This window comes from Lynx canadensis, chromosome C1, assembly GCF_007474595.2.
Source record: "Lynx canadensis isolate LIC74 chromosome C1, mLynCan4.pri.v2, whole genome shotgun sequence".
Lineage (NCBI taxonomy): Eukaryota > Metazoa > Chordata > Mammalia > Carnivora > Felidae > Lynx > Lynx canadensis.
In genome coordinates this window covers 94,468,987-94,612,465 of record NC_044310.1, presented here as the reverse complement: position 1 = coordinate 94,612,465, position 143,479 = coordinate 94,468,987, and the positions used below count along the sequence as shown (strand labels likewise).

The window sequence follows — 143,479 nt, the reverse complement described above, 5'->3', positions numbered from 1 at the left end:
TTGCTGAAGTGGCCCTAGCTTGGTTCCTCTTTGCTCAGGCTCCATCCCACAGCCTTGGCTGCCCCTAGCATAACATACCTGGCCACCAGACCCTGAGTTTAAGAGGTGACACTTCCCAGGTGGTTATTTTCCCCTAGGCCAACACTCTTCCTGTTGCCCACATTTTGTAAATGGTTCCAAATTTCTCCTGGTCACTGAAGCTCTCCCCATAGGAGTCTTTTTGACTTATCCCTTTCCTCTACTCTCCACAACCCATTGGTCACTGAGATATAGTGCTCTTCTCCTTGGTGCCAGAGTGCCTCCTTCTCAGGATGCTCTATTCCACTCTCTACCACCACTGCTCTTAGAGCTTATCATCTGTGGCAGTGTAGTGTGGACTCCCATTTCCTCATTTCCTTTTAAATCTCGTCTATATATGGCCCCAAGTCCCTAGAGGTGGTGGTGGTGGTGGTGGTAGGGACTTTAATGGCTCCCCATTGCCACATAGGGTGAGTCCTTTCTCCTTTATCAGACTCTCCACAATCTAGCCTCAAAGTACCTTTCCTGCCTTGCCTCCTGCTATCTTTTCAGGATAAATCTTGCATATTAAATTATACCATTCTACATGACCCAAACCAGTCTCGTCTCCGTGCTCTTGCTGGAGCCATTCCCTCTGTCTAGAAAATAGCATATATTCCTTCTGTACCCAAGTCCCACCACCATCTCCCAAATGCTTTCCACCATGACACCTTTCCCAATCATCACCTCTGGAAGTGATTGTCTTCTTCATCTCTGAATCTCTGGCATTTTGTTTTACCACTCAGATAACTCACTGCTTATTCTAATGGACCATTTGTAGGGAAGAAGTGTGGAATGAGTGGAAGGGCCATACACATTGAGGTTCAAAGCCTATTTACTACTTCTTGGGTGTGAGAAATTGGGGAAGTTTCTTAATCTCAGCTTCTTAATTTGTAAAAGGGGTATACAAATGTCTACTTTTCAAGGCAGTTCTTAAGCCTTGAACTAAATATATATAAAGAAACAAAGTACATAATAAGCAACCTAAAATGATAACTATAATTATAGAATAGTGCATATGTGCGTTATCTCCCCTCTGCTTGTGAACACTAATCAAACCAATGTTGACTCTCCTATCACACCTAAGTTCTATTTCCTGTGCAAAATCGGCCCCCAAATAAACATTGAACACCAAATGAATTAATTTTAGTAGGAGTAACCATTGTGAGTATTTTATCTACAAGAGCAGGCTGGTACAAGGGCATCTTTTGGAGCAGGAATATTCTGCCCCAAGTCATACCTTGTAGAAAACTGTCTAGACACAATCTTAGTGCAAGCATTAGGAATTGCTGGATGAATTTCAGTTGAGTTTTGTAGTCTGAGAAGGGCTGCTATAAAACTTGTAGCCATAAAAGTGAGGCACTGATGGGGGGGCACCTGGGTGGCTCAGTCAGTTAAGCGTCCGGCTTCAGCTCAGGTCATGATCTCACGGTTTGTGAGTTCGAACCCCACATCGAGCTCTATGCTGACAGCTCAGAGCCTGGAGCCTGCTTCGTATTCTGTGTCTCCCTCTCTCTCTGCCCCTCCCCTGCTCATGCTCAGTCTCCCTCTGTCTCAAAAATAAATAAAAAACATTAAAAAAAAAAAAAAGTGAGGCATTGAGGCAGTGTGCACATCAGGTACACCCGGAGGAAAGGTAAGTGTGGTTTTTCTTACATTGTTCTTCAGCCCTCCCAGCTCCCCATTGTTCTGTCCTGTGTTTCTCTAGCTGTGTTTCAGAATGTTCCAAGTGTTCCTGTCCCTTAACAAATAAAATGAGTGAGCTAGGGAGCACTAGCAGTATAGCATATGCAGAGCTCTTCTGGTGCCTGTGGATGTGGACTCAGCCCTACCTCTGATTTGTTTTGAGTTTCCAATCTGTCAAATGGCATTGAGGTCCTGACCCTCCCAGATCTTAGGGCTCTCAGAGGAGTTCAAGGAAATTCACAATCGTGAACTTTGTGATAGTTTAGTAGTGGAGCTGCTTTCTTTGAAAGTTTTCTCCTCCTGTGTGGGCTCCTGGAAAGCCCTAGGGGGCTATTAGTATTCCTTTGTTCTGGGCTGTCTTTCAATGGTAAAGGCAGAACCCAGCCTATAATTCCAGGGCAGTACTGTTCATACCCCTCAAAGGACTTTAAGAACCAAGATCACAGCAGTAGTAAGGGCAGGGCAAGGGAGGGGGGCAAGAGGCAGATATACCCTTTAACCCAAGTACAATGTTCAATGGATGAGAAAGTGTCCTCGACTTGGCAGTCAGGACATGTCTAGTGTGATCTCTGCCATTAACATGCTGAAGGCTTTAGGTAAAGTCACTTAATCTCTTTGGCCTCCTATGTCATGTATTTGTAACAAATGATTTCAATGGTACCTTCTAGAAACAGATTAACATACTCTACCTCTGTCTCTCTCTTTCCCATGTGCTGTTATATCAGATGCTAGAATACCTAAACCTTTTAAGGAGAATACAGGGGTGCCTGGGTGGTTCAGTCAGTTAGGCGTCCGACATCAGCTCAGGTCATGATCTCACGGTTCATGGGTTCGATCCCCACGTCGGGCTCTGTGATGACAGCTCAGGGCCTGGAGCCTGCTTCAGATTCTGTGTCTCCCCCTCTCTCTGCTCCTCCCCCATTCATGCTCTGTCTCTCAAATGTAAATAAACGTTAAAAAAATTTAAAAAATAGAATACAGGGGGAGATTCTCAAATTCCCTATGTATTCTTTACTAGAATTTATTTGCCTCCAAACTAGTTTGCAATCTGAAGATTTTCCTTCCTTGCTTTCCTTTTCACAATTGCTATTCTTTCCAAAGAGGAGAAAAAACAGAATGTAAAATGTGGGTCAAAAAGGATTATAGATTTAGTTCTATCTCTTCAGTGAGGCAGTCAGTCAGCAGAGGTAGAGATGTAGATCTTTGTAAGACCCTGATGGGCAAGACCACACCCTTGAGGTTGAGGAGTGTCATCATCAAGAATGTCAAAGCCAAAATTCAAGACAGGGAAGGCTTCCCACTTAACCAGTGCCATCTGGTTTTTGTGAGTAAACAGTTGGAGAGTGGCCACACTCAGACTGCAACATCCAGAAAAAAATCCACCCTGAACTCAGTGTTTCTCCTGTCAAGTGGCATTATTGAACCTTCCCTCTACCAGCTTTCCCAGAAATGCAACTTCAACAAGATGAAATGTCCCAAGTACTTACCTTGCCTGTACCCCCACACTGTCAAATGTTATAAGCCACACCAACAACTTGTACCCACAAGGGTGACCTCCCGCACGAGCTCCATGGCCCTGGGGCCAAAAAAAAGGGGGGGGGGTGGATTGTAGATTTAAGCCTAAACATACCAGTAATTACAACGAATGTAAATAAACTAAATACTCTACGTATAAATCAAAGATTGATCATCTATTTTCTTATTTTAAAAATGCTTAAGTAATGCTGCTTTTAAGAAGCATACCACAAAGATACGGCAAGGTTAAAGTAGAAGGATGGAAAAAATATACCATGCAAACATTAACCAAACAAAGTTGATATAGCATACTGCTGTCAGACAAAGCAGACTTTAAGATAAGAAGGATCCTAGAAATAAAGAAGGACATATCATAACAATAAGTTGATCCAACAAGAATATATAGAAATTTGTAATCTTTAGGATATATAAATTGACAGAACTGAAAGTTCACTATGATAGTGGGAGATTTTAAAGAACCTCTCATAGTAATAGAACAAAGCAGAAAGTTAAGTGTCCAGATCTGAGCACATGATTAATTTTAATTGACATCCATAAAACACTGTATCCAAAGTTGCACAATCACATTCTTTTCAAGTGCACATGAGGGCACGAAGGGGGTCAGAGAGAGCTCTCATCACAGAAAGCACATGCGAAGAAGAAATAGCCTAATGAAGAGACAGATTCTGGCAGGTGGGACACATAGGTGTGTGCAGACAGAATGCTGAGAGTGTCACCAAAGGAATTCACATATGGGGAACCATGTAGGAGGTATTTAAAAAAAAAGGCATTCTTCCAGTAAAGGTGAGTCACAAATTGGAAGGAAGAAATGAAGGAGGAGCAGTTCCCATCTTCTGTAACCTGGTGGTTACATACTCTACTCACAATAAATGCCATGGGAATACACCTGTATCAAACCTGTCATTCAATAATGTTCATTCACGTATTTAATAATGATTTAATGGTTGCTTACCTTGTATCAGGTACCATGTGGGTGCTGAGCTATATGAATAAACAAGACACAGGGCTCACTGTCATCAGTGCAGACAGAAACGTAAGTGGAAAATTATGACCTGGTGAATTAAGTGCTACCAGACAAATTAGTCCAGAGTAACTATTAGAGCCAAATAAAAAGGAGTCCAGCTTGAGGAGTGGGAAGCTATGCATCTGGATATAAGGATCCCCCCCCACCTCAAAAATGATCAGAGGTAGGTGAAGAGTCAAGAAAACATTTTTAGAGAACACCATTTTTAGAATATCCATCATTTGGTATAGAGATACAGTAAAGACAGGGAGAGACGGGGGGCAAGGGAAGCCCAGCAAAAGTGATAATGCAAAAATTCACCATTGGAAAGAATAAAGCAGCTTTGTGATTCTGATGAGATGGAGAGGTGTATGGGAAAGAGGATGCTTCTCTACATATATAGCACGAGAGACAGATAATAATGGATTATTCTGGAAAACGGGACTATGGGCAAGTGTGGAGCATTGTAAAAATGGCCACAGTGCTTGTGAGCTCTTTGCACCAGGAAGTAGAGATGCTCACCCCACCCTTTGAATGGGAGCTGGCCTTGTTACTCGCTTCCATTAACCGAATGCGGCTGGAGTGACACTGGTGCATTCTGGGCCCCGTCCTGAACAGGCCATGAAACTTTGGCTCTCACAGTCTCAGAATGCCGAGACTGCTACGTAAGTGGGGCCTGCCTGAGGGAAGATGAGGAACATATGGCCAGTCATGCTAACGGCCCTAGCTGACAGCTGGGCAACTCCCGGAAGCCCATCTAGTTGACTGCCAGCCGACCACAGATGTGTGAGTGAGGCCAGCCAAGACCAGTAGAAAAAGTACGCAGCTCAACCTAGCCCAAACTGCTGACCCACAGAGTTGTGAACGAAATTAATGATTGCTGGCCTTTTAAAATTTAAGTTTTATTTTTTTTAAGTTGTGGTAGAAAACATAAAATTTACCCTCTTAATCATTTTTAAGTGTTTGGTTCGGTAGCATTTACTATAATCACATTGTCATGTAACAGATCTCTAGAACTTTTTCATCTTGCCTAACCGAAACTCTATACTACCCACTGAACAATTTCCCATCCCCCCTTCCCACAGCCCTTGGCAACCACCATTCCACTCTCTGGTCCATGCTTTTGACCACTCTAGATATCTCATGTAAGTGGAATCATACAGTATTCATATTGCTGTAACCAGCTTATTTCACCCAGCATAATGTCCCCAAGGTTCACCCATGTTGTAGCATGTGAAATTGTGTCTGTCTTAAGGCACTATATTTTGGGGTGGTTAATGATGCAGCCAGAGTTAACCAATATAAAAAGGGTGGTCTCAAAGCTGAGTCATTAAGTCTGGGGTAAGGACTTTCAATCAGGTGAAAATATTGGTTTAGATATTATCTGGAATAGCAAGAGGAAAGACTTCAGAGCCAAACCACAAGCCATACAGGGAGGCTTAGGGGCCAGGGTAAAAGCCCATGAGCTCAGTCCTCCTGGCCAGTGTTCCCTAAACTGCCTTTCAGAATGACATCAACAGGTGTTGTGTTCATGATAAAAAGGGTTCTTTGGTTGGTTATGTTGAAGAAATGCTACTTATGAGAAGCACTCTTAGAAAATCACTTATCATTAAGAGTCCTAGGAAACCCTCTATGCTTAATCTGGCGTTGCCCAAACATGTCGATTCGTGGAATTTTTCTCTCAGGTTTATTACATTACCATCCTTCAGAACACACCAAGAAGGGGCTAACTATAGACAGTATTTCCCAAGTCGTTAAACTTATGGCATCTTTTCATCATGTATATTTATTGATATCTTAGAGTACATAGTTTAATAAACATTGCATCTCTCTTCAGTAGAAATATACTGGGAGCCACATATGTAACACTGAATTTTTAAAAAAAATTTTTTTGGGAATGCTTATTTATTTTTGAGAGAGAGAGACAGAGACAGAGACAGAGACAGAGCATGAGCGGGGAGGGGCAGAGAGAGGGGGAGACACAGAATCTGAAGCAAGCTCCAGGCTCTGAGCTGTCAGCACAGAGCCCGATGCGGGACTCGAACCCACGAGCTGTAAGATCATGACCTGAGCCGAAGTCGGACGCTCAACTAACTGAGCCACCCAGGCGCCCCATAACTCTGAATTTTTTTAATAGCCACCTTTAGAAAAGTAAAAAGAAACTGGTAAAATTAATTCAATATGTTTTATTGTATCTAATTTATCTGTAATATTATTTCATCATGGACTGCTCTACTCATTTACATAATTTATATATAAGTTATTGAGATGTTTCATTTGTTTTTTTTCCCTTAGTTTTCAAAATCCGGGGTATATTTCACACTTAAACACACATCTCAGTTTGGAGTAGCCATGTTTCAAGTGTTGGGACTATCGGCTACCGTATTGGACAGCCCAGCTCTGAAGAGACCAGCAGAGAGCTCAGATCTGGTTTTTCCAGGCTTCCTGTAGGTTTGCTTGGATTGGTTGTAGTTTGGACTTAGGCCTGCCCTTTCTTCTGAGGGATGCTATAGAGAGCATCCATATATAAAAGAGGCCTGGTGTTTATTGTAAGGATGTTCATCCTAACATTATACCGTGTTCTCTTTGTAAATATCCTGGGGGAAGTAGATTTCTGCTCCTGGAATCTAACATAGTGGTTTTTTTTTTTTTTTAATTGTCTTGTTGGTTTTTTTTTTTTCTTTATGATTTTCTGGACATTATAAATTGTGTAACTCATTTCCTATTTTTCATTGGCTACCATAAATACAGAATGGCCACATATAGCATTTCCCAAAATGTGTTTAGTCTATTACTAGCTTGCAAAACGCTAGTGTTATTTAGAACACATTTTGTGAAATGCTTCAGCTGATGGAGCAGCCACCTGTCACATCCAAATGATAACTCTGTTAGGGATGTAAAAAGAAAAACAGAGTGAAGGAGTGAGGAAATAGAGACAGCAGAACAAGAAGGGAGCAAGTGGCAGTGGGGTGGGCACCCGGTCCCACAGACTTGCCTGCCTCGCATCTGGGCACTTGGAACTTTTGGCCAGGAGATTTTAAAAACCCAGGGCCCCACTTGCCCTTTGTTGCTGGGGATGGTGGTAACTGCCCCTGGTTGCACCGTGGTGGCCCACATGGGCTGGCGGGAAGGGAACCCCAAGAGCTAGGCCAAGTGGCCTTGAGCGTCTTCAGACACCTGGACATCTGGCATCCCAAAGAGGGTATGGGCACTTCACTCGTTTTCCGAGCAGGACCTGACGCTCCCTCCAGCCTGCTGGAGGTGCAGTATTTCCCTTGGATTCTGGCCAGCATTTGTCTTGCTTGACAGCTCAATCCACCTTAGGGTTGTTGGATACGCCTACAGAGGATTTGAGACACTCTTGACAACCTGTAGCAATAGATCACCCACCAGTGGGTGGATGAAGGGCGCAGGTAGCTGCGAGAATTGTGAAGTGCAAGAGGTGTTGGTCACGGACACCTCCAGAGCACCGAGTGTCACTTTACCTTTAATTTCCTCTTTCCGGGGACAGAGATGGGGATTCCATCACTGTGCCCTCCCCACCCTGTCGCGCGTTCTGTCCCATTCCGCCTTGCCGGCAGGCCAGCTTCCTGCCGCCACTTCAGCTCTGTAAGCGGAGATTTCGACGCCAAGACCATCCCCTCAGCCCAGCGCTCCTCCACTCGGACATCCCTCGAGCGTGTGTGGGGTGGCGGGACCCCATCACCTGCGGGAGAAAAGGGATGGTGGGGGCCGGGACGGGAGGGGGAGGGAGCGCAGAGTGCCAGCAAGTGCGCTCTCCCGGCGCACCGCTAGGGGCGCTCTGGCTGGGCTCCAGTCTGGCGGGGGACAGAGGGTAGGGGTCGGGGAAGATCGCTGTCGCGGCCCGGCTCAGGACGGAACACTCTGCGCAGGCGGGAAGGGTGCGGAGGGCTGGCTGCGCGCGGGATGGCACCGAGCGGAGTCGCCACTCGAGGGCGACACTCGATTCTCCCCGCGCCGCCTGCGAGGTCCGTGCCACGCGGAGAGGGCGACCCGTCTGGAGCAGCATGATGGCTCCAGGTTCTGGGTGGGGTGTACTGAAGTCGGAGGAGGGGGTCCTAAATCACAGGGTGGTTCCACCGGGCCTACTCCACTCGGCTTTCCCCTCAGTTCTGAGTTAAGATCCAGAGACCGGAGCCTGGGCTGGGAATGAGGGGTGGTCTGGGGTATAGTCGGGCCAAAGGAAGGCACAGAGTGTGGGGCAAGGTCAGGCACTCCTGGCCACCCTGCCAGCTTTGAAATGCTTTTTCCTGCTGAATGACTTTAGGCAAGGCTCTCGGCCTCTCTGCGCCACTTTCCTCTCTGTAAAATGCTGATCATCACCATAACTACTTCAGCGGGTCCTTACGAAGATTCAAGGAGTTGATGTTTATTGAGTGCTGTGAGCACAGGGCCTGCTTATAGGGTGCCGTGTACGTGTTGGTTAAATAAATAAAGCAGAAGGAAGGGACTTGGAGCTGAGGACTGGGGAATACCAGGGTGATTTCCTTCCTGGCCTAGCCAGGGCAATGAGATAAGGGGTGTGTGGACTCTCAAGATGAGGAGAGTAATCCAAACACATGGACAGATGGCTAAAGTGCAAGCCGCAGGGATCGCAGGGGAATCTGGGGAAACCCTGGGCCAGAGATGCTGGGCTGTGCAATATTTTCAAGTTTTCTTTTTATAACTCACTTACAAAATAGCTGGGTCAGCACTTGGTACAAATCTGGGGTCTTCTGTTTTGCCGACCTAAGAGAACATTCAGTGTATAATGGAATGTCTGGCCAACAATTCTGAATCCCTTCACATAATTCATCATCCACACCCAGACACATTCAAACCCGGACACTTCCAAATCCAGAAATATTTAGTTTTGATTGTTTTGCTATACGAATAAACTTATCAACTATTTCCATTAACACTATTTTCAAAAATATGTTTTTCTAAAAAATAATATATATCTGCACAGTAAATCAAAATTTAAAGACCTGAGTAATTATTCTAGCTATATATTGCAGCCACTGTGGAAAACGGTATGGAGGTTCCTCAAAAAACTAAAAATAGAACTACCCTGGGGCGCCTGGGTGGCGCAGTCGGTTAAGCGTCCGACTTCAGCCAGGTCACGATCTCGCGGTCCGGGAGTTCGAGCCCCGCGTCAGGCTCTGGGCTGATGGCTCAGAGCCTGGAGCCTGTTTCCGATTCTGTGTCTCCCTCTCTCTCTGCCCCTCCCCCGTTCATGCTCTGTCTCTCTCTGTCCCAAAAATAAATAAACGTTGAAAAAAAAATTAAAAAAAAAATAATAAAAATAGAACTACCCTATGAACCAGTAATCACACTACTGGGTATTTACCCCCAAAATACTAAAACACTAATTCAAAGGGATATATGCACCCCTATTTTATTGCAGCATTATTTGCAATAGCCAAATTATGGAAGGAACCCAAGTGTCCATCAATCAATAGATGAATGGATAAAGAAGATATGGTGTGTGTGTGTGTGTGTGTGTGTGTGTGTGTGTGTATTATTTGGAATGGAATCCATTATTGGATTATTGTATGGAATATTATTTGGCAATCAAAAAGAATGAGATCTTGCCATTTGCAACAATGTGGATGGATCTAGAGTGTATTATACTAAGTGAAATAAGTCAGAGAAAGACAAATATCATATGCTTTCACACATATGTGCAATTTAAAAAACAAAACAAAATAGCAAAGGTAAAGAAAAGAGGGAGAGAGAGACAAACCAAGAAATAGACTCTTAACTATGGAGAACAAACTGATGGTTACCAGAGGGGAGGTTGATGGGGGGTTGGGTGAAATAGGGGATGGGAATTAAAGAGTACACCTATTGTGATGAAAATAAAATAAAATAAAATGATTAAAAAACAAACAACAGGGGTGCCTGGGTGGCTTAGTTGGTTGAGCGTCCAACTTCAGCTCAGGGCGTGATCTCGCAGTTTGTGAGTTCAAGCCCCGCGTCGGGCTCTGTGCGGACAGCTCAGAACCTGGAGCCTGCTTCAGATTCTGTGTCTCCCCCTCGCCCTCTGCCCCTGCCCCACTCACACTCTGTCTCTCTCTCCTTCAAAAATAAATAAACGTTAAAAAATTTCTTTTTAATTTAAAAAAAACAACAAAAACAAAAATCTGAGTAATTATTCTTGTGACACATTGACAAACTTCAATCAGTTTCTTATCCATATTTTTAGCATGGCATCACAGGCATTTTTCTGAAGAATGGAGTTTTCAATATTGTTTTATTGTTTTTAATTTTTTTCATAATATTTCCTGAAATCTTTTTTGAAGTTGCTCTTCATAGTTAATTATTTTAAGATGCTGATACCATTTGTGTTAGTTTGGTAGGGCTGCCATAACGATATACCACAGATATGGCTTAAACAACAGAATTTTATTTGGAGGCTAAAAGTCCAAGGTCAAGGTGACTGCCGGATTGGTTTCTTCTGAGGCCTCACCGTGGCTTGTAGACAGCTGCCTTTTCCCTGTGTCTTCACATGGTCTTCCCTGTTTGTGTGTCTCAGTCCTGATCTTCTCCTCTTATAAGGACACCAGTCATACTGGACTGGGGTGCACCCCAGTTATCTCATGCTACCAGTCACCTCTTTAAAGGCCCCATCTCCAAATAGTCACATCCTGAGGCACTTCAACATATGAATTTTAGAGGGACACAATTCAGCCCACAACACAGCTTCTACTGATTTTTGTTTGTAGGCCAGAAAATTTTTAATTGGGAACAACTCTCTCCAGATGTTCAGAGGAAAGTCTGCTCAATGGGGGGTATTTTCAATTGCAATTTTTTTTCTATTCAAGTGTTTATAAGTATTTCAACTCAAATATTTTCACAGATGCTATTTTCTTTTTACCTCCATCCAGGGAAACTTTTTTGAAACAAATATATATCGTTTCAAGTTTATTTATTTATTTTGAGAGAGAGAATGCATGCGCTTAGCCGAGGAGGGACAGAGAGAGAGAGAGAGAGAGAGAGGGAGAGAGAGAGAAGCCCAAGCAGGCTCTGCATCATCAGTGCCTCAGTACATTAGTACATAGCCGGATGTGAGGTTCAAATGCAAGAACCATGAGATCGTGACATGAGCCAAAATCAAGAGTTCGACACTTTACTGACTGAGCCACCAGGTGCCCCTAAGCAAATATGTTTTTAAGACAAAACTCTTAAGTTATCTCTATGACTCTTTTGAACAATTCCCCAAATTTAGATGCTGCAAGATCATAGGCCTTTTCATTCAGTTCCTTAATAATCTAATATAGTAATAAATGTATCTAATTAAAAATAGTGGCTAAAAAATAGTAGCTCCATCAAAAGATTGAAATATTTCAATTTTTAGAATTTCAAAATTGTATGTTGTATAGCATTTGAGTATCTATTTGAGTTGTTCAATGCCTTTTTCAGGGGGAAAAATCTTTTTTTTTCAAATCACCTTACTAAAACCTCAGAAGCTCAAGTGTTTTGGAGCCTCACCCATTGAATACTCTGACAAAATATTTATAACTGATTTGGAATAAAACGCAACCAAAATTTAGAGGATTTGTGTTTTTTTTTTTTTAAGTTCAGCATCACTGTGGAACACTTCAAAGTCACTGAGAAGTAATTCTTCAATGGCCCAAACATTTCTAAAATCCAAGAGACAAAAGGCAGCAAAGAGAGAAAGCAAGTATTGCCACCCTGATGGACATTTTCTTGTATTTCAACATCAGTGTTGAAAAAAAAAAAAAAACAAAAAACAAAAAAACAGCCATAGATCAAATAAAAATGTTTGAAAATTTGACAACTTTTATTTTGCATGATAGGATATCATGGGTTTTTTTGGACACATCAATGAGTGATTTGTGGCCTACGCCCAATCCCCAGGGCATTTCTGTTTTGTATGTTTTTTTTTTTAATTTAGAAAGAATATTGTTTTTACATCATGTTGTGCTCCATTAATACTTGACTTTATTATTATCACAAAAAAAATTTAATTTTCTTTCTTTTTTTTTTTTTAACATTTATCTATTTTTGAGAGACAGAGTGTGAGCAGGGGAGGGGCAGAGAGAGAAGGAGACACAGAATTAGAAGCAGGCTCCAGGTTCTGAGCTGTCAGCACAGAGCCTGACGCAGGGCTGGAACCCACGAACCGTGAGATCATGACCTGAGCCAAAGTCAGATGCTCAATTGACTGAGCCACCCAGCTGCCCCAAAAAACATTCATTTTCAATGTTGAGCTTTAAACTGAATTTACGATAGCCTTTACAATAACGTCAGATGATTTATCTTTGACAAAATGAACCCTCAAAAGCTTTACTTTTATTTCGTGAACTGGGTGAAAAAAATTCAACCATTATTACAAGTAACTTATGTGATTTTTTATTTGAAGCATCTGGTGACTTTGACATGAATTTGACATTGTTTAATAACTTGTGGGTTTGTTCTGCAAATAGAGCTCCTCTTTTACACGTGTATAAACAAAAAACATGGAATAGAAAAAAGGAGAAATGAGTTTGGCACATCTATCATTAGACCTACCTAAATGAAAATTTATGCTTTATGGGGTAATACAAAAAAACACCTTTGACAATTACCTTTATTAAGTCATGGTCTTGAGGTCAAATCCTCTTAGAGTAACTAGTACTTCTGGGGGCTCCTGGGTGGCTGGTTGGTTAAGCGTCTAACTTTGGCTCAGGTCATGATCTTGGGATTCACGAGTTCGAGCAGGGCATCGGGCTCTGTGCTAACAGCTCAGAGCCTGGAGCCTGCTTCAGATTCTGTATCTCCCTCTCTGCTCCTCCCCCACTTGCGCTCACGCTCTTTCTTTTTCTCTCTCTCTCACTCTCTCTCTCAAAAAATAAACATTGAAAAATTTTTTTTTAAAAATTAGTACTTTTCAGGTAGATGCCGATCCTTGTTCAGCAGATTGGTGTCTTTTGGGTCTTATGCAATATCAAACAGCACCAGGGGGGAGAGCAAATGTCAGCTAACATCTTACGCAAGTTATACATTTGTCTGGACTTTCTTGGAAAATGGAAATCGAGTATTTAGTTTGTCCTTATATAGGCACTTTAAATTTATTTTTCTTAGATCATTGCGGACAAAAGCATTTACTTACAAAATAAAAAAGTATTATCCAATGATAAAATAACTAAGTGGCTATGGATTTATGCCACACCATAACTGACAAAGCCCGTGGCAAGAGCTTTCAGACTACTTGACAAGCTCAGTGGTAAAACTGCTTGGCTTCTGTCTCCCTATTCATATCCCACACACTCTTAACCTACAATTTCCCACATTTGCCACTGATCCCTCCACTGGCGGGGCCACCGAGGACCGTGTACATCTCTCGGGCTATGTATGGTTCAGGCCATGGCACAAGTGGCTGGTCACCAGGACCTCCCCAACCAATCCTGGAGACCAGACAGCTGTCTCTAGCCACTTCCACCTAAGCAACTGCCAATTTACCAGCAAACATCCTGCCAGTGGTCATGGCAAGAGGCTATCATTAAGCTTTGTCAGAAAGGGCCAGGAAAGGAAAACTTGCTTATCGCTAGTGAGCATTTAGATGTAACCATGTGTTCAAGTGCCTGCCGTCTGTCCGGGTTTTGTCAAAAGAGCATAACAGCAGAACCCTCCACCCCATGTCCATGGGAGCTGGTTAGTGGGGAAACACTTCCTCTCTAGTGAGCTGCATTCTTCCTCAGCTTCTTCAGCTTGGTAACCAGCTTGAGGACAGGTAGTGGCCATGCTGTCCCCAGGACGCTGGGAGCAAGACCTCGCACCCTTGCTGTAATGTGCCTTTTCTTTTAACTTTCTTGGTGCCTTCCCCAAGGGAACTGCAGGCTACATTTGGGTGTGGTGTGACAATAAAGACAGTAATGAGGTAATTTTTTTTTAAGTGAGCTAATTTTGGAATCACTGCTGACGGTCTTTGTTCCCGTGGAGTGCTCAGACTATCCTGATATTGCGCTCGGTCCTCAAATAACCAGTATGGCTCGTGTGGGGTTGTTGAGCCCTGGAGTTGAGACATGAGTAAACTTGCTGATGGAAGAGTTCCTGAAGGAACCTCCTGGGGGGCTGTTCCACACCTTGGTGGTTCCTTCCAGGAAGGAGCAGACCCGGGGGAGGCACAGGAGGAACAGTCCTGACTCAGATGTTCCCTGCTCTGCTTGGGCCACCTTTCCCTCGTCCCTCCCCTTTTTTTCTCCGCACCCCACCAATCCTGCTGGAAGTAAGAGTTCATGGTTCCAGTTTCACCCCCAGCTCCCCTGCTTTACTCCAGTCTGGTTGCACAGTGAAGAGGTCACTGGCAGGACACTGTAATTTCATTTGACCTTTACGTGATATTCAGAGAAGTTAAGTCATTTGTCTAAGATCACCTAGCTGGTAAGGTGAAAGAGCCAGGATTCAAACCAAACTTCTCTTTCCCATGATGTCTTCCAGCAGGCACCCAGGTCCTGAGAGCTTGACCTTAAAATCTGCCCATTGGAGGGGCACCTGGGTGGCTCAGTCGGTTAAGCATCCGACCTTGGCTCAGGTCATGATCACGAACTGTGAGTTCAAGCCCCACATCCGGCTCTGTGCTGACAGCTCAGAGCCTGGAGCCTGCTTCAGACTCTGTGTCTCCCTCTCTCTCTGTCCCTTCCCCACTCATGCTCTGTCTCTCTCTCAAAAATAAATAAACATTACCAAAAAAAAAAAAAAAAAAATCTGCCCATTGGATTCCCAACTGGACCAAAGGGTCAATTAACCCATCCAATCAGCTGATCAGGCATTCCTGGGTTCTGCCGCTTACTAGTCTGTGGGCTAGGGAAGGCATTTAGCTTCTCTCTGGTTCAGTTTCCTCCACTTTAAAATGTTTGTTTTTTTTTTTTTAACTGCAGGGTTCTTAACTTCATAGTGTTCGTTGTGAGGGTTACATAAATAACAAGTGAAAAGCATCCGGCATAATGCTTGACACACAGTTGTCACCCAGTAAATATGCTAAGCATTTAACTGGCACAAAATCCATTTTAGGTTAAATTGGTGGCTAGCTCATAGGATGGTGTGAGGCAAACTCCTGGGGACAGTGTCCACGATGAATCCCTCATGGATGGCACCTCCCGGGACACGTAGAATACAGTGCTGAGGATCCGGTAAGAAAATGATGCCGAAAAAAATGACAGCAACTGCCTGTCCTGGGAAGAATGAGGCTAGTAGCTCATCAGAATCAGCTGATAGCTGATAAATACTCTTATTATCCCCATTTTGCTGATGAGAAAAGTGGGGCACAGAGAAGGTAGATAGCTTGCCCCAGGCTGCGCAGCCAGGAAGTCAGTGGCAAAGCCAAGAGGTGAACCCAGGCCATCTGATTCCAGATTGTGCTCTTCTCCTTCTTGACAACGTGATGATGACCAGAAGACTGAAAACACTGAACCAGTTAGAAAATCAGAGAGGTGCCCCGGTAACGTCTACCTCGTGTAAGAAAATCTGAGCACTGGGGCAGTGTTTAGGGGTGTCTGGGCACTAAGTTCCCCCACCCCAGCAATGCTTGTCACCCTGTTCCTCAGTATGCACATCTGGTGTTTTCTCAGTCATAAGGGAATATTCAAAGTCCCTTAGAAAGAAATCCCCTAGCATCCAGCTCTCACTCCCCTTTGGATCACATGGCCATCACCAAGCTCTCCTCCACAGAAATTCTGCTGCTGCCACCACTTAGAAACATGACCTTAGGTTCCCTGCGTCCCCGTTAGCTCCTTCTGCAAATTAGGCCTGTGTGACCGCCTTCGGGCGCTGCGAGGATTAAATCGGTTTGCGAAAGTGTTGTTCAGAGTTTAGGTTGAAAATCATTTTCCTCAAAAACAAGAACAAAAGCAAATCATTTTTCTAGAAAGAAAGGATTAGAAGTGAGAGAATCAGGGGGAAATTTATGGTGAAATTAAGGTGTCTGAACCCAGAAGGAGCCTTAGACCCAAACAGCCTTAGTCCCTGCTTTGGGCACCGTGCTTTAGAGGAAGAATTGCAAACTTTTCTATAAAGGGCCAGATGTTTTAGGCTTTGCAGGCCATACTCTCTGTCTGTGGTAACTTCCCAACCCCCAACTTCCCCACCACTAAGGAAGGAAAGCAGCCATAGGCAATATGTAAACAAATTGGGAGTAGCTGTGTTCCAAAAAAATTGTAATTACAAAAACAGGCAGTGGGCTGGCTTTGACCTGGGGGGCCATAGCTGCCTACCCCTCTGCTTTTGGTGGGTCCACTCTGGTCCTCCAGCAGCTGTACGCCCACCATGAAACGAAGACTCCTCTAAGGGCAGGCACATCCACCTGGAATTCACATCTCTCCTCTTCTACACCGTGACCCAGATACTCAGGATTCCTGCCCAAATAGCCTGGTTCCCACTTTCAGGGTCTGAATAGGCCTTTTCCTTGGTCCCATCATCCTGAGTGTGGACTCCAAAGCTGGCATACACATGTCTGGCCCAGAGGATATCTTGTGTGTGTGTGTGTGTGTGTGTGTGTGTGTGTGTGTGTGTGTTGGGGGTGGGCGTGGGGTACAGACGAAGCATGGGTGCAAAGACTGAGGTGCCCCCAAGTGTGTGTGTGAAGCCTCTGCTCTGTGAGAGGCTGAAAGGGAGAAGTGGGGCATGGCCTGTGGGCTGAGAGCCGAGGACACATGCTGCCCCAAGCTGGTGCAGAATTCTCAGGAGCCTGAGAATCCTGAATTCAAGCCTGATCTTCTAGGTTGTTGTGAAATCCTGTTTGTTAATGTAGGAGTATAAATCAGATTTTTAACAGTTAGCACTTTTAAATATTTAAACACACGATACATAAGCCTCCATTTGTACCCCAGCTCTGGGCCCCACAAATAGTAGGGACAGGACAGCCTTACACCACAGGGTCAAGATTGCACAAATGAGGCCACGCTTGCTGGAACAAAATGATTTTTTTCTTCCTCGTGCCTCAGGGAACGAGCCAGCAGCTACAGGAGAGCAAAGCCAGGCCCAGTCCAAGGTCTGAGAGGAAGTGAAGGGAAGGCCTAGAGAGGGAGATTTGGAGGGCCCCGTGTAGCCTCCAAGAATCCTACACAAGAATTCCTGGAGAAGGAGCATGTGGTAAGGTCACCATGCCTACTGTGGTATAAGTTAAGTCTGGAAACAAAAAGATATTTCAAAGCCCAAGTTAGTAACGTAAGGCCTGAATGGAGTCACTAAACTGTAGATGCTCAGAGCTGGAAGGCAGCTGCCCAGCGGTCTAGTCTAGGAGATCTCAAACTACTCTGGGCTTCAGTCCTCTCCAGCCCTCTGCTTCTCTGCTCTGACCATCTCGGCTTGGCTGGCAGGTCAGCAACAGCTCCTACCTACATAAGAGGCCATAGGACCCCCAGAACCCAGGGGTGACAAGGGCATCCAAACCACCTGCCTCTAGGGCAATGGGTAGACTTGATATGCAGGAGCATATCAACAATGACCATGGGAACTCCCGAATGGCTGGACTAAAGTAAGATCAGCTGTGGGTGGAGGGACAGAGCATTAGTAATGATTGAGATTGCATTTCTCATCAGTCCAGCAAGTTAAGGGCATAGGATCAGATTTATTCTGATTCAGAAAATTAAAACAGACTGATGTATTTTTAAGGAAATATTGTGGTGGAGTCAGTGTTTGCTACACATGTAAAGAAAGCCCTTGACGGGGCGCCTGGGTGGCTAGGTCGGTTAAGTGGCCGACTTCAGCTCAGGTCATGATCTCACGGTCCGTGAGTTCGAGCCCCACCTCGGGCTCTGTGCTGACAGCTCAGAGCCTGGAGCCTGTTTCAGATTCTGTGTCTCCCTCTCTATGAACCTCCCCTGTTCATGCTCTGTCTCTCCCTGTCTCAAAAATAAATAAAATGTTAAAAAAAAAAAAAAAAAGAAAGCCCTTGACTCAGACTGTGCTCAACAAATGGTAATCAAAATGACTACAGTTATTATTTCAAAAGTCTGTGGGAAACCCATCAAAAGGACAGAACCAGCGTAATTGATAAGAAAACAAGGCAGCAGGTGGCAAAGGAACATAAGAATGGGAAAGTCCAAATATGTGAAGACAGTCAGTCTCCCTCAGTCTCCTGTGTCCTGCTCTTCCTAGCTCACTGCCCACTTCCAGCCCATCCTGGATTCTGTTACCTTCAGGGTCATGATAATTGTTTGCAGAACTTCTTCTTTTTCATTTTTTAAGTTATTTATCTTGAGAGAGAGGGAGAGCACAAGCAGGAGAGGGCAGAGAGAAAGAAAGAGAGAGAATCCCAAACAGGCTGTGTACCATCAACTGTGAGCCCAGTCCCATGAACCCTGAGATCATAACCTGAGCCGAAATCAAGAGTCAGATGCCCAACTGACAGAGCCACCCAGGCACCCCCGCAGACTTCCTTCTGAAACAAGTCTCATTCTGGTTCCGAGGTGTGGATTCTATCCCAAGTCAGGTCTTCTACTCCGTTGTTACATTGTCTATTTTGACTCAAACCCTGAATTGGAGACATTCCTTACTAGGCTTTCGCTCTTTCCCAATCACACAGATATTAGTATGTTCTAAACTCAAAGCCCCACCAAGGAAGAGGAAGAGAATATGGGTGGAGGGGTTGGGGTCTAGAAAGGAAGTGAGACTTTCAATGACTCAGTACCCAACAAGTACTGCAAACTTCATGGAAAATCTACACTTTGCAGCGAACTGGTAGGAGCTTATAAGGGATGCCTCTGATCTGCCTCGAGGAACTTGCACTCTACTTAGGGAGTGCATCAGTCCCTAAGTATAAATACAACAACAAAATATATAAATATATAAATATTTAATACAACAAAATATAATACTATAGGGAATGAACGGCTAAATAGAGCATCAACCTTTAAAATGTGTAAAAGAAACTCAATTCAAAATATATGAATGGAGTATTTATGCCAGCCACTTCATAAATATAAAAATGATTTGGTTCCAGCTTTCTAATACTTTATGTCCTCGGACATACCTTACATCCTTATGTCCTCAGAACAATAAACAAATTGTTCCTTTTTGCCCCGTACTGGAAATATGGGAAAAAAATATAATTGTAGCAAACGTGCATTGCCACCAAACCCTAAAGGATATGAAAGTATATAAAGCAAAAAATGAAAGTGACTACTCATTCTCTAAAGAAACCACTGTTAATGGTTTAGCATATAGCATTCCTAGTTTTCTTCCTTCTCTCTGCCTCTGTATACACATGCACACGCACACACACACACACACACACACACAATTTAAGATAAACCATTGTATGTGTCATCAGTTTAGATATATCGGTTTATATGCCCTTTTAAGTGGCTACACTCTCCCACTGCTTTTAGTTGGCTCTACATTTCACAGTAACAGACAATAATGCCACGAGATGAGCTGGTATAAAAGAACAGACACTATTTCTATACTACTCTTCAAAATGAGCTTCAGTTTTATATTCCCTCCCACAGTGTATGGAGTATGCCTGTTTCCCTCATTCTGACAAAAGTGGGTGTTATCAGTGTTTTATATCTTTTATATTAAACAATAGTGCCTTCTTATTTGAACTTCTATTAAAAGGAAAGGTTGAGCAATTATTTGTTCATATATTTATTGACCAAAGTATTGCTTCTCCCAGTTCCCTGCCCATCCCTATGGGGTTGTCCTTCTCTCTGCATTACGTAAATTGATCTTTCCTCTCTCATACTTATTTTAAAATTTACTCATTTTTTCTTCATGTTTTGTTTATATTGTCTTTGTGCAATTACAAATGTTTTCATGGAGTTCAATCTGTCAATCTTTGTTTTGTGATTTTTTTTTTTTTTTTTTTTTTTTTTGGAGAGGGAGCAAGGGGGCAAGCAAGGGAGGGGCAGAGAGAGAGGGAGAGAGAGAATCTCAAGCAGGCTTCATGCTCAGCGTGGAGCCCAAAGCAGGGATTTATCCCACAGACCATGAGATCATGACCTGAGCCAAAAATCGAGTCAGGCACTTAACCGACTGAGCCACCCAGGTACCCCTCTGTCAATCTTCATTTATGGCTTCTGATGTAATCCCAGGAAGGAGGACATGGGCAGGAGCTATGGAAGATGTAGGAGGAGGGAGCAAAGGATTGAATCCGAGCAGCACAGCAGTATTAATGGTGAATGGAATGGGGCGGGGTGGGGTTCTGGCAGGGATCAGGCCGGCCTCCTCTGGACAGTGAGTTTTGACAATCGAAATATGTCAGTCAAAGACAAATACCACATGATTTCACTTATATGTGGAACTTAAGAAACAAAACAAAAGAGCAAGGGGAAAGAGAGAGAGAGAGAGAGAGAGAGAGAGAGGAAAACCAAAACACAGACTCTTAACTATGAGAAACAAACTGATGGTTACCAGAAGGGAGGGGGTGCGGGGTGGGTTACTTACGAGGTGGGGATTAAGGAGGGCACTTGTGAGGAGCACAGGGTGATGCATGGAAGTGTTGAATCACTATATTGCACACCTGCAACCAATATTACACTGTTAACTAAGTGGAATTTAAATTAAAACTTTCAAAAAAGAGAGAAAGTAAGTTTTGAGATAGGCTTAGAAAGAGGGTCTGGGCATTGACAAGGTGCAGAAGGAAAGTCAGAAACGTACACTGTAGCCAGTCCTCAGTGAAGTTTCAGGGGCAGAAATGGTCACCCTGGGTACTCATGGGGAACAAGAGTGACTGATGGGCCTTTAGGGGCATCATAGCAACTAAGAATCGCCACATGGGTGGAGATGTGAGGACACCCATTTTTGGTTAATAAGGGCGGATTTAAATGCCAGTCCTGGGTCACCTTGATTTACAGGGCCCTGGGAAGGCAAGATCTAGCTCTGTTTTAAACCCAAGGGGAGACCTGAATCCCTAAAGGTGGGGAAAACTATACTTATTAACCCAAGATTTGGTCAGAAACCATATGCTTTAGTGATTTGTCTGAGGTCAAAAGTCAGAAGACTATTCTGCTAAAGGCGGAAATAAAAATGAAATATGTAACGGAGGCACTGCCACTGTCCAGACAGAAACCTGGGTTGAGGCCTGTGCCGTGCCTCAGAAGCACCCCCTGCCTGGACTGGGGGAGAGCCTGCACCGCAGGAGGCCAGGGGGAGCAGCGCCCTCTGGTGGTGGTTGGCGGGAGGCTCAAGACCTGGTAGACTCCTGGGAGGGTGCTGTCTTCCCCTTCCTCAGTCTTTTCTTGGGATAAGGATTGGCTCAGGAAAGTTGGGTGGATGGGTAGGGAGAGAGGAATGAATCTATAACCTAGCTCAGTGCGGAAATAGGTATGGACCCCAAAGCAGGAGAACACCAGGGAAAGTCAAATGGAAACAGGCAGAGAAAGGTGGAAGAAACACTCTAAGTATGGCCAGACAGATTTTCCTTGCTTGTCCCCACACGCATGCATTCCTAAGGCCTGGCACCTCCCCAGCTTGCTTTGTGGGACCCGGTTCAGGCCTTAACTTGGTTTAAGAGAAAGGGGCTCTTTGTTTACGTGCCTCTAGGCAGAGGAAGGGATGGGCTTTTTCAGCCTATGTCAGCCTGGGAACACATAAGAGGCCTGCGAAGAAAGGCCCATCTACAAGGGAAGAGAGGCCCATCTACAAGGAAAGAGAGGAGACAGCAGGTTCACAGAGACATATTTGCTCCTTGGTGGGAAGAGTACACCAGCAAGGCACCCAAAGAGCTTAAATGGAAAGACCCAGCCCAAAACGAACTAGGGAGGAACCAACAGAAAGAGATGCCCAGATGCACACCTTGTCCAGGAACCCCTTATGCATGAGAAGTCACTCTCCAACCTGAACTAAAAGTCTCTTGTACATCCTTCTGGACTTTGTGTGTGAGACTGGACTCTTTAGTAAAGTAGTTGCAAAATGGACTCTAACCCTCCCCGCTTCCTTTGGAATGCAAGGTCTAGACTACTTCTGGCTCCCACCATGTCATCAGGACGTGTGCTTCAGACAAAATAGGATCTCAGTAAGTGATTGTCAAGTAAGCAAGTGCATGAATAAATGAATAGGTACTCCATCTGTGTTCTTCCAGCCAGCCCCTGTACCCAGTAGGTCCATCGCTGGTAGTTCATTGTCGATAAATGGATGAATGAATGAGTGACCTCTTGGGAGCCCAGATTTGGTGGTTACTAGACTGGTGGTAGGCTACAAGATGTTGCATAAAGGCTTGCCGGGGCTGAACCACCTGTGAGAAATTTGCTCAGATACAGGATGTGGGCTGAGAGTTCTTATGTTCCTATTTTCAAGGGTGGGTTTTGGGCACCGAAAGTGCCTCTGCTTTGCTAGTGGGACCAGTGCAGGGGCTGCCAGAGCTGCAGAAGTGAGAGCTGGGGGAGGAAGGAGGAAAGGGAGGATGTAAGCACCAGCCAGAGATGAGAAGGAAGCCACCGTCAGGGGCTCATGCCGTAGAAAATGGGGCCAGGACCCTGGAGGGAGCCTGAGATAGTCATTCATCACCTACCCATGGACCTGCCCCAACTCTTTGCAGACAGAGGCTAGAAAAGGTCTTTAAAGAGTGGGAATAATAGGGTTACCTTTCCTATGGGATCGTTTGTGGAGATTAAATGTGACTGTGTGTGTGAAGCATAGTGTCTGGCTCAGAATGTACGCTCGATAAATTTCCAATATTATTTCCCAATACATTCTGGGTGCTCACTTCAATTTTCTATCACACCGATAAAGAAGGGAGGTGGAAAGTTGTGAGGAGCCCAAACCTGTCATATCGGGGTGACCATCCTATGGAATGAGCAGCCACTGCCTAACTTTGAGGCCCTGGCTGCATGGAACCTGGGCTGGATGGCCCCAGTGGTGGTTCCCTGAGTCACAGGTTGGCTTCGGAACAGAGGTGGAGCCAGAACGTGGGTGCAGATCATTCACCAGGAATCGTCATCTGCAAAAGGCCGGGGAGGAGGCAGGGCCGAGCAGGGGGGAAGCAGAGTCCTGAGGCAACCCTGACAAAGCTTTGGCCAGCCTGGCCGGGAGCTCCAGAACAAGTGCTGTCTGCCAGAGCTGGCCTGCCTCATTCAGACTAAAATGCCTGGGCCTTTATACTCCCACCTCATTCAGTCACCTCGTAAGGGCATGACCTTGGGAAAAAGCACTATCTGCATGGGAACAGACCCTGGGAACCCCAGCAGCAGGAGCCTGTCTGCCGAGGCCCCCCTGCAAGTCCCTGGAATGAGTACTTGTGGAGCAAAGAGGCCTTTTGTGACCCTCGGCCCCTTGTCGCCTGACACACTCAGAAGCAGATGTTTTCTACCTCAGTTATTCTTGGATGAATCCCATTTGCCTAAGTGTTGCTGTTCACAACACAGTTTCGCCAGACGTGGTCTCATCCTGTTGCAGGCTGGCGAGAGGGGCCTTTGGGGGAAATCTGAAGCAGAAATCAAAGTGGGTGGTGGGGAGAACCAGAGAGCTCATCCCTCTGGCTTGTGATGGAGTGGGTCTCAGTCCTTCTAAATGGTCTGAACCACTGGGGCGTGAAAGACATTTCCCAGCTAGTCTAGGGGAGAGGGTGCTGGCTGAAGAAGTCTGTATTCTAAGGAACTGAGGGGGAGGGAGTGTTCAGAGGCGCTAAGCTGGGGAAAGGTGATACAGCTTGAGCGTGAAGATCAGCCTAAGAGCCCCAAACTCCTGGGCATTATCTTAGCTCCAACCACAGCTTTGTTTTAGGCAAGTTATTTCCCCACTCTGAGGTTCAATTCCTCGGCCACGTGTCAATGGACTCACACTCAACTTGGTGTCCTACGAACTGACACGGAGGCCGAAATGCACTACACATTGAAGAAGTGTTTATGGCCACTTCCAGGTACGACTGAGTAACCCTCATGCCATAAACTAGAAATCTAGCTTAAATATATGGAACCACGTTTTCAGGCAGTGGGCAACACAGAGTGCAGGACGGTGAACCCTGAGGGAAGGAAAACAAGTTAGGGGAGGCCCGAGCTACCCCAGACTTCTGCCTTGGGGCAACTCCAGACCACAACGCGAAGCAGGGGAACCTGTAAAGAGGGTGGATCATCTCACTGAGCTGAGAAGGCGAAGACAGGAGTTGGAAGAGGCTGTTTGAAATTGTGCCGGAGAATACCAGAGCTAAGGGAGCGATGCAGGAACAGAGCTTCGGAAACCTGTATGGGGTTCCCTTGGATCTTCTGCTGAATGCAAAGCTGTCCCTACGCAGCGTGAAACTCCAGAAGAATAGACAAAGAGCAGTTACAAAAACAGGCAGATGGACAAACAAGACCACCGCCAGAGAGCTGGATACTGAACAAACACCAGAGCTCGCAAAGGGCTGGGAGGTACTTGATATAAGACTGGCCAGGGTGGAAAGTGTTTGTTGAGCAGCTAGGAAATTAAATTGGGATCTCAGAAGGTTCAATGCTCAGTAAAGGGCACATTGGGCCTCAAAGACATCTCGAGACCTTCTCGGACAAAGCTTAAACACAAACTGCAAAATGCTCAAGTCAATGTGTAAGTAAATGCGCTGCCCACAAAATCTAGACATTCGACAACATAACAGTTACAATGTTCCGTGTCCAGTGATAATTATTAGATATGCCCCAAAACAAGCAGAAAACGTGACACAGGAGGGGCGGGGGGGGGGGGGGCGGCGAAGGGGGGGGAGGAATCTGTCAATGGAAACAGACCAGAAAATGACAGAGATTAACAAACAAGGGCCTTGGGGCAGCTATTGTAACTGTGCTCAAGGATGTAAAGGGAAACATGAATACAATGAAGAGAGAAACCAAGAACAAAAGGAAACTCAAGAGCCACAAAGTGAAGTGTTCAAAATGAAAAAGGCACTGGGTGGGCATAAAAGTAGATTCGATTTTGAGGAGGAAAATACCAGTAAACTTCAAAGCAGAGTGATGGAAACCATACAAAATAACAACAAAGCAGGAGCTGAGTCACGCAGGCGCCCTGTAGGTCACTTTAAGGATTTTGGCTTCTACTCTGGGTACCTTAGACACCACTGGAGAGTTTTGATGGCAGAGGGATACCAACTGGTGTACCTGTCAGTGGGAGCTCTCTGGTCGCTGTATTGAGAATAAGCCACAGAGGGGAAAGGCTAGACACAGGTGGTCTGTTCAGTGAATGCTGCTATATTCTGAGTGAGAGATGATGGTGCTTAATCCAGGTTAATATCAGGACAATGAGAAATGGTTGAAATCTGAGATATCTGTATCTATATATAGATATATATAGGTATATAGATACATAGATATAGATATATAGATATATATTTTTTTAATGTAAGCTTTAAGCCCCATATGGAGCTTGAGCTCATGACCTCAAGATTGAGTGTAGCCTGCTTTCCCAACTGAGCCAGTCAGGTACCCCTGAGATATATTTTGATCGTAGAGCAGACAGGGCTTTTTCATGCACTAGATTTAGAATGAAGAGTGATATCAAGTTGTATACACTGAGCCATTACCCATTTCTTGAGAGCAAGAACTATGTATCAGTTAGGATTGCATTTAGGTATGTGTAACCAAAGGCCCAACTACCTAAACAAATGGAGGCTTATTTGTTTCACATGACTGGTGGGACCATGGTCGGTCAGCTACTTGAGGTTACCATCAGTATCCCAGGCTCTTGCTATCTTTCTGTTAAGCCATGCTTTAACAGATTTTATCTTTGCCCTCTTCTTCTGCCTCATGGTCCCAAGGTGGCTGCTGTACTTCCAGGCATATTATCAGTATTCCAGGAAAGAAAAAATAACAAAGGTACAAAAAGGACCCTGCCAGCTGAGTTTGTCCTTTTTTAACCCAAGAAAGCAAAAGCTTTCCTGGAAGCCACATCCAGCAAACTTCCCCTAATATTTCATTGGGTCATGTCGCCAACCTTAGGAGAATGAGATTACTATGTGTGGTCTAGGCAAATTGCAGTTCATTCTTTATGGCCAGAGTAGGAGGCCTTCTCTCCCTACAGTCAAAAGATTTCTGCTATTAGCTGAACAAACGAGGTTCTATTAGCAGAGTGGATGGGGCATACTTCAGGAAGAATGTTAGAAGAGTGATGGCCGATTTCTACCATCGATTGATTGGTTTTTGTAATTTTGTTTAAAAAAACAACCCTCCCCCACCCCGTGTTTGGCAGGTATATGTAATAAACATTCCCTGCTACCATGTTGGCATGATGGCATAGTGGTTTTGAAAGACTTCATAAATAAGCTCCTGAAAGAAAGACTGGAGAGACGTGGAGGGGGAAAGGGTGGGCATGATCGGTCTTAGATTGTTTAAAAAATGGCCTGTGAGGGGAGCAGTGCACTGGAGATTCATGAAGTCTGCGAAGCAGGTAGGCCAGTCCGGCTGTGGGTTTGGCCATCTCATTCATTGTAGGTTGTGTTGAGATAAAAGGGAAGTGCAGAGGGAAGAACCGGCGGAGCCATGAAGGGAAAGAAATGCATGTTATATTAAAGCTGGGGGCAGAATTCCTTTTAGAGGACTTTTGTTGTTATTGTCAGCAAAAGCACTCGCCTGGCACTCAATTCTGAAAAGCTGGGTCCCAGGATCTGGTTCAGAGAGCAAACCATGACACAAAGAAAGCAAAATTCCTTTTTGAGTTTGGGCTGGTTGCACAAGAGGTGGGGGGGGGGGGGGTAAAGGGATCCCGGGGATCTGAAAGGAAACGGGAAAATTAAGATGGATGGGAGAGAAAGTTCCATAACCGTCAGCCAGTGGACATTATACCCTGTCCTTGTTTTACAGGGAAGGAGTCCCACAGCTTTCAAATGAAAGAGGCAGGATTTAAACACAGAAATTCAAAAGCCTGAAAAAACAACAACAACAACAACAAAAAAAAAACCCCAGAACCAAACAAAAGCCTGGTGCTCCCTCTCTCCACCTGCAGCCCCACCCCAGGCAGCATGGAGGCAGTTAGTTGGTCATTCACAAACCCTCTGATCTCCATCTATGGAAAGACTTTGCGGTGAAGGCCACCTCAGTCGTGAACTCAGATGCCGGGTGCTCTGGCAGGAAGCTCTACTAACTATGACCTTGGGGAACAGGCAGTTTCCTCTGGTTAGTGCTGTGGGTGATGGTTCCACCTCCTTCCCCAAGCAAGCTGGTAAACAGCCTTAGCCCCACCTTCCACCCCAAGGTCTCCAGCAGCCCGGCTTCTGTTACTCGGGCAACTGATAAGCAGGGGGCTGGTGTCTGGGCCCCTATAGAATAAGTACCAATCTGAATATGGTTTCCTTTGGGTTTTGTTCTTCCTTGAATATTACCAAAAGAAAAAATAATGAGGAAGGCAAAAGCAAAACAAAGCGGTTTTTAATTTCACGGCCCCATTCGCCCTGGGAACCTGATGCTCATGATTTCCCACGTATTCACACCTTGGTTGCTGCTCAGACCTCCCACCTCTCATGTGGTCCTTCGGGTGCTGAGTATTATACCTTCGGCTTCCTCTCAGCAGCAAGCACACTAGGGAGTTCTGTTGCGTGCACCACTGTATATGTGATGTAATATTAGTTCACACACTCCACTTACTCAGAGCATTTTCACAACTGGTCTCCCCTGGTCTTTGCAAGAAGCCTCCAGGTTACGTTGGGTGTGGAAAGTCCTCTGAGAGCTGAGATGGTGCCTCCTTCGATCGGAGTTCAGGTTTGCAAGGCTTAACCTGCAGCACCCAGCAGCATGTCTGGGACTCAGGAGATGCTCAGCAAAGGACAGCTGCAGAAGAGGGGTTAGAGTGACAGGTAAAGCAAGCTGAGAAGAGAAGAAGTAATGAAGTAGGCTGTGGCCCTTCTCAGCTCTTCATCAGGTCCGGAGAGGGCACCCGCTGAGGCTGAGGCTAACCCTTACCCTTGAGACGGTATCTGATTTCAAGGGTGCAGGCTCCCTCAGGGCACCCACTTTGAATGGCTCTGTTCGGTAGAGTCCGGTTTTGGAACAGGTGTCAATTTGTTACATATAGTTAAACAGACCCATGAGCACCTGTATGGGTATTTGTGTGCGTCCATACACACATCTATGTACATCATCTCTTTAAGTATGATCAAGACTTAAGATGGAATGATTTTCTCTGCAGCAGCCAAAGGGAAGAGAAGAGAGCCATCTCTGAGACCCAGATGGGAGCCCGTGGTTGTGAGGGTAATGCTAGTCCTGCCCCCCAGGCTCTCTACCCAACCACCTTTCTCTCTTCCTTCCAGGTCCCTGCCCACTGTGACCTTCCCCCACTCTTCCTCCCTTTCTTCACATGCTTGTCTTTCAAAGCCTTTCATCATTTCCTCATGATGGCCACGACCACAGTTGTTCAACTCCTTCCTGGGCTGGGCAGGGACAGAGGGGGTTGAAACACGGGGTCATGGAAGCCATACCTTCCTGGGCTTTGTTATTTGGGTGAATGTGGTCAGGACAGCTGGGTGTTGGTGTCATTAATCAGTCAGTGAACAAATATTTATCATTTCCATGTTCTAGGGCTGTGCTAAGTACTCACTGTTCTCTGTTGTCTCTGCTCATTAAGTGAATAAAGGGGAAACAATAGAAGATGGTTCTTCATCAGATCCCTTCATCGGGCTGAAGACAGGGGTTTGGACAGAGCCATCTAGGGCTCTGATCCTGACAGCCCTTGTCACAACTAGTTGCGACAAGACTTCACCACCACCCTGACACACCCCTACACCCCACCCCTGCCCCTGCCAGGGAGGCCAGGGACTGGAAGGCTCTCATTCTCAAGGTGGGGATTTTCCACGGTGCCAGCAAAGGTGCCAGAGCCTCACAGGGACAGCCTGGGGCATAGGAATGCCTCGGATACAGTCTTTTCCAACTTGACCTTCTATAATTCTAAGTTATTTCTGTCAATAAGTGGCCAGAATATGGTGGTTAATAAGACAAATGGAATTCAAGCAGGCAATACAAATATTTCACTGCAATTCAGGCAAGGAGAAGAGAGTTTTGATTCAAATTAGTCAATTAAAATTCATGTGGGAGAGGCTTGGCTGGCTCAGTTGGTGGAGCATCTGATTCTTGATCTTGGGGTTGTGAGTTCAAGCCCCACGCTGGGTGTACAGATTACTTACAAATAAAAAAATCTTAAAAAAAATAAAATTCATGTGGACGGTACCTTGGTAAACGATAGAGGTTACCATTCAAAAAAATCAAAACAGTGATAGAAGATGCACAATATTCTGAGAAAGGTATAGGACTAAGACTTTATTACCATAAGAAGGATTCAACTTATTAATGAAGGGTTCATCCAGAATGTTCTTGGAATTACTGTGCAAGCCTTGTTTCCCCATCCAGAGTCTCAGACCAAGCCCTGATTCTGAAATGTCAGTTACTGCAGTCATGGGACTGAGATGGTTTATAAGTTTCCCTTGGTCGGATGAGAAACACATGTAGTTCAAATTGTACAAAGAAATTGTACAAAGACGCAGGGTGACAATAAAGGCATGAGTACAAGATCAATACCTTGATAAACTGTGTTCATTCAGGTAGAGTAATTTGTCTTTGTGATGCTGCTTTGGTTGTACTGTGTCACCTTACCACATTTAGCAGGCTGGAATGTTTGATTTACAAGACTTGTCTACCTGTTTGAAATATTTTGCTTATTAGATTTGTAAGTCTTCCCTGCCAGAAGTTGGAAGCATTGGAGAAAATCAGGTATTTAACATTTCTAATTGTAGGTAGAGATGTCTAATAATCTTTGATGATTTACAAAGCCCTCCCTGATCTTTGAGTCCCCTTCTTTCCTCCTACAATGGTGAATGGTGGGTTCATTTCCCTAGCGTGACAGAACTATATGCCTGCCTTATCTCTGGAGGTATCACTTACATCTCCATACTTCCAAGACCTGTGACACTTATTATGATGAGGCTCTGTCCCATATAGGAAACAACAAATGACAAAAACCCTCATACATAGTTGGAATTCCTCAGCAAGGAAGGTAGGGAATTTGGGGAACGATGAGAAGACTGGCCTACTCTAATCACACAGGCTCTCTGTCTGAGAGCACTATGGAAGTAGGAACCTGGAGATAAGCCTCTCATTTGAGTGTGAATGAAAGGTGAACTCTACCTGCTTTGTGAGTTTGGGCAAGTTTCTAAACATCTCTGAGCCTGTTTCTTCATCTATAAAGCAGGGATAGTAATACCTAGCTCAAAGGATTATTGGTAAAGCTGATTTAAAGTAATGTTTATAAAATTCTTAGCACAGTGCCTGCACATATGAAGAGTTCAATCCGTGAGCCTTGTCTGTTCCTATTATATGAAAGGCCAAGGAGATCTAGGAAATTCCTAAGTGTAATCAAGGGGTTAGGACTGTAGTTCAGTTCAACAAATACGTGTTGACCACATGTTAATGTTGTAGTCATACTGCTGGGAATTTATTCATATTTGATTTTTTAAATTTTTTTTAACATTTATTTACTATTATTGGGAGACAGAGAGACAGAGCGTGAGCATGGGAGGGCCAGAGAGAGGAGGAGATACAGAATCTGAAGCAGGCTCCAGACTCTGAGCTGTCAGCACAGAGCCCAACGCAGGGCTTGAACTCACAAACTGTGAGATCATGACCTGAACCAGAGTGGGATGCTCAACCGATTGAGCCACCCAGGCGACCCTAGAAAGGTTTTGTAAAAACTGAGTAGACATTGTTAAGTGAAAGAAGTCAATCTTAAAAGTCTACCTACTGCATGATTTCCATTCTATGGAATTCTGGAAAAGGCAAAACTATGAACACAATAAAAGGATCAGGGGTTTCCAGGGGTTTCACAGGAGGGAAGGAGGGATGAGTAAGTAGGTGGAGCATAGGCTTGGGAGCAGGGTTTAGGGCAGTGAAACCATTGCATATGATACTGTAATGATGAATACATGTTACTGTACATTTGCCCAAACCCACAGAAAGTATGGGACAAAGAGTGAACACTGATGTAAACTATAGACCTCACTTAATAATAGTGTATCAATATTGCCTTATCAATTCTAACAAATGTACCACACAAATACAAGATGTTAATAATAGGGAAAACTGTGAGGGTGAAAGTGAGGGAATATTCTCTGCACTGTACTTTCCTTTCGATTTTTGTGTACCTGACATTGCTCTAAAACTTAGTGTATTATATTTTTTAAGCAAATAGAATTTTCCGAATTCATTTTATCTCCCAGTCCTAGTTCCTGGAGATTATGAGACTTTATTTTACCAGCCAAAATGCAAGTTTCTCCTTCATGTTTCTAGACCGCTATGTGTTTCTCTTCATCCCAGTACCTCTGCATTATATTTTCCCCAGAGGAATGCAAACTCTGTGAGGGCAGGGACCATGCCTAAGTCAGCTTTGGGAGATCCTGTCAGTTTTCTGCTCAGACCTCCCAATGGCTCCCCATTCCAACTGCTTTACATATATTAACTCATTTAATCCTTAGAACAACAATCCTTAGGAAGTAGGTGCCCTTCTTACTCCCACCAGATAATAAGAAAACAGAATCAGAGAGGTTAAGAAGCTTGGGCAATTGAACAAAGCTGGTAACTGGCAGATCTGGGATACCAACCGAAGGTAGTCGGACTTCAGAGTTTGCAGAAAAAGTACCAGAAAACTCCCAATTTTTTTATGCTGTAGGTCACACACATTTTTGGGTTTGTGTAATGATTTTAGGGTGCCTCAATTATGTCTTTTTAAAAATGTTTACTTTTTTTTGTGAGAGAGAGAGAGAGAGCACAAGGAGGGGAGGGGCAGAGAGAGAGGGGGACAGAGGATCTGAAGTGGGCTTTGCCCTGACAGAAGAGAGCCCGATGCGGGGCTCGAACCCACACACCATGATATCATGATCTGAGCTGAAGTCGGACGCTTAACTGAGTCACCCAGGCGCCCCTCAGTTATGTCTTTTTAAAAATGCAGCAATAGAATGGAAGAAAAAAGGAGAACTATCTTGCAAAGAGTAGGAGTGGTATTGTCCTGTGAAACTTCTGTAGTTTTTGTATATTACATGCGTGTGTATTTGTGTTGGAAGCCATGTAAAATGTCTTTAGAAAGCTCACTGCCTTAACCTGTCAAGAGAGCCATTACCTCAGGTAGCAAGAGGTGCTCCCGGCTCCTGCCAGCCACACCGGGCTCCTGCCTCCTTACTCTGAGAGCACGTTGGCTTTGTTCTGTGCATGTGCTGGCTTTGCCTCCGCAGCTCTTGCCCTCCTCAAACCCAGTGATGGCCAGAGGCAGAAAAACACCATCCCTTCTAGGGAAACCCATACCAGACATCCCCAGCAGATCACTCCTCGACTAGAACAGATAATGTCCTTACCAGCCAGAACTGGGTCACATGCCCACTATAAATGAGGCTCAAGAAAGGAGACTGGGGCTATGATGCTCAGATTCTACCCATGTGATACAACTCTGGCCAAAGGCTGCCAGCAAAGTAAAAGGCAGAATGGATGTTAAGCAACCTCAGTAGAACCCAGGGAAGCAAAATGTTTCAAGTGATTTTCTGTCTCCGTAGAGATGGAAGTTTAGGGCAGACTACCCTTCGACTCATTCATTCATTTATTCACTCAAGTGTTTACTGATTACCTCGTGTGTGCCTACACTGTTACCGGCCCTGGGGACACAGAGTTAGGCAAAAGAGACACAGCTGATGCCTCTTGGGGAAAACTCTAGAAAAGGAAAGTGTAGTTGAGTAATCTCAAGGTTATCCAAATATAGAGCACAAACTCCTGTCTTAAAGGGAGAGATTTGAGACCTTCGGCTCCAGAAGCTCTTTGTTGTAATATAAAAGGTCATCTTTGTTTCCATTATTCAGATGTTCTTTACTAATCCTGGCCATTATTGCTTTTTCCTGGCGGATCTATGGGTTACTGTCCTAATCATTTGTCACAGGAGATCAGAAGCCAAGACTCCAAGATGGTTTGAAGGCTAGATAGTTGAGCTTCTGTTCACCTCAAGCCTTGAAGAGGAATTGTACGGGACTACTGATAATGTTATTCTGTACTGGAGAGCCCATCCTTTGGAGATGATTTTGATTTTGTTGTTGTTCTGGTGTCTTGGCACCAAAGGACAAGATCACATCTTGTGTGGGGGTCAGCATTCTCCCCTGTGTGTAATAGACATTGTCATCGTCAATCATTCTAGATATGTGAGTATGGAGGCAGGGATGGACCCCAGGGTATTTCTATTGCAGCTAGGTCAACTGGCCCCTGCAACAGGGAAGGCAGGCAAGGAAGTGTCCAGGAGAGGACCCGTCTGCAGACCCAAGAGCAGTGATACTTTGCTTTTAAATTCCCTCTTTGGTAATATCCTTCTCGTGTCACTAAGCCTTCAGCATAGTCTTAACAAACCTTATTTCCTGATCTTAGCAATCACCTTATGGAACCAGAGATAGGGTCAATATCAGGTTGGACAGAACGGCACAGGGGAGAGCAGGAGCAGTCTGTCTTTAGGCAAATGGGCATAACTGGGGAAGGAGAAAGTAGTAGTTGGATCCCAATGACAAACTCTAATGACAAGCAACTACCCAGAATTGGTCTGCAGACCTTGTAAACACTCTTTAAGCATTTCTCAGAAATACCTGGAAACAGGAGCCTGGGAAAAGACAGTATTTGTGCCATGAAAAGAGACGGAGTTGAGGCCACAGTGATTTGGGCATTACAGGGATGTGTGAAGTTTGGACATTCGGATTACCAATCTATTCTTTCCAGCGCTCACAACCACCTGCAAGATGATTGTATCATCTTAGAGGAGAGCAAGGCTCAGGGGAATGCCACCCTTAGGCTACAGGGCAAGTAAGCAGGTGGGGTTGGGTCCAACGTCAGTCTATTCCGCCATGCTACCTCCCTGGATAAAACTCACTTGGGAGCTTCCTTCCGAGACCTCCGAGAAAGAAAAGCTCATGTCATTTTCTTCCACTCCAGGGCCAGACTTTGGGAGAATAACCTGAGGAATAGGTGGGGAATGGCAACTACAGGAAGAAAAGAAGAAAAAGAAAACAAACACCTTTCACTTAGAAACTGAGGTCTCTTGTTGTATCGTGTAACTTCCCACTTCCTCATACAAATCAGCATCTCTTTTTTTCTCCTTCAAATAAAGTTCTCTTTTCCCTTTTGAAGCCAGTCTCATACCTAAGCCTTCTCCCTTCCTCTCAGACCTTGATCCACCTGTCACTCTCTCTCTCTCTCTCTCTCTCTCTCTCTCGTACATTATATCTTGTCCCTGCTTCCCATCCCTATGCATATAAATATCTTCTCATCTTTCCCAGTTTAACCCACTGCTTCAAACCCATATGTCCCTCTAACTATGCCACAATTAACTTTCCTACAGTTATCTGTACCTTCTCATTCTCAACTGGCTTATACCTCCATTTATGTCACCCTACGGTCCTGATGAGTATTTTTTAAAGTCTCTTAAAATTAAACTCCGGGCACATGGGTGGCTCAGTCATTGAGCATCTGACTTCAGCTCAGGTCATGATCTCAGAGTTCGTGAGTTCGAGCCCCATGTCGGGTGAGCTTGAGCCCCGAATCAGGTGAACACGAGCCCCCTTTCAGGTAAAAACACGAGTCCCACTTCGGGTGAGCCCCAAATTCTATCTATCTCTTTCTGCCCTTCACTCCCTTGTGCCCTCTCTCTCTCTCTCTCTCTAAGAAAAATGAAACATATAGAAACATATAGAAAAATGCATAGAACTGGACAATACAAAGAATGATCACACAGTGAATACATTTATGTATCTGCCACTATGTTAAGAACGAGGACATTCCAGCACCCAGAAGCCCTATGGTATCCTTCCGGTCATTATTTCCTCCTTCCTCCATAAATCTGCCATCATCCTGGCTTTTCATCCTATATATATTAGTTTTGCTTGTTTTTAACTTTATATATTGATGGAACCTTACATTATGTGCTCTTTCATGTCTGGTTCTTTGGCCCAACGTCACATTTGTGTGACTAGCCATGTTGTGTGCCACAGTGGTTTATTGATGTTTTTCACTGCCACATAGTACTCCATTGTAAGAATATGCCACAGTCCATCCATTTCACTGTTTACGGACACTTGAGATTATTTCCAGTGTGAGGCTATTTCAGGTAGGCTTTCCATGAATATTTGTGTATGCCTTTTTAGTTGTACACGTGCACATATTTCTTTGCCTGTTTTTAAAGGGAGGAAGTGATTTGGTCTGGACCACCATAAAATAGGTTGAGAAAATTAAGGCACGACCATATTCAACCGACTGGACACGTTGATCATGAACAACTGTTGTACTTACACAGAGATGCATAAGACACCAGCCAAGAGGAGATACTTGGGGAGGAGGTGTCCTTGAGTGTGGGAACACACAGAGAATAGGGAACAGAAACAGACTGTGTAATTAAGTACAAAATTGCATATGCCCAGAGTAGAGGCCAACTTTTAGAACCTCCTGGCAAAGACTAGACAGTTTAATACCAGGGCTGGATTCTCCACTCCTGCTCACCCACCCTGTCTGTGACAGGAGAGGTACCTGGAGGCCATGCGTGGGTGACAGAAAGGAGGTGTAGGTCTGAGGGTCCTTTCTATAGAGCCCAGACATATTTCTGCCAGTGTCTTCTGCCTTGTGCCTCTCACACGTGAAACTGAGGCTAAAACCTCTGTGAATGCAGAAACTTCAGATAGACTCTGCACACGGCGCACCCTTCCCACCCTACAGGTGCAGGTCTGGGAGGAAGAGGAGAGCCAGGCAGGCGGCCCAGAAGCAAGTGGGGCTTATCAGATGCAAATTTTCATGTCTGACAACTAAAGCTTGAAGTCTCTGCGTGTTCGTTTGGAATTCAATGAGTACGAGAAGGGCGGAGGAGGAGCTGAAAGGCTCTATGGGGATTTCGGATTAGACCAGGAGTGTGGATAGCTGCAGCTGACATCACCATCACCACTCTCATCATCACCATCACCATCACCATCACCATCACCATCCCTTACATTTGTATCACATGATAGTCTACAAAGAGCTTTCTGTTCCTTAGCGTTCACATGTCTGTGGGCTGGCGGGGCAGGGTTTACTCCCACTTTGCTGAGCTGCCCAAGCACACTCTGGACGCAAGTCAGGGTCAGATCCCCAAGGGTTCCTCCAGTCCCTCCTCGGGAGCCCGAAGGGCTGTCGTTGGCTCGTTGGTTCTTAGGGAAGTGAAATAGGGAAAAGAGTGAGGGACACGTGCCCTATGGGTGCAAGGACACAGAAAGCATAGGACACAGAAGGAAATGGCCAGAGGCTAGAGCAGTTGCGGGGTGGGGAGAAGATGGAAGGGTGGAAGGTGTGCCGACTCTGAGATAAGTGGAGCCACCTGGAAAGGGCCCCGGTGCCCACAGGGCACTCCCAGCCGGTGCCGAGAAGGTAGGGCGTGACCGCGTCGCACCCGCGCGTTTGGGGACTGCGGGCTCAGGCAAGTCGAGCTTCCCGGGGCGCCCCACGGAGGGTGGGAGCGCGGTGGCACCGCCCCCTCCCGGACGCGCGTCGAGCGCCCTCTGTCACCCCACGCCGCTCCGCCGGGGGCGGGGGGGGGGCCCAGGGCAGAGGCGGCCCGCCCAGGTGCGCCGGGGTTTGGCCCGCCGTCCGGAAGGTGCGCCGCCCGGTCCCGGGCCTGTGCCCTCGGCCTCCCCCCCCACCCCCCCGCGTGAAAGCGAAAGTGCCGGGTCCGCGAAGGGCGAGCTCCGGGGGCGGGGCCGGCGCGGACCCGGGACGGGCGCCGGGCACTCGCCGGGCCATGGATGGGCTCGGCCACCGCCTCCGAGCCAGCCTGAGACTGAAGCGCAGCCGCGGGGGTTAGTGCGGGGCCGGGGCGCGGGGGCGGGGAAGCCGGGGGCCGGGCCTCGAGGCTGGCGGGGCGGGGGCCGGGGGAGAGGGTGCGGGGGGGAGGCTCGAGGGGGGGGCGACTGAGGGCCACTAGGAGCGCAGGCCCGGCGCCAGGTGAGCCGGAGAGGGAGCGCAGGTGGAGGGGACGTGGCGAGGTGGCGCCGGGGTCGCAGATCGGAGGGGCGCCCAGGCCCGCGGGGGCGAGGGGGAGGCGGCGGGCCGAAGGAAGCCGTTGTGGGGCCCCGGGGCCACGTGTCCTCCCAGCCAGGAAGCTTGTGGTGCAACCGCAGTGTGCTTGAGGCGCCCTCCTGGAACCCCAGCCCCGCCCCGCCCGCTGCGCTCCTCGGAAACTCCGCTCCCCCGACGTGACCGCCCCCACCTGCGGGCGGCGGGGCCCCGGAGAGTGTGGCCCCCGGCAGACCTGGGAGAGCGCCTGCTCTGCGGGGCCTTAGAGCCTGCGAACCAGACAGGGCACGCCTGCCCTGGCCGCTGACACCCCCACCCCCAGGTGAGGGGGAAAGAATTCCTCCCGTCCAGGGTTGTGGGGACTCCAGTAGAAAGTCACTTCCTTTCTTCCTAGCAGGGGCGCTGGGCTTTGCAAGAACACAATTGGGAATTCATTCATGTTTTCATTCATTCAACAAACATTTATTTCGGCTTGCCGGTAGCCAGTCCTGAAGTGTCCTTTAGATACTTTGCCCAGAGGTCGCATCTTCTGAGCAGAAAGGAGTCGGTTGGAAGGTAAATCGGGTCACTCCCAGACAGCCTTCTAACATTGGCAGTTGAAAAGTCCCCTTCCTACGCCAGGCCCCTGAATTGGGCAGATCTGGGGTGAGACACAGGTGCTCCTTCTGCCCTCCCTCCTGCCAACCCCACCCCCACCCCCCTCACTCCCAGACTATTTCAGAGACAGGAATGGGGGCAGGGCTCTGGACGGCAAGGGTTGGCACAGAGTTCGGCCGTTCTGACCTCGCTGGTGTCCTCCTTTCTCTGGAGAGTACTGGCCTGGGCTTTCCTGGACTCCCTCAACCCTCAGAAGGCTGTGTGAATGGCAGAGTTCTGCTTTTGGCAGCCCAGAGGAGACATTCCAACTGTTCCCACCCCAGCCCCCAAAGTGGGCTGATCATGGTGTCTGGGCATCAAGGAGGAGCTGTGAGGTGAGCAGCCGGTGTTCGCCGTCCTGAGCTTGGCCACCTGTCAGGCCAGGAGAGTGTGCTGTCTTCGTCTTCCATACCATCCTTCACCTTTCTGGGGAGTTCCCGCATCTTCTTTTCCCTTTTGGCCTCAGGGCAGTTGTGTGGTAAGAAGTGTGTGTGTGTGTGTGTGTGTGTGTGTGTGTGTGTGTGTGTGTGTTTGTTTATGTGTGTGCACGTACACGCATGTGTAAATCATCCTGGTGGGAAGAAGTGGCAGTGGTGGTGGTCCTGAGTGGAGAGCAGCTGAGCTAGAAAAGGAAGAGCCAGCCTTCTACATCAAAGTTCTAAAAAGTCCCCTTACCTATAGTCTAGCTGGTTTTGTGACTTTAGTCAGGTGGCTGTGGGAGGGGCTTCCTGGTGGAGGAACAAGTGTAACCAGACTCTCGACTTCCCTAGAAGGGGTGGCTCCCTCCTCAACTAAAAAACTCAGGACTGTGATTGCACTCCAGGGCACCAGGGATTAAATGAGATGACCTATATTAATGGGATGAATGTTTTCTTTCTTTTTTTTTTTTTTACATTTATTTATTTATTTTTGAGAGACAGAGAGAGACAGGGTGCAAGTGGGGGAGGCGCAGAGAGAGAGGGAGACACAGAATCCAAAGCAGGCTCCAGGCTCTGAGCTGTCAGCACAGAGCCCGACACGGGGCTCAAACTCACAGACCTCGAGATCATGACCCGAACCAAAGTCGGACACTCAACCGACTGAGCCACCCAGGCACCCCTAGGATGAATGTTTTCTGTTCAGCTTTTCTCTTCTGTTGATAAACCTCTTTGAAAGGGAGAAGAAAGCAATCCTTTTCTGGATTTCTTGGGCTTCAGCCCAAAAGTCTGGTAATCTCTTTTGTTTGATTTTGTGAGTTTTGCTGTTCTCCTGGCTCTGCTGATAAAGCAGGAGGAAATGGGCTGAAAATGCAACCCAAAGAGTTCAGGGAAAGGCATAATTTCCTGAGGTTCTGGAATGGTCAGTGAAAAGATTTGGGTTCTCAAAGACCTTTGTAAACGGGAGGCAGCCCACATTTGTGGAATGTTTGGTGTGTACTATATCTAAAAGGCAGGAGCATAGACATGGGACTCTCATAATTCCTACCCACCCCCCCCATTCTGTTAATAGTCCCTGAATAGCCCCTGACTTGTTCTGTGACTCAGTTTCCCCATCTGTGTGAGGAAGATGCTTGTTCCTCAGGTGGTGAGGGTTGTGTAACAAGTCTGTGCAGGTTGTAAGGCGTGGTGACAGTTCTGAGTATTCTGGGTCATTGTCCTCACCATGACAGAATCTGTCACATCCTTCCTTGTGGGTTCTCCCCACGAGTCGTGTCTGGGGCCCCTGAGTCCTGGCTTTTACTAGTCCCACAAAAGCCAATCTGGAGCTCTTAAGAAGAAGGCAGCCATCTCCCCCTTTCAAGCAACCCACTTTCCTCCAGCGGGCTGCTAATTCTTTGCTGGAGTGGCAAACACTGATACCAAACCCTTTTGCTTCCTGGTCCCTTTTAGAGTCAGCTTTCTGACAAAGTCCTCTCTGACCCTGGGCATTTACTCATTCGTAGGTGACTTATTGTTATTTTTCTCTCTTCCCCAGCCTCCTAGCTCTAGATACCACTAGAGCCCAAGGGGCCACCTGCTCTGCTTTTAGCTTGGGCAGAACTATTGACCTGGCTCAACGGGGAAAAAAGCCTGAGCAGGAGTGGGGGTAGGGCAGAGATCACCCAGTTGCTTTCTATTGTCACCGAATGCCCCTCAAGCTGCTGAGGCTACTGGTCCGTCCCCTACTGTAGGCCAGGGAGACTGTCCTGAGTCAGTGCTTCCTATTTGGGAAGTGGGATCCTTTGCTGGAGCCCTGGAACGGTTCCCGTAAGAGAAGTCAGACTTCGGATATGTTGCAGGGGTGGAGCGGGGGGCGGGGGGGGGGTGCTGTGAGAGATGCATCGCTGTAGATCATCCTGAAGTATCAGGAACTCTCCAGCTCAGAGATGGATTTGTTCTCTATTTTACCTCGAGGAGAGGAGGCTTTTACGTTCGTATCAATTTCCAGAACTCTCTCATGCTAGAACGGTTTTTTTCCATTTAGAGAATTAATGGACTGAGTCTATTTATCTTAATCAAGGGAGGCAGTGGTATGCTGGCTGTGGGGAATATTTGGTCCTATCCTCTTGCTTGCAGTCCTGAAGTCCTGGAAACTCCTGAATGCAGCATGGGGCCTTGCGGGGGTTTGGGGCGGTAAGCGGACCAAGTTGAGATGTGAAAGGTCAGGAGTCAAAGTTACGGGGATATAAGATCCCTGTCCTGGGGCTGGTGAAGTTCCAGTGCCCACAGTCTGATGCTCTTAGGCATTCTTCACCGTCCTGAAATTGTAAATAAACCCGTTGCACAATCCGCAGCCCAGAATTCACAGCCCTTAGCCCAGAAAGCAGCTGGGCCTTGGAGGTGTTTGCTCACGACCTTTTCTCTCGCCACACCCTGGGGCTCTTGGGAGGAGCTGAGGTCTGAGCTGCAGTGCCAGGATGCTGCCTCTGTTGGTGCGGGCCTTCTGCTGCCTTCCTGGGTCCCGTCACATCCTTCTTGCTCAGCCATTGGGTGCTCAGCATGGAAACTGCCGTCCCCTGTTTGGAAGGCAGCACATGGCTTGGCTTCACGGAGTTGTGGTTGGAGACTGAAGCGGCCCCTCTCTCAGACTCTCTGTAGCCGGTCTGTAGGAGGAAAGGGAAGCACTCCAATGCCCTGCAGGTTCGAGAAGATGGAAGGACAAGTGGTAGGCACGATGCTCAGGCTGTTCCGAAACCGGCTGCCCCGACTCCGAGCAGGTCTGGACTGGATTACCCACTTCCTGTTTTCTAGGGTGACCCTCTTGGATGGGGCTGTTTCTTCCTTGAAATGCTTCTTCCTTTTCTTACATGTAGAATCTTTATAGTTTGACCTCCATCTGGTCCCCGTGTGACTAGACCAGAATACTTCCCCTACTGGATTTTAGAGCTGGTCATGCCCCACCATGGGAGGGTTTGTGTGGTCACAGGCACGTGGCTCTGGGACCTGTTCTGCTTTGGATACATGTCCGCTCAGGGCTTACTCTTTCAGGTACTGCCCTGGGCACCTGTGGGTGGGCACAGTCTCTGCCTCTGGGGCAAAGGGCCTCCCAAGCGGCTCCCCAGTCCCTTTCCTTGGCGTCCAAATCAGTGGCTTCTGTCCCCCTCTTGGCTCCCTGGGTTTTCAAATCTCCCAGGGCAGGCACGGAAACTGCCCAGTTGGTTCTGACCCTGTTGCAGGCCCTGAGGAGCGGGGAAGGCTCCGGGGACCTTAGCGTTGGCCTGGCGGCCCCGAGATGCACAACTTGCCGGGAGCCACACAGGCTCCACCTGGGGCATGGGCTTCGAAGATACCAAGTGGGGTCTGGTGTCTTGGTTTCAGGAAGTCGCCAGGACAACCTGAGGGAAGCTGCGAAGGAACCAGAAAGGGCCCCGGAGCACTGTCTGTCTACCTTTGCTGGAGGGCAGCACTTCTTTGAATACCTCTTCGTGGTTTCCCTCAAAAAAAAGAGTTCAGGGCATGACTATGAGCCCACCATCACCTACCAGTTTCCCAAGGTAAGGACTGAAGGAGGGGGCAGGGGGAGCCCGGGTTTGGGTGTTTGAGAGGGGGGCAGTGCCAGGGCTCAGGTCTAGAGCCGCCTTGCGCTCCTCCGCTCCTGTTTCCTTCAGGCCCAGCCCTGTTTCCTGTTATCACCCACAGAATCTAGGTCTGGCTTCTTTGTGAGGACCTGACCTGGGCTCCCTGGCCGGGAGACCAGGCTGGTTCTTCTGCCCCTTTTGGGGCCTCCTAGTTCTTCCAAATTCCATCCTTAGTCATCCTTCTCTGTAGAGAAGCTTACCTTCTGCCAGACCTCCTTGCGGGCATCCCCTCCCTGGGGTGGGTGGGAAGGAGAGGGTGGGGCGGGCACACAGCTGGTGGGCAGGCTCAGCCTGTGGCCACAGCCCAAACACCAGGCTCCTTCATGTCTGCTCCCGCACTGCGGTCAGGGGCGGGCGTAGGGCATCCTCATTGACCCTGCCGGCCCGGCAGCTGAGCTGGCCACCTGTCCTCTCTAATGTGGTGGCTCTCTCACGTGGCCCCTCCAGGAGGCCAGGCAGCCTCTGGGCCTTTCTATACTAAGTGAGGCCCTGGCCCCCTTCCTGCCTATGTAGGTCCTTAGGATACTGATGTCTAACTCAGGCTCGTGTAGACTCAGCCGTGGGGCTGGTCGGACCCTGAATGAAGTCCCTGTGCAGAGTGACAGGCAGAGGCACGTTGAGCCCCCATGCCAGCAGGGAAGCTTATTCTCAAACTGCTTTAGAGCCTCAAGAGCAGCCCGCCAGCCCTCAAGCCCTCTCCTCCTGCCCCTGCCCCCACAATTCACTGGGCTTTTCCCCTGTTTCCTATAGCGAGAGAACCTGCTCCGGGGCCAGCAGGAGGAGGAGGAACGGCTGCTCAGTGCCATCCCCTTGTTCTGCTTCCCAGATGGGAATGAGTGGGCACCGCTCACTGAGTACCCCAGGTAATTGCCCGGGCCTGGGACAGAGGAACCTGGGACTGGGGGAGAAGGGACACGTGTGAGCCAGGTGGGTCCTGTGGCTCCCTCACTTGGTGTGGATGCCAGTTCTCACCAGCTTCTCTCCTGATGGGGAGGGGCTGTAGTCAATCCATTTATAAACATCTCTCCTGGAGTCCCCCAAGGCCAGGGATCTTAGCCAACTCGGTCAACCGGCCTGTCACCTCTGTCCAGAGAAGGGCGAGGTTCTCTCACCTGTCCTGGGAATGACAGTCGCCATGTTTTGGCTGCTTCTGGAAGAAGCTGGACTCAGCAGAAGGCCTTTGGCTTCAATGAAGGCAATGTGGCAAAGTCCCTTTCAGCATCAGCCCTGGTTTTTGGCTGCCCGAGTTCGCATTTTGGCTTTACCACTTTTTTTTTTTTTTTTTTCAACGTTTATTTATTTTTGGGACAGAGAGAGACAGAGCATGAACGGGGGAGGGGCAGAGAGAGAGGGAGACACAGAATCGGAAACAGGCTCCAGGCTCTGAGCCATCAGCCCAGAGCCCGACGCGGGGCTCGAACTCACGGACCGCGAGATCGTGACCTGGCTGAAGTCGGACGCTTAACTGACTGCACCACCCAGGCGCCCCGCTTTACTACTTTTGAGTCGAATGACCTTGGATAAGAACCACCTTTGCGGCCTCAGTTCCTTTGTCTTTCAAGTGGGGATCGTAGTTGAACCTACCTCAAAGGGTTGTTTTGACAATTAAACGAGGTGGTGCGTTTAGAGCTGGGAGCCAATAAGCACGTAATAAATTACTGGTGTTATTATTACTCTCAGGATTAATCAGCAGCTCCCCTCTGCCCTCCTGACCCTGCTCAGCATCTCTCTGAGGCTGCCGCCTTCCTGTTTTAGGGTCTAGTGGGCAAATGCAAACCATGTGTGTGCTCTTCTTCAGGGAGACCTTTTCCTTCGTTCTGACCAACGTGGATGGGAGCAGGAAGATTGGATACTGCAGGCGCCTCTTGGTCTGTGCTGCTCAGAACTGCCCCCTCCTCTCTGCAGCCCGCTCGGCTCCACAGCTGGGCTTGCTCAAGCTTCAGCTGCAAAAGCCAAGGCTCCTTGGCAGTGGTGGTTGCGGGGAGCGCACGGCCCAGCACCTGCTGCCATGTTAGTGCCCTCTGCAACCCTGCAGGAACGGGGACACTTGCCCCTCCTTGCCCACCCAGGGGACCTTTGCTGGCCATGCTTTGGTCTCTTCTCTCCCCAAGCTTCTGACATCTCCCTGTGTGGGAGGCTCCTGCCTAATCCCCTCTCCACCTACTGTACCCAGGCCTGGCCGCCTTGGCCCCCAGAGCCTCCCAGAGCATAGACTGGGGTTGGACGATGATTCTTGGGTCTCAAGAGGATTCTCCAAGTCACTTTTACAGTGCTGTCCTCCCTCGCCATTCCCTCATCTCTACAGCACACTTGCTCCCTTTCTCTGCGGGCCCCACATGGTGCTGGTGCTGACGGTGGCAGGGCTTGGCCCCCTCAAGGCCATCTTCTTTTGACCATGGTGGCTGTTCTGGCCTCCCTGCTGCCTGCGCCACGAACAGAAGCTCTGCACAGCCAGGGGCTTCTCCGTCTGGCCCGCCTTTCCCCATGAGTCCCCTAGTCCCAGCCACCAGCCGTGTGCCCCGTCAGCCCCAGTTGGGAGAAGCCCTGGGGAGGCTGCGGCACTGAAGGAGCCTGTCTGTCCCTCCCCAGCCCGCCGGCCGTGGCCCTCGCCTTCCCAAGGTTTACTGCATCATCAGCTGCATCGGCTGCTTCGGCCTGTTCTCCAAGGTAGAGGTGGAGCGGGATTCCTTGGGGCCTGTTTGGCCTGTTCAGCCTCCAGGTCGGCCTGGCCGCCTGACCTGTCTGTGCTCCCTGGGCCCTCAGTGGACTTCTTTTCTCACAGCCGGGGTCGATGCTAGGCACACTTGGGGAAATTGAGGCAGAGAGGAGCTTGGGCTCGAGAAAACTGGGACTTTCTCCCCCGCAGAGAGCCCACGCTCCCCCTCTGGTCAGGTAAGAAAGCAGCTGGAGCAGGACAGCAGGGAAAGCCCCAGGTTAGGGGGCGGGAGTTTCCCGTTTCCTCATCTGTCAAGGGCGTGCAGTGATGGCTCACCTCCCTGGCTTAGGGCCTGGCACGAGGCTCGAATGAAGCAACATGAGAAATGCAGAACACTGAACAAGTGTGAAGACGGCTGCTCTACAGGGGGGCCCCGAGACTCCCCGTGAGCCCTCTGAGGGGGGAGGTCCCTAGGACTTCTGGAGCTAACTGCAGGGCCTGTGCACCCGAGTCAGGCCTCAGAATGGACAGGCATGTCTTGGTGGCCACGAAAGAGCTTCAATGTGCTCTGCCCCCAGCAGGATCTTCAGAGGGTGAGGGCAGGACGCTGTGAGCCTTTGCTTGGTGGAGTGTTCATCTGGGCTGGGTTCTCGGGGATGCAGTCTGGCCCTGGCCCTGGCGAGTCTCCAGTGGAAGTCGGAGGGCAGAGTAACACCCAAGAGGCCCAGGGTTCTAGGATCCCACTGCACCCAGCATCCCAGCGTGACTAGACATGGTACCACTGTGTGCGGTGGTTGGCTCTGGGATGACTGCCGGGGGGAAGGCAGTCACGTGGTGCCAGGAAAAGGGAGGAACGGACTGGTAGGGAGAGGGTGAAAGGAAGAAGTCTATGGGCCTCCTGCAGGAGAAAAACAGCAGACTGGGCTCTGCCGGGGAAGGGAGGGAAGCCTAGAAGGTCCACGGGGATTGGCTGGATCAGTGCAGGGAGGGAAGACGCACGCACGGGGGTCTCTGCCACTTCCCGGTGGCATCCCTCTGAGCCGTTTCCTTGCAGATCCTGGATGAGGTGGAGAAGAGGCACCAGATCTCCGTGGCCGTCATTTACCCGTTCATGCAGGGCCTCCGAGAGGCGGCCTTCCCTGCCCCCGGGAAGACTGTCACCCTCAAGAGCTTCATCCCCGACTCGGGCACTGAGGTGGGTTACGGAGTGCGTGAGCCCCAGCTTCGGTGGTACCGCTGTCACAGTCATGCCATCCCTCCCCCCCCCCCCCCCCCCCCGCGCCGGTTAACACACCCAGACTGAGCCAGGCCGGGATCGGGGCCTGACTAGAAGGATTGACAGAGCTGAAAATCAAACCCACGTTTTCTGACCCTTCCAACCTGATGTTCCCAGGGACCTACTTACTGTTCGAGCCACCAAGACTTGTATCTATAATAAATAAAACATGTAAGCTAAGGTTCCTGGTGCTAGAATGGACTGTGCCCCCAGCCCCAAACAGCCATTTCTCCCCATTACCACCCTTATCTTCCCATGTGTGTGTCCAGTATCACTCCCTCATGGCCTCCCATCTGTCTACTTGTTATCATCCCTCCCCACCCCTGTGTCCCCACCCATGCCACACGGGGATGCTGTCACTGCAGGCACAAGGCTGTCTCTTCCAGTCCTGCCCCCTGGAACTGTGGAAGGTCGGCCTGCCTCTCTGAACCTTGGCTTCCCTATGTAAAAATGAGGGGAGGAGCTAGGCCTTTTCACAGCCTCCTTAGAATGCTTGCCCTACACCAGGCCATGCAATTTTCTGGATACAACTCGGTGAATACAATGAATAGGATTCCTGACCTCCTGGAGCTTAAAATCTAGTGGAGGAGACAGACGCTAAGTAAGGAAAGACACAAATAAGTATGTAATTTAAAGTGACGAAAGGGGAGAAACCAGATGCTCCATGAGAAAATGATGGAAACACACGTCCAATTAGGCGGGCCTCTGAGCCGGAGGGAGGAGGAGACAAGCAGAAGGGTGACCTGACCTGTGAGGACCCTCAGGCAGGAAGAGCAGACTGGAAAGGGGGACGGGGTCTGCATGACCCTCGGAGCTAAGGGAAACCACCGAAGTGCTTCCAGCAGGGGAGAGGCGGGATCAGATGTAGCCAGGAGAGTGGAGGGGAGGCAGGTGGAGACCCAGCGTTCCAGGGTCTGCGAGTTTTCAATGTGGTGACACCTTCTCTCTCCTTGGTTCCCCTGCAGTTCATCTCCCTGACACGGCCCCTGGACTCCCACCTAGAACACGTGGATTTTAGATCTCTGTTGCGCTGTCTCCGTTTTGAGCAGATCCTTCAGATATTTGCCTCTGCAGTGCTGGAGAGAAGAATCATCTTCCTGGCAGAAGATCTCAGGTGGGTCCAGCTGCTGGGCCACTTCCCTGGGCCGTCTGGCTCCCCTGGGTTGAGGGGACGGACTGGAGGGTTCTCTAAGGGAATCAGCCTGTAGGACCTTGACGCCCACCCTCCTGCCTCCAGGTCTGATTTTGCACTAAGCCTCCTAGAGAAACAGCTGTTGCAATTCCCCTGCTTCTGCCTCCAAACTTGATTGCTGCCTAAGGGTGAAGAAAGATCCAGATTTGGCTCCAAGCAGAGACCAGTCAGGGTGGGTGCAGATGTGATTCTGCTCCTGATGGCTTAGGGAGGGGAAGAAGGCATATACAGGTTTGGAGGTCAAGAGCCCATCATCCCCCCCTTTTTTTTTTAAGTTTATTTATTTGAGAGAGAGAGAGAGAGCGTGCAAGCAGGGGAGGGGCAGAGAGACGGAGAGAGAGAATCCCAAGCAGGCTCCATGCTGTCAGTGCTTAGCCCAACGCGACGCTCAATCCCACAAACTGAGATCATGACGTGAGCCAAAATCAAGAGTCGGACACTCAACCGACTGAGCCACCCAGGCGCCCCAAGCCCATCATCCTTAATGGCAGACACATCTCATCTATCCATTTTTTCACTCATTCAACAAACATTTATTGTGTGTCAGCTGTCTGCCAGATGCCAAACGTCAGGAAGATACAGACAAATAAGACATGGTCTTTGACCCTAGGGGATGTAGGAATCTGTAGTGGTTGAATGCACAGGTGTTGAAATCAGCAGGGCAAGGTTCAAGTCCAAACCATTCTTCTACCTTTAACTGTGTGCTTTCCCTTAGGGTAGTTTCTTGACTTCCTGAAGTCATAGTCTCCTTATCTGTAAAATCACAATAAGGATCGTGCCTACCTCATAAGCTTCTGCTGAGGATCAAATGACACAGTGCACCACCTCCCTGCCAGGCATACACGTAGCCCGGAGTGTTATATTAATTTCAGGTGTACAACATATTGATTCGACAGTTCTATACGTTCCTCGGTGCTCCCCAAGATAGGTGTAGTCACGGCCAGTCACCCTGCAACATTATTACAATGTTGTGGACTCTTCCCTACACTGTACTTTTCATCTCCGTGACTTGCTTATTTTTATAACCAGAAGTTTGTACCTCTTGACCCCCTTCACTTATTTTGCCTATCCTCCCTCCCACCTCCTCTCTGGCAACCACCAGTTTGTTCCCTGTATTTATGGGTCTGTGTCTGCTTCTGTCTGTTGTATTGTTTTTTAGATTCACGTAGAAGTGAACTCATGCGGTATTCGTCTTTCTCTGTCTGACTTCTGAATTTTTTTTTAATGTTTATTTATTTCTGAGACAGAGAGAGACAGGGCATGAGTGGGGGAGGGGCAGAGAGAGAGGGAGACACAGAATCCGAAGCAGGCTCCAGGCTCTGAGCTGTCAGCACAGAGACTGACGCGGGGCTCAAACTCACAAACCGTGAGATCATGACCTGAGCCGAAGTCGGTCGCTCAACCGACCGAGCCATCCAGGTGCCCCTGTCTGACTTCTTTCATTTAGCATAGTACAAGGTCTAGGTCCATCCATGTTGGTATGAAATTGAAGGGGCGCCTGGGTGGCTCAGTCGGTTAAGCGTCCGACTTCAGCTCAGGTCACAATCTTGCCGTCCATGAGTTCGAGCCCCGTGTCGGGCTCTGTGCTGACAGCTCAGAACCTGGAGCCTGCTTCCGGTTCTGTGTCTCCCTCCCTCTCTCTGACCCTCCCCCGTTCATGCTCTGTCTCTCTCTGTCTCAAAAATAAATAAACGTTTAAAAAAAATTAAAAAAAAAAGAAATTGCAAGATTTCATTGTTTTCGTATGGCTAATATTCCTTTGTGTATGTGTATATATCAACTCTTTTTTATCCATTCACCGATCGGTGGACACTTAGGTTGTTTTCGTATCTTGGCTCTTGTAAAAGAGTGCTGCAGTAAACCTAAGGGTGCATACAGCTTTTCAAATTAGTGTTTTTGTTTTCTTTGGATATACACACAGCAGAATTATTGGGTTCTATGGTATTTTGGTTTTTAACTTTTGGAGGGACCTCCATACTGTTTTCCACAGTAGCTGCATCACTTTCCATTCCCACCAACAGTGAATGAAGGTTCCCTTTTCTCCACATCCTCTCCACCACTTGCTATCTCTTGTGTTTTTGATACAAGCCGTTCTGATTAGTGTGAGGTTGTATCTCATTGTGGTTTCCATTTGCTTTTCCCTGACGATTAGTGGTGCCGAGGATCTTCTCTGTGTGTCTTCTTTAGGAAAATGGCTATTCAGGTCATCTGCCCATTTTTTAATCACATGACTGTGATGATTTTTGGTGTTGACCTGTGTGAGTTCGTTATATATTTTAGATATTAACCTTTTATTGGTTATGTCATCCTCAAATCTTCTCCCATTCAGTAGGTTGCCTTTTCATTTCGTTGACGGTTTCCTTTGCTGTGCAAAAGCTAGCTGTTATCCTTCATGATAAGTTCACAGTTGCATATATCCCTGTACATAGTCAAAGAAGGGGACTGTCATGTCTTGGTCTGTGCCTCTTACGGGCCTCAAGTCTGAGAAAGACATGGGGAGACATATGATAGAAGAGGAGGAAAATATCATAAAACAGTAGGAGGCTGACCTTTTATTCATGTCTGGGGAGGGAGAAAGCCAAGGATATTGGACTGACAACCCTGGTTCTATCTCTTAGGGAAGAAGAAAAGGAGGTTAGGTTAGGGGCTCAAATGTTAGGCCAGAGGGTCAGGGGAATGTCATGGGTAATAGGGGAAAGGAAGCGTGTAGGGTTTGAGGTCTCTGGGCTGAACATTCTATAAAAATCAGTGACCGCCAAAAAGGCACTCGTTGTAGGCTAAATCCTTGAGGGAAGTGGTGGCATCTTCTGCTCTGGAAATAGTGTTCCCACTTTCAACCCTGTAGAAAAATACGAAGTTTCTCTTGTGGCTGGAGCTGGGCTTCCTCCTTTTTCCCTGAGATCAGTGTTTGGGAAGTGAAGGTGATTCCAGGTGCCCTGGCCTGGGCACGGGCCAGGGCAGGCAGGACTCGCCTCTCAGGTGCTCACTTTCTCCAGGGAGGTTGCCCCCCTCCACCCCCCCCCCCACTTCCTTCCCACACTGAGCTTGTCAGACCCCTGAAGCACAGGCAGGGAGGAGACTTCCAGTCAGCCTAAGCCTGGCTAGACCCTCAGGGACTCAATCTTTGTGACTCAGGAAGTGCAAGCTCCATTCCAAGAACTGAAACAGGGTTTCTGTATCTGTGTTTTGATTGGCCTCGGGTTGGGTGTTGTTTGGAGAAATGGGGAGCCACGAAGAAGCTGTGGAGAGGAGTGGAGAGGACAGAGAACGGGCCGTGTGTGTGTGTGTGTGTGTGTGTGTGTGTGTGTGTGTGTTGGGGGGTGTGGTGAGGCGTCTGCCTGAGCTGTGACCGAGGCAGGAATCATCCGGGGGAATGCTTCATTGGAAGGGTGGAGGGGCCACCTCTGTGGGACTTTCCGGGTAGGAATTGCCGGGCAAAGGTTCCTGGAATCTAGGAATTTCCCAAGCTCGCTCTGGCACCAACCTGTTAACTTTAAATAACCTCCGGTGGCCAGAGGGAGCCGTGAGAGGTAAAGACTACGTATGGGTGAGGGTGGATAGCCACAAGGAGGAAACACGGCTTCGCCTCTCTGCTGTGCCTCACTGTTTATGTTTGTCTCCTTAACTACACTGTGAGTTTGTTCAGCGGGGTCAGCGCCTTGTACTTCCTGGTGTCCACATCCTTAGCGCAGTGGTGAGCGTGTAGAAGGGCTCACTCAGTAAGCTGCTGGAGTGAAGGCATTTCCTCTTCCCCCCTCTCTGGAGCCACTAGTGTTTTTGTGCAGCGGGGAGGGGGGCACCAACTGGGTGGGAAAAGAAGGGTCAGACAGAGGCCCCATCCTGGATGAGAGGAGCCTCGGCCGCTCCTGGCTTCTGTCCCCCGCGCTCCCTCCCCGCAGCCATCGGTAGTCCCAAGCTCTGCGACCGACCGGCACGGCTCTAGACTTGCTCCTGCCGTGGGCGGGGGCCGTGGGGGGGGTACGTCGTGGCGGAGGCGCAGGGAGGCCCCTCTGACTCGTGTTCTCTGTGCCCTGTCCCCAGCACCCTGTCTCAGTGCATCCACGCTGCCGCCGCGCTGCTCTACCCCTTCAGCTGGGCGCACACCTACATCCCCGTTGTCCCCGAGAGCCTTTTGGACACTGTCTGCTGCCCCACCCCCTTCATGGTCGGAGTACAAATGCGCTTTCAGCAGCAGGTTATGGATAGCCCCATGGAAGAGGTATGGTGCAGCAGGAAGAGGGCATCGCTTGGAGCCGGGCACACCTGGCTTCGCACCTGGGCTCCGCCACTAACAGCCGTGTGACTCGGAGCAAGTTGCTTACCCTCTTTCAGCCTGAGCTTCTTCTCTGCAAAACGGGGACGGCAGTGTTCAAGTGCTAGGGGTTCTGGGGGAACGAGCCCGCAGGAAAGCTCATAGCCTGGTGCCTAACGCATGGTTGATGCTCAGCACGTGGCTACTTCCTCCTCCCGGAAGATTTCCTTCTGGGCTTAAGGGGCGGCTTATTCAGGGGTCGTCCAGCCGTCCTAGGTCGGTTGGCTCCAAAGGGCAGGCCCTGGGGTGTCCCATCACTCATCTGAATGGACAAGCGCAGCTGGTCTATACCCCACCACACCCCACTAGAATTCATTTGCGTTCCTTGCAAGGGAGCTAATGTAGCCCTCCTGCAAACGATGAGCCTTGATAAACGCAGATTTTTGCGGCGAGAGTTACCTTCTTCTTTTTTTTTAAGGTTTGTTTGTTTATTTATTTATTTATTTAGAGAGAGCGAGCGCATGTCTACATGAGCAGGGGCGGGGCAGGGAGAGCGGATCCCAAGCACACTCCACACTGTCAGTGTAGAGCCTGATGCGGGGCTTGAACTCAAACTGCAAGATCATGACCAGAACCGAAATCAAGAGGACGACACTTGACCCACTGAGCCACCCAGATGCACCACAAGAGTTCTCTCTCCGATTACCTCAGAGCTCACTTGGCTAATGAGGATATAGGTCCAGATCCCCCTTGGTTTTGTCAGCTTCTGGTTTCTTGGCGGTGGCTCAGACACGCCCAGAGGGCTGTGTGGTGAAAACGGGCACTGGTAGCATAAAGCTATCTCCAGTGTTGGAAGAACAACTCAAAACATGCACTCTGCCTGTTCCCAAGATCGCCCGTTACTATAATCTCAGTTATGAGAGTTACTTAAGGATGTCTACACTGGCTAACCATTGATTTCTGTGCAAAGGGCTAAGGGAAGAGGTGAGGTCTAGTAGGAACCTACTGAAGAGGCAGGAACCAGCCTGAGGGGGAAGATTTCCCCCATTTGTGTAAGAAACAATGGAGGTCCTAAGAACTGAGTTGACTTATTCGAGGCCACACAGGCAATGATGGAAACTAGCACAGATAGAACCAAAGCCCCTCTTATACAACGTGTTGCTGGGAAGTAAAGAAGTCAGCTACTTCCCTTCCTAACTTCCTTGGCCTTCCCAGCCCTCCTCGTAAGTGCTGAGTAGACAGGACTTTTGAAGGAGCCTTTGCCATGTGACTAACTGGGTCAGAGTATTAGCCCCACGTTTAGCAAGGACTTAAAATATCCCAACCCTAGGAGTTATGAAACTTGCTGACACCGCAGTTCCGACTCCTCCTCGGCAGCCAGACAGGATGACACCCCAAGGCCTGCTGTGCAAGAGCCTTGGCCTGTTTTCGTCCTCAGCAGCTGCTCTGCGAAATGGGCAGGGGCCGAGGAAGGGGGAAGGCCAGGGGCCACTGGGGCTGTGGGGGGATTCTCTGGCGGCCCACATAAGCTCTCTGGAAGGGATTACTCAACAGACTGTAATATAGCGATTACTAGAAAGATTCTGGGGAACAACTTCACAAAAAAAATTCTTCATGCGTACTCTTAGCTCCCTGAAATGAACCGCCTTCCCTGAATGAAGGCATGTGAGCCTATGTAGTCAAGTGATTTCAGGCCTGGACTAGTTCAACGTTTTCTCCCCTGATAATGGATATTTACAGTGCCTACTCTGTCTTTTGGCACACTTTCCGGTCCCTCTTTCCTTTTATTTGGAAGAACGGAGCATAGAAGGGATCATTCACCATATTGGCAAGATCAAGAGTCCAAACTGCAAAGGGGGGCCCAGCAGGCTTTTAAATGACCAAGCCAGGCTTGTGGATCATGGCAAACTGTTGAGCACGTGCCCTACCTAAAGGGGGCAGCTGCAGTCAGTTCCATCTGAACATGGTCCTTTAGAAACATGGACCAACCAGGGGTGCCTGGGTGGCTCTGTCGGTTAAGCGTCTGACTCCAGCTCAGGTCATGATCTCGTGATCTGTGAGTTCAAGCCCCATGTCAGGCTCTGTGCTGACAGCTCAAGCCTGGACACTGCTTTGGATTCTGTGTCTCCTTCTCTCTGCCCCTTCCCTGCTCATGCCTGTGTGTCTCTCTCTCTCTCAAAAGTAAATAAACGTAAAATAAGTTTTAAAAAAATAAGGAAATGTGGACCAACCAGTGTTAGAGTTCCTGACTTTTCAGGAGTCCTAAAACCAAGTTTAAGTGAATTTTCCCATTTTGAATATTGGAAAACAACTCAATTGTTTAAACGTACTCTGAGGATCAAAGAAACAGATCAGCAGGTTGGAATCCCACCAGCAGGATGCCAATTTGTAATCTCTAGTCTGGACTGAGGGCCCCTTGGACAGTGAGGGAGCCGGTAGCAGAACTCAACTGCCAGCCCTGTGCGTGCCTTCTCTGCAGCCTGCAGACACACACACGGTTTCCTCACCACTTCTCCTTCCCTATTCCTGTTGCCCTGGGCTCATTTCCTTCTCTTCCCATTTCCCGTGGGAAGGTCCAGAGCTCCCAGAGAGTTTTTAAACTAGGACGCCAGGAGATCATACAGAAAGTTGTTGCAAGCATCAAAAGATCAAAAGCCATCCACTGCTGTCCTAAATCTGACCAGAGGGCAGGGAGTTGAAGGAGGGTGGTGGAGAAAGGGATGCAGAACGTAGGACCCATCTAGGCTTGGAAATGGGCTCTACTAGTTCTAAGACCTTGGACAACTTTCTTGTTTGTTCCCTCACCTGCAAAATGGGGATAGTGCCTGCCTTTCCAGGAACGTGGGGAGAATTAACAGAGAAAATGTGCAAAGCCCGATCGTGTGTGCTGTGTGCTAAATGTTCCAGATCTAGAAGCCATTACTGTGATCCGTGTTTCATTAAGAGTGACTGGCTGTGATTTCTCCCATGTTGTATTCCTTCCTACCTTAGCGCTCCTCCCCACCCCCTTCCTACACCCTCATTCCTTTTCTCCAGGAAGGAAACTGGGGTTTCCAAGGAGGGGAAGGGTGAGAAAGGAGGGTGTGACGCAGGAAAGGAGAATTGCAGTTGCCGATCTTGTTGCCATTTGGGCTGACAGGTACGGCCACAGGCAGAAATGCAGGTGGTAAGTGCCCCTGTGGTCTCTGATGGGAAGAGGGAAAACCATTCGCTCTCTTTATTTCAGGTCCTATTGGTGAATCTTTGTGAAGGAACCTTCTTAATGTCGGTAAGTATCTGGGCTCCGACGCCCCTGCAGGCCCACCACCTGGTCTATCACACTCGTCTCTCCCGTGCTCCACCTCCTTCCACGTAGTTGAAGTGCATTTGCTGGGGGAGAACCCACGCTAAGACCATTCTATGAGGCGATCGGTGTTGATGCTTCTAAAGCAGGGATGTAAACCCAGTACCCCAGGGATATAGAGAAGACTTGCTAATGTTTACACTCAGACTCAAGACCAAGAGGCAGTGTCTGTTGTTTCTCTCTTACATGGCCAATTATTTGGGGGTAGAGTTGGGGTGTAGAATTCACACCCTCCTCACGCTATCTGCCGATACACCTCCTGTGAAGACACCGCCTCCCTGACAGCTTGACGTCTGAGCTCTGTTCTGTCCTAGGTTGGTGATGAAAAAGATATCCTACCACCCAAGCTTCAGGATGACATCTTAGAGTCTCTTGGCCAGGGGATCAATGAGTTCGAGAGTAAGTCCTTGGTCCTCCGTATTTGGGTTTCTCCACAGGGCCTGAGGGCAGGATTCCCGACCACCCCTGCCCAGACTAAAATGGACTCACTCAGCAGTCCTGGGCCAGTCCCAGGTGCCTAGATTCTAGGGCCAGTCTGAGTGCAAGATGTCATTCTTCCTAAGCAGGGGTGGAGAACCCGTACCCAATCTCCTATTTTGATTGGTAATTATGAGGCCTACCCTGGCCGCTTCCCTGCGGTGAAAGCCACCTGGAGGCAAGAGTGGGTGGTTCTTCTGAGACGGCCTCTTGTATATCTCCAGCAGCTTCCGAACAGCTCAACGAGCATGTTTCGGGCCCATTTGTGCAGTTCTTTGTCAAGACTGTGGGCCACTATGCTTCCTACATCAAGCGGGAGGCAAACGGGCAAGGCCGCTTCCAAGAACGGGCCTTCTATAAGGCTCTGACCTCCAAGACCAACCGCCGATTTGTGAAGAAGTTTGTGAAGACACAGCTCTTCTCCCTTTTCATCCAGGAAGCTGAGAAGAGCAAGCACCCTCCTGCAGGTATGCGGTGACGGCCCCTATCATTCCAAGCCCAGAGAGGGTCACTGCCTCCAAGTCAGGTGTGGCCCGAGGATGAACAGCATGGTGTCTAGAGGCCCACAAAATAAGATGTAGTCTTGTCAGTGGGGTTGGAACAAAGTAACTTGAAGCCTCAGAAAATGCCTCTGGGCTGCCATTTGGTAGAACTTGCTCTTTGTTTTAATCTGGAGTTAATTTCTACTAACTATTCTATTTGTAGCCCCAGATTGGGGCCAAATTGAATACCTGGATCTCCAGAGGCCTGTGAGAACATGGGAGTCCTGGTGGGAATGTGGATGTGGTGGCAGAGGAGACAGAGAGGGTATATCTGATCCCCGTTCCTGACCTCATCGTTGTCCACCTGGCCGGAGTATATGCCTCTAACACCGGCTTCTGAACCCACAGGCTACTTCCAACAGAAGATACTTGAATATGAGGAACAGAAGAAACAGAAGAAATCAAGGGAAAAGACTGTGAAATAAGAGCTGTGGTCAAAAGCGGGGGACTGGACTCACGGGTCAGTTTTGGACTTTGGCCCCTACCAGCACGGTGGGATTGGCAAAGCTCGCGGCCCCCAGAACCCACGGCCTTCTTCCGAGTCCTGGTAACCAGGTCTGGCGTCAAGCTGGTGTCTTGGGTTTGGGATCCCTGGAATCAGCTTTCCCAGGACCGTGGAAGGCTCGGACCTCCGTGCTCACGGAGCTGGGCTCAAAGCTACATTTTCTGCGCGGGTGACACAGCACAGTAGCACAGGTGCTGTGGAGCCTTAGAAGTTGCTGTGAATGCCCTCTTCCAGGAACCACTATGATGAAGTCCTCAACAGGGAAAGTACTTGTGGCCCAAAGGCTCAGTCTCTCCACGTAAAAAAGAGGTCTGTGGACATAGGAAGATAAGAATAAAGATGAAAGTCTTGTTTACGTGTTATCTTTGGCCTCCACGATGGGGGGAGAAACCAGGAGCACAAGGCAAAAAGGAGAATAAACTGCATGGGGAGTGGGAGACCTGGCCACTGTGGCCCAGAACTTTGGGGCTGTGTTTGGACTGGGGGTCAGCTGCTCTGTTTCTAACAGGAAGGGTGGGGATACCGGGAGAAGCAGCAACGGCACTGGGACAGGGCGGCAGTTCTTGGGTCTGGTCAGGTGTGCCTTCCAGAATCCGGGAGGAAAGGCTGCTAGCCACGGAAGTATGTGCATTCCAGGGAAACTCGAGGTAGGAAATTTCAGTTCCCAGAAGCCGGTGAAGAGCTCTACATTACTTCCATAGGCAGGTCTGTCTGCCCATCACAACTGAAGGTTCGTAGACATCCAACTTCCTACTTGGTTATTTTGGGAAACCAAGTTCAACTCTTTTAAAAATTAAAAAAAAATTTTTTTTTAAACATTTATCTTTGAGACAGAGACAGAGTGTGAGCTGGGGAGGGGAAGAGAGAGGAGACACAAAATCTGAAGCAGCTTCCAGGCTCTGAGCACAGAGCCTGACGTGGGGCTCGAACCCATGAACTGTGAAATCGTGAGCTGAGCTGAAGTCGGATGCTTAAACAACTGAGCCACCCGGGCATCCCTAAACTTTTTTCTGAGTTTGTTTATTTTTTGAGAGAGACAGCAGGGGAGGGACAGAGAGAATCCCCAGCAGGCTCCATACTGTCAGTGCAGAGCATGATGCAGGGCTCAAACCCATGAACCATGAGATCATGAGCTGAGACGAAATCAAGAGTTGGACGCGTCACTGACTGAGCCCCCCAGGTGCCCCCTTAGACACCAATTTCAACTCTTTAGCTAACGGTGGAGGGATTGCTGCATTGCCGTTTCCCCTTTTCAGAAAAGAGTATTATAATCTTAAGGGTCCAAAGGAGTCGAGTGGTCACCTGGTCCACCTTCCCTCTGTACTTCCAATGACAGCTTCTGTTTCAACACTGATAGGGATGGGAAACTTTTAGAAACCTCTTACCTTTCAAAACTCTCATCTTTTGAATGTGTGTGTGTGAGCGTGGCCCTCGGAGGCCCCTGAATTCTATACGAAGAACACAAATGTTTTCGGGGGGTGCAGCAGACACACGCTGCGGGCGGCAGATGTTCCACTGTTCACCCACCGCCTGTAGCGATGCTGCTACTCTTCACGGGTTCTAAGAGTCAGCACCGTTCCTAAACCTCGCTGTACCTCAGAAGGTTTTAGAACATGGATTGGAGTCCTGGGAAGCTTTTGAAAATACTTTCTGAGGCCTCATCCCAAACTGACTAAAGCATCTCTAGAGATAGGACCTGGGAACCTGTAATTTCTAAAGCTCCTTCAGGTGATTGCGACACCCAACTAGGTATAGGATCAAAGAGGAGGCGGGCCAGCTGAGGTTGACTATAAATGTACCCTTGATCTGATGACGATGTACCTGGAGCTAAGAAAGCACACACGGAGTATCTGAGCATTTTTCAGATTCCCTTTATGGCTGAAAAAGATTTGAGCATCTGGGTTTATAGCTTTAGCCCACAAAAACCTACTATGGTGTGAGGAGAGAACACTGGACCAGGATTCAGAAGATACGGAGTCTAGTCCCTATTTGGAAAAGGAACGACTGTGTGACACTGATACACCACTTAGCCTCTCGGCAGACCTCAATTTCCACTGCAGGCAATTACCATCTGCTGTGTCTATTGTACTATTCAAGGAGGGCAGTAGGTGCAACTGTTCCAAATAAGTAGAATTATCCTTCTTCGTCCTAACCTTCAAAACTACCCCAGATGCTGGAGGAGTTGCTAGCCAGCCAAAACAATGAGAGATTTCTCTCTACTGCTACAGTCTAGCAAGGAACTTGAAGGTTTCACTGTCGCTCCTACTCAAGATTACATGGGATTAACGGAAGCATTAGAAGTGCAAGAGAGCAGAGTTCCGACTCCCAGCTGAGGCAGAACGGCTATTGTTTACCCATGATTACAAAAACAGGGTATTAATACAAATCAACAGGAATCCATACAAATCAATAAAGATACCACTAGTTTCTTTTCTGCTGTCCTCCTCCATTCAAGCATCTGGACTATACATACTGCGGAAAGAGATCCGGTTTATAGTCACTGAAGACAGCTGGTTCTCATTTCAAACTGTAGCATACCGAGGAGGCAGAACAGGAGCACAACTTTTCGGTAACTGCCTAGGGAGGCCGAAGCCTCTCTCATTGAAAATTCTGGGGAAGGGTTTGAGATGCCTAAAAGATTTATAATCTGAAGGGTGACAAATGCAACGAAAAAAACCTATCAAGAAGGAAAACGAACACAGTTCCATATTTTAAGTTAAACAGAATAGATCGCAGGACACATAATGACAAAGCACATGACCGAATTTCCTCATTTATTAAAGAACAGAAATAAATTTTGCTTAAAAAAAAATGACATTAAAACTTAGTCTATCTTTCCACTGAATAAAATTGAGAAAAAGGCTGGCTTTCAGGTCATATATTTATTTAAAAAAATAAAATGGATCAACAAAGTTACCACATTATTCTGCATGCTAACAGGAAATCCCAAGCCCATGAGAGATACCATTTCTTGAGCAATAAAAAAAAATTACCTCCTCAACAATGTAAAGATAGGAAACCTTTCAATTCAAATTCAAGGTCTTTATCACTAATTCCATTGCACAAGCTAGTAGGATATATCTGTGCCACAAGCTGAGCTCCTTAGTAAAGAAAGCTTGAGAAGAGACTAAACAAGGATGTCACTAAAAGATGATGATTTGTTAAAATTATAAAGCAACCATCTTTTGGCCTGCAAATATTCTACATGAGAAATCTCCACCACTGGGAATCTGCTCCCCAGGACAATTTTATTCTGAATCCAAGATAATTACAAACACATGGCAATTTTTCCTGCATGCTTCCTTGGGCCAAACCCTGTATGACATGTACAATTACAGGATGGGATTGAAATTCCCATTCTCACACAGGATAGTTAAGGAGTGTTACCAATAACAAAGAAAAGTTATACAACATTGATTATTATAAATTATATTTGTTCTTATCCACCCCATTCTCCTTAATATGTTCTGATTCTTTCCTGCAGAAAACGTGAGTTTCCTATATGACACCAAGTATGTCATTAGTGATGATTAGAATGAGCTGTCGAGACCTTGATTCTGAAGACATGTATGTGCAGGTGAGACGCAATCTGATTGCAAACACTGACACAGTAGCGGATCAAATCAAAGAAGGAGAAGACCTGGAAAGAAAAGAGAGTGTCAGATTCTCAGGACCTGCTTAGGTGATTCCTAAGCTTCCTACATAAGGAGTGGCTTCCTTCTTCCCTTCTTTCCAGACATGTCTTCAATTCCATACAATCTAATACTTCAATTTCCTCATGGATTTTTCCTTTACGCGAAGGATCAACAAACTCTTTCTCAGAGACACAGTAAATATTTTAGGCTTTGTGGACCATACCGTCTTTATCTTAGCTGCTCAACTTTTGCCATTATAGCATGAAAGCAGACACAGACAATACCTTCATGAACGGCCACGGCTGTGTTCCAATAGAACTTTATAAAAACAGGCCTTTGGCCCACAGGATGTAATTTATCAGTTCCTGCTTTACAGTCAGAAATCTGGAATTTTTGAGCTCAGATGTAGGACTAATAAGAATAATGCAAAAAATGGCTCAAAGATGAAGCCACAAAGAACTCTACAAAGTCCCATAAATATGGTTTTCTGACATTCCAAACCATTACAATTATAGTATCTATCTTCCAGGACTGACCCACAGGAACAAGAAAACAAGTGGCTTCCAAATCATGAAACAGGACACAGAACGATACTTACCAGGGCAATCCAAAGTACAATATATTCATCGATAAAGCTGTTAAAATATTGGTCCAGAAACAAAAGTGCTGGGCCTATGAATGCTGTGTCATGCAAATGCATTTCACTCTTAGTCATGTGTGCCACCTGAAAACAAAAGAGAACCCGTGATGCAGGCACTCTCATACTAGAGCAACCGTGAGTCACAGTAAATCAGTTTTGTGCTCAAGTTTCAAGTTGTGTTCACAAGTTTCGAGATTTGGCGATACTGAATAAAAAGCTAAACTTCCAAAAAAAAAAAAAAACCCAGAAAACTGACAAGAATTATGTGTGAGAGCTATACACCACAGGGACAGACCATGTCAACCAAGCCCCGCCCCGCCCCGCCCCCCCCCGCCCCAGAAGATGCTTTTCATAAACACCCTTAATTCGAGTATACAGATGGAGACTGAAAAAGGCAGATAAACTAAAGCACCAAATGAAACTGTAGCAGAAAGAAGGGCTGTGGAGGTCCAAGAAGCTTCTGGTAACCTCCAGTTGTAGCTTCACAGAAGAGTGAGAACAGTTCCCATGTTGATGTCCAGGGATCTTGACTGGAGGAGAGCAAACTCTAGAGCTACTCAGGAAGCTGTGGGATGAAAGCTATGGCCATAAACCCAAAATAAGAGGAATTTTAAACACAAAACAAAGAAAAACTTTAGTGCTTACCACAAGCTTATTAGTGATTTTAGCAGATACAAAACCAAACGTCAGTATATAAAGACAGGGATGCTTTTCAAAAAGCTGAACTGCCGATTTCTTATAGATCATTGCAGCTAATGTAATCACTGATCCAATATGGAGAAAAGGAGAAAGGACACTTGTTCCCTGTGCAGAATAAAGAGAAGAGAGGTACGAACTGTCAGATACAACATGGATCTGTTGTAAGGCAGATCAACTCACACTTTTAAGAACCTCACGGTGCCTGACAGCCAGCAGTTTCTGTAACCAAATACTGAACAGCTAGTGAAGAAAGCAGCAGTATGGGTTGGTCAGGCACAATCTGAGGATTTTACTTACGCTGTCAGGCTTATTTTACAAAGCAGATCATACTTTTAAAAATACATTTGTGTATAAAGGCATGCATGTGTGTCTGTGTGTACATGCACAAAAAAAAATGCATGTAAGCATATACAAGTATGCATGTATAGATAAAAGTGAGTTTGGAATATTACTTTTGTTTAAGACTGAGCAGAAAGTCTAAATTAGCAAATGTTTTATACAATTCAAATGGAAAGGCAACTACAAAACCAAGTCCTAGTATAAACAATTGTGGGGAATCTTAAGATGTACTCACTGCTATCGTTGATCCATTTTTTCCAACACCACCTGTGAAGATTACACGGAAGTAATTTGTACAGGAAAATATGGTCCCTGCTACAGTACAAAGTGCAGGAAAAATTTTCATTTGGATATTCAGCACTGGAATCTTTAATGGGTGGAGAGAAAGAGAACAATTAAAATATATACAAATTGAAATAAGAAAATACAACACATGTTTGGTTCATATTCCCATATATCCTCCATATTCCCTCCAGTTTAGCAAATACTTAAATTCATGAACATTTCCCTCTTTCTATTAGAAGCAATATAACAAAGAGACGAGGCTATGTAGAAATTAATCTCATTTCTCACGCCAACCTTTAAAAAAATTACTGATTCAACTTTATTAAATTGTGTCACAAGCTAAGTAAAGTTCACCTAATGTATCCCAGAAGTCTGGCAACAGTGGAACAGGCTGTCTTCTGGACTTTTTATAAATGAAGTGTACTTTGCTTGTTTCTTTGTACATTTTTGGACCTCTGCCTTTAAATCTGTACTTTGTTACTAATTGTTATGAGAGACAAAGTGTGGAGCATAAAAGACTAGAAATATCTGCAGCTAGATTAAAAAAGCATGCAAACTAGAGAATGGAAGACAAAAGCTGTACTCAGAGGAGTTCTCAACTCCAAACTGTTAGGATACAAGCAACTAGAAAAAGCAGAGGGCAGCCAAGAAGACATTCATATGCAGGGCAAAAAGACGTCAAGCACCATCCAAGCAGGTACAATTGTGTATCCAAAATTTTAACATGTTAAATTTTCAGAAGAAGCAAATAATATATTTTTATAGCATACTGAAAATACAAAAGCATACTGAAAATGCAGATTAATTTACCTAAAGTGGGGCGGGGGAGTGCACTGGGCTGAGTGCACTGGGATCAAGTATTCAATCTTGCAAGTACAATATCCATCATTTAAAATGAAATACACTTGTGCTAACTTTTTAAAATCATTTAAGATTTTCTTTCTGTTTGCACCTCTCATTTAGCTTTTCTGAAGGCTCATATTTTGTCCAATATGGGTTGAAAATAAAGCAACATAAAATGATATATTCTATTAACAGAAACAAATGAGTATAAGTACAAAATTCCAGAAGCCCACAGGGTTTAATAGGCAATGAGTTCTTAATGAAAACATTTTAACTAGGGCGATTTATACTTTTTAGGGCTACCATTTAAAAACCAAATAGGACATGTCACATTTCCTAATTTTTTTTTTTTGTATACATAAAACCCAAGTAAAATTGGTAGAGACAACAATCCTAATGTTTAGATACTGTATTTCTTCAAAACTCTGAAGAACTCAGTTTGTTTATACAACTCTATGACCTCTTGCAAAACTGCAGCTCTGAAAAAAAATTGTAATCAACTGTTCAAATTTCAAGTTGTACTGTGGCAGTGTTTAGTTTTCTAAAATGAAATAGGTCAACTTAAAAGTTAAGCCCAGAACTTTACAGAGCATCCTAAATGGTCTTCTTCCTTCCCTAATTCATTTCTAAACCCTACAGCCCAAATTCAACACTTGTTTACAGTGAAGGAGAAAATCAACACCATGGTTGCTTTGAGCTCTAAGATTTTCCTGCTCTGGTTCAGAAAACTAGGGATATTACAATCTTAATCTGATGCACCTGAATTAAATTTAATACCCTGGCTAGTTTTCTTTTTTCCTCCAGAGACAAAGGCCCTGTATGGCAATGGGGGAAATACTATACTCCCTCAGATTTCAAAGGAGACAAAGCATTCATCCATTACAGCGGCATGCCTGTATTAGGGCCAGGGTATCGAGTAAGTGCCAACTCTGGCATAGCAGTCATCTGTGCCACAACTGAACTGAGTATAACCACAACTATAATTAAAATTTGGTGAAAATGCGGTAGGTTCATGGAAACTGTTGGCTATTGAAAGAAGAAAGAATAAACTGAAATATTAAAGAAGCCAGGCAATTTAGTAAACGCCTTGAACCACAAAATAAGTAAGCAAGCTACAGACTTAGGAGCAAAGTATCAAACATTCCTAAGACCCTCTCGGCTTCCATCATATAGGATAGCTATATACACCAAACCCTAAGTTTCTGAGTATAGGATTTTGTTTGCATTGATTTTTTATATTCTCTCTGGAGCCATGCATATTGTGAGTGCTCTATATACACTTGTTGAAGATTAAGATCTTCTCCCTTTCTCTTACCCTCTATGTAGAATTACTGTTATGGGAGAATAAGAAGACATATCTTGCTCCCACATTAAGAAGGAAAAAGAATGTTAGCTACAAGAAAATCTGAGGCAAAGTGAAGGGAGCTGGAAGGAAAGGAATCACAAGCCTTATCAGGCAATCCCTTAAAAATCAGCACCAAATGAACCACTTATAAAAAGCACCAAAAGCGTTGCCATTTTCACCTCCCACCCAAGATCAAGGAAGGTGGACACATTCTGTCTTTTCCCAATCTTTCCCTTTCTGGCCTTCTCATCTTGGAACTCGCCCAAGGTAGCTAACATGCATTCACTCTACAGAAATACAAGAAAGCTATACTGAAAACATACCTTTATCAGAGCTCTGGGTCATGGTGTCTGCTCTATAGCCAGGGGCAAACCCTCTGGATTTATGCTATCAAATTATGCATCTAAATAATATCAATCTAATATAATTCATTTTAAATTAGGTTAGAGATGGAAAAGCAGGTATTAAATCTCAGATTTACCAGATTACAATGGACACGTTCTGATTCAACAGTTTGGATTAATATAGAATATCAGTTACTAAACCGTTAAGACTAGTTTTCTTAGGGGCATAATAAAATGTTCTTATGGGCTTTGTAAATTTCAGCTGAAACACAAAGTGTCATTTTGAGGTTAGATACTACTAACCTTCTTCCAAACAATGTGGCAATGCCTATTTAGAAGTACTTTGAAAAGAAGTGATTTCCATCAAACTTTAATATAACAATAATTACAGCATCTACCAAGTATTTAAAGAAAATCACCATGTCTAAATTATTTAAGTCTAAGTACACTTCTTCAGTCTAAGGAATGAGACACAAATAAATTACACTGCATAGTAAGTCTTTATTTAGTTCTGCCTAAGGAATTCTGAAACTTCACCTGTGGTCTCACCACTTGACTTAAATGGATTCCAGAAGGTATCTATCTCATGGTTTCCTACACATTTAATCAACTATTACATTTAAAAGAATCAAATATCAGGGGATGCCTGGGTGGCTCAGTCTGTTAAACTCTTGATCTTGGCTCAGGTCATGATCTCACTGTTCCTGAGTTCGAGCCTGCATGGGGCTCTGCACTGACAGCGTGGAGCCTGCTTGGAATTCTCTCTCCCTCTCTCTCTGCCCATACCCCACTCGTGCTCTCTCTCTTTTCTCTCTCAAAATAAATAAAAACAAACTTAAAAAAGAAAAAAAAAAAGAATGAAACAGCAGTGAAAGTAACCATGAGGGGATTGCATGTGGGTCCCTTTCAAGTGAGGATAATTCTCCTTAAAACAAAAACAAACAAAGAAAAAAACAGTGATAGGATAAAAGATAGTTTCAAGACATTCCAAAAGAATATATTCTTCTGGGAAAAGCAATACAGAAAAATTAACAATATGGATTTTTGTTTTGTTCCTTGCAATGTGTAAACCCATGCACAGACTTTTGTGCATGAAAACAATTTTTCCTTAAAAAAAAGAAAAGAAAAAAACCACAAACAACCCAAACCAACAGAACTAATTACAAACTTTGGTAAAAACCCACCTCTCTGAAGGAAAAAAAAAAAAAAAAGCAAAAAAGCAGCAAGAAATGGGTAATCCATAAGCTGCAGATATAAATCACTTATCTTTGCAAAACAGCTGATATTCTGAAATCAGCTTTATAAAAACAATTGTATATATTTTTTAAAGCCATAGATTTGCTTCTTAACTATCAATGAAAGCCTTTTAATGAGGATTTGGAAAGCAGTGTCCATTTCGTGCCTTCAACTTCAAGAGAGATGAAAATTTGACGCTCCAAACGGGTACATTTTCTCCATTTTGGCACACAAATTATTAAATGTAATCTTTCCTAAACTAACATAATGCAATTTGAAACAGTATATTCAGCATTGAACCCATAGGGCCAAATAAAAAGAAAAAAAGAAATATAGTGGTCTGAGGTCAATTATGGGACTCTCTACTGGGAATTGCTCAAAGAACACAGAATATTTCTTTTAGCCTCCAAATATCACCAGAGAGGTCAGGCCCTTCCCTTTTACTTTAATGATGGTAACAGCAGGGCCACTAACAAAGGCCTGGGATCTGCATCTCTCCCGCAACCTGGCCTCACTCCTACTGGAGTTAGATTGTTGGGCCTGGGGATTTTTACTTCAGTCTCAGATCTGAGAGTTCCTACAGTTACTTTTTAAAACATATAATAAAAGAGGATGATTATATTATCTTAATTATCTATAAAGATAGGGCAAACTATTCGATCCTTTTAAAAGAAAAAAAAAAAAAAACAACAACCATCACTTCTGTTAAGTTCATGTATATAAATCCTAGTGAAAAAGGTAACAAGGATACCTGAAGCAAATTCACCACCAGGCACCACTTAAAAAATATACGCATACAGCCTATAACTTCATTTGCAATAATGCCTTATGTATTTCCATACTGATAAGGATAATATGGTTTATATACCTGACGCTGACTTGTTTTGCAACAATCAAGCCAGAAATCACAATTTTTGGTAACTGGTATGATGAAACTGTATAGGTAATTTATATACATTTAAGATATACAAAATAATTTTGGAGAAGGGGAGACTTTGGTATAAAACACAAAGTCTATGAACATAACATAGTCACAAGATACAAAAAATTTAAGTCAACATACAATTGACCCTTGAACACCACGAGGGTTAGGAGTGCCTACCCACCCAGCCCCATGCAGTTGAAACTCTGCCTGTAATTTCTGATTCCCCCAAAACTGAGCTATTGTTGACCAGAAGGCTTACTGATAAGACAGTTGATTATCACATATTTTGTATATGTATTATATACTATACACTTACAGGAAAGGATGCTAGACAAAAGAAAATGATATTAAGAAAATCATAAGGAACAGAAAACACATTTATGGCACTGCACTGTATTTATAAAAAAAAGTGTATAGTTAAGGGACCCTTGTTTTAACAAACCTGTGTAGTCCAGGGGTCAACTGTATATATAACATATATTTATTTTATTTATTATATTTGTTTATATATTTTATATTTATTTATATATTTTATATATATTTATATATGCTTAACTTGCTGGAAAACAAAAATAATAAAATTCTCTCCCTATATCTATGCATCTCCCTGTATACCTATATCTGAATCTATGGAGCTCAGATTTCACTAAAATATATCTTAGATTTCACTAAAGACCCTATCAGCTTTTGAGACTCGTGTGTATAAAAGATGTGAATTTGAATGATATTACATACATGACTAGATAGCTTCAAAATTTTCCTGGCAGACTATGGATTATTTTTATTCCTTTATCTCCTCCCTCCTCACAACCCTATCCTCCTGACAAAAGGTATTGAACAGTTTCTGGTAATGAATACTCAGGGAAGTATGTCAATTACACCTCCTCAAATATCTGATTGACCCTCATAAAGTGAATTAGGTATGCGAAAGATCTCGTTCCATAAATTTCCCATATACCTTAAAATTAATCTGATTTTTAAGAATTATGTTTGTTTAGGAGTAGTAAATCCTTTGGTGAGATCACACCAAATGAATGGCAAATTCTGAAAGCGTGGTGGTAGTGATCAGCAGTAAACTGGACCAGGCAGCACAAACAACTGTGACTCAGATCTGGAAGAAGATCTGGCAATTATAAGAGCAGCTTTCACTGAGGGCTTATTACTTGATACACACGGTTCTAAGTGCTTTATACGTACTACTCATTTAACAAAAAAGAATAACCCTAGGAAATAGGTATTATTACTGTTCTCATTTTACAGAGGAGGCAATTAAGCCACAGAGAGCTGAGTAACAGATGACGTTCACACAATACGCAGAGGAGCCCGACTGAACTCAGGCAGTCTGGTTCCTAAGCCTGTGCTCTTGGCTTGCATATTATACCTTTCATGTACCCTGTTTTGACGTTTTGTGAAAAAAAAAGAATGTGTGTTTATAGGTCAGGTTGAAAATCAAGGTCCTGGCTTGTTAAAACCATTCTATGGCACCGATTTCAATAAGCATTTATTCTGTTTTAGGGCTAGTTTATTTGCTACCCCAAATTTGTTATTCAGCTTTAAGCATATGACAGAAAACTAGTAGACTCCTATAGCTCAGAAAGAAAAAAAGTCTGATTTGATCTAGTCATTGGTTAACCGGCTATAGTATCCGCTGTCTCCTCAGATGTAAAATGGGATGACGAATAATAATTCAGATGGCCTTCCAAAACAATAGTCCTGGAATGGACCTCAAGTTCCACCTGACTCCAAGTAGTAAAATTCACCACGACCCAAAGAGAAGTTTGTGTCCTACCATTGCTGTGGCTTTTCATTTTCAGAAAGAGTAAAATAGTTTTACATATCACTCTTTAACTGGATTATCCTATATTAGAAAACACAAGCAAAAGACAACATGCATTACATGGGATACACAATGTGAACAAAGTTACCATAGATTGCCAAAAAGGTGGTCCTCCAATCACTGCCAGCAAATGCATGATTATTATGAAGATTTGCACTTCAGTCACATCAATTCTGATTAGGTACAAAAAGCCAAAAAAGCAGAATTACTCAAAACAATTTCAAGTTAATTACTTGCGAGCTTAGCAGCATTCCTCTATCATGCACAATAGAAAAAAATCTCAAATATTGAGGAAAGGGGAGAAGGAGGTGTCAAAAATTTGTTATGAGCAAAATCAAATAAAATCCAGAGGCTTTTAATTTAATTTGATGAATTTCACAGAGCAATAAAAACCCCTCCTTTCCATAGGAAATTTCTGACTCACTGAAGTTGGGCTGAAACTATAGCTTAACCTTTCCCACCAAAAAAAGGAAAAAAAGAAAAAAGGAGCAGGGGCAGGGCATGTGTGTATTAAATTTCGAGTGTCAAGCAGAGGGGACTGCATTACACTGCTATAGAATATGAAATCTTGAAACCAGGGCTTTGTAGTACCAAATAGAGGAAATGGTGAGTTTTTACTAAAGTAACGTACGTAAATCACTCAGATCTTATAAAACTTACTGCCCTTTAGTTATATTCACTTAATGCCTTCCATAGTAGGGGTGTGAAAAAAAAATTTCACCCAGCTCTCAAATTCTTACACTTATTAGGTGAACTACCCTAAGATTTCTGGAAAGAAGAACTGAAAAGCAGCCAAGAATTAGTTTGAGGTTGCTGAAAATGATCTTACAGTCAAGAAAAGACAAACCTGGTACAAAAACAGGGCAGTAGAAATTAGAAGTCTGAAAGTCTGAAAAAAAGAATATGGACAAAAAGATTGAGGAGCAAAGCACAAACTGACATTCTTTTCCTTCTACAGACCAGCACTTTACATAATCTTGAGATTATCATTCCAGATTATTGGATCCAAAATTAAAATTCTCACAATTTATCCTACAGATATACTTGCACAAAGTGTTTGTACAAGGTTATTTATTACAGCATTCTTTATAACAGCAAAGCCCTCAATGAGGGAACAGTTATAGAAATTAGAGTACTTCCACACAATGGAGTATCTGGTAGCTTTGAAAAAAGAGTGGGTTGCTCCCTACAAAGTGATATGGAAAAATATCAAAGATATATTAGGTGAAAAGAAATGTTGCAGAATGTATCAGTGCTATTGTGTGTGTGTGTAAAAAAGAAGAAAAATAATATTCTCTATTTTTGTCAGTAATTACATAACAAATTTCTGGAAGGATACATTGTAAACTAAGAACAGTGGTACCTACTGGAGAGGACAGTGTGGGGATGGACCGCTGGGAGAGGAGGATGGGAAGGAGACCATACACTGCATACGTTTTTTTATAATGTTAGTTTTAAACAAAGTGAATAGCTTATATTAAGGTAAATTTTTAAAAAAATTAGTCTAAGAAAAACAGATACCAACAACAGCAAGGGGATTCAATTCCCAGAGCAGAATGGAGCCCCCATTTCTGAAACTGACACTTAAAACATATAATGTGAGCTAGATATGCAAGTTTCCATGCCCAACATAAATAACTAAGTTGATACCAGTCTCTCACAACTAAAAAAAAATGAGCTTTGTTTGCTCCAGATTTTTTTTTGAACAGAAGCTTATTAAGTTGTAAACATATAGTGATGTAGTCATCTTTACATACACATTTATTGGGGAAAAAAATGGACTGAATTAGGCTAAAAAGAATCTGTAGAGCTGACCTGATGAATGGTGTTGCCAATAAGGGGAATTACACTCAGTAGCAGATTCAGGAGACTAAGCAGGTGTCAAAGATGATCGAGTCTGTCTTGGGTGGAGGAGGGTAGACATCTTACAACATTTTGCTGGATATATGAAGTAGCCTTTTGGGAGGGGAAGGGCCAGAAGTATAGAATTACAAAATAAAAATGGAGGGAACCTCATGCAATTAATCTTTGTACCCTGGATGAATGTAAAAGAGAATGGGGAACATGAAAGATCTTTATAAAGCTCAGACTGGGATTCCTAGGGAAAGTTTTATGGATTTGCCTGTTTAAAAATTTTAGAAGACAGAATTTCCTAAACCATGCAGATACTGTCATTGTATTTAGATCCACGATGCCTTAATGTTAGGAGGGAAAGCCAGGGAAAACTTACCAGTTATAGGTAGTTAAGAGTTTTTTTTCCTGTTTGCTTATTTGATTTAGAGGAATACTCAGTACTCCCGGATGAGACCCTCCTGCACTGAATCATGGCCTATCCCCACTCCTGGAGGTGTGGCTCTAAGCTTGACTGTCAATGAAGAAGGGTGCAGTAAGAGGCCATCCCTAGAGATAGGAACTAAGGGAACTAAGAGGGACAGGTGGCAGAAGTGATTAACAATGAACAAAAGAGTCAATGAATCTACTTAGACAAGAGTTGCTTATATGGCAGTCCATTTTCCTACCTTTCCACTAAGAAGTCTCCTAGTGGATGAATTTATGGTAATATAAATTCATCATTTACTACTTTTGGCTGAGGAGGAAAGACAGTTATCCAGAAAGGAGAATGTTATGGAAAGGCAGGAATGTGGCATTTCTGTAGTCACTTTCTTATTATTCATTTCAAAATAATAATATGGGTGGCAAATTCCCAAATGTTGGGACTACTACTCAAAAACCAAAAAAGCATCCTCCAGAACTACACTAAAAATAAGCCCTTCAAGATACAAAGAATATGTGGTAAAGGAGCATCCAAAACACCAGAGTGATTTTTTTTTTTTTAAAGACATATGGGAAAACAAATCTCTTATCTACAGCATTAGATTTCCACAGCCTAAAAGTTTCAGAGGGGGGAAATTAGATGAGAATGCACTTAATTTTCTGTAACCATGAAGGTATTTAAATATTCTGACTTGTTTGGCTTTAAATAATTTCCTGTTTCTATTTTAGTATAGGTTGTCAAAGTACAGAAAGAACTTGCCCAATTGCTATGTATAATCTCTTCAAATGACAACAACAAGCCAGCCATAAACAACATTCTAATGGCTGTCACAGAAGAAAAATGCAAAGAAGCAAACCAGCTGTGGAGACTAAGCTCCCCCATTCTTTTGATGGGGAGGCTGTAAGTGTGGCAGTCAAAATAACTGAATATTTGAAATAAATCCCCTGGGCCCATCACTCCTAGCAACATCTTAATGGTCTACTGACTAAGAGGTAAAGAGATCATGGTATCTTAAATGAATAGGAGTAATTTTAACTTCTAAACAGGGAACAGAAAATCTCTCTAGCTGGGAGTGAGAAACTCCGAGGGTCTCTATCACAACAGAAAGGCAGCCTAGGTCAGTTATTACATCAGAATTAGAGGTTTAAAAAGTGATTAAGGGGTGTAACAACCTCAAACTTCCTAAGTTAACTGACTATGAATAAAATTTCTATTTTAAGTTTCATTTTCATTGTTCAGTTTTGAGAGAGATACTTAACAAATGCATCTGATTTGAATTCCAACAAGACTCAGGAGTAATGGGAATATGAAGGGATTTAAATGACATTCTGTGAAAGCTGGTAAGCATGTTAATCATCTTTTCCCTAAAATTTTTATGTCTTTCCACTCACTCTAATGCGAGTTAATCTATTTTTCTTATATGTGTCACATATGCATTCAAAGAAATATTTGCAGTTAATGTATAAAAGCAATGTTGTTGTTGTTGTTAAACTCTACACAACAAATGTGATTGTATTATAATTTGGGTTGGCTGTTGGCTTGGTTAAGAGAATATGCACTAGGGCTAAATTCAAGTGTCAAAGAAACCCAGATTTGTACAATTTGACTTGTGAGCTATTTATTATTTAAAAAGAAGAATTTTGTTTAAAAAGACATCCACTGAGGGTGTCTGGAATCCTATTCAAAGATTAGATTGTTATTAATTACAGATTTGCACTCACTTGTCAATGGATCTGAAGTTGTAGGGAACTTCTGCATGACCAGAACATTTATTATACCAGAAAAATCATGGGTGGGGTGAAATCTTGGTAGACTGCAACCAAGACTGGCCTAGAAACTGACCATACTGCCTTCCAATATTTTACTTTCTACCCTTGATAATGGACAATCTGGGCATGGCAAGCTTAATGTTAGGTAATATTAACCAGACAGCTGAATGGTAACTATGATATTTTAAAACCAAGTGGTACAGGGCACCTGGGTGTTTCAGTCAGTTAAGCATCTGACTCTTAATTTCAGCTCAGGTCATAATCTCACAGTCGTGGGATTGATCCCTGATTTGGGCTCTGTGCGGACAGCATGGAGCCTGCTTGGGATTCTCTCTCCCCTCTTCCTTTGCCCCTTCCTGTTCGCACATACACACACACTCTCAAAAAGTGTTACATACAGAGAAAGTCTAAGCATCTATTTTTGAGATAAGCTGAATTATTTAAAACCATATTTATTATCTACCACATGAAGGACTAAATGGATCTTTAGATTATCTGAGAAGACTAAAAAACACCACCTGCAACAACAACCCATCCAGTGATTTTCGAGTAAGAAGAAAAATAGCCAAAGGCTAGAATGTAAGTCCTCTAAAAGGAGCTAAAGCTTAGGTCTCACAATTCAGGGGACAGCCTACCCTTATCACCCTTGGAAACAGAAGAATTAGGAGAGTCCTCTCACCTCATTTAGTAATAATCATGATGAAGTTAAATGAAGGGATCATGGACCTATTCTTCCTCTCAAACTAGCACAATCAATTCTGGAAGAAATCTAGCAACTTCTGGGAGTTACTAACACAGGTCTTAAAATCAATAAAAATAACAGTGGTAACAAACACTTATATGCCAGTCACTAAAGCTGGCACATTACATTCTGATACTCTTAATCTTCACAACTATCTAGGAGGTAGGAACTATTGCCACAATTTTATAGATGTGGAAAGTCAGATAGGTTAATGGACTTTTCCAAGGTTACCGAGATAATAGGTGGCAGAGCCTTGAAAGAAAATGGAGGTGTTGTACCTACATGGTGCTAAAACTCTGATTTTTAGTTTACTAATCAACTGGAGTAAACATCTGTGCTAAGTTTTTACCTTGTTATCACTAAGGTGTCCATGTATGATGTTTCTTGTATTCTAACACAACTTTCTGTAAAATGGTAATAGCATTCCAAGTTTAGATGCTAATAAATTAAATTAATTGGAAACAAATTATAATGAACTCTTTCTTAAGCTTATTTTCCCCCTGAACTCTGAAAAAATGGAAAAAGAAAAACCCACAAACATCTGACAGTCTCATTGCAATGATCAAACCAGTTAAAGCAACAAATATTAAAAGCAAAAAAAGTCTCTGCAAGTTAGCAACTGGTAAAAGAACAGATTTGCATTAGTTTCTAGAAACATTTTAATAGGAAAGGTTCTATAAATACAGGTACTTTTTTATCATACACAAACAAGGTGAAAGTAAGTAATATAGTCAATATCCTGACTATTAATTTCACTAAGAACACTGGGAGAAAAGACCTTTGGTGAGTACAATTAAAAATAGTAAATGAGCTATCAAAAATTGTCTACTTAGACAACTGCAGTGAGCATAAAGTTTTAGGTCTTTGGAGAAAGAACCAGAAGACAGGTCATGGGTAGAGGGGGACTAAAAATGACACATTCTGAACTATGCACATTATTCTACCCCAGGAAAATAGACCCCACAAATAATTCTGCAAGTACATTGTAAATTCAAATGAAAAAATGGCTTTTGTTTTGATTCTAAATCATGTCTATAGTACTTTTCAGTATTCTCCAAAGTCTAAGCTTCTTTTGAAAAAAAAGATGTAAACTATCCCTCACTATTAATCTGTCCCCAAAGATGTCTCTACTGCCACTGAATAAATGGATTTACAATGCTGCAAGATACCTTTCAGAAAGAACTCTGCTACCAGACTTACTCTATCACATTATTGAAACATTTTGGAGCATGAGGATTCAATATAGGAAACCTAATGCAGCCCCGTATTGCTAGAACAATATGTTAGGTGTCCATATGAACAGTCCCCAAACACTCCATGAACTGCAAAATAAATGGAATTTAAGCTCTACTTTGCTTGTGAATAAAACTTTCATACTAAAGTATGAAAGATTCTGGACTATTCTACTGGGAAACTCTTTCCTAATAAATATTTTTGAACTTTTAAAAGTCATAAAGTCTAAATTATAATTTTAACATGAGAGAAAAAAAAGATGTATTATTTACTCAGCATTAATTAAGGAAATATGTATTTACTAAAAACAAACCAAACCTGAAAAAGGATGTTATTCAACAGATGGCTATAGTAACATGAAAAGCAAAGGATACTTAGTTTTAAAAGCACAATAAGAGAAGAAAGCAGTAAACAATACAAATAGGAATAGCTTCTAGCATTAATTTTTTTAAAAACTAAGATCGTTGAAAACAGAAACAGAAGAATCGGTACTAGATTGCTTAAAGAATATTCTAAAGGAGGGGCGCCTGGATGGCGCAGTCGGTTAAGCGTCCGACTTCAGCCAGGTCACGATCTCGCGGTCCGTGAGTTCGAGCCCCGCGTCAGGCTCTGGGCTGATGGCTCAGAGCCTGGAGCCTGTTTCCGATTCTGTGTCTCCCTCTCTCTCTGCCCCTCCCCCGTTCATGCTCTGTCTCTCTCTGTCCCAAAAATAAATAAAAAACGTTGAAAAAAAAAATTTAAAAAAGAATATTCTAAAGGAGTTAAGGGAATAAACAGAATCTTTCCTACATTACTATTAAGCATCTTCTCAACTTGCTTATCTAAAGGGAAACTCTGCTTGCTTTATTGTTTTCAAAATATAAATTAAAAAAAAAATCTAGTTAATGGTGGAAAGGTATTTGTTTTAAAAATATTACAAAGAGCAAAAATGATATTAGGTACAGTAGGGTAAGTGAGAGATAATTGTTTCTAGCATCAAATCACCAGGAATATTATTTTCAAAAAATTTTAATAGGGTGGATTTTTATTGCCCTATATATATTAAAATTATTTGTTTTCTAATAACCTGTTTGTCTGTGAAATACCACCAGAAGACTTTTTATTTTTTTGTATTTTAATTACTCTGTGCATGACAAAGGTGCTGTCTTTATTGAGTTCACGCCACTGTTCATTGGACAGCATGAATATTCTAGCAGTTACCGTGAAGTTCCAGAACCAAGGTCCCAGGGTTCCTGTGAGAAGCTGGCATATTATAATTATGATCTGGGACTCTGTAACATCGAATCTATGCATAAGGAAACAAACATTTCAAAATAACTTTACTCAGAGCTTTTGCCAAAGAGCCCTACAGGTAGCAAAAACATTTAAAAAGTAGCATTACCCTTATAAAGACATCTAAAGATTCAATAACAATTTATACAGTACTATTACTAACCTTATGCAAACATGTATATTTCTTACCCAAACCAAAATAGTAGAAAAGTGTAAAGATTCAAACTATAACACACTGAATACATGACTTGTAAATAGGCAGCTGGAAACACTAGAACTAAAAATGCAGTTAATTCTCAGTTACCCAAGTAGTGAACACTACTTGCCAAAGAATCACATTAGCTGTGACATAGGTCCCTTCTCTGCGAGAACCTATCCAGACTTCTCTGTCGAGGAGTGCTTCCAGAAGCCCCAGTGTAGTTATCCAGGTGTTTGAAAAACCACTAATCATCTCATACCCCTTCACTGCCCCACATCTCATCATGCTCCTGCTTCTGCTATTCAGTAAAAAAATGCACACGTATGTGAAAAGGGCAAGGGGGAAACTATGACTTCTTTGGATATGGTCAGAACAAAATAAAACTGGTCAGCTCCTTGCCCCGTTTCCTGATAATTTCTAGTCTAAAATCTTATCCTTCTTCCTCTTTCTCTTTCCTTAATTCCATACCAGCATTATAACTCTCTACTATATTGGATTAGTTTATTAGTGGTAAAAATAAGTAACATGTCTAATGTGATCACTAAAGGATGTTGGCAAAAGGAGTGGCAGTATAGAACAGACTTCAAATCAAAGCCATGTAATCAAAATTAAGAACCTAGGAATGCTAAATGTGATGGAAACAGGTCTACGATTTTACCCGATGATCTTAAAGTCCAAACTGCAATCTAGGCTTTACATTAATATAAACAGTTGTTTTAAGATCTTATCTCTAACAATTTGATAAAATTAAAATAGGCACAGTCCAAATGAATGACTTACTAACAAAAAATACACAGGGAAACTAGAAACTGAAAGGAAAATCTTTGATAGTTATTAGTTCACATGGTAAGTCTTAAACTTCTAAAGGTATGAATATCCTATATGGGCATTAACAGGGAGCTTCCTAATTCTTAATCCACAAAAAGTGGATTATACATTAGCAGTTTATAACATTAACAGTTTTTAGTCACTATGATATCTGCAAATACTTATACTTTACAGATTTCTTGGGTAAGAATTGAACTGGATTTGCCAGACTACCAGAATACATAGCCTATTAACTTTTTTCATTTAACTAGAAAAGAAAAAGTCAGAAGTTATGTATTTACATAGTTTTAGCTAATGTAAAAATGTGAAAAAATGAATTGAAAGTTTAGCTAATGTGAAAAAATGAATTGAAAAATGTACTAAATACTTTACGTGCTATAATTACAAATAGTAAGTACACTGAAAATAGCATCTGTAAAATTAATAGGCTCATAGAAGGAACCTTAGATACCATCAAATCCAAAACTCTGACTTACAAATTAGGAAATGAAAGTTCTGGGCCTTGCTCAAGCTGATACACAGACAATAGTCTGGAGGTAACACTTGAGGCAAGATATACTGATCTAGTTCAATTTATTATAATTTCTTTCTTTTTTGACTTGTGAAAAGTTTTGTTGTTTTTTTTTTCTGAAATGATAATTTAAGAGTTCTACCTTTCACAGTGTGGAGGATTTCTTTAAGGCCAGTATTTTGCATAAATAGTTTTATTAGAGATTGTCTAGAATTTCTAAGCATTTGATTTATAAAAAATGATTCTACATATACATCTACAAATTATATATTTTAAAATATCTAGATATACACGGTTTAAGCCTTAAGAGAGGAAATGTGAACTCTTCCATTTAGTATAACCCATAAACATTTTAAAGTATATTTTACAAATGTTTACAAATGAACTTCGATTCATAATTCTTATCTTCTTCGGCCGACCCAATTCTTCTGTGAAGTTCTAGCCTCTGAGCCCACTTCCCTCCCCAGTCTTTCAAATCCAAGTTAGTAAAAATCCTAACAGGCTAAGTTGGGTCTAGAAGGGTCCCAGTGAGCAGTACTCATCTCTATCAGACCTCTACTTGCTTGGTCCAGAAACACTGTCAGAACAGGGGTCTGTCTAGATGTGACAGGTACTAATATTCTCTGTACAAGGCAGCTTTCAGTTGTGATCAGAGCAAAATGCTGGAAGATTTAGTCATAATATCAGAGATGATGTATCCAAAACACATTGACTTTCTCATAATATCTGACTTTGAATGGAAATTACTTAGTTAAAAATGAATTAACTATGGTGCCTATTTTTGGTCAAGATATGAGCAAATTTAATAACAACTAAAATTAGTGACACTAGGCGATTAAGAAAAACAAATCAATATCTCTTATTTGACAAATATGCTATATGGTTATTAAACACACAACAACCTAAATTGATTATATATAAACAAGAAATCCTCATGATTTTTTTTCATTTGTGCGTAACCACCAAAATAAAACAATTAAAATAAAAATATTTTAAAACAAAATTCCTAAGGTGCCTAAGGGCCGCTTTCATGTTTCTCCAAAAAGGAGTAAGAAAAGTAAGGGATTTAAAAAAATTTCTTTAGTCAGGGATGCCTGGGTGACTCAGTAGGCTAAGTGTCGACTTTGGCTCAGGTCATGATCTCATGGTTCCTAAGTTCAACCCCTGCATCAGGCTCTGTGCTGACAGCTCAGAGCCTGGAGCCTACTTTAGAATCTGTGTCTCCCTCTCTATCTGCCCCTCTCTCTCCCCTCAAGCTCTGTCGGTCTCTCTCTCAAAAAAATAAATAGTAAAAAAAAAGTCTTTTTAGTCAAATTACACTTGAAAGGTTATCTTATTCTTTTCTAATTAAACAAAATTTAGATTTTCTCCTCCACACATATAAACTTTACTTCAATATTCAACCTATTATACATCAGCCTATTCTACCTGCTCTTGAAAAGAATGTGAAATCTTAAATGGCATTTTTAAAACTTCTTTAGGAATATCTCTATTATTCCATATGCCCCCATTACATTGGAAAAATATCTCCTTAAATGAGTACTCGCAGCACATTTCTTTGAATGTTGAGATCTGCTTTTACTTTAAAAAAAAAAAAAATAGCGCTGCCTTAATATGAATGCAGGATTTCAGAAAATTGTATTTAATTTTCCAAATCAAAACCAATCCCTTGTAAGACTAATATGTAATTTAAATTGAGATATTAAATTTAAACTGGCTCCAATATTTGTGTATCTAGTTTCACACCATTACAAAGAAGCACTATAGTCTCAGTGGGACAGTGTCTTCCCACCTAGTCCCTCTGCCTGTTACCCTAAACATTGTTCCTGCATTTTCATCAGTCTAGCTCCGTAGATCCATCTCTCTTTTCTCCCCCAAATATCTTCAATCTCTTCTCTAGCCAATTTCTTCTGTGTAAATTCAAAACCCTCCTTCCTTTGCACCTATGTTCTTTCTTCTAACAGATGCCTTGCTTCTTCCCATCGCAGCCACACATTCTGTACATCACCTGTACCACATGCTTATTTAGTCCCTTCACTTCCCATCCCCTACAATCTGGCTTCTACCCTTCCACTACAGAAAACTACTCCGGATGGCCTCAGATCGCCAAATTTAGTGTACAATTTTCTGTCCTCATTTTGAGTCTTGGCAGCATTCAGCGTTGTTCTCTTTAGAAATCTCTGGCTTTTCATTCTGGTATGCCTCCTTCTCTGGCTGTTCAATAATTTTCATAGGCTTCTAAGCTTGCTTTCTAAGTTTTCTAAGCTATTTTCATTCTATCTGGATGCCTAAAATCCCTCACATACATGTGCTGATAGAACTCGCCCTTTCACATAGGTTCTTCTGCGTGTAGGGCCTTTCTCTACCCCCCATCCAGCCACCTAAGGAGGGGAACTGGGAGTTACTCCCGTCTCTGCTCGCTCATTCATTCTCCATGTGCAGATAGAGATTAGGTCCTACAGTTTCTACCTCTTCAGCCTCTCTCCAGGCTATGACTTTCTCTCTGATAGCACTGTCATCACACTAGTTCAGGTGTGAGCATTCCTCATGTTAATTATGTTGATGACTCCAACAGGACCTCCTTACCTCTGTACTAGCCCATGCCAATTCACCCTCCAAATGCTGCCAGACTGCTCTTTCCAATTGTCCTTTTGTCATTTTCCTGGTTTCGGTTTTGCAAAGGCTCCCCACAGATTCAGGAAAAAAGCTCATATTTCTTGGCAGGACATAGAAATCCCCTGATTTTCTGGATCTTCTCCAGCCTTATCTCCTGCCACTCCCCTACAGGCATCTTTGGTCTAACAATATGGAACTGCTCACAGTTCTCTAAGTGCATATTTTATCAAAGGAATACACCACAAGGGACATTCTAAGACTGGCAAATTGAGAGCTGTGCTAACAAATCGCTCCTAAAAACACTGTTTACTCTTCCCCTACTTCCATGGTTCACTCCCTCTCCTTCCTTCAGTTCCCATACTACATGGTTGGTGCTGCTTTACTTGAAAGGGAAAGAGAATTTATTGGGGCTGATGATAAATAAACTTTCAAAATAAGGGCTTGCAAGTTAACTATGAGATAATAACCACTGAAACAAACTATGTCAAATCCAGATATTACAAGTTCTGCTCATTTTGAAAACAATCACATCACTAAAAATTAAAACTGAATTAGGGCAAACCAAGTGATCTTGGAAGTCCATTATATTTTGTGGTTTTACCAATGCAGAGTAATACTATGAAAACTTGAGATATAGGCTATAAAAACAATTTGAAAAAAACATCTGCACACAGTATTTTCAATTACTGCTTTTTTTTTTTCGTATCGGAAATCTACAATATTTCCTGAGCACTGATCATTTTTAAACTGATGAATGCACAAGCATACGAGTTTCAATTGGACATGCATGTCTACTATTGTCACCTTAAGATGGGCCTTAAACATGTCTTCCAACCCCTTTATTATAAAATTCTTCCAGGACATGTCTTTTAGTTAACATCCAAAATAATTATTGTTACTGTCATAAGTTAAGAACATCTTAAGTTCTGTTTAAATAAGTTTAGCAAAAACAATTTGAACTGAATTTGTAAGGAACAGGTGGATTTCTGTGCATTTGGCTCTTACAAGAGCTAGAAAACTAAGTTTATTAGGGATCTAAAATTTAAATATCCATTAATGATTCATCTTAAAGAGACTAGGTTAAGATGTTCTCCTATCGTTTGCAATCAGAGATTTTATTTGGATATTTCATGAAGTATTCAGAGTCTTTTCTCAAGTTCTTTCTCTTTTACTTTGACACCATGAAAAAAATAAGACTAACTCGAGCCGTGTAAATCGGATCTGTGGCAATTAAACACCAGTTGGTGAATTTCACCCTTTACCTTGTTCCAAGATGAGTTTACTCATTAATATTTATGAAAAAGTACTGATCAACAGGTAGGAACTATACGTTTTGGAGTCTGAAAGGAGTTTGTATTTCACTTTTTAAATTCTTGGGCACTTGTTGGTGGTAGTAACCTATATGGTGTGTTTATGTCAACTGAATTATTAAGAGCTTAGATTTTTATAGACCCACAAATAATATGAAAAGAATAAAATCTAATTAAGCTATGATATTGAGAGATGAGAGTTGCTCTCTGCTCTCATAAACTATGTAATCTTTCCTGAAAATGCATTTTCATATGTCAAAATAAAACATGGAGTTAAGGTAAATACAGGAAAAATACAGTGAATTTATCTGAGGGAAAGACAAGTGGGTATGAGTGAGGAGGGGCCACTGCTTTTCATATTATTTTAAAAATATTGGTTGGGAGGTCCTAATATTTCCTTCTGAACAGTGTGATGGACAGACAGAGACCATTAGGCAGCTACAATAATGAGAGTTTTAAACTTCTATTTGCTAAACTAATTTAGTGCTTTGATCAATTCCTAATACTGAGATATGTAAAAGCAACATTCTCCATATCTGAAAGAGAAAACAAAAAAATCACTGTTAAGTGTTACTTACATTCCAAATCGCAATGTTCCAGAAACATATGTTTGCCAGTGTGCACAATAGAACATGAATGTTCCCGCAAAACAACAAAAAAACATCCAATCAGGGTTTGTCCCCAGCTGCACTGCAATACAAGTTCCAAGAACCACAAAAACTGCAAAAGAAAGATCACGATAATAACTGAACAATCTCAATAACCAACATTAACTGAGCTGGAAATGCTTTTAGATGAAGCAAAAAAAAGAAAAAAAAAAAAAGACGTGCTATGAATGTACAATCTTGTCTCAGGTACCCATGGTTCCAGGAAAGCAGGATATAATCTTTCACCCCATAATTTCACTTCCATTTTTCACTATACCACTCAGTGGAACCAAAGGTCTTGAAAGCAACTAAAATACTTGAGCATTTTTTTAATTTTTATTTATTTATTTATTTTTTTTCAACGTTTATTTATTTTTTGGGGACACAGAGAGACAGAGCATGAACGGGGGAGGGGCAGAGAGAGAGGGAGACACAGAATCGGAAACAGGCTCCAGGCTCTGAGCCATCAGCCCAGAGCCTGACGCGGGGCTCGAACTCACGGACCGCGAGATCGTGACCTGGCTGAAGTCGGACGCCCAACCGACTGCGCCACCCAGGCGCCCCACTTGAGCATTTTTTGGAGTATCCTCCCAGTTTAGTGATAGTGATGAACAGTAAAAAATTACAGGACAGAGTAAAAAGAAAGACTTCCCCTGTGCCTCAGTTACCTCATTTGTAACATGATAATAAAAACCAGACAAAATAAATCAATATTGTAAAGGATTTCAAACAGTGCCTGAAATATATTAGACATTGCATTAAGAGATTATTGGCGGAGGAAGAAACACTAAAGACCTACATAATTCACAAAAGGACTGATTGTTTTTTACATCCATAGCTATCTTTTCATATGTAGCAGATATAATTATGGGTGACTTATACAGAAAAACATGTCCTATAAAAGTTTGGAACTCAAAGTACACCACAAAAAAGATTACCACTTAAAAGAAAAAATAGGGGGGTGCCTGGGTGGCTCAATTGGTTGAGTGTCCTACTCTCATTTTCGGCTCAGGTCATGATCTCTCAGTTACGAGATTGAGCCCCACATGGGGCTTCATGCTGAGTGTAGAGCCTGCTTGTGATTCTCTTTCCCTCCCTCTCTGCCCCTTCCCCTGTGGTACACACGCACGCAAGCTCTCCCTCAAAATAAATAAATAAACAGGTAAAAAAAAATAGGATACACTTGATTAAATTAGGTGCCCGTTAAGCCTTTGTATTCAGTAGAAGTCTTGAGTGTTTCTTGAGTCCTTTGAATTATGAGTGCTTAGCTATTCATTCTCCTCTACTTAGGAAGCTGTTGTCAGGACACGCTGAAACAATGACTTTCACAGGAACCTATATCTGCATATCTGAGTTCAGGAGGTAAAGCTACCATGGGTTTTTGTTTCTTTAAAAAATATTTTAAATGCTATGCCAAATGACAAGAAACCAACAGAAAAAACTAAGTAAAAATATGTGTTGTGAGGGCATGGGGTGTTCCTACCAGGAAGACTAGTTAGAAACTGTCATTTAGTTTCTAAATCTCTTTTTTCCCTCCAAATACTAAAATAGTATTCTTAAAACAGTACAAGATGTATTGCCTATAACCTAATATATAACTCATCTATTGCCAGCACTTTAGTAAATATTTTTCTTTCCAGTCTTTAAAAAAAAATTTTTTTTAAATATTGTGAGGGAGGAACAGACGGAGAGGGGGAGGGGGAGGGGGAGGGGGAGGGAGAGGGAGGGAGGGAGGGAGGGAGAGAGAGAGAGAGAGAGAGAGAGAGAGAGAGAGAGAGAATGAATCCCAAGTGCTGACAGAGTGGAGCCTGATACCGGGCTCGATCCCATGAACCACACGGTCATGATCTGAGCCGAAATCAAGAGTCAGATGCTTAACCGACTGAGCCACCCAGGCACCACTCTTTCCAATCTTTTTATCCAAGCCCACTCATTGCCAGTTATACTGCAAGTCTACAACATAATTTTAAATGTCTACAGAATATCCACATAAATATAAAGACCACAGATTTCCTGGTCTCCCACTATTGTACTCTTGTCTACAATTTATGAGATTTTTGATGATAATTATGCCCTAAAATTTTAAATATCACAGGTGCCAAAAGAATAATATTTAGGCTAAAAGTAATTTAAGTAGAAATTAACTTAATTTCTAAATCTCCCAATACAGCCAATAATGAACAAATATTAATCATATTTATAGTCTTTTGAAAACATTTAAATTTGATATAAATCACTTATTCTGATACCATAACATCATAAACCTTTTATTCTAACATTGTTTATCATATTAATTTTATCACTATTAATCATTAACACTAAAAAATCAACAATACCTGTTGATAGTGAATCACAACCATGATCAAAAAGTTCTCCCAAAGGAGAACTACTATTGGTTCTTCTTGCCTGTTTCCCATCTATAGCGTCCAAAGACTGGTAAATGAAAAGGCCACATGCACACGCAATATATGCCCACAGAGGTGCCTGTGAAACAAAAGACACAAGAGTTACTAAGACATATTCATTACTATGTTTCACTGATAACGGTTTACTTGCAGATAGTTTGTCTTCATTCTCCAGAGAAGTGCAACTAGTTGGAAGCTAAGGGAGAGAATGCAAGGGTTACATAATGAAAAACTTTCTGAAACAATCAGAATTGTAAAAGAATCACATTCTTTGCTTTGGAGGGCTGCTCACCGCAGATGCTGGATAACTGCTTTGTAAGGTTATCTAAGAGATTACAGTAGGTAACATCCATAAGATTCCTCCAAACATTTAGTTAGAATAACTAACATTTAGATGCTGAGTCAATTAATGAATAATCTAGTACACTTTCTCCCAAATTGGATTTTGAGGATGTTTATAGGTATTGCATGAAGAAAATGAATTCCATGCTTAACACATGTGGGAAACACTGAGTTAAACACTGTTAAACATTTCTTTACTGCAGGACTCCTTCCAGCCCTTAATGTTGCTAAGGCACACTGTGAATATTCGAGAAGGGAGACACAACATACTGCCATTTTCTAAACTCTTTTGAGCACGTAACCTATTTTTCAACACACCTCATCAGTGTTCAATGAACAACAGTAGGGAAATGATGATCTAGCACACGGAGTGCTTAGAACATTATTTTTCAAATATTTATGGTCACATTTTCAAGGAATAATTTCTCTTTTCCCAGGCAGAAACTGAACCACTAATACTGAATTTAAATGCTATGTGTTAAAAAAGGAGAGCTTCTATTCGGTGTGTTCTCTTTAAGAAAGTAGAAGAGTGTTTTATATCACTTTTCACTATTTTCCCATGCCATGAAAAAATTTCTATGATCACAAGGTACTTTCTCAGATATTGGTTATCAAGTTAAACTGAGTATTAAGTGCTCAGAGCAGCAAATTAAAACTATGCAGAGCTGCAAATAATATTCATATTCTTCACTGCAAAGAGGCTGCTCTCAGACATCTATTTAGTTACCAATATTAAAGGTAAGGATCTTTTCTTAAACATTTTCTTAGAGTCTCATATTTTAGAACACTGAAGCTATCAAAAGGACTAGAGTGTAAGCCTCCCCTAGGACAGAGTTACAAACCCTGAAAGCAATCACTGTGGTTACATAACCATACTTGATGCGCAAGTTCACTGAGATTGGTTAACCTCTTGTGACTAAGAAGCCCCACCTTCTAGATTTTGAAGCTACTGCTTTTTGCCCCTACAGGAATCCAGTAACTCTAGAGCTGCTCTGTCCTACATAGTAGCCATTAGCCATGTGTGGCTCTTTTAGTTTAGATTCATTACAATTAAATAAAACTAAAAACTCAGTTCCCCAGCTACACTAGGCACATTTCAAGTGCTCAACAGCCAGACGTGGCTATGGTTACCATCCTGGACCACGCATTTAGTAAGTCAGATCAAAAGAATTTCATTTAGCAATATAAAACAAAAACAAATGAATATTAAAACTAAAAACTCTTATGGTCATATTTCAAAAAGTTTTAATTAAACCTGATAGAGCTCTTATTGGTAACAACATACAGCTCAGTTCGTTCTAGTTTTCCTGTGTATGAAATAGCTAATACCAATTTCCTTGATCTGTCTTAGGCTGCAAGGGTAACTCAAGCATATGTAACATATATCAAGCTGCAAGATAAATTCCAAATTAACTTATGATAGTAAAATCAAAGCTACTAGCTAAGGAGATTTAAGTACATAGTATCAGAAATAAATCACAAGTATATTTTGGTATACATATAAAAAGGGATGGGGCACCTGGGGGTCTCAGTCGGTTAAACATCTGGCTCTTGATTTCGGCTCGGGTCATGGTCTTGGGGTTGCTGGGTTTGAGTGCGGTGTCGGACTCCACACTGACAGCTTGGAGCCTGCTTGGGATTCTCTCTCTTTCTCTCTCTCTGCTTCTTGTGTGCACGCATTTGCAAGCTCTCTAAATAAACAGATGAGCTTTTTTCTTTTCTTTTTTTTTAAAGGGTTAAGCCTATAGTTCTACCTTAGTAATTTGAAAAATAAGGACTGATTTTCCTTTCCCATCTACTGGAAAGTTTTTTTTCTAACAAAAAAGGCAAACTCTGCTGAAACCATTATAATAGTGACATTCTTTTCTATTAGAAAGACTAGTATCTGAAACTCTAATGTATTAAAAGAAATCAGTAACATAAGTATATGGAAAGTTCACAATATCTGGAGACATGAAATTTAATGCTCACCCACTGGAATAAGGCCCAAAGGAATTAGAATCATAATGAATGAGAATGACCCTGGGTAATAAGTTTATGGAACTCTCTGACTCCAAAACAGTGATAAAGAAAAAAATATCCATGCTTTCATATATAAGTATTTTATTAGAAGAAATCAGGAATGGGAGGGAAATTGTGGGGAAGAACATATTACATACTTAATCTTTTTGACCAATGAAATAATAATTACTTATGGAGCATTATATGTTATGTACTATAAATGGATAATCTTACTTCTTTCAGTACCACAAAATAAAATTTCAAAGAATAAACTGTGACTTAGAGAATTTATGTAATTTACTGAAGATCACAGAGATAATAAGAGCATATCGTGGAAGACAGCCATGACCTATTTTAATGCACTGTGATCTAAAGCTTAACAAGGATTTCTACTGTGCAGCTATAAATGTATCCATGCCTAGCCTTTGTGGGACACTACCTTCCCTTGCAGAGCACCAAACAAACAGCAGCTCAGTCATGTTCTACCTTCATTCCTCCTAGTAGCCATTCTGAAAAGTTCTATTTGATTCAACTAGTTCTCATTCTGGAAGTTTCCTCAAAGATTTGAACTAATTCTAAGATTATTCCAATAATTCCAAATCACTTAAGCACAGAGGCTGAGGAAAAGTATTATAGGGAACATGGTACCTGGTACACTCTGGGGTGTTCAATAAATATTAGTAGCTGAGCTCTACCTTTAAACTTGCTCTCATTCCCTGACCCCTATTGTGGAACTAGCTTAGGGTTGTTGGAGGGCTTCCATTAACACACACCCCTGTTGTTCTGCTGTAACTCTAAGGATGTGTGAGACCTGAACCAAGTTCCTCTGGAAGTGGTTATCAGGTCCTCGAATAAGTCACAGGTAAAATAGTTCAAAGGACATGTGATAAAGAATCCCAGGACACATTTAAACAATCATACTGGTTTTTAAGTTTCCTGATTGATATGAAGCAAGATAGTTAAGGAAATGATAGAAAATCAGAAATATATTCGTACAATCTGTTTGGAACTGTATTTGTACAAGAGAAGAGGAATTAAAAGTATTCAAGGGTGATTAAGAAATGAACTGGAAGAAGGAAAAAAATGTGTTTTGTAAGTAACTGTGACATTCAGTAGCCATTTACTTTAAGAGAGATATGTAGGGGCGCCTGGGTGGCTCAGTCGGTTAAGCATCTAACTTCGGCTCAGGTCATGATCTCACAGTTCATGAGTTTGAGCCCTGTGTTGGGCTCTGTGCTGACAGCTCAGAGCCTGGAGCTTGCTTTGGATTCTGGTTCTCCCTCTCTCTCTGCCCCTCCCCTGCTCACACTCTGTCTCTCTCTCTGAAAAATAGGTAAATATTAAAAAGAGAGAGAGAGAGAGAGAGAGAGAGAGAGAAACAAATGAATTGATAAAAACAGAAAGGGACAAGGGGTTGGATGGTGATAATTTTATCACAAAGAACAAATAATCTGAAAAGACTACTTAAAAATGATTACTTCAAGCTTAAAAGAAGAGAAGGAATCCTTGTGACCACTATGATTTCATATGGTTCAGAGTCACATTTGACACCTTTCGTTGAGAATCACCTTGTATCTTCTTGGTGTGACTGATCATTCGGAGGGGCACAACAAATGTTGTGCCATCTACTTAACTACTTTAGTTCCCTTTTTATCAAGGAAGTTTCAAAACCAAAGAGATAAACATCAATTTACCTATTCTGATGAAGAGCTCTAGTTTCAGTTTTGGTTTTAAGTAACGGGTACAGAGGGTAAAAAGCGGGACCAGCAGTAGAGAGACTTGTACTGAAGGGCCCAAGCAGAGAGTCCTTGTCAGCAATAACTGCTTCTCTTCTTCAAGGCAGCCATTGCAGGGTACAGAATAGAATAGAACTTCTTTCGCCTTGTTAGAATAATAGAGATATATCTGAGGTCTATCGGTCACATGTATTTACAGGAAGAGAAAAGGGATATTCAAACAATTCTCACTGAAATGGAGACGAAACCACTTTTTAATTTTTTTTAATGTTTATTTATTTTTGAGAGAGAGAAAGAGAGAGAGAAACAGAGTTGTGAGTGGAGGAGGGGAGAGAGAGAGAGAGAGAGAGAGAGGGAGACACAGAATCCAAAGCAGGTTCCAGGCTTTGAGCTGTCAGCATAGAGCCCGATGCAGGGCTCAAACTCATGAACCATGAGATCATGACCCGAGCCGAAGTCGGACGCTTAACAGACTGAGCCCCCCGGGCGCCCCGAGAGGAAACCACTTTTGATAAGACTGATTTACAGCTGTGCCATCTCACTACCAGAGCCTTTTTTCTCTGATCATTTTCAACTTTACTAGGATTTCACTCAGCAATTAAAAAATTAAAAAGAAAAAAAATCCAGCCATTAAAAAAACTTTTTTGTATTGAGATTTACTGATTTTAAAAGGATTACCTTACATGTTAATCTCTGATGACATTAATATACCTACCAGAATCAGACTCCACCCTTTGCTTCTGGTTTTCATAAGCGGAGTATACAAAATAGACTGTAGTTATAAGCTTTATTAATAGTATGTGTGATACAATCTTTTAGAACAGTTGATAAATAATTGTCAAATCATCTTATCTTTAGCAAAAATGACCTAAAATCCCAATTACATTGTTTTGGGTATATAACAAATGCTCAAATCTGTTAAGAAATTCACCTTACCTGCTCTGTGGCTGTGGGACAGTAGAAGACTAATAAAACAGTTGTACAGATGTTTATTGACAATCCGATGATGGTGATGAGATTTGGGGCAATCCAGGAGGGAACTCTTCCAACTAGCCATTCCCAATAGCCCTGCATCAAGGGCTCAAGCAGGGACCGTCCAGCACTCTGATATCTGTGTTCCTCTAGCCGCTTTAGTTGATGTCTTGACAATGGTGGCGTAGGTAACTGAAACAATTTATTTAAGACACACCCTGGAGTACTCATATGCCCGAAGCCCATAGGGGACTCCGGGTGAGAATCTCCACATCGTTTCCTTGTTGACCGATGCCCACTCATGGATCTTGGCTGTCTTTTATTTGAAGAGAATAATTTCTTTTGTTTCACAGCTTTTTGTGGCTGGTCTTTACCTGAAAAAAGAGAAAAAGATGTATCTATCAGCCACTATTCATGTCAATGTCAGTAAAGTTTAAACTGGTAACAGACTAATGCATATCGAACAGGGATCAGAACACCAGGGACCTGTTTTTAGTTCTAATTCTTACTAAATGTGTGAGCCAAAAGAAGTCATATAACTTCACTCTCAGGTGAAAAATATTAAGGGAATTAATAGTAATATAGCTCCCGAAACCTTATAGTTTGTCTGACTGAATTCAAAGCTCTCACTTTTTTTTTTTCTATCTCACTCTGATTTCAGTAATATAATGGAATAAACCTTAGATATGATCTAGTCATTTCACGTGTATGGACACTGAGGTCCAAAGGCATACCCAAAGATAGCAAATTAGTATTAATATCAGAGGAATGACTTGAATAAAATGGGTTTTAAATCAGATTATTTATTTAATGCTAATAGCTAACATTGAGCACTTACTGTGTACTAATGCTTCAAGCACGTTTCACATATTAACTCATTTAATCCTCACAATAACTCTAGGTCAGGATTATTAATTATCCCCATTTTTACAGAAAATGAAACTAAGGCACAGGGGCTAATTAACTTGTCCAAGCTCATAGAGCTGATAAGTGGGGTTCACACAAACACAGGGCTTCTGTCTAAGCTAAACTGAAAGATAAAAAAACTTATTAGTGGAATGGGATATTGAGAGTATTTTAGGCAGGGGTGAAGAGCAGTAACAAACCTAACTGTAAGAGGACAGAATACATGTATTAGCAGAGTGACCTGATGAACTGAGGTAGTAAGAAAAAAAGTATAAGTGTATTAAGTGATGACTGTTCATAAAGGACCTTAAGTTTAATCCCAAAAATACTTGCACTTGACTTAGAAAAGATTAAAGATAACATAATTATTGTAAATCACTAAGCAACATAAGAAAATGACAAGAATATATTCAAGACTAAAGGGGAGTCATGTATATATGTGTGTATATGTGTATGCATGTGTATATACATACATATATGCATATATATATATGTATATTTATCAGAACACAGAAAGTGAGAACACTCAAAAGTTAGTATGGTGACCTCAAACATTTGACGAGGGTAGTAAAAATGGAAGTGTGAAAGTCGAGTCTGTATGTAATTTCTATTTAGAAGGAAGAATCCTGGGAGGGCACTTAGGAATTAGATATGAAGGCTGGAGGAACAGAAAACATGAATCAACAGTCAGAGACTAGTGGTACTACTGTCAAAAAGGGAAGTGAGGAAAGTAAACCAGTTATGGTGGCTTGAAGGGTGATGGAAGGGGATTTAGGGATGGAGGTAAGAAATACACAGAAGTAACTTTTAAGCAGACATGTTTCAGACAAGATCAAATACCTGGAGTTTGAGCAAGAGATGAAAATTTCAAGTTATCAACTTAAAAGTTAAAGTCTAGTTCTTTTAGAAAGTAGAAAATTTCTCGAATGGATTAAGTGTGAAGAAAAAAGGAAAAGAGTAAGGAACTTTGCAGGAAATTCATGGTTACAAAGCAGAAGAGAAGGAAGGCATAAGAGGATTAAGGGGGGAAAAAGAAAGGAACAATTTCAATAGAACTAAAAGGGTAGTGGCAAAGAACCAAGAGAGGTATACTTCAATCTTCTGGTAGAAAGCTATCCAAAATGCAATATGAAATTCCCAGAAATGTTGCACTATGGGAAAAAAGAATGTGATACAGGGACTGGGACATATCAGCAATGGACCCGGTATTAAACATGTGCAAGACTTCTTCCTCCTATTCCCATACATATCGAATTCTAAAGTTTCAATGTCACTAATGATCTATAGTGACATCCAAAATCTCAATCATGTATCTCAATAACTGGTTCAGAAAAGTTACTGTAATCATCAACTACTTTAAATAAATTTTCAAAAATCTTAAAAAGAATTGCCAGTGCTAACTAAAGTGCCCTGAAGTAAAAATACTGAAATAATTTTTTAAACTAAGGCAAACCAAAGATAATATCTTATTATTTCAAAGAATTCTTCCATACACCCAACTGTGTCACAAAGCAATTGATTAATGCCAAACAACTGGTTTGTAATCATTTTAGAGAAAGTGACAGGCCACCAAATACTTAGCCTTATAGTAGTCATATTTTCTGTGGTCAAATGATTCATCTTCACATTTGGAAGCTATAATAAATCAGTTCTTATAGAATTCAACTTAAAATGGGAAGAAAAAGTCTAGTCAACTCAATTTACATTTTATTATTGTGGTGTTCCATTTTCCTATTGTAAAAAAGCACACACACACAAACCAAAACCAAACAAACAAAAAACAGGTGACATGCTGAAGGCACTAAACAACTACAAGTAACTGATCCTAATGGTTTTAAGTTTGAGCATTTGGCAGGATTATATGATACACTGATATCTCCCTTCTGAGTGTTTTCCCTCTGTGCCCTACGTTTTTTTTTTTTTTTACCTTTTATTTCTCTCTTTAAAAAAAAATCTACATTTTGACAAACCTTTAAAAAAAATCTACATTTTGACAAACCTTTCTAGATTTTTACATAGATCTAGCCTTTGCATAATTCATACAAGAAGAGTTTTTAAACACTGTGATTTGGCAACATTGTCTCTCTGTGAAGCTATTGGCAACAAGATTGCAAATATAAATTCCGATACATGTAGCCCCTGACATAGACACCTACTTTCACTACATTCAGATAGACACAGAGGTTGTCGTAGCTGACACAAGCCCATCTCTACTCTCCCTTCATCCCATAACATCTGGGACCTAGACACTACTGCAATTCAAACCATCTCAAGAAAAAAACAGGAGCTTTTGCATTTCAGCTCATGAAAAGCAAGCATATCTCAAGGGAGTGCAACAGGGTAGGTGACTGTAATAGGAAGATCGAACTTTATATGGAGAGAAAGGGAAATAGGATGTGGGATGGGAATATGGAAAGGAGAAACAAATACTACTAAATTATTCTAGCCACTTGAAATTTTTACATAGAGTCAGGCCTATGCCACACTAAAGGAACTAAAACAATTAATGTAAGGAGTTAAAATCACTGCTGGCTAGCCTACCAACCACCAGTCATAAGTTTTTATGAGAAAATGAACTCCAAGTTCCAAATGCATTCAGCCTATATTGGTGCAGTAAACAGGACAGACAACGGGAGTCCCGGTTCCCATGTCCAAATGGAAAATAACTAAAAACAGGTAAATGAGCAAACAGCATTACATACTATGATGAGGGCTATGAGGAAAAGAGTGTGCAGCCAGAAAATAGTTAGGGGTGCACATTTTAGATAAGGTAATTGAAATCTATGAAGAGGTAGCATTTGTATCAAATTCAGAGGAAGAAAAGGAGGTAGCCATTCCAAAAGCAGGAGAAAGAACTGTCCAAGGGAATAAGCCCTGAGTCAAGTCTTGTTCAGGTATCTTTGGGATCACTGTGACAGCAGTAAATCAGATGGAAGAGTGACATACAATAAAGTCTGAAAAGCCAGACAATGCAGAGGTTTGTAGGAAGGAACTGAGGAAGGTTTATAGGTAAGGAACTGAGAATTTATTCTGATGTTTTGAAAGGCCATCAATGAGCTTATAAATTTGTAATTTTGTAGCACAGTTTATTAACTGAGGATATGTTTCATAAATCATAATAGTAAAAGTGAATATTTTAAACTGAAAAACTTCCCATTATCTGGAATCTAGTTTACTATAAATATTGATCACAGGCCTACAGCTATTGTAACCTTTCTACTTGTAATCAGCAAATTCCCCTTCCTGGCCCCAGTGCAATATTCCTTTCATAGCACTTACCACATTTTGAATTTTTTTGTTTGTTGTACTGTTTTTGGTCTTTTCCCCACACTGGTCTATAAGCTCCACGAATGCAGAGACCACACCTGTCGCAACATTCTTTTCCAAGAATCTCATACCATACCTAATACTAAGTGGGTAATTAGGACTTATTTATGGAACAAGGAACAAAAATGATTTATGTAGTATTTAATGAGCACCTAGTTATTCTTGACCCTGAGGAAACAGAAAAACTGAAGTGTGCCATCCATTCCCCCAAGAAGCTCAGGGCGTGTGTGCATGTGTGTGCGTGTGTGTGTGTGTGTGTGTGTGTGTCTTATAAACAGCTAGGTTACAATGTGCTCTGAACAAACTGTTGTGGGAGTCCAGAGGAGGGGGCACATATGGTCTAACAAAAGATTTTCTCTGTGCAGACATGAATATTTATATGAAAAGCCCAATGAAGGTACAAAAATATAGTCAGAGATGTTTAACGAATACCTTTACTAAAATTACACACATTTTGTGGACATACATCTACGGCATAGAACATCTGTGCTTATAGCAGCTGAGGATAATGGCATGCTGCCTACATTATTCCTGGGTTCAGCTTTGGGGAACATCTGACAAGCATCCCACTAAAAAAGGAATCTCCAACTGCTCTGCAGAGCATAAGGTAAGCTTACACAATATCCAACCTGAAGTGTGAAATTCCAGATTTCCCACCCCCCACATCTCAGGGTGCCAAGTTTTGAGCTGCACTGATTCAGCAGTATGTTTATGGTCTTTTCACAGAAATTGGTGACAACACAGCTCTTTCCGACCTTTATGGCACTACTAAAGGAAAACTGTAATGGCCAACACTATTTGGGCGGCAGAGCAAATCATAAAAGGTTAAAAAAAAAATAAAAGGAAAACTAATAGGATCACAGGATTACATTCAGCATTATTTAACAAGTGATAACATAGAACAAGTTAGCAAAAACAAAAGCCTTTTCAGCAGACTTGGAAGCAAAAACAGTACTGTGTAACACAATTTAGATCTACTGTTTTGCTGAAGCGAAATCTTGCATTCCTTAAAAAAAGGAAATGACTTCCTCCAGAAAAAAAAAGCAAAGCAAAAGCGTGGCATTTTATAGATTATTTTCATATTCCATCAAAAAAGCACAGCATGACCCTCAAAAGAACATCACCAAGCACTTTTAGCCAGCTTAAAGAACAGGTCTGTCTACTGCCTCCTAGAAAACAGACTATGCAATAAAATGTAATTTGGGTTATAACAAAGTTTAGAGCTACACACATAGAGCTCAAACGAATAAATGTTGATAATGTAAATTTCAGGAGAGACTGGGTGTGGGAAAGAGAATAAATTTATGAAACCACAGTGGTAAATATTCAGTAATAATCTATCAACTGGACAAGAAATAAAGGTGCCTCTGTCGGAACAGGTTAATACAAAAGGCAGATTCATCGAACTTATTTCTCAATTGGAAGTATCGTAGGGACAAGTTGTACAAGGGGCTTTGACTGGTTTTTCCCAGCACAGAATAAGCGGCAAAATAAATGCTTTTAGAACTTGGATAGCTGGAACTTTATGTGAACGCCAATGGTTCTAAAGTAGTAATGTTAAATGTCCTTACGACAGTCTAACTTGTGTTGTGAGTCAATTAAACACAAGCATTGAACACATTCCTACTAGCTCGAGAGTCGAAACGGAATCTTTACTCTCTGGCTACATACAAGACACTAAATTTGACCATCATAATATGGATTCATTAATGAACTAAGAGACTTCAAGAAAAATTACATAGCCGATACCAAGGATGCAAAATAGCAAAACGACACAGAAACGCCAAGCACCGAATTGGAGAAAACAGGTTAAACGCGGCTAACTGTAATCCCATTCATCCCAGTGATCCTGGGAACACCGGCAAACACTACCAACCCTCCCGTCCTTCCTCCTTCCAAGAACGCTGCTGAAATAAACCCTAGCTGGCGATCTCGGAGCTTGTCAATATACGCTGAAATTTCTAGAAAAGTTGCTGATGAAGAAGCGTGGCCCAGCCCGCATTCCAAAAAGAAGGCCACCCCGGCACCGGATGCAACACGCTGGTGGACTTGGCAGCACCTGGGCAGGAGGGTGTGGACCTGACTAGGCAAGGTCGGTTCCACTCGGGCAGCGCCTCCACCCCTCGGCCCGCCCAGCCCCGGCCCGCCGAGGTTCTCCGCATCCCGACTCCCCCTCAGCAGCCCCCGGGCTCCCGCGCTGGCACTTGGCCACCTCAATCTCTCCACCTGCGGCCAGAGGAGCAGGCGCCCCTCGCCTTCCCCACAACCCCGCGCGCGAGGGCAGCCGGCGCGAGGAAGCACTGCGTTCGCCTCGCTCGGGTCCCTACACACCAATATTCCAACGCCCCACCCCAGAGCATGCAGCTGTCTCTCCACCCCGCTCGAGAGTCGTGCCCCCAACACGTCCGTCACACCCGGCCACCTTCCCCAGGCCGAGCCCGGCAGCCTTACCCCGACCCCCGAAAGCACACGGCTAGAAATAAGACCTCCTACTCCAGGCGACTGAGTGACTCTGATCCGCGGCGGCCCGTTCGCGACACTTTCGCGATTGCCGTAAAGGGAGACAGGGTCGGAACGAGCGGCGGCGCGGGCGCGCTCCTCGGGGCGGTAAGCGCGCCCCAGGCCTGGCCTGGCTGCTCGGGAGCGCGCCCCGGAGGCCCGCCCTGTCTTCGTCCGGCGGGACCGCTCCCGACGCGGCGGCCAGCACTAGCCGGCCCATGCAAGCAAGGTAAGCCGAAAAGGGGATGAGGGCCGGCCCCAGACCGCTGTCGGAGGGTGTGTCAAAGGATGGGATAGGGCGGGTCGGAGAAGTGGAAGCCGCCCGGAGCCCGCCCGCCACCCCCCCCCCCCCACCAAGGTGGCCCGCGCACGAGTCGCGTGCCAGCTGGCCCTACGCTGTGCGAAGCGCGGGAGAGGGACCTGGTGGTGGTCGGGGCGCGGGCGGGCTCCGGGGGACTGGGGCGGGTGTGTGCGCTGGGTTTAGGTCTCCGCGCTTCACCTTTGCGCCCCCATCCTTGGGCGGTCCCCCTCCCACTTCCCTCTCCCTTGCCCCCTATCCGCGAGCCGGGTCAGGCTCCGCCTCCCGCTTTTTTCCTGGCCCCAGGTGCTAGTCCGAGGGCTTTGCACCTCTGAAGGAGGCAAAGGTGTAAATAGTGCCTTGGTTTTGTTTTAAGCGGCTACTGAGAACCTTCGCCCCAGTCCCACAAAAACTGCAGTTTTCACTCCCAGGCTCAGAGTTCTTGGTAGGGTGCTTGGGGGCAGGTTTGAAATTGAGATCTGTGTTGACCTTGTGTTTACCCGAAGCTTGTCCACCACGCGCAGTTCTGTCGCGGGGCGGAGTGAAGGGTGTGTGAGCCCAATACGGAAAGGTAAATGGCTGGTCCTTTGTATCCTCACACTGTGCTTTCTTTGCATTAGGATACATTTGAAAAACAGGAAACACACCAGGGAAATTTTTCCAGTTCTCCCAAATTTTAATTTATAAATCAGTACCCAAATGCCCTTCTGTAATTCTTGTGGCATCATCAGATTCTCCCCCATTTCTCTCCCTATAACATTTGACCCAACGTATAACAAAGTTACTTAATCTTTTAGACTCTATAGGATTTAGCAATTATAAGAATATCACATTTGCTAGAAGGCCAAGTTAGAGTTTAGACAAATAACCGTTTTCTGTTTTGCTTTGGGCCTGATGGTTCCATAGAATTTTTTTTTTTTAAGCTTTCTCTCTTTTTTAGGCTTTCTCTCTTCAGCTGGAATATCTAGAATTTACTTTCTTGTTGTTTCTTATCAGTCACCACTTAGAGGACTCAGCAGATGAATAAGGAATTCATCTTATTACCAGTGGCATTCAAACATTTGTGAAATTTAAGAATTGTAACTGCAGTTCTGATTCGTGGATCTTCAAAGAAAGTAGAGAAGGTAGGTGAGAGACGCAACAACATTTTGTTAATCATTCTTACTACTCTATGAAGATTATTCCTGCTTATTTTCAAAGGTTTCCTTAAATCATTAACCATTGAAATTTTAACTTTATTTGCTTGGCACTTAGCCAGCCATACTTCCAGCTTTCCACTGTAAAAATACATGAGCAAAAGTAGTCTTCCTTACCAAGTCAGTGCACTTAAAGTTTTCAGTTGTCATTAGCAAATTGGTAAATCATTTCAAGCCCTGCTTCTCATCTAAACTGTCAGTTTAAACAATGAGAACCCTCAAAGCCTAAGGAGATACAACTCCAAGATGATTCACACATGCAAAGAATTGAGTGTTGTTCCCCATCCCTGTGGCTAGTTGTACAGAATTGATAAATCAACTCTCATTGTTAAATTGTGTGCTTACTCTGTTCTACTCTAAGGAACAACCCTTTGATATAGCTGCTTTCCAAATCAGAATACTGTAACTCAGAGAAGCTTAGTAACTTTCCTAAATCACACAGCTGGGACTTGATAAAGCTAGGATTTGCACTTGGCTAAATGTCACAACTGATTTCACAACTGTGTTCTTTCCATTGCATCACACAGATTAGTGATTTTTTTTTTCCTCCTCTCACAACTGTGTGTGTTCTTTCCATTGCATCACACAGACTAATGTTTTATTTTGCTTAATAATAAACTATTGTTCTTTCCTCATTTTTGTCTTTCCTTTTGTAGGAGGAAACTCAGTGTTTTTCCTTTCATTTTATCTTTTTTGAGGTCAGTGAAAGTTGTCTAATGGGAGAAAGGATAGGAAAATTGACATCCTGGATTTAAAATATTACTTAATTTCTGATGGTACAACATCATTATAAAACACACTAGTACACTTATCTTGAGCACTGAGTAATGTATAGAATGGTTGAATCACTGTATCGTATGCCTGAAACTAATATAACACCGTATGTTAACTATACTAGATTTAAAATTAAAAAATTAAACACACAATTATCAACTCTTTAAAGAAAAATAAGTTATTAATAATTCTATAACATAGTGTTCTACCCATGAACAAATATTGATGCCTTGACTTGAAATTATACATGTTTAAAAGAATGCAGTTTGAAATACCCCTTTACTCTCTTTGTATGTAGATTTCAAGATTTACAAAGGTGCAGGTTTGTGCAGATTTGAAGACGTATCTTATGAACTTGTAAAACAGGTAATTCATCTTTTGCATTCTACAAGAGGAACAACCATTTATGGACCATCTATGACAGTATTTCACTTGTATTAATTCATTTAGTTCTTGACTAAACCTCTGTGAAGTGGACATTATTTTAAACAGTTAATTGTAAAAGCTAGCCCTTATTATGTACCAGTAATGTGTTAGTTTCTTGTGCTAGGTCAGTGCAATCCCTGTGATAGCTATGTAGCATGGTACAATAGAACTCTGCTATTGATAATGGAAAATGTTCTATGTGTTCACCATCTTCCATGGTAGCCACTAGACACATGTGGCTTTTGAGCACTTGAAATGTGGCTAGTGTGACTGAAAGACTGAATTTTAAGTTTTATTTTAGTCATTTGTAATTTTAATTTAAATAGCCACATTTGGCTGGAGGATTCTGTATTGGAACATAGGGTTACTCTGAGGTTTTAGAATCTGGATAACCTAGAAAAATGATAATACTGTTTGCTGAAGTAGAAAAGTTGTGAATCTTTTTGGGGTTTAAGATAATTTGGATTTGGCTGTTTGTTCATTCAGAAAATATTGAGTGAGGGGTGCCTGGGTGGCTCAGTCATGAAACTCTTGATTTTGGCTCAGGTCATGATCTCATGGTCTGTGAGATCGAGCCCTGGATTGGGCTCTGCGCTGACAGCTCAGAGTCTGCTTGGGATTCTCTGCCTGTCTCTTTCAAATAAATAAATAAACTTAAAAAAAAAAAAAAAAAAGAAAATAGTGAGTGATTACTATGGGCAAGGCCCTCTGCTATGCTTAGGTAGTAGAGTCTCTTATCAAGGATTTTATCCACTTAAAGACACTCTCCTTATCTGTCCTACTGCAGAAGATAATAGCCATGAGAGATGTGCAAATCTAGTGTTCTCTGAAGAAGGAGTGCTTATTTCCAGATGCAAAGAGATAAGGGAAGGTTGTGTGTGGAAGATGGTATTTGAGCTCCATTGTAAAGAATAGGAAGGATGTGGGCATTCAAAAATGATTAAAGGGAGAGGAGGTTATGCTTCTAGAAATGAGATGGACATGATGTTGTGAAAATTACTTTTGCTAAAACACCTAAATGTTGGATAAATTATATTAGCCTTTAAATGCATAGCAGGTGTGTAGAACAGAAAGGAAAATGCCCAGGGCTAAAGGTCAAAGAGAGAGAGAGCAGAAACCAGAGTAGTAAACTAGCAATGTGTCTTTTGCGGGGAGAGGGCATTTGGCTGATAGCAGAAATGAAGCACAATTAGAGTCAGCTCATAGGCTCCTCTTCCCCCCCCCCCCCCCCACTCCCCCCAAGGTAGAGAGGTATAATTCATACCCCTTTAACTTCTCAGGTATACAAATCCAAGAGGCACCATTCACAGGGTAGTTTGTGTAAATGTGTTTCAGGGGATGACCTTTCTCATAAAAAATAAAATGTAAAGATTTCTACTTGCAACTGTACAACTCACGGCCTTGGAGAATCACCTTCCTCCTCATTCAGCCAGGATCCTCAAAAATCCACACTCAATGAAAGGTGGGCTAGGAAATGTATCTCCTTTCTGGCAAAGGAAGATCACAAAGAAATTTTCACCCAGGTCCAGGTGAGGGAGTAAAGCTCCCCCTTGAGAACCTGAAGCTACAGGGTCTGCCATCACTCAGATTCAGGGCTCAATTTACATATCTACATGGTCTGAAAAACCTGGAAGTCAAGAAATTAAAGTTGGCCTAGGTTGGTAATGTGCCAGAGTGTCTGGCAAAAATAGTTATAGACCCTCCCTGGAATGATTCACCCTTTTTTTCTTTTCTTTTTTTAATGTTTGTTTATTTTTGAGAGAGAAAGAGACACACACAGCATGAGCGGAGGAGGGTCAGACACAGAGAGGGAAACACAGAATCTGAAACAGGCTCTAGGCCCTGAGCTGTCAGCACAGAGCCTGACACAGGGCTTGAACTTGGGAATGGCAAGATCATGAGCTGAGCTGAAGTCGGACGCTCAGCCGACTGAGCTGAGCCACCCAGGCGCTTCTGGAATGATTTACCCTTAACCTAAGCCTTTTAGAATTCTCCCAATTAAAATCATCCAAATACAAGTTCATGGTCAAAAACTATAAAACAGGTGCAAGGGGTAGTGGAACCAACAAATATGAAATTAGATTCCTCTAAGGATGTTGCATTAGAATTACCCAAAACAAATTAAAATAATGTTCAAAGAGAAGAAAGGAGAAAAATTAAAGACTTTAGAAGCAGTTCAAACTTTCTAGAAATTGAGAATCATTATCCCAGAAACTTATGCCGGGGAAAGCACTATAGGAATGTGGCAAGGAATTGTCATGTTTAAATTGATGAAAAGCATTGATAGAATGTTAAAGACTCAGAAGGGAAAAAAAGAACAGAAAGAAGGAGATTATGATAATTCAGGCAGGAAATTACTCAAACCATGTCTATAATGGTGACTTTGGGGATAAAGGAAAAGAAACTTATTTAGCAAGATTTAAATGTACATATTTAGCAACAAGTCAGATGATCAGAGTAAATGACAAGTGAAAAATGGCTGAGATGTCATTGTTTGGAACCTCAGTCTGAGATGCGGACGCTGAGTGTACTGGAGGGTTGTGTAGATAGGAGTTGTTCTTACATTGTTCATGGGAAATACTCAATTTCTGTCCCTCAAACTATGAGAAGATACCCCTCCAAACATGAAATTATTTTCACATACAGAGGAGTAATTTCTTAGAATTTGAAAGTATTTCTGTATTTATTTTTGAAAAGTAAATGCATTCGGATACATTAATGTCTTAAAATTCATTATGATTACTTAACATTCTCCGTCTGGAGTTGAAGAAAGAAAGTGGTGATGTGTGTTAGGTGTGTATTTAGGTGCTCTTTTTCTTCCCCCTGCCCTTATGCATGTAATGGTGAACAAAACAGTTGGTTTCTTCTGTCTCAGAATCTAAGGTTTAGTGAAGATAAAACCAAGCAAACTAGGAACAGTTAAGTGAGATAAATGCCCTGGTTGGAGAAGTAAAGGGTACTATTGGAAACAAACTAGGGCCACTCAGCTGAAGCTGGAAGATCTGGGACTTGAATATGTATAGGAGTTAACAGGTGGTCGTAGGGCTGGGGGGATGATAGCACTGCGGCCTGCCATCCAGACAGAACAGTGTACGTGAAGGTCTATGAGTGTGCAAGAGAGCATGACCCATTTGAACATCTGAAAGAAGTTCGCTATAGCAGTAGAGCATAGTGATTGGTGTTAGAATGGAAGGCCTGTGTTTGAATTCTGTCTCTACTGAGTTCCAGCTCTGTGACCTTGCACAGTTTTCTTTGTCTCTGTAATTCTGTTCTGAGAAGTAAATGAGATCATGTAATTAAGATGCTTAGTAACTTGGTGACACAGAGTAGACACTGTGTTTACTTTTGTAATGATGATGAAGATGATGATAACTAGAACAAGGAACTGGGAACAAATAAGTAGTCAGAGATGAATTATGGAAAGGTAAGTAGAGATCAGACAATACAAAGACCTTGTAGATCGTGTTAAGGAGGAAAGACAATTTATAAGGGCACAGGGAGGCACCGAAAGATTCTTGTAGGAGAATTAGGTGGTCAGATTAGTATTTCAGAATTAGAAGGATCACTCTAGTTATAAGGTGGAGTCTAGATTGATCATGGTCCACACTAGAGAAGGACGATTTAGGAGATTATAACAATAATCTGGTCAAGAAATGATGGTATTTTGGGTAGAGTAGTGGCAGGGAAGATGGAGAGAAAGGGTAGATTTGAAGGATATTTGAGAGATTGAATAAACATTACTTAGTACTTGATTATGTGTGGAAAGATGGGGGAGAAAGGATGTTTCTGAATATGGCAAGTGGGTGAAACTCGGTTCCATTTACCGAGAAATTGAAAGCAAACAGGTGTTAGGAGATGGTGTGGGGGATGATTTCAGAAGTGGGACAGCTCATGGTGATAAGTACAAGATTGTGGGAGTGGATAGCTAAAGTAGAAGAGATGAAATACTTGTGAATAATCTTTTCTAATTTGTTTTTGTTTTTTTTTTTCTACTTCGGAAGACGTGTTTGAGATGTGGTGGTTTCAGCAAGGTCTCAGTTTCCTTCCTTCTGCCCTAGTAATTTGGACAGCTGCTGCTTTCATATTTTCGTACATTATTGCTATAACACTCCACCATGTTGACCCTGCTTTGCCTTATATCAGGTCAGTGAAATATATCCTTTTATAGGAGACTGTTTCATTCACATTTTAACATTGAAGCCATTTGCAATTGCACCAAAAACCATAAGATACTTAGGAATAAACCTGACCACAGAAGTCAAAGATCTGTACTCTGCTTCATAGAACACTGATGAAAGAAATTGAATAGGACACAAAGAAATGGAAAAACATTTTATGCTCATGGATTGGAAGAACAAATATTGATAAAATGTCTATAGTAGCCAAAGCCACATTTAATGCTAACATTTAAAATTCAGATTTCATGTTTGACATTACAACAACCAAAGGGATATAAAAAGGAAGTTATGTTTGGTTCTTTCCATGTGATAGAAAAATGTGGAGATGGAATTAGATTCACTTAGTGAACTAGTTAGTGAATTACGACGTTCAAGTGTCTTGTTTTCCAAATAAGTACTTGAGGTTGTCTCAGAAGAGAGATGTGAAATTATTCTCCCCTTAAAATTCAAAAATGCTGCAAACAACAGTAATAGTATTAAAATGTAATGGTAATGGCAACTATTTCTTGACCCACTGTGTACAAGGTAATGTTTCAAGCATTCTTCAGGTCTTAAATAATTGAATAGTTATAATTACCCTTTGAAGTAAGAATTGTTACCCCCATTTGAGAGAAGAGGAAATGAGGTCCGAGGTTAAGTTATTTGTTCAAGGGCACATGATTCAGTAAGTGATGGAACCAAGGTTCAGTTTGACTGGATAATTTGATTCTACAGGCTCTGCTCATAATCTTTATGACATGTCGTCTAGATCTTTCTAACATATTAAGTATCAAAATTTATCAGTAATATTTTTGAAATTTCAAAACTAATAATGACGTTAGTATGGGTACTCAGTTGCATGTGCTATGTCAGTAACTCTCTTTTTTTCCCAATTATAAAGGCAATATATACTTATTCTAACAAATTTTAAACAATACTAGACTGATTATAAAAGTAAAAAATGAAAGTCTGTTTCAGCCCTCTCCAGTTCCTGCCTGTCCAGAGGTAATATAATGGTTTCATTGATTTCCTTCCATTGTTTGTTTTGTTGCTGTAGTTGTTTCACTTGTTTGTTTATCTCCTGAAAAGTAATCTTTCCAACATAGAACATAGTGAACTTTTAAAGGATGATAAACCAAAAGCCTAAATTTACCTTTTAAAAATATCAAGAAGAGATCAGAATGTTACCATCTACATCTGTTCTCACAGTAGCATGCTGTCGAATAAAGGATATCAACAAATTGGGTACACTTTGGGAAGATGTACAAAAATCAAAGATACTTTAGAATTTAAGGTTCCAAGTCTAGGAATATTCTGATGAAGAATCACCACCGTTCACCACTCTGCTAGCAGAATATGTAGCTTAAGGAGCCCATTCATTCTTTAGTAACTCTTTAGCGAGCATATATCTGTGAGTCCTGAGCATCCGTCAGCATTTTTACTTCCCCTTCGAGAACTTGTCTGCTTTCACTTTAAAGAGCTTTTAATCATTTAAGAGGCCATTGGGTTCTTCAGAGTTTCAGTTCTGTGATGGTACTGCATGTGACTTTCTGAAAGATAGTACCCTAGACACTTCCTTTTCCATCCCTGTCGTTCTGCCTTTTTATTTTCCTGCTAATGACCTTAGTAATATTACCCTGGGATCTTTCTCCAACATTCTAATATATCTAAACTCAGTAGTACTTAATTTTACTTCTCAGGCTCGTTTCCTTCATCTGAGAAATGATTGAGTTAGACTAGATGCTCTGCAAACTTCCTTTCAGCTCACACACCCTATCTGAAAGGTTTAGTTGTTAATAGTCCCAAAAGACATAACCAAGTGTAAATTTCACTCCAAAGACAATTCCACTGCACATGTGCTTCAGCGGTTCCACTGCACATGTTCTCTTAGCGGTTCAAGTAGTGGACGCTCAGGTAGAATGCACAAGACTAGTACTGGGGCACGAGGAGAAATTATTAGAACTTCTGTGTGTATTTTGTTTAAATCTCAATGTTTAAATTTATATAATACATACATTTTGAAGTTACATGATCAGATTTTTTTTTTTTTGATAGTGTATGATCAAAATAATTTGATGACCACCAGGTTGGGGCATCATGCTGATGAGGTGATGGACTTGGCTCTTTTCACTTGTCAGCCAGTTTATGTCATTCTGATGCAGAGCCAAGGAAGGAGCACACTTAGCCAGTCGTCTTGGAAATGCATGCTTTTGTTTACTTATGGGATAGTTCAAAACTGTAGCATCACTTGAAATACAACTATTATGGATTATTATGGATTTTTTTTCTGATTATAAGAATATATATACATTATTTTTGAAATTTTGAAAGGTAGAAGAAACAAACAAAACCACAATCTCCACCTCCTGAAGGTGATCAGAGTAACAAAATCTTTTGTTTCTGAAGATACATTTTAGAGTCAGAAGGAACGATACTTAGAATTGATATTTGATACTTTACTTTTCCTGAACTTAACCCAATTTAACTCGCCAAACCTTATTGATTCCTTACCAGACATGAGTTTCCATTTCGTTTTTAATCCCATTACATTGTGTTAGTTGAGATCCTTCTTATTTTCAAAACAGACTTTGAAAAAGTCTTTGTCTTTTTCATCTTTACTGTAGTTTTAAGGAAGGGAAAGGAAGTAACATTTAATACGCATCTCCCCTGTGTCTGCTACTCTGCTAGATCTTCACATGTATGACCACAGTTTCATTTCCTCTTGTTGGTCTGACGAGGCTGGGAGGGAATTAATAGCCCCATTTTGCAGATAAGGAGCAGTCAGAAGGACTGAAAAGAGCATACCCAAGGTGTTGCAGTAAATGGTGGGTGGACTGTTGACCTGGATCTGTGTATTCCACACTGCCCTGAAACACAGGCATGTAAACCGATGCATTGCAATACATTGTACTAAGTGATTTCGATAGAAGTCTGGACAGAATGCTTTGTGAGTGTGCACTCTGCTAGAGGAGTTGGCTAAGCTATGGAGGGGAGGGGACTCAAAACTGGTCTCGCGTGGAAGCTCCAGGAGGGCAAGGGCTTTGTCTCTTTTACTAACCACTGTATTCCTGTCCCTAAAATACTGTCTGGCACTTAGGAGGTGCTTGATAAATGTTTTTGTAATTAACAGGAAATGATTAAGTATTAATTGAATTATAGGCAGCATCAACAACAGATGCCAAAAGACAGAGTTGTGAAAGAACCTGCGGTGTTTAGGGAACGAATATTCCGGTGAGACAGATGAACACACCTGCCCAGGATGGAAGTCAGGAACACAGCCCTAACATACCCAGCATGTGCTTTTGTTTGTGTGTTTTTCGAATCATTTTCTGTTGATTTCTGTTATGTGAAAAAGAAATAAGCTAAAGCGATATGAGAAAAAGTGAACCAGGTAGGATATTGTGAGCTCAAACTGTCATGTTCTCATAAAATTATATAAGAGCTGAACTTACAAATGTATAAAAAGACAAAGGGTTTGAAGTAATCCCTGCTATTTTTTATTCTTTAGAAAAAATGCACATGTATACCTAGTGTGAGAAATCCAAATACCTTCTTTTTTTTCTTTCAGTGACACCGGTACACTGCCTCCAGAAAAATGCTTGTTTGGGGCAATGTTAAATATCGCCGCAGTTTTATGTAAGTGATGGGAATTATTTTAAAAATTGAAATTAACAGCTAAATTAATTTCCTTCTTTAAACGCTACTCTGTTCGTTGTTTTACTTTCTGTTTACTGGAGGGACTGTTATCACTAAATTATTGATCGCAGATATGTTTCTTTTAAAAGAAAAGCAATTTCTAAAAATGCTAAATTACAGAAATCATAGACATATCTATGAGGCTATTTAACTTCTCATTCAAATAGAAGTTGTAAAGTACAACCAAATATTTCTTGAGGCCTTAAGTGGATTTCTTAAGGAACCAGTAGAGGACAGAAAGCTGTAAACACACTGCTCACAACTAACACCAACTAAATTCATTTGGGATAAACAGCTTAGAAGTTTGAGAGCAGCAGTGGAACCACGTTTTGATTTTTGAATGATGTTCTAATGCCAAAAGAATGGAGTTCTACTGGATTTTACATTCCTGTTTATTTTTTTGAACCAAACTTCATTAATGATTTACTAAAATATTTTTTCTCTCAGTTTTGACTGTTTTAAATATTTGTATTCTTCCATATGATATTTATTACTTGCTTCAAAAATTGAAGTCAAGGAAATGATTCAGTGCATAGAAATTCTTCTTATGACTAAAGTTTTCAAAAACTTGTCTACAAAAGCATATCTCTGTTTCCTTTTCTATACTTCTGAGATCTTTGATAATATTTTTGCCATGGAAAATTTGATTTGATTTGACTCTTTCTTGACTAACAAGGATAGTAAAATGGGTTGTTGTGTGATTTTTTCCCCCTGTGTAATTGACTGCTATATCTCATTGAGCCAAATTGTAATAATTTGATGAGAGTGAGGCAAATCATCTTTTAGTGTTTTGTTTTGTTTGCCTAGACTCATTTTATCCATATTTTAGCACTAATTACTTTAGACTTTAATGCTAATCATATAGAATAGTTTGTGTTTTGTTTTTTTTTAATTTTTTTTTAACATTTATTTATTTTTGAGACAGAGAGAGACAGAGCATGAACAGGGGAGGGTCAGAGAGAGAGGGAGAGACAGAATCTGAAACAGGCTCCAGGCTCTGAGCTGTCAGCACAGAGCCCGACGCGGGGCTTGAACTCACGGACCGTGAGATCATGACCTGGGCTGAAGTCAGACGCATAACCGACCAAGCCACCCAGGCACCCCTAGAATAGTTTGTGTTTTATATAATACTTATCATTAGACATTTTCAGAAAACATCAATCTTCTCTCAAGTTTTATCCTAAATATTTGTAAATGTGAGGCCCACAGGAGGCCAGTGCCTTTGAGTCACACAGAGAGAGATATTACTAGTTCCATAATGCAACCTTAAAAGTTCTTTGAAATCGACAGCTGTTTCTGCTTTTTGTTTTTTCTCTTCTCTCAAATAAAATGTAAAAGGAAAATCTATGATATATGACCTTTGTTAACTGTTGGCAACTTTATTCCCTGGTTATTTATTACTTTGTTGTCATTCGGATTATCTCTTCCCAGGCATTGCTACAATTTATGTTCGTTATAAGCAAGTTCATGCTCTGAATCCTGAAGAGAATCGTATCATCAGAATAAACAAGGCTGGCCTTGTACTTGGATTACTGAGTTGTTTTGGACTTTCTATCGTGGCAAACTTCCAGGTTTGTGCTTTAGCCCAACATAGGTATTTTCCTGAAGTACCTAAATTAATACATGTTAAAAAGGAAACCTGAAACATTCAGTTACACACTGTTATTGTTTCTTTGCCTTGACAAAGAAACCATTAATTATTTGGCCTTCTTAGAGATCACTACATATACAATTAGAAAAATTCATTCTCAGTAAACTGCTGAACACATAAATTATTCTGACCTTTTAAGGATTCACAGAACTCTTTATTTATAAATTATCCCTTTAAGGGTCCACAGGACTCTTTATTTATTAGACTCTTTATTACTATTTAGTTGGTGATTACTCCAAGACCAGAGAGAATTGATATAAATTATAAGTGACCAAATTATAGACTTAAACTTAAAAAAAAATATGCCTGACACCTATTTTGTATTTATATTCTTGTTAAGATGTTCCCATTGATCACCTCTCTTTCTAGGTGTTCAGCACCTTCTATGAGTAAGTAAAGGGAGGATATGGAGCTCTTCCAGCTTTTTCTCAGGGAATTCTCAAAGTGGCAGTCAACCTTCATAAACATTTGCCAACTCTTCACATTCCTTTCTATTGACATTCTTTCAGCCACATCCTGGGCACATTGTGTCTTTTGATTAATCTCTCTACAGTCTTTATAAAGTTTCAGTTTAGACGTTTGATGCCCTATTTATACACACTCATCATACAAATATACTTATAGAGGCATATTCATGCATCTAGTGTAGTTATTTTTGGTTGATGGATGGCTTTCCTCCCACAATGATTTAAGGCCTTGACACTATCCTTCTTTGAGCTCTGCTGTTCCCTAAGTCCTTAATGTCTTCTGCAACCAGCTGGCTGAAACAAAGAGAACATGCAAAAACCACACCTGCTTCTTTACAGCTTTAACCTTAACTAGAATGAGTCACATCATTCTAGTAACATTTATTTGCTAGACACAGGGGTGCTAGGAAATGAAGTCTTGCTGAGCATCAGTTCCTGGGGCAACTCTAAACCATGGAAGGGGCATACAATTTTTGGTGGACAGCTACCTAGTTGTCTTTGCCACAAATAGGGTCCTGCCTTCCTTGATCAGTTTCTTTCTTTATTTTTTTTATTTATTTTTATTTTTTAAAATGTTTATTTATTTTTAAGAAAGAGAGACAGAGTGCAAACAAGGGAGGGGCAGAGAGAGAGGGAGACACAGATTCCAAAGTAGGCTCTGGGCTCTGAACTGTCAGCACAGAGCCCACTGCAGGGCTTGAACCCACGAACTGCAAGATCATGACCTGAGCCGAAGTTGGATGTTTAACCGCCCAAACCGTTCAGCAACGTGCCCCCCGTCCATCAGTTTCTAAAGCTCAGTGTTTAAAAATATGTTTTGGAAATTTTTAGTGTATGGATAGTGATTCTTTGCTCTGGTTGTCCCTTGATCAATTTAACAATATTTGTCACCCCCATGTGGGAAAATGAATCCCAACCTGACTTCCACCCTTAATATGTTACTTCTATTAGTAACTAAAATTTGTTTATGCAATCCAGTAAATTCCAGTGACAGTTCCTGATTGCACTCATACACACTGCCTTTCTACCTTTATCTCATTCACCTACAAAAACAGTTGATATACTTTTTTGTTGTTTTCAGCTTTCATTCTAATTCACTTCATCACCTGAGCCTTATAATCTTGAATCAAATTCCTTTTTCTTTCTTGGTCACATCTCTTTTCATGCAGCTTTGGACCTATTGAATTTCTTCTACATCCTTCCTTGATGGCTTCATTGCTGGGCCCTGTTTATAAGCAGACTCTGTAATAGTACCCAGATATCCTTCCTTCCTTTCTCACATAAACTGTTACTGCTTATTTTAAGTGGCGAGTGCATTGGCCCCTCTTCCCACTTCTCTCTTGCAAAAACAAACTCTAGCTGATTGATACAGGAAAAAAAGGTCCACAAACCAGATGTTTACAGTTCTAGAGCTTGACTTGGAAGAGACTCTAGCGCTGTGTTTTAAAGTAGGGACTTATTGGTCTTACCTCTCAAACATGTCTTGAAAGCATCTGCTTCTGTCCATTTTCATCTCCACTTCTCTCCCTACCATCTCCTTCTCAGCCAGTTCAGATTTCATTCTCTCTCATCTGGACTACTGCCATAGTTGCCTGAATACTTCCTCTGCACTCACTCTTGCAAGCCTTTCATTTAATATTGCTCCGGTATAATCTTTTGGAGTTATATATACATCCTACTCTGTTTCTCTGTACCCCTGCTTAGAGCTGTACAGCTCCAAAGTTTCATGCAAAGACATAGAATCAAGAGAGAAAAAGGAGTTTGGCAAACTGCCTGCCAAGCTGCTTAATTAAGTCAAAGGTCTTACATGATCTGGGTGCTGTCTACCTCTTTAACCTCGTTCTGCATCATTCCCCTTCTTCTTTTTTTTTTTTTTAATTTTTAAATGTTTTATTTAGTTTTGAGACAGAGAGAGACAGAGCATGAGCAGGGGAGGGGCAGAGAGAGAGGGAGACACAGAATCTGAAATAGGTTCCAGGCTCTGAGCTGTCAGCACAGAACCTGACACGGGGCTCGAATTCACAAACCGCGAGATCATGACCTGAGCTGAAGTCGGACGCTCAACCGACTGAGCCACCCAGGCGCCCCTGCATCATTCCCCTTCTTGATGTCTTCCCTTGTACATAACACTGGACTTTTTTTGTTCTTTAAATAAGATAAGTTATTCCCCTCCATTTCATGTTTCCTTTGTTGGACATTTCACAACCCCAAGCCTAAACAGATCGAGGTGTCTTAAAGATCTCAGTGCACGCTGTAGTTCCTCAGGGAAATCTGTGAATAGACTTGCTTCTGTGTAGTTTGAGTTTTCTTTATTTGTATTCTTTGTGTTCTCTAAGCTCTGGAAACAAATTTCTCACAGTACTTCTTTTTTTTATTTCGTTTTTTTTATTTTATTTTTTTGGGACAGAGAGAGACAGAGCATGAACGGGGGAGGGGCAGAGAGAGAGGGAGACACAGAATCGGAAACAGGCTCCAGGCTCCGAGCCATCAGACCAGAGCCTGATGCGGGGCTCGAACTCACGGACCGCGAGATCGTGACCTGGCTGAAGTCGGACGCTTAACCGACTGCGCCACCCAGGCGCCCCTCACAGTACTTCTTATAGTCTAATTTTATATCTATGGTTTTTAAAAATTTTTAGTTGATCTAGTTCTCCATTAATTGTGAGCACCATGGGTTTGTTCACTGTTGTGTATATTGCATATTTAGCACCTAACATAGTGCTTACCACCAACATGTTCTCATTGTTTAGTAACTTCGTGAAGAGGCTAAGGGACTAAGCAGGATGGCTAAAAATTCTCTTGTGATTATTGTGGCCGTCTATATATTTTTATTATTTTATTTTAATGTTTATTTATTTTTGAGAGAGAGACAGAGTGCAAGCGGGAGGGACAGAGAGAGAGGGAGACACAGAATCTGAAGGAGGCTCCAGGCTCTGAGCTGTCAGCACAGAGCCTGATGTGGGGCTTGAACCCACAAACCGTGAGATCATGACCTGAGTCAAAGTCAGACGACCAACCAACTGAGCCACCCAGGCGCCCCTTTTGTGGCCGTCCACATACTATCTATCTATCTATCTATCTATATAAAATTTATTATCAAATTGGTTTCCATACAACACCCAGTGCTCATCCCAAAAGATGCCCTCTTCAATACCCATCACCTACCCTCCCCTCCCTCCAACCCCCCATCAACCCTCAGTTTGTTCTCAGTTTTTAAGAGTCTCTTATGCTTTGGCTCTCTCCCACTCTAACCTCTTTTTTTTCTTTTTTTCTTCCCCTCCCCCATGGGTTTCTGTTAAGTTTCTCAGGATCCACATAAGAGTGAAACCATATGGTATCTGTCTTTCTCTGTATGGCTTATTTCACTTAGCATCACACTCTCCAGTTCCATCCACATTGCTACAAAGGGCCATATTTCATTCTTTCTCATTGCCACGTAGTACTCCATTGTGTATATAAACCACAATTTCTTTATCCATTCATCAGTTGATGGACATTTAGGCTCCTTCCATAATTTGGCTGTTGTTGAGAGTGCTGCTATAAACATTGGGGTACAAGTGCCCCTATGCATCAGTACTCCTGTATCCCTTGGGTAAATTCCTAGCAGTGCTACTGCTGGGTCATAGGGTAAGTCTATTTTTAATTTTTTGAGGAACCTCCACACTGTTTTCCAGAGTGGCTGTACCAGTTTGCATTCCCACCAGCAGTGCAAGAGGGTTCCCGTTTTTCCACATCCTCTCCAGCATCTATAGTCTCCTGATTTGTTCATTTTGGCCACTCTGACTGGCGTGAGGTGATATCTGAGTGTGGGTGGCCGTCCATATTTAAAGAGATCTAATGAGATTTGAAAACTCTGACTAAAAAGATACAAATTCAATTCCTTTTAAAACAACTGTGTATGATAATATTCAGCAAAACAAACACATATGTCCTCAATGCCTACTTAGAGGAATTTTTCCCCTCCTAGGAAATTTACCCTCAAGGAAACTTGGAAGGGTCAAGTAAGCAGAAATCTATGTTAATTTCATAAGGCTGCCATAACAAAATACCATACATCAAGTGGCTTAAGATAGCAGAAATTTATTCTCTCAAAGTTTAGGAAGCCAGAAGTCTGAAACCAAGATGTTAGTAGGGATGGTCCCCTTTTGGACACAGGCTATTCCATGCCTCTTTCTTAGTTTCTGGTGGAAACCAGTAACCCTTGGTATGCGTGGCTCATGGCATAACTCTATAATATATGCCTCTGTTGTCACATGGCATTCTCTTTTCCTGTAAAATTTATCCTCAAGGACACCTGGGAGAGAGGATAAGGATAAGTAAGCAGGATATTAGTTCCTAAGTTTCATTAACTGCTTTTAGGTAAAGTTTACAGATATAATCAATATGTAATTTATAAGTTCTTTATCAGACATTGGCTCCTGACCACACATAATCTCTGTAATTTTTCTTGTCTTTGTCAAAAGATAAGTTTTTGTCTTTGATAAAGGATATATTTTTAAAGAGGATAAATGTGTCAAAGACTTTATTTAACTTATTAATTCATGAGAGAAATACTAGGAATTACAAATCAGCTCAAAAGAGAAGTCAAAGTACCACACATTTATTGGCAGATAAGGAATGTAAAATAAATTTATGATGCAAAACTGGCCATTATTCACAGGGTAATAATTAATAGCATTCAAAAGGACACAGTTTGCATTTATGCAGATGTGGATTATTTGTATTACTATCAGTGTTCTATAAGTTAACTTCTGTCTCTGTACATAACTTTTTTTTCCAGGTACAGAACACTTTAATCTAGCTTATGCAAGAAATAGGTCTATCATTGCCCTTTCTAGTAAAATGAGTATAAAAGGTATAAATACCCTCTTTTCCATAAGTGTAAGTGAGTTTCTGTAACTTTCAATCAAGTTTCAATGCATTTGTGCAAAAGCATTACATAAAATATGCCCAAAGAACAATGGTTATAATAAATATGAGTAGAATTCTCTTCTGTTCTCTTCCTTTACTCTTCTTCCCTGTGAACAAATATAGAACTATCTACACCTCAAAGGATGGTTTGTTTCATTTTCAAAAGTCGTATGCAAAATATTTACCTATGAATTCTAAGCTACACATAGCTTTATTATTACGGAAGTTTTCTGTGAAAAGTAGCCTAATCAGGGGCGCCTGGGTGGTGCAGTCGGTTAAACGTCCGACTTCAGCCAGGTCACGATCTCGCGGTCCGTGAGTTCGAGCCCCGCGTCAGGCTCTGGGCTGATGGCTCAGAGCCTGGAGCCTGTTTCCAATTCTGTGTCTCCCTCTCTCTCTGCCCCTCCCCCGTTCATGCTCTGTCTCTCTCTGTCCCAAAAATAAATAAACGTTGAAAAGTAGCCTAATCCAAGCCAAGTAAAACTCACATTTGTGTAGAACCAGTCCCAGAGGCTCTAGCATTCCATAGGAAGAATGCTGTCTGACCTATTTCAAGATCTTTTGCTGTTTCTCTGGTCTCAAAAATATGACAAAATTTAATGTACAAGCTGAAGCACTGCCAGTTAAAATCAGTTTTATATGCCTTTATTATAACTATAAAAATATAGTAATAAATGTTCTCCATTTTTTATTTTTACTTTTTAAGTCACAGGGTTTTATTGATGGGACTGTGTACTCGTCCCAGATGGTCATCAATCAGGTTCTATCTCTAGCGTCATCACGATATGAGAATATTTTTAAGGGGAAAAGTTCACCCATATTCCTTCTCATAGCCCTAAAATAGTTAATTTCATTTTTGTCTATATTTTTCCAGCCTTTATCCATACGTACAGATAAATTCCCATATGAAGATAAGATAGTACCATTTTGTTTTATTTTTTATTATTTTTTGTATTGTTTTACAGGTGCTGAAGGGTTTTTTTTCTGTTACCCAAAGTGGAAATGACAATGCATTTTTTTCCCTTCTCAGTACTCATAACTCATTGCCAGTTGTAACACCGCAAACTGGATCAAAGTAGCCTTTTCTCTCCAAAAGAAAACCAATGGCGTTGCCAAAAACGTTATCTTTTACTTCTTTATACTGGAAACTTCCTGTAGCTTCAACTAAGAAAGTTGGCTTCTGTATTTGTGAATTAGCACAGTTGACTGAAAGGAGGGGCCCAAGCCCTACCTCTCCCCTCTCGCTACCCCGTGATGCCCTCCGTGCCAGATGCTATGCAGTGCCTTCCCGACCACGTGAAATACAGACGGTGCCAGCTTCGAGAATTAGAGGGGCTCAACTGAAGATGTTTGTAGGATTTTTGGAGAGCCACTCTTGTCACTTTTAAGCAGAGGGTATATGTAGTAAAAAGTAAAATGTAAATGGATACCGGTAAGAGTGAGGTAAAGGGGGAAAAATTATAATTTATGATAATCCCTTGTATACTTTATCAAAACCAATCAACTAGAGCCAAGGTGGGGTGTTTAAATTTTTTGAGACTTTAAATTGCTTTTGGATTTAAATTGGGTTTAAGTTGAAACTCTCTCCCTCCAGCTTTCCAACCTGCTAATCTCCCTTTGTTGTGCATTACTCTTTTTCTATAATCCTTATCACCATCTAACATACTATGAATTTTACTTGCTTCTAAAGTTTATTATTTATTGTTTTTGCTTCTTCACTTGAATATAAACTCTGAGGGCCAGATGCTTGCCTGTTTTGTTCACTGATATATCTGAGTACTTAGAACAGTGCTTGACACACAAGAGGCACTCACAGAAACATGGTATTCAATGAGTAAATGAACAACTACTGTCATATTTTCAGTAGTGGCATATGAATAATTTGGTTTACTGTAGTCCTCTGGCTTATGCTGAGTAGTCTAAGAGAGAATTACTTCAAGAAGTAATTTTGTAGAATTCGCAGTATTTTTGCACTCAGTGAATGTTCTATTGAAATTGCTGGCTTGTGCTTTTAAATATTGTGTTGGTAATGTGTTTTGAGTTTACCTTATTTACTTATTTCTTCTTTTTACCTCTTAGAAAACAGACTTTTTTCCTGTACACATATGTGGAGCTGTGCTCACCTTTGGTATGGGCTCGTTATATATGTTGGTTCAGACCATCCTTTCCTACCAAATGCAGCCCAAAATTCATGGCAAACAAGTCTTCTGGATTAGACTATTGCTGGTTATCTGGTGTGGAGTAAGTGCATTTAGCAGTATCCTTTGCTGTAAATGTGGCTCCACTTGGAAGGGAATTGAATAACAATATTTAAGTGAACACTGTTGGCATATTGTAAGCAGGTCTTTTGTGGGTGAGATTCTTGGGTTAGTAAATTAAAAGACTTGAAATGTGAAATTCAAATTTTACATAGGACCTCAGTAATTGAACTAGGAACAAAGCTGATGTTTAGCCTGATCATACTCACTTCAGACATCTGAAGGATGAGTTTATGTCCTTGAGAACAATTATGGAGGATAGTACTGATTTACTGAGCAAAGGGGAGTTGACTCTGCAGACCATTTCATAGTAATCCTCCAGGCACATTTTAATTTTCACTACTGCTATGTGACATCTAGTCTTTAAGAAAATGGGTTTGGACCTTGGAAACAAATGTATGAGTAATCCTTTGGGACCTTTAAAGTTATTTTTATTTTGAATCTAATTTAAATGCACAGGTCTTGTCCGAGATTCTCCTTGACTTACTTTTTTTTATAGTGCTGACTTCCTCATCATTGTTGCACAGTGGCAATTATGGCAAAGATGTAGACCAGAAACTCCATTGGAACCCCGAGGACAAAGTAAGAGCTTGGAATCTACAAAACTTAGTTTTATATTAAAGATGACTATTTTGGTTGGTTTTGATGTATTCTTTTGTGTCATCACCAAAAATGAAACTTTTTCAGTAGAATAGTCAATTCTGTTAAATTAGGATTATTTACTATGTATGATTGAGTTTGTGTAGAATTACCTGTGTTATTCTCTCACGTCTGACCAGTGAACATTTTCAAGACATGAAGAGAATCATGATGGCAAAGAGTTTTCTCAGAAATTGTCTCTCCTAAATATGGATGTAGTGTACAACATACCCAACTGAGATCTTTTATTATTAGAATTCGTGTTTTCTGAATTATTATCTGGAAGTTTATTATTTTGGACTCTACATTTGGGTTCCAGTATACTGGATATCTGAATGGAGATAGCATCTTTGATCCTGAGAAAAAAAGTGGAGGGACATATACTAAATAGATGATAAAATAGGTTTATCTGTTTTCACAAACCTCTCAGTGGCATTTCATTTTAAGTTATTTTTAAAGAATTAGCCCTGGATAGGACATGTTTATAAGAATGAAAGAATGGAGTAATTTATTAGATTCTTTCAGTTATTTTTTAAAAATATTTTTTAATGTTTATTTACTTTTGAGAGAGAAAGAGAGACAGAGCATAAGTGGGAGAGGAGCAGAGAGAGAGGGAGACACAGAATCCAACTAGGCTCCAGGCTCTGAGCTGCCAGCGCAGAGCTCAACGCAGGGCTCGAACTCACGGACCGTGAGATCATGACCTGAGCTAAAGCTGGATGCTTAACTGATTGAGCCACCCAGGTGCCCCATTCTCAGTTATTTTTTTTATTGTATATATTTTTTTTATTTTAGAGAGAGATATATGAGCAGAGGAGAGGGACAGAAGGAGGGAGAAAGAGAATCTCAAGCAGTCTCAATGCTCACTGCAGACCCTGACCTAGGGCTTGATCTCATGACCCTAGGATCATGACTTAAGCCAAACTCAAGAGTTGGATCCTCAACCAGTTGAGCCACCTAGGAGCCCCTGGATGCTCTTAGCTATAATCCATATATTATTTAATGTTCTAAAAATGACACCACGTTTACCATGAGCATTTTTTACCTAAACATTTTTAGTGACATTTAATGAATCTTATGGTTGTGGGAAAGGCAGTAACTTCCTGATCATAGAGTAGAAGTTCTCCTGTCTTAGTTCTCAGATGGAAATTTTATTTGCTCTGGATGAAATTTACGGTAGGTAAATCATTTAGGAGGAACTTTCTAATGTCTGCCTTTAATTCTCGAGCTAGGTTCAATAAATTAAGGATTGGGTTTTTTTCCACAGAAAGTTCAGATATGGAATTATTTATAAAAGATAAATGGAATTAAGTTTTTAAACAAATCCGAATTTAGATAGTTTATATTTACAGAAGAATTGTGAAAATAGTACAGAGGGTTCTGTGTTATCAATGTATTCTATACCTTCCCCTTTTATTAACATCTTTAATTAATATAGCATGTTTGTTATAGTTAAACTCAAATGGACACATTTTTAACAAAAGTCTATAGTGTATTAAAATGTCCTTAGTATTTACCTGATGCCCTTTAATTTTCATAAGGCAGATTGGATTATAAATTTTATGGGTTTTTTTATTTGAGAGAAATTATAGATTATTTGAATGAAATTTCACAGAACTGTTCTTTTTTTTCCATTGTCACTCAAGGGTTATGTGCTTCACATGATCACCACTGCAGCAGAATGGTCTTTGTCATTCTCCTTCTTTGGTTTTTTCTTGACTTACATCCGTGATTTTCAGGTAAGAAAACACAGCGTTAGATTTATGCAGTCAAACTTCCTGCAGGTGGAATAAGAGAAGTTTCTATAGGCAAGTCTCCAGCCTTTTTGAAAATTAACTTCATAAGCAGCAATGCCAGAAGAGGAGCGACTCAGGGAAATTGTTTCTGTGTTTGGAGAAGTAGTGTATTGTTAATAAGGTATTCAACCTTGAAAATAGGGCTGTAGAACAAGTAAATTTGCAGAAACTTTTTCACAGAATTTTCATCAACTCCGCCTACGTTTCCTGATTCCTCCGCCTACTGATTCCTTTTAGAAACCAAAGAAAAATGAAGAACTTCTGAGTAGAGAAGCTTGGTTTTCCCAACTCTGTTGGTACTACAGTTGATACCGTTGTCAGTATAGCATCTGTCTCACTCTTGTTACTCATTAGAATTGATTTACATCCCCAATCCCATAAATGTTCTTCAGAGCATATTGAAGATGTGATGTTGAAGACTTTGAAGATGTCTTTAAGGAACAAACGTCTATATATAATTTTCTTTTCTGTTACAGAAAATTTCTTTACAAGTGGAAGCCAATTTACATGGATTAACCCTCTATGACACTGCTCCTTGCCCTGTTAACAATGAACGAACACGGCTACTTTCCAGAGATTTATGATGAAGGGATAAAACATTTCTGTGATGATTATGATTCTCAGGGATTGGGGAAAATGTTCATGAAAGTTACTTACTCTGCTCTGAAATTTTCAACCAGTTAATCAAGGCTGACAGTGACTTTGATGAACACTGATAAACAAGAGACATAAATAAAGCCGTTTGATAAGTTATTTTAAAGGATATCATCAAGAAGAGCATGGGAAAACATTTATGCCTATACTTGTTTTTAATCCCAGAAAATAAAACCAAAGGACTACAATATTGTAGATTTTTTTCCTACTTATGAGAAACAACCAGAAGTGTACCAAGCAGTCTACAAAATCCAGCCTTTCATATTTTCTAAATCATCGTAAAGCGTGTTTTGTTTGGAGCACTTTTATAAGAGACATTTTCCAGGACCCCGGATACTCAGCATTGCTCAGCAGCTCCTTTAGAATTGGGTTTTGAAGTAATAGTTTTACCATATCACTACATTTCTTACAGTCTATAAAATTTTTTTCTTCTGGAATCCACTTATTAAGGGGAGCAGACCCGAATTCATGTAAGCACTTTCATTGCTTAGGCTTTGCACAAGTGATTCTGTAGGTGTTGATTTAATTCCTGCCATAAGGCCAAATACTATGCCAACTAGTCTGTCACACATCCTTGCAAGAGGTTCATGAAGCTTAGTCTCTGAAATGGGATTTTAATCACTTCATGCATGAGAGAAGTAGCTATAGGTAAGTTTACTTCAGTTGTGATCTACACAAAACAAGGGCTAGTGTTCACACATGAGGCTGAAAGGTTGTGAGTAATAGCAGATATGGTTAATAGAAGTTACCACAAACTGCTGTCAAGAGCTTCTTAGATTTTCATTTATATAGAAATTATAATTATTTGTAAAAGTAGTCTTGAATGAGCAAATACTAACCCTTTTAAACAAGGTGTGATCTTTGTAGGAAGGACAAAATCAATCCAAAGGGGAGAGGGGGAGAAAACTAGGTACAAAATAGTTGTGATACTTGTATCCACAAAAACAACTTTCTCTCTCTCTCTCTGTCATGCAAGTGATTGTATAGCTTCTACTTGGATCCATATCTGTGCAGATAAAGAATGGTTTACAGATCCCAGAGAAAATTCAAAAGAAGAAAATGATCATCCAGAAGGTTCCCAGTGACTGGTTTTCAAAAGAATCTTTGAAGAAGATTAACAGGGTTTATCATTTTAGAATAAATGATCCCATGGCCAAAATAAAAGATGGTGACAAGTTTAACTTATAAGAGGGAGCACTTTAAAAGAAAATGGTTATCTGGTGGAATTAGAAATCTCAATTAGGAATAAGTTTCTAGATATAAGACTGTGTAAATAATACTGCTGAAGACTTCTGGGCTAATAAGACAGAAAGTGGAATAAAATACTATTTACATAGGTCACACAGTAGTGACCATGGGAGATACTTCAATAAATATCGATGCATTGAAATTTGACATCACTAGAAAAATATTTGGATACAAACCATGAAAAATTTCTTTCATGCCTCTGAAAATCATAGTGCAACCACACCTGAGGAACACTGGTGGGTCCTGACTCCTGTACATCAAGGAAGCTGAAATTCAAGTTGTGAAGGACCACATATGGTGAGAGGGGGATTGATAGAATCAAAGTTTATAAATTACATGTGGGGAGGATGACACAGGAAGAACTTGGACTTACAGGTCTGTACTAGAATATTAGGTTTAGAAATATGCACTAACATTAAATTCTTATAAAACAAAAAGTTACTTCAATAGTATTTTAATCCCATTATGTAACTTTTACTCTTAAACATAACAGAGGGTGAAAATGTTAATTCAAAAAGGGATTATAAATAGATTTTTGAATGTGTGTTTATCCCTCACTTACACTGAAGTAATGGAAGAGAACCACACCCTCCCTTAAAATATGACTTGCCTCCAATGTCAGTACAGAAGCTTGTATAAACAGATAAGGCATTCCTCTTCAATTCAATCAATGTTCCTGTATTGAATATTTAGCTTTAAAGATAGAAGGTTTTTAAGCTGACAAAATTAACAGATTCTATGAACTGAATGTATTTCTTTTTTGTTCTGGATACACAGCAAAACTGCATTTCCCAGCCTCCCTTTCAATTAAGAATTGCATGAGACTGAATATTAGCCACTGAAATGTAAGTGAAATGGATGTATTTGTTGTTTTCATATTAAGATTCTGAAAAGGGGGAATGCCTGTCCCCTTTTTTTTCCTCTTTCCATTCAATGGATATTATTGATGATAAGATTTTAGGAGATGGCAGAATCACATGGTAAAAGGAACCTGAACTAGTCCACTTCTAATTTTAGATTTTAGAAAATCAAACAAGATCTTCTGTAATTTAGGAGCTCCATTTTTATCCATCCCAGTTACTGAGATTATATTTTGCTGGAATAGTGTCATATGTTGTAAGTGCTCAGTGGATTTATGAAAGAGAAAGAACTTCTCTTATCTCTTCTGCCTTGTCCTGTATAGACTCACTGTGAAATGAAGTTCAGTAAACATTGGCTTATCTTTATAAATCCGTGATTTATGTCTTGCTTCTTTTCAATCAGCCAGATTGCTAGTTTTAGAAAGAATGTACTCACTTACTAGGAAGATAAGAACATAAAACAGAACTAAAACAGGAAAAATCTTTCTGAGGCATTGTGAGTGTAAGCAACTGTATCCTCCAAAAGGCATGGTAATCTGAGAGAGAGTTCACCTTCTCGGGAAGCCTGAGTAGAATACAAAGAGAAAACCTCAAATTCTAATTTATGCCTTTGGAATGTAGTGCAAAGAGAAACTCCACATGTTTGGAAAGCTGGCGATTTAGCTGAAAAACACAAAGGTTCTACTAAGTTCTCACCAATTCTCAGATCCCAATTCCTGCTGAAAGGAAATCTTCATTTAAAATATTTGAAGCAAGTGGTAAAACTAAACTAAATCAGCACAGCTCATCTCCACATCAACCACAGATTAGATTGATGCAGCTTCCCAGTCTAAGAGCCTGACAAGGAATAGGCACACCCTTTTGTGGAGGTAATTATTATTTATTTTCACACCTACTGTTCTTTTATAGAAAATATCCAGCATGCAGCAAGAAATTATAAGACCTTCAAGGAGCAGAGACATTTGATTTGATTCAGAGAGAAGTCAATAGAAGTGAACTCAGAGATTGCCCAGATATTGTAGTTATCAGAAGTAGATTAACTATGATAAATTGCTGAAGGAGGTAGTAAAAAGGGTGGAAAACATGCATGAAAAGATGGGGAATTTCAGCAAATACATGTAAACTATGGGAAACAAAAAGAAAATTCTAGAGTTGAATATGATATGACTACATAGGAAATGATTTGATAAACTTGGAAGACAGGACAATTGAAAATAAAAAACTGAAAATCAAAGAGAAAAGGGAGTGAAAATAAAAAGGACAGAGTATTTGAGTTTTGAAGGCAAAATCAAATGGCCTTGCATCTTGTAATGGAGTTTCACAAGGTGAAGAAAAAGAGAATGGCATGGAAGAAATGTTTGAAGAGATATTGACAGAGAACATATCCACAATTGATGGAAATTAACACAAAATCAAAAAAGTGAGACTTTGGAAATGATTAAAATTGATAAACACCTAGCAGGATTAATATGCTGAGCTGAATAGTATTCTCTCAAAAGCCATGTCCATCCAGAACTTTAGAATGTGACCTTATTTGGAAGTAGGGTTATTGTAGATATACTTAGTTATGACATCATACTATATCATATTAAATCCAATGATTTAGTGTCCTTATAAGAAGACCATAAAGAGACACAGAAACAGAAGGCCAAGTGAAGATAAGGCAGGGATTGGACTAATGCATCCTCACGCCAAAGATGCTAGCCACCAGAAACTAGTAAGAGGTGAGGAGCAATCCTCTCCTACAGCCTTTAAAAGGCTCCTCAATTTTCAAAGGGAAATGTGACAGAGTACATTTCTATTATTTTCAAGCCACTCCGTTTATGGTTATTTGTTATAATAGCTTAGGAAACAAAAAAACTGATCAAGTAAAAGAGAAAACAGATTAGTAATATCAAGAATGAAAAGTGAGACATCAATACAGAACATGTTGACATTAAAGATAATAAGAGCATGTAATGGACAACTTTATACCAATAAATTCAACAACTAAGATGAAATGGACATATGCCTTTTACTTTTTTTGTTGTTGATTTTTATTTTTTATTTAAATTCAAGTTAGTTAACATACAGTGTAGTCTTGGCTTCAGGAATAGAATCCAGTGACTTACATATGACACCCAGTGCTCATCCCAAAAAGTGACTTCTTAATGTTCATCACCCATTTAACCCATCCCTCCACCCACCCCCCTCCAGCAACTATGTTTATTCTCTGTATTTAAGAGTCTCTTGTGGTTTGCCTTCCTCTCTGTTTTTATATTATTTTTCTTTCCTTTTACCTGTTCATCTGTAGAGTTTCTCAAATTCCACATATGAGTGAAGTCATATGATATCTGTGTTTCTCTGACCGACTTATTTAGCATAATACCCTCTAGTTCCATCCACATTGTTGCAAATGGCAAGATTTCATTCTTTTCCATTGTCAAGTAGTATTCCATTGTATCTGTATATATACCACATCTCCTTATCCATTCATCAACCGATGGACATTTGGGCTCTTTCCATAATTTGGCTGTTGTTGATAGCATTGCTGTAAACATTGGGGTGCGTGTGCCCCTTTGAATCAGCATTTTGTTTTTTTATCCTTTGGATAAATTCCTAGTAGTGCCATTGCTAGGTCAGAGAGTAGTTCTATTTTTAATTGTTTGAGGAACCTCCATAGTGTTTTCCAAAGTGGCTGTACCAGTTTACATTCCCACCAGCAGTGCAAAAGGATTCCCCTTTCTCTGCATCCTCACCAACATCTGTTGTTTCCTGAGTTGATAATTTGAGCCATTCTGAAAGGTGTGAAGTGGTATCTCATTGTGGTTTTGATTTGTATTTTCCTGATGAGGAAGGGTCTTTTCATGTGTCTGTTTGCCATCTGAATGTCTTTGGAAAAGTGTCTATTCATGTCTTCTGCCAATTTCTTCCCTGGATTATTTGTTATTGGGGTGTTAAGTTTGGTAAGTTCTTTATAGATTTTGGATGTTAACCACTTTATCCAATATATCATTTGTGAATATTTTCTCTCATTTTGTCGGTTGCCTTTTAGTTTTGTTGATTGTTTCCTTTGCTATGCAGAAGCTTTTTATCATGATGAGGTCCCAATAGTTTGTTGTTGCTTCTATTTCCCTTGCCTCTGGAGACGTGTCAAGTAAGAAGTTGCTACGGCCTAAGTCAAAGAGGTTGTTGCCTGTTTTCTCCTCAAGGATTTTGGTGGTTTCCTGTCTCTTAGGTCTTTCATCCATTTTGAGTTTATTTTTGTGTATGGTGTAAGAAAGTGGTTCAGGTTCATTTTTCTGCATGTCTCTGTCCAGTTTTCCCAGCATGACTTGCTGAAGACACTGTCTTTGTTCCATTGGATAGTCTTTCCTGCTTTGTCAAAGGTTAGTTGGCCATATACTTGTGGGTCCATTTCTGGGTTCTCTATTCTGTTCCATTGATCTGAGTGTCTGTTTTTGTGCCAGTATCATACTGTCCTGAGGATTCCAGCTTTGTAATACAGTTTGAAGTCTGGGATTGTGATACCTCCGGCTTTGGTTTTGTTTTTCAAGATTGCTTTTGGCTATTCTTTTCTGGTTCCATACAGATTTTAGGATTGTTTGTTCTAGTTCTGTGAAGAATGATGGTGTTATTTTGATAGGGATTGCATTGAATATGTAGATTGCTTTGAGTAGTACTGACATTTTAATAATATTTGTTCTTCCTATCCAGGAGCATGGAATATTTTTCCTTTTTTGTGTGTCTTCAGTTTTTTTTCATAAACTTTCTGTAGTTTTCAGTGTATAGATTTTTCACCTCTTTGGTTAGATTTATTCCTAGGTATTTTATGGTTTTTGGTGCAATTGTAAATGGGATCGATTCCTTGATTTCTCTTTCTATTGTGTCATTATTGATGTATAGGAATGCAACCGATTTCTGTGCATTGATTTTATATCCTACAACTTTGCTGAATTCATGGATCAGTTGTAGCAGTTTTTTGGTAGAATCTTTTGGATTTTCCATATAAAGTATCATGTCATCTGTGAAGAGTGAAAGTTTGAACTCCTCCTGGCTGATTTGATGTATTTTATTTCTTTGTGTTGTCTGATTGCTGAGGATAAGACTTCCAATACTATGTTGAATACCAGTTGTGAGAGTGGACATCCCTATCTTGTTCCTGACCTTAGGTAGAAAGCTCTCAGTTTTTCCCCATTGAACATGATTTTAGTGTTGGGTCTTTCATGTATGGCTTTCATGATCTTTCTGTCCCTACTTTCTTAAGGGCTTTTTATCAAGAAAGGATGCTGTATTTTGTCAAATGCTTTCTCTGCATGTAATGGGAGGATCATGTGGTTCTTATCCTTTCTTTTATTGATGTGATGTATCACATTGATTGTTTTCTGGGTATTGAACCAGCCCTGCATCCCAGGTATAAATCCCACTTGGTCGTGGTGAATAATTTTTTTAAAGTATTGTTGGATTTGGTTGGCTAATATCTTGTTGAGGATTCTTGCATCCATGTTCATCAGGGAAATTGGTCTATAGTTCTCCTTTTTCATGGGGTCTTTGTCTGGTTTTGGAATCAAGGTAATGCTGGCTTCATAGAAAGAGTTTGGAAGTTTTCCTTCCGTTTCTATTTTTTGGAACAACTTCAAGAGAATAGGTATTAACTCTTCCTTAAATGTTTGATAGAATTCCCCTGGAAAGCCATCTGGCCAAAGACTCTGGTTTTTTGGGAGATTTTTGATTACTAATTTGATTTCTTTACTTGTTATGGGTCTGTTCATTATTTCTATTTCTTCCTGTTTCAGGTTTGGTAGTTGCTATGTTTCTAGGAGTTTGTCCATTTCTTCCAGATTGCCCATTTTATTGGTGTGTAATGCTCATAATATTCTCTTATTATTATTTGTATCTGCTGTGTTGGTTGTGCTCTCACCTCTTTAATTCTTGATTTTATTTATTTCGGTCCTTTCCTTTTTCTTTTTGATCAAACTGGCAAGGGTTTATCGATTTTGTTAATTCTTTCAGGGAAGCAGCTTCTGGTTTCATTGATCTGTTCTACTGTTTTTGTTTGTTTGTTTGGTTGGTTTTGATAGCATTGATTTCTGCTCTAATCTTTATTATTTCCTGTCTTTTGCTGGTTTTTGGTTTATTTGCTGTTTTTTTCCAGCTCCTTAAGGTGTAAGGTTAGGTTGTGTATCTGAGACCTTTCTTCCTTCTTTAGGAAGACCTGGATTGCTATATACTTCCCTCTCTGCTGAGTCCCAGAGGTTTGGGGCTGTGGTTTTATCGTTTTCATTGGCTTCCAGGTGCTTTCGAATTTCCTCTTTAACTTCTTGGTTATCCCATTAATTCTTTAGTAGGATGGTCTTTAGTCTCAAAGTATTTGTTATCTTTCCACATTTTTTCTTGTGGTTGATTTTGAGTTTCATAGAGTTGTGGTCTGAAAATATGCACGGTATGATCTCAGTCTTTTTGTACTTGTTTAGGGCTGATTTGTGTCCCAGTAGGTGATCTATTCTGGAGAATGTTCCATGTGCACTAGAGAAGAAGGTGTATTTCTTCTGCTTTAGGATGCAACTGCTTTAGGATGCAATTTTCTGAATATATCTGTTAAGTCCATCTGGTCCAGTGTGTCATTCAAAGCTATTGTTTCCTTGTTGATTTTCTGTTTAGGTGGCCTGTCCATTGTTCTAGGTGGGGTGTTGAAGTCCCTACAACTGTGGTATTATTATCAATGAGTTTCTTTATGTTTGTGATTAATTGATTTATATATTTGGGTGCTGCCACATTTGGAGCTTAGTGTTTACAATTGTTACGTCTTCTTGGTGGATAGACCACTTAAGTATGATATAATGCCCTTCTTCATTTCTTGTTACAGTCCTTATTTTAAAGTCTAGATTGTCTGATATAAGTATGGCTACTCCAGCTTTCTTTTGTTGACCATTAGCATGATAGATGGTTCTCCATCCCCTTACTTTCAATCTGAAGGTGTCTTTAGGTCTAAAGTGGGTCTCTTGTAAACAGCATATAGATGGATCTTGTTTTCTTATCCATTCTGTTACCTTATGTCTATTTATTGGAGCATTTAGTCCATTGACATTTAGCGTGAATACTGAAAGATATGAACTTTTTTCCATTGTGTTGCCTGTAGAGTTGGAGTTTCTGGTAGTGTTCCCTAGTCCTTTCTAGTCTTTGTGCTTTTGGTCTTTTTTGTTTTGTTTTGTCTTTTGTCCCTTCAGAGAGTCCCCCTTAAAATTTCTTGCAGGGCTGGTTTAGTGGTCACAAACTCCTTTAAGTTTTGTCTGTCTGGGAAACTTTTTCTCTCTCCTTCTATTTTGAATGACAGCCTTGCTGGAGAAAGAATTCTTCACTGCGTATTTTTTCTGATTCAGCACACTGAATATATCCTGCCACTCCTTTCTGGCCTGCCAAGTTTCTGTGGATAGGTTTCTGCAAACCTGATCTGTGTTCCCTTGTAGGTTAAGGACTTTTTTTCCCTTGCTACTTTCATGATTCTCTCCTTGCCTGACTGTTTTGTGAATTTGAGTATGATATGCCTTGTTGATGGTCAGTTTTGTTGAATCTAATGGGAGTCCTCTGTGTTTTCTGGATTTTGAGGTCTGTGTCTTTCCCCAGGTTAGGAAAGTTTTCTGCTATGATGTACTCACATAACCCTTCTACCCCTTTTTCTCTCTCTTCATCTTTGTGGGACCCATATGATTTTGATGTTACTTTTTAATGAGTCGCTGATTTTTCTAATTCTTAAATCATGCTCTTTTGCCTTAGTCTCCCTCTTTTTTTCTGCTTCATTATTCTCCACAAGCTTGTCCTCCATATTGTTGATTTACTGCTCTGCCTCATCCATCTTTGTCTCCGTGGCCTCCATTCATGATTGCAGCTCAGTTATAGCATTTTTTTATTTCTTCCCTGACTAGCATTTTCTTATTTTATATCCTCAGAAAGAGATTCTAATCTAATTTTGACCCCAGCTATTATTCTTATTATCATGAGTCTAAATTCTGGTTCAGACATCTTGCTTGTATCTGTGTTGATAAGTCCTTGGCTGTTGTTTCTTTCTGCTCTTTCTTTGGCATGAATTCCTTCATTTCATCATTTTGAAGGAAGAAAGGGAATTAATAAGGGAAAAAATTTAAAATTAAAAAAATTAAAAACAACACAGACACAGAAACAAAAATCAAATAAATGATGCTAGGTCATATGTCTTTTGGTCTGGTTGTTGAAAAGAGCTTGATGGATTAGAGAATAAAGGAAAAAAATAGAGACAAAGGAAAAAAATGGAAAATGTTTGCAAATTTAAAAAATAAATACAAAGAAATAGAACAAAATGAAATTATGGAGGTAAAATAGAATTTGAAATATTTTCAAACAAGTGGAAAATATAGTAGAATAAAATTAAAGAAAAATATTTTTAATAAAAATAAATTTTTCTTTTTCTGTATTCAAGCAAAAGAAAAGAAAAAGAAAACAAATTGAATAGCTGGACCAGTGAAAAGTGAAATTACATGTTTCCTCTAGAAGTCAAACTATGAAGCACTTTATAAAAGTCCTTAAACTAAGCAGTCAGAGGGGTGTTCCTGAAGAGCCAGGTTGTCCCTGTTGGGCGGGGCTTAGTGTAACAGCTCCATTCTCCACTAGATGGTGCTGCTTAGCTTACTGGGTTGGATTGTTGTAGTGCTTGTAGGTGTGTATGCACATGCGTGGGGGGGATGAAAATGGCATCACCCAGCTACCCAGTCTCTAGTATCCAAACTCTGTTTCCCCAATCAGCAATAGCACACCTGTCCTTTGTCTTTGGCTTCCATCCACTCTCTTCTTTTACACTATGACCAAGCTGTCAGGTTGCCAGGTGGCACCTCCCTCCTGAGTTTTATCTCAGATGCAAATGTGTTTCCCTACCCCTCGCTTCTGAGGGACTGCGGATTTGACCTGTTATGACCCTCTATGGGATGGTCTCACCCAGCAATGGCCAGGTGCCAGCCTCCCCAGGGATGTTCATGGGACCATGCTGTTGCGGATGTCCAGAGACTGCAGCTGGGTCCAGCCCGCCCTGGAAAAAGTTCATGCAATCGTGTAGCAGCAGCATTTCAGGGATTATGGAAAACACAACACACATCTGGCACCAGGCTTCACCCTTAACGACCTTGTTCCAGCACCAGCAAATGTGATTGCTCTCCAGACTCCATTACGACCTTTGCCTGTGGCGTGGCCACACAGCCTGTACCAGATGTCCTCCCAGAAGGGGAACCACCTCTCTCCGTGTTAGGAGGACCCCCTGGACCTCACTCTGCTCCTGGAGATTTGCCTTTCCCACCAGAGTACCACCAGGTATCTAGCTGTGGAGTTCAGACTGCACTCCCCCTGTTTATAGAGTCTTAATAGAATTTAAACCCTCTCCTTTCTCCTTTCTCCCTTTTTAGTTCATTCCCTGTGGCTGCTTCCACTTTTCCACTTTCTCTCCACCTCTTTTGTGTGTGTGGGTGCTTTTCCCATACTCTCCCCCCGACTGCATCCTCTCCCTGCAAGCAGAAACACTCCCTGCCCTCCATGGCTTCTCTCCCCCAGTTCACCTTTTTGTGCTGCATACCTGCTGGGTTCTGTGATTCAGGTTGTGCAGATTGTTGTGTTACTCCTCAAATCAATTTTCTAGGTGCGCAGGATGGTATAGTGTTTATCTGGCTGCATTTCATGGACACGAGATGCCAAAAACATCCCATGCTGTTCCACTATCTTGGCTCCTCCCCTGTCCATTTCTTTCCTGGATTATTTACTCTTTGGGTGTTGAATTTGCCAAGTTCTTTATAGATATTAGATACTAGCCCTTTATCAGATATGTCCTTTGCAAATATCATCTCCCATTCTATAGGCTGCCTTTTAGTTTTGCTGATAGTTTCCTGTGCTGTAAGGAAGTTTTTTTATCTTGATGAAGTTGCAATAGTTCATGTTTGATTTTGTTTCCCTTGCCTCTGGAGACATGTCTAGTAAGAAGTTGCTGTGGCTGAGGTCAAGGTGGTTGCTACCTGTGTTCTCCTCTGGAATTCTGATGGTTTCCTGGCTTACATTTAGGTGTTTCTCCATTTTGAGTTTATTTTTGTGTATGCTGTAAGAAAGTGGCCCCATTTCATTGTTTTGCCTGTTGCTGTCCAGTTTTTCCAACACCACTTGTTGAAAAGACATTTTCCCATTGCATATTCTTTCCTACTTTGCCAGAGATTAATTGTCCCATATAGTTGTGGGTTCAATTCTGGTTTCTATTCATCTTTTGGTCTAGGTGTCTGTTTTTATGCCAGTACCATGCTGTCTTGATGACTACAGCTTTGTAATATAACTTTATGTCTGGAATTGTGATACCTCCAGTTTTCTTTTTTTTCAAGATGGCTTTGGCTATTTGGGGTCTCTTGTGGTTCCATACGAATTTAGGGTTGTTTGTTCTAGCTCGGCAAAGAATGATGGTGGTACTTTGATAGGAATTGCATTAAATTTGGGTAATTGAGACATTTTAACAATATTTTTCTGCCAATCCATGAGCATGGGATGTTTTCACATTTCTTTGTATCCTTTTCAGTTTCTTTCATAAGTGTTTTCAGACTCCAAATTTTTTACCTGTGCGGTTAGGTTTATTTCTAGGTATCTTATGTTTTTTGGTGCAGCCGTAAGTGGGATCAATTCTTGATTTCTCTTTCTGCTGCCTCATTATTGTTGTATAGAAATGCAACACATTTCTGTATGTTGATTTTATATCCTGTGACTTTATTGAATTTGTATATCAGTTCTAGCAGTTTTCTTCTGGAATCTTTTGGCTTTTCTGCATAGAGTCTCATCTCATCTGCAAATAGTGCAAGTTTTACTTCTTCCTTGCCAATTTGGGTGCCTTTTATTTCTTTTTGTTGTATGACTGTTGAGGCTAGTACTTCCAGTACTATGTTAAATAACAGTGGTGAGAGTGGACCCCTGTCTTGTTCCTTAGCCTAGAAGGAAAGCTCTCAGTTTTTCCCCATTTAGGATGATATTAGCTGTGGATTTTTCATATATGGCCCTATGATGGTGAGGTATGTTCCCCTTACCCTGCTTTGTTGAGGGTTTTAATAATGCGTGGATGTTGCACTTTGTCAAATGTCTTTTCTGCATCTATTGAGATGATCATGTTCTTATCCTTTTCTTAATCACTTTGATTGATTTGCAAATACTGAGCTACCCCTGCAGCCCAGGAATAAATCCCACTTTATAGTGATAAATAATTCTTTTAATGTATTGTTGGATTCAATTTTCTAGTATCTTGTTGACAATTTTTGCATCCATGCTCATCATAGATATTGGCCTGTAATTTGCCTTTTTAGTGGGGTCTTTGGTTTTGGAACCAAGGTAATGCTAGCTCGATATAATGAGTTTGGAAGATTTCCTTCTATATAGATGTATATATTTTTTTAAATTTTATTATTATTTTTTTTGGAAGAGTTTGAGAAGAGTAGGTATTAACTCTATTTTAAATGTCTGGTAGAATTCCCCCTGGGAAGGCATCTGCCTTGGACTTTTGTTTGTTGAGCGATTTTTGATTACTGATTCAATTTCTTTGCTGGTTACAGGTCTGATCAAATTTTCTATTTCTTCCTGTTTCAGTTTTGGTTGTTTGTATGTTTCTAGGAATTTGTCCATTTCTTCCAGATTGCCCAGTTTGTTGGCATATAATTTTTCAGAGTATTATAATTGTCTATATTTTTCTGGTGTTGGTTGTGATCTCTCCTCTTTCACTGATGATTTTATCTATTTGGGTCCTTTCTCTTTTCTTTTTGGAGTCTGGCTAAGGGTTTGTGAATTTGTTAATTCTTTCAAATAGTCAGCTCTTACTTCCATTGATCTGTTCTACTGTTTGTTTTTTGTTTGTTTCTATACCATTTATTTCTGCTCTTATCTTTATTATTTTCCTTCTTCTTCTGGCTGTAGGCTTCATTTGCTGTTTCTTTTTTAGCTCCTTTAGGTGTAAGGTTAGGTTTTGTATTTGGGACCTTTCTTGCTTCTTGAGATAGGCCTGAATTGCCATGTATTTCCCCTTACGACTGCCTTTGCTATATCCCAAAGTTTTTAGATTATCATGTTTTCATTTCCTTTTGCTTCCATATATATATTTTTTATTTCTTTAATTTCTGGCCAACCCATTCTTTCTTTAGTAGGAATTTCTTTAACCTTTATGTACTTGAGGACTTTCTAAATTTTTTCTTGCAGTTGACTTCAGGTTTCATAGCATTGTGATCTAAAAATATGCATAATATTCTCTCAATCTTTTTATACTTGCTGAGGACTTATATGTGACCCAGTATGTGGTCTATTCTAGATAATGTCCCGTGTGCATTCGAGAAGAGTGTGTATTCGGTTGCTTATCTGTTAAGTCCATCTGGTCCAGTGTGTCATTCAAAGCCCTTGTTTCCTTACTGATTTTTTGCTTACATGATCTGTCCATTGTTGTAAGGGTGGTGTTAAAGTCCCCTACTAACATTGTATTATTTTCAATAGTTTATTTACATTTGTTATTAATTGATTTCTATATTTGGGGTTCCACATTGGGGACAAAAGTATTTACAAATATTAATGCTTCTTGATGGATAGACCCCTTAATTATGATATAATGCCCCCCCCTTTTTTTTATCTCTTTACAATCTTTGTTTTAAAATCTAATTTGTTTCTTGTAAGTATGGCTACTTTGGTTTTTTTGACATCCGTTAGCATCATAGATGGTTTTCTATCCCCTCACTTTCAATATTCAGGGGTCTTTGGGTCTAAAATGACTGTCTTGTAGGCAATATGTAGATGGATCTTGTTTTGTTTGTTTTTTGTTTTTTTATCCGTTCTGATGCCCTGTGTCTTTTGATTGGATCATTTAGTCCCTTTACATTCGGAGTCACTATGGAAAGATACAAATTTAGTGCCATTGTTTTACCTGTAGAGTTGGTGTTTCTGGTGATGTTCTCTGGTCCTTTCTAGTGTTTGTTGCTTTGGTCTTTTTTTTCTCCACTCAGAGTCCTCCTTAAAATTTTGTGCAGGGCTGGTTTAGGTGGTCATGAACCTTTTAGCTTTTGTCTGGGAAATTCTTTATCTCTCTTTCTATATTGAATGGCACCCATGCTGGATAAAGAATTCTTGGCCACATATTTTTCCCATTCAGCACGTTGAGTATTTCCTGCAACTTGTTTCTGGCCTGCTGTGTTTCTGTGGACAGATCTGTTGCAAAACTGATTTGTCTTCCCTTGTAGGTTAAGGACTTTTTTTTACCCTTTTGCTGCTTTCAGGGTTCTTTCCTTGCCTGTATATTTTGTGAATTTGACTATGATATGCCTTGGCAATGATCAGCCTTTGTTGAATGTAATGGGAATTCTCTGTGCTTCTTGGATTTTGATGTCTGTTTTCTTTCAAGATTAGGGAAGTTTTCAGGTATAATTTGGTCAAGGGTACCTGGTTGGCTCAGTCAGTTAAGTGTCCAACTTTGGCTCAGGTCATGATCTCACAATTCATGAGTTTGAGCCCTGCGTCAGGCCCTGTGCTGACAGCTCAGAGCTTGGAGTCTGTTTCAGATTCTTTATCTCACTCTCTCTATTTCTCTCTCTGCTCCTCCCCCACTCGTGCTCTGTCTCTGTCTGTCTCAAAAAAATAAACATTAATTTTTTTTTTTTTAATTTGGCCAAATAAACCTTCTGCCCTCTTTCTTTCTCTCTCTTCATCTTCTGGCATCCTATGATACAAATGTTAATGTTATTGCATTTTAATAAGTCACTGAGTTCCTTAAGGCTGCCTTCATGGTCCATGACCTTTCTTTCTCTCTTCATTTCATCTGTGCTATTTTCCATGATTTTATCTTCTGTATCACTGATATGCTGCTTTGCCTCTGCTGTCCTTGATTTTACAGCCTCCATTTGTGATTTCATCTTAGTTATAGTATTTTTAATTTCAGCTGGACTAGATTTTAGTTCTTTTATCTTTGCAGTAAGGGATTCTCTAGTGTCTTCTGTGCTTTTTTCAGGCCCAACTAATAATCTTATAATTGTTTTAAATTCTAGTTCAAACCTCTTACTTACATCTGCATTGATTAAATCCCTGGCCATCATTTCTTCCTGTTCCTTTTAGGTTAATATCTTTTAGATGAATTCCTCCATCTTGTCATTTTGGAGACAGAGGGAAACAAAAGCAAAATAAAATAAAATAAAACCTAAAAATTGAATTAAATTAAAAATTAAAAATAAAGTACACAAAGGACGCTAGATCCTACGTGTGTTTTAGTCTGCTTGTTATGAGAAGCTTGATAGAAAAAAGGTAGAAAGAAAGAAAAGGAATGGATTACATTACAATTTTTAAATACATATATAAAAGTAACAAATATGTAAAAAATTTTTAAAAACTTAAAAATTGCTTTCTCTGTCAGCAAAACAAAATAGTGAAACAAATACAAAAAACAAATGAAGCAAGATCCTTTTTCCCCTAGAGGTGAAGCTTGCAGCAGTTTATGATCAGCAGACTAAATCACTATGGATGAGGGGTTTGTGCTGGTCTTCTGGGGGAGGAACCTGCTACTCTGATTCTCAGGTGCAACTGCTGTAGTGGAGATGTGCCTGCAGGGAGCAGGAAGGTAGTGCTTGGTGTAGTGGCTTCTGTCTGCTTGGTGGCGCTGTTTAGCTCACTGAGGTAGTTCAAGCTGGTGGATAAGGGGAAGACATTCTTTACCCTGTTCTCTCTTGGGAGCAGGAAATGCAGCCATCCCTGTTCAGTGAGCCGTCAGAGACACTCAAACAGTGACCCCACCTGTGTCCCTGGTTTCCATCAGATCTCCACCTTCATCTTGTCTCTGAGCTGTCAGCCTGCCAAATGCCACAGCACGCCTGTTTTTTAACTCAGGTGTGGCTGTGTTTCAAAACCCCACGCTACAGAGACACTTGTACAGAGACCCTTGTAGAAGACCCATACTGGTCTTCTGGGGGGAGGGTAATACTGCATTGTGGCTAGTGCCATCTTGTCATAGAAGACCGTAGAAGACCGTCACCCAACCGTGCATTGTATCAGAGTTTATGGTAAATCGCAACACATAGCTGGTGCCAGGGATTGCTGCTCTCAGTCACCATCTTTGTTCCTATTATGGTGAGCGGGATAGCTTGATGATGCCCACAGGGTCCTTTGTCTGTGGAGAGGCTATATCATTCTCCAAAATGCACTCCAAACAGGAGAATCACTTCTCACCGTGTGACCCTGGGGACCCTCAGGCTTTCTGCTACTGGGGCTCAACACTGCTCTCCCACCAGAACACTGCTCAGCTCCCCACGCATGAACCACAATTTCATAGACATCCAAAACTTTGGAATCTGCACTCTGTTGTTTATAGAAGACTGGCGGTGTTGTATTTTTCCTTGTCAAAGGTTTTGGGGAGTAGTTTTCTTGTACAGTCCTCTGTGCATATTTTCTTTTTTTTTTTTTTTTTTCTGTGCTTTCTCTCTCCTCCTTCTCTCTCCTTATTCCCAACACAGTCAGGGCTCCCTCCCCTGGGGTTTGACTGCAGCCCTTTTCTCCCATGAACTCTACCCAGGTCCTACCTTCTACAAGTAGTTTTTCTGGTTTGTAGAAATGCACCTTTGTTCTCTAAGATTTCCAATTGATTTCTTGGGTGTTCAGAATGATTCAATATTAATCTAGCTGTTGAAGTGAAGAGATGAGCTTAGGGTCACCCTGCTCCTCTGCCATCTTACCTTCCTGCAAAATTACTGTTTCTTTAAAAGGTGAGTTTTCCAGGGCACCTGGGTGGCTCGGTTGAATGCCCAACTCTTGATTTTGGCTTGGGTCATGATCCTAGGGTTGTGGGATCCAGCCCTGCATTGGGTGAGCATGCTCTCTCTCTTAAAAAAAAAAAAAAAAAAAAAAGGCTTTTCCAAACTATTTTTGCAAATGTTGTATTCCTTGTCATGTGTGACCATGATGTCTCTGTTCTACTATCTACATGTTTAGCCAGTGCCCTGACAGAGTTCTCCTTAAATACTTGGACCCAAAAGGAAAATACAAGTGTTTTGTCCCTTTAAATTCTTTCTTCAGACAGTAGAAATCACTTCTGTCTGAGTTTAAAATGGTCACTCTCTGTGCTGTTTCTTAAATGAATAACCAAACCAATCAGATCAAAATGTAAACCTAGATTTTGGAGGACAAAGCTCATCTGGAACTAACAAGCCACAGCAGGATATGGAACAGAATCTCAATTTCTAGCTTCTGCATGGCTGGGGCTTAGGGCTGATAACTACTATGCCAAGCATTTAAATTTACCAATATTTAAATGCCAAGCATTTAAATTTACCACCCTCTTTCTTCTTCAGGGACTCCACTGATCACTTCAAATTTTCAACTAGAGTAGGTTTCCAAAATAGTGATTTTTGACAGTTTTTATCATTTCAGTATTGGTTTTGCTGGAGGGATGGATTCTTGGAGCTTCTTACTGCACCATTTACCATTTTGTGACTCTTTGTTTTCTACATTTCTGTGTCTATTTTTTTTCTCCATTTCTGTGTTACTGGCTTCTTCTGTATTAAATAGGTATTGTTGGGCACCTGGGTGGCTCAATCGGTTAAGTGTCTGACTTCGGCTCAGGTCATGATCTCGCAGTTCGTGAGTTCAAGCCCCATGTCAGGCTCTGTGCTGATAGCTCAGAGCCTGGAGCCTGCTTCAGATTCTGTGTCTCCCTCTCTCTGCCCCTCCCCACTCGTGCTCTGTCTCTCTCTCCCTCAAAATAAATAAACATAAAAAAATTTTTTTTTTTTTAATTTTTTTTTTCAACATTTATTTATTTTTGGGACAGAGAGAGACAGAGCATGAACGGGGGAGGGGCAGAGAGAGAGGGAGACACAGAATCGGAAACAGGCTCCAGGCTCCGAGCCGTCAGCCCAGAGCCTGACGCGGGGCTCGAACTCCCGGACCGCGAGATCGTGACCTGGCTGAAGTCGGACGCTTAACCGACTGCGCCACCCAGGCGCCCCAACATAAAAAAATTTTAAGAATAGATATTGTTTATTCTACTGTTTAACTCCTATATATTTTTGTGTCACTTTTTACTTACTTCCTTAGTGATCACTCTGGGATTATAAGTACATTTTAACTTAAATCATTTTAGTTCACATTAGTACCAACTTAATTTCAATTGTATACAAACACATTGCTCCAGTATGGCTATGTTATCTCCCCATGCATTTGTGGTACCATTTTCATATATATTATGTCTTTATAAGGTCGTCAATTTTAAGCCCTTCAACACAATTTTGTAATTACTCTTCTATGCAGTTATGAATAGAAGATTCAACTGCATACATGTCTGACCTGTTAGAGACAGATTGTCAGTTTTTTGTTTGTTTGTTTGTTTGTTTGTTTTGGTCTGGGATGATCTTAATTTCACCTTCATTTTTGAAAGATAGTTTTTATGGACTCTGAATTATTGGTTGATGGTCTTTTCTTTGATTTTGAATAAGTCATTCCATTGCTCATGGGTCTTCATGATGTCTGCTGAGAAGTCAGTGGTTAATCTAAATGTGGATCCCTTAGGAGTAATTTTTTTCTACTACATTCATTTAATTTAATTTTAATTCCAGTATAATTAACATACAGTGTTATATTAGTTTCAGGTATACAATACAGTCATTCAACAATTCCATGCATCACACAGTATTCTCATGATGACAAGCGCACTCCTTAATCCGCATCACCTATTTTACCCATCCCTCTGGTAACCATCAGTTTGTTCTCTATAGCTGGGAGTCTGTTTCTTGATTTGCCTCTCTCTCTCTTTCCCCCTTTGCTCCTTTTTGTTTGTTTTTTAAGTCCCATATATGAGTGAAATCATATAGTATTTGTCTGTCTCTGACTGACTTCTTTTGCTTAGCATTATACTCTTTAGGTCCCTCCACGTTGTTGGAAATGGCAAGATTTCGTTGTTTTTTATGGCTGAATGATATTCCATTGTGTATATATATAAACTACATCTTCTTTATTCATTCATCTGTAGATGGACACTTGGACTGTTTCCGTAATTGAGCTATTGTGAATAATGCTGCTATATACACAAGAGCACATGTATCCCTTTGAATTAAGGTTTTTGTATTTTGGGGGTAAATACCCAGTAAGGTGATTACTGGATCATAGGATAGTGCTATTTTTAACTTTTTGAGGAAACTCCAACCTGTTTTCCACAGTGGTACGCAAGTTTGCATTCGCACCAACAGTGTAAAGGGATTCCTTTTTCTCCACAGCCTCATCAACACATGTTTCTTGTGTTGTTGATTTTAGCCATTCTGACAGGTGTGAGGTCTCACTTTAGTTTTGATTAGCATTTCCATGATGATGAGTGATGTTTTCATGTGTCTGTTTGCCATCTGGATGTCTTCTTTGGAGAAATGTCTTTTCATTTCTTATTCACATTTTTAATTGGATTATTTTTTTTTTTTTTTTTTTTTTTTTTTTTTTTTACTGCTTTCAATGTCTGGCTTTTGACAGTTTGACTTTGATTGACTATGTGTGAATCTCTTTTTGTTTATTGTAATTGAAATTCATTGCTTCTTGGATAAGTAGATTACTATTTTTCTTTAAATTTGGGAACTAATTGGTCTTGAAATAGTTTTGAAATGTGCCCCTGTCTCCTTTCCTTCTGGGACTCCTTTACTGTACATCTGGTGCACTTGATGGTGTTTCAGTGGACTCTGACATTTTGGGTTTCTTTCTTCTTCTTCTTCTTCTTCTTCTTTCTTCTTTCTTCGTCTCTTCTCCTCCCTTCTCCCTTCTCCTTCTCCTCCCTCCTCCTCCTTCTTCTTCCTCCTCCCCCTCTGTCGTCCCCCTCCATCCTCCCCCTCCCTTCTCCTCCCTTCTCCCTTCTTCTTCTTCTCCCTTCTCCCGTCTTCTTCTCCCTTCTCCCTTCTTCTTCTCCCTTCTCCCTTCTTTTTCTCCCTTCTTCTTCTTCTCCCTTTTTCTTCTTCTCCTCCCTTCTTCTCCCCTCTTCTCTTCCCTCCTCCCTCTTCTTCTCTTTCATCCCTCAGATTAGATCATCTCAATTGACCGATCTTCAAGCTTACTGCTATTTTTCCCTGCCAGTTCCAATTATTTGTTGACCTTATTTAGTGGCTTTTTAATTTCAGTTATTGAACTTTCTGTCCAGAAGTTTTATTTGGTTTCTTCATTGAAAGTTTTTTATATGGTGAGATGTTATTCTCATGCTTTAAAAAAAATTTTTAAACATGTTTTTTCATTTGCTAAGCATATTTATAACAGTTATTTTAAAGTTTTTATCATGTAATTCCAACATTTGAGCTCCTTGGGGACAGTATCTAGTGACTGTTTTGTTTTGTGTGGACTGTACCTTCTTACTTCTTTGCATGATTCATAATTTTTGTTAAAAACTAGTTATTTCATTTTTTGACAGTTTTAGAATTCTTCCACATTTAAATACGCATGCAGCAATGGCTCTACAATGCAAGTTGTAAAAATGGATTAATCCACAAATTCCACGTTCTGAAGAAAAATTTGCCCTTAAATAATTTTAAAAATACTGAGACCCACACATTCCCAACTTAAACCCTCATCTACACAAATTTATGTTATTTATAAATAAGTCACAGGCTAGCCCTGAATTACATTTGTCACAAATTCATTCTAGAGCAACACAGAGCAAAATACCATTGAAGCTAAGTAACATAACACAAAGTTAAATTTTAAACTTACACATGACAAAAGATACCAACATGACATATTAAAGAAGGTAACCTAACGCAGGAAATCTATAGCAATTTTGATAAACGCCATTGGAGTGCAACACAGAGCTAAGTTGCAACATGTAAGGGTCCAAGGGTCATTTCCCTGCAGCCACAGCTATTGGTGCAGGGATTTCCTAGGTGGATGGTCAACACAGGATGTAGGAAATGACACAGTCCCCACCCCTGAACAAGTCCAGATTCTTTCTTTGGGGTCAGGGTCTGCAAGCGCCTGTCAGCTCCAGCCTCTGGCTGCTTGCCCCTACCTTGGGAGAGAACAGCAAGCGGACAGGCTGAGGTGGGGCTGCAAGCCCCTGCTGTCTGCCATCACACCCCAAACCGGACATCTTCCCAGTCTAGGCCAACACTGCCTGAAATCCAGTGACAAGCATTTGTACCTGGACATCATGTGTTGTCCTGGCAAGTACCATGGGTCTCCCAGACCCTGAACAAGATGCTCTTTGAGTGAGGCCCCATGGTGGCCACTGGAGTGTACAGCCCAGGGTGCCTACCAGAGTTGGGATCCAGGAGCTGCCCACTGCTGCTTGGCTTCTGCCTGAAAACCCCATTTGGCACTGAATAAACCAGGTCTCCTGGGGGCTGGACTCGTTTTGAACCACTAGCCAGAAGCTGCCAGCTTTGTCCATGCGAGGCCAGTGGGAGGCCACTCATCATCTGCCCCACCGGCCCCTGAATGACTGGCTGTGCCAGCCACCTCCCAAAGCATCTGTCCTGGCTCCCAACAGTGCTGTTGTGACTGTGGCAGGTCAGCTAGGCTGCAGCTCAGGGGAGGCCCTCCTTCCTCTGACAGTATTGTGGGGGAGGCGCCCACCAGTCGAAGACGTAGGAAAGGCGCAGCTGCATGTCCTGCTTGCACAGGTGGTCCTCTCCCATCAGGGCCTTGCGCTTCTTCAGCATGTCCTCCAGGCTCAGCTTGCGTGTCACTGAGTACAGGTCGCTACAGCCGCTGGACTTAGACTCGGTGTGGAAGCAGGGGTCGTACTCGTGCCGGACACCCATTGACGCCGGCCAGGCGCCCAGGGACACCTCCTCGCTGTGCCACGTGTGCAAGTGCTCAAGCTGCGGCACAGGTAGTGCACCAGGTCCACTGAGAGCGCAGAGCCACTGCTCGGCGTGTACGGCAGGTAGTAGTCACAGAGCTGTCAGATGGCTTTGTGCCAGTGGCCCCGAGGCTTGGCGCTGCCATGGCCTAAAAGGAAGCCCCAGTTGAGACGGTGACCATGCCTGGGGTCACGTGTGCGCAGCTCTGCCAGCAGCTCGCCCAGCCCCGCAAACGCGTCGGCATCCGCCTTTAGCATGAACGCAAAGGCCACGTGCCCTCCAGCCAGACCAGCGTGGCCGGTACCTTGGCCGTGAGGTTCTCGCACACGTGGTGCAGCGCGGGGAGCAGCAGGTCACCGTGCTGTGCCTGCTTGCGTGCCAGGGCTAGCCGCTCCTCGGCGCCCAGGCTGCCTGTGCCCACTGGCAGAATGTGCCCGCATGTCACCCTGGCTGCTGGGCCGTGCGGCCGCCTCCTTAGTGTGGTGCACCACACAGTGCCATGTGGCCGCCCACGGCGCACGGGCCAACGGTACCGCCAGGAAGGTGGTGGCCCGTGCTGGCCCAGCGGGAGGAGGGCTGCGGCCTCTGGCAGGCTAGGGCCAAGAGCCGCACAGTAGGCCAGGTAGAGAAGTCCGGCACTGCAGAGCACCAGGCCACCCAGGCCCAACACTGTCCAGTGCCACCAGGTGTGGTATGGTAGCTTCAGGACATTCCCCCGGGACATGCCAGAGGCCCTGACCCGGCGGCACAGGCAGAATCCCTGGCAGTGGAGGCTGAGGGCCAGGGCAAAAACTAGTTATTTTACATAATATAATGTAGGGACTCTAGAAATCAGCCCTCCCCTCTCCTTCCCCCCCCCTTCCAAAAGCTTGTTAGTTTGCTGTTTGATTACTTATCTGGATCAATACAATGCATTCCCTATTCTGTCTAGTGTGGAGCCGACATATTTTTGGTCAACTTCATAGTCAACTAGTGATTGGCAGAAACTTCAAAGCAGTGCCGGGGCACCTGGGTGGCTCAGTTGGTTAAGCGTCTGACTTTGGCTCAGGTCATGATCTTGCGGTTTGTGAGTTGGAGCCCGGCATCGAGCTTTGTGCTGACAGCTCAGAGCCTGGAGCCTGCTTCGGATTCTGTGTCTCCCTCTCTCGCTGCCCTGCTTGGGCTCTTGCTCTCTCTCAAAAATAAAAATAAACATTAAAAAAAATTAAAAAAACAAAACTTCAAAACAATGCCTTAAAGCAATGAATCGTCCCCATTTGAAAAGAGGGTCTGTGTACATGTTGCAGCATGCCCTCGGTGCTCTGGTGGTTTATAGTTCTTTCTTAGCTTTCATTTCCTGCTTGTGAGAGATTAGGGTCTTTTACATTGTCTTCCTGAGCTTCCATGCCTGCTTGCATGTGTATTCTGCCCTCTAGACCTCTACGTGTAACCATTTGTGCACATCGATTCCCTGGATTTTCCGATACAATTTTCTTGGCCATCTTTCTAGCCCTTCCTAGTTTTTCTGCCTGAGGCAGCTGCAATTTGACACAATCGCTGTTATTTATTTTTGACTAACGGCCAGATGTTTCCTCACTGTGTGAACTCTAAGTCAGTTCAAAGCTGGTGAATGGGCATTTCCAGGAAGCTTCCAGACAGGTCAAACAGTGACAGTTCTCTGGTAGTGGGCTTTTTTGGAAACTTCCCAAACAATTGTCCCTTCAGTACCAACTACACTGGGGTTTCTTTCCCTTTCCTTTCCTTTCCTTTCTTTCTTTTTCTACCTTCCCCCTCCCCCTCCCTCTCCCCCTTTAGTTGCTCTTGCTCTTTAGTTGCTCTTGCTCTTAGGCCTCTAATTTTTAAGACTCCACTGATCTGTGGAGGTGACTAGGAAAGAGCATCCTCAGAGCTCACAGTTCTTACTGAGATTCACTTGTTGTTCTTGAAGAAATGCTCTCCAGCTTCTTGAAGCCTTGGGTAATTTCCAAAGTTTAGAAAAAGTTGACGTTGACCATTTTGCCACTGTTCTCTCCCCCCACCCCCCCCACCCCCGCCCCACCACACCCCTCTCAGAGTGGATATTCAGAAGTCCTTACTTGACTGTTCCTAAAGTGTTCTCCAAGACACTTTTGAGGAACAAGTTTAGAGTTTGAAAAAGTGGGCTGAAAATACACAGATTCTTGCCAGGTGAGCCAATTATTTAAAATAAATCTCTTTCTCAGGAATCTAGTTTTGGAAACAGGAGGTGAGAAAATGAGTCTTACTTACAAAAACCTATGAAAATAATGCATCTGGTCTATGTATTTTTAACATGGGTTCTAAAAAATTCAATGAAAAAGAAGAGTTTTTTTAAATCAAATAGTGCTGAAACAACTGAATAACAAAATAGAAACAAACTGGCATTTAATCTAATACTTCACACAAAATATTTACTTTATATAGACATCCATTTAAGAATGCTAAAACTATAAAATTTATAAAAATATGAGTAATTTTAGCAGTATTGGGGGTAGACATAGTTTTATATATATGTAACATAAAAGGCTTGAGTTATTACAATGGATAAGTTAGAGTTATCATAATTAAAATTTTCTGCTTCAGACACTCTGATGATTGATTTCCTGTGTCCAGCTTGGCTAAGCTATGGTACCCAGTTGTTTGGTCAAACACTAATCCAGATGTTGCTGTGAAGGTACTGTTTTAGATGTGATTAACTTAAAAAAAATTTTTTTAATGTTTTTGTTTATTTTTGAGAGAGAGAGAGAGAGAGAGAGACAGACAGAGAGAGAGAGAGAGAGAGAGAGAGAGAGCGCGAGCGGGGGAGGGGC

The 143,479-nt window shown here is 42.1% G+C and overlaps 3 protein-coding genes, 1 long non-coding RNA gene and 1 pseudogene across 18 annotated transcripts; 3 read left to right on the top strand and 2 right to left on the bottom strand.

The window, feature by feature from the left end:
• The first annotated feature begins 27,857 nt into the window (after positions 1-27,857).
• Positions 27,858-34,571, top strand: LOC116738266. Its single transcript, XR_004343989.1, has 3 exons — positions 27,858-27,882; positions 28,310-28,371; positions 34,117-34,571. It is a non-coding gene; the product is annotated as an uncharacterized LOC116738266 (long non-coding RNA).
• A 2,195-nt stretch (positions 34,572-36,766) lies between these two features.
• Positions 36,767-56,485, top strand: DENND2D (DENN domain containing 2D). 10 transcript variants are annotated; one of them, XM_030325938.1, is made up of 12 exons: positions 36,767-36,998; positions 41,628-41,803; positions 42,638-42,750; positions 43,686-43,755; positions 44,477-44,554; positions 45,598-45,738; positions 46,785-46,933; positions 51,053-51,230; positions 54,490-54,531; positions 54,921-55,005; positions 55,311-55,550; positions 55,974-56,485. In XM_030325938.1, exons 1-12 carry the CDS (start codon positions 36,941-36,943, stop codon positions 56,048-56,050), a joined length of 1,407 nt encoding a protein of 468 aa, XP_030181798.1. In that variant the 5' UTR covers positions 36,767-36,940; the 3' UTR covers positions 56,051-56,485. The 10 variants fall into 10 exon arrangements, with proteins under 10 accessions (XP_030181798.1, XP_030181797.1, XP_030181801.1 ...); XM_030325937.1 differs by having other exon boundaries at positions 36,768-36,998; positions 55,308-55,550; XM_030325932.1 differs by lacking the exon at positions 36,767-36,998 and adding an exon at positions 40,167-41,026.
• Positions 56,486-58,887: 2,402 nt separating this feature from the next.
• Positions 58,888-95,904, bottom strand: CEPT1 (choline/ethanolamine phosphotransferase 1). Of its 2 annotated transcripts, none has more exons than XM_030325943.1 (9): positions 95,801-95,904; positions 89,081-89,490; positions 83,997-84,144; positions 81,592-81,733; positions 75,478-75,562; positions 61,679-61,810; positions 61,051-61,209; positions 60,364-60,489; positions 58,888-59,770 (listed from the first exon to the last, which is right to left on the bottom strand). In XM_030325943.1, the coding sequence occupies exons 2-9, from the start codon at positions 89,417-89,419 to the stop codon at positions 59,651-59,653; spliced, it is 1,251 nt and encodes a 416-aa protein (XP_030181803.1). In that variant the 5' UTR covers positions 89,420-89,490; positions 95,801-95,904; the 3' UTR covers positions 58,888-59,650. The 2 variants fall into 2 exon arrangements, with proteins under 2 accessions (XP_030181803.1, XP_030181802.1); XM_030325942.1 differs by lacking the exon at positions 75,478-75,562 and adding an exon at positions 68,347-68,431 and having other exon boundaries at positions 95,801-95,903.
• A 66-nt stretch (positions 95,905-95,970) lies between these two features.
• On the top strand, positions 95,971-121,249 carry DRAM2 (DNA damage regulated autophagy modulator 2). 5 transcript variants are annotated; one of them, XR_003970931.1, is made up of 11 exons: positions 95,971-96,077; positions 97,143-97,270; positions 98,415-98,482; positions 102,544-102,685; positions 106,268-106,335; positions 107,827-107,966; positions 115,504-115,681; positions 116,182-116,264; positions 117,968-118,060; positions 118,594-120,316; positions 120,797-121,249. XR_003970931.1 is itself a non-coding variant. In XM_030325946.1 (10 exons), exons 4-10 carry the CDS (start codon positions 102,555-102,557, stop codon positions 118,699-118,701), a joined length of 672 nt encoding a protein of 223 aa, XP_030181806.1. In that variant the 5' UTR covers positions 95,971-96,077; positions 97,143-97,270; positions 98,415-98,482; positions 102,544-102,554; the 3' UTR covers positions 118,702-121,249. The 5 variants fall into 5 exon arrangements, 4 of the variants coding, with proteins under 4 accessions (XP_030181806.1, XP_030181804.1, XP_030181807.1 ...); XM_030325946.1 differs by having other exon boundaries at positions 115,504-115,552; positions 118,594-121,249; XM_030325944.1 differs by having other exon boundaries at positions 118,594-121,249.
• Positions 121,250-140,393: 19,144 nt separating this feature from the next.
• LOC115519777 lies at positions 140,394-141,396 on the bottom strand (annotated as a pseudogene).
• Positions 141,397-143,479: the final 2,083 nt, after the last annotated feature.

What these genes read in the sequence shown, in the direction of transcription:
- DENND2D (XM_030325931.1), top strand. Translation starts at nt 40,543, where the DNA reads ATGCTCTTAGGCATTCTTCACCGTCCTGAAATTGTAAATAAACCCGTT. An exon ending in CCGCTCACTGAGTACCCCAG is followed by an intron (nt 42,751 to 43,685) that starts GTAATTGCCCGG and finishes GCTCTTCTTCAG; the next exon opens with GGAGACCTTTTCCTTCGTTC. An exon ending in GCTTCGGCCTGTTCTCCAAG is followed by an intron (nt 44,555 to 45,597) that starts GTAGAGGTGGAG and finishes GTTTCCTTGCAG; the next exon opens with ATCCTGGATGAGGTGGAGAA.
- DRAM2 (XM_030325944.1), top strand. Translation starts at nt 102,555, where the DNA reads ATGTGGTGGTTTCAGCAAGGTCTCAGTTTCCTTCCTTCTGCCCTAGTA. An exon ending in AAATATCGCCGCAGTTTTAT is followed by an intron (nt 106,336 to 107,826) that starts GTAAGTGATGGG and finishes ATCTCTTCCCAG; the next exon opens with GCATTGCTACAATTTATGTT. An exon ending in TGGAGTAAGTGCATTTAGCA is followed by an intron (nt 115,682 to 116,181) that starts GTATCCTTTGCT and finishes TTTTTTTTATAG; the next exon opens with TGCTGACTTCCTCATCATTG.
- CEPT1 (XM_030325943.1), bottom strand. Translation starts at nt 89,419, where the DNA reads ATGAGTGGGCATCGGTCAACAAGGAAACGATGTGGAGATTCTCACCCG. An exon ending in TTGTGATTCACTATCAACAG is followed by an intron (nt 81,734 to 83,996) that starts GTATTGTTGATT and finishes TTTCTTTTGCAG; the next exon opens with TTTTTGTGGTTCTTGGAACT. An exon ending in GGAACATTGCGATTTGGAAT is followed by an intron (nt 75,563 to 81,591) that starts GTAAGTAACACT and finishes CCTTATGCATAG; the next exon opens with ATTCGATGTTACAGAGTCCC.